The sequence below is a fragment of the Bos mutus genome, chromosome 3 (genome assembly GCF_027580195.1).
Source record: "Bos mutus isolate GX-2022 chromosome 3, NWIPB_WYAK_1.1, whole genome shotgun sequence".
Taxonomy (NCBI): Eukaryota; Metazoa; Chordata; class Mammalia; order Artiodactyla; family Bovidae; genus Bos; species Bos mutus.
This window is the reverse complement of record NC_091619.1, coordinates 1,928,618-2,034,372: the sequence shown is the minus strand read 5'-3', so window position 1 is coordinate 2,034,372 and position 105,755 is coordinate 1,928,618. Positions and strand designations below refer to the sequence as shown.

At 38.9% G+C, this 105,755-nt stretch overlaps 6 protein-coding genes and 3 pseudogenes across 6 annotated transcripts; 7 read left to right on the top strand and 2 right to left on the bottom strand.

The window, feature by feature from the left end:
- The first annotated feature begins 12,164 nt into the window (after positions 1-12,164).
- LOC102278332 (olfactory receptor 6N2) lies at positions 12,165-13,118 on the top strand. Its single transcript, XM_005896947.2, has one exon. The coding sequence runs from the start codon at positions 12,165-12,167 to the stop codon at positions 13,116-13,118; it is 954 nt and encodes a 317-aa protein (XP_005897009.1).
- Positions 13,119-32,244: 19,126 nt separating this feature from the next.
- Positions 32,245-33,183, top strand: OR6N1 (olfactory receptor family 6 subfamily N member 1). Its single transcript, XM_005896944.2, has one exon. It carries the CDS (start codon positions 32,245-32,247, stop codon positions 33,181-33,183), a length of 939 nt encoding a protein of 312 aa, XP_005897006.2.
- A 9,189-nt stretch (positions 33,184-42,372) lies between these two features.
- OR6K6 (olfactory receptor family 6 subfamily K member 6) lies at positions 42,373-43,394 on the bottom strand. The gene has a single exon (XM_005896946.2). It carries the CDS (start codon positions 43,318-43,320, stop codon positions 42,373-42,375), a length of 948 nt encoding a protein of 315 aa, XP_005897008.2. The 5' UTR covers positions 43,321-43,394.
- A 14,181-nt stretch (positions 43,395-57,575) lies between these two features.
- On the top strand, positions 57,576-59,506 carry LOC102277775 (olfactory receptor 6K3). The gene is made up of 2 exons (XM_070368714.1): positions 57,576-58,508; positions 59,474-59,506. Exons 1-2 carry the CDS (start codon positions 57,576-57,578, stop codon positions 59,504-59,506), a joined length of 966 nt encoding a protein of 321 aa, XP_070224815.1.
- An 11,943-nt stretch (positions 59,507-71,449) lies between these two features.
- On the top strand, positions 71,450-72,400 carry LOC102271920 (olfactory receptor 6K3). The gene has a single exon (XM_005901111.3). The coding sequence runs from the start codon at positions 71,450-71,452 to the stop codon at positions 72,398-72,400; it is 951 nt and encodes a 316-aa protein (XP_005901173.3).
- Positions 72,401-77,942: 5,542 nt separating this feature from the next.
- Positions 77,943-84,459, top strand: LOC102271638 (olfactory receptor 6K3-like; annotated as a pseudogene).
- Positions 84,460-87,483: 3,024 nt separating this feature from the next.
- LOC102271358 (E3 ubiquitin-protein ligase pellino homolog 1 pseudogene) lies at positions 87,484-88,738 on the bottom strand (annotated as a pseudogene).
- A 4,481-nt stretch (positions 88,739-93,219) lies between these two features.
- LOC102271073 (olfactory receptor 6K3-like) lies at positions 93,220-94,174 on the top strand (annotated as a pseudogene).
- A 10,120-nt stretch (positions 94,175-104,294) lies between these two features.
- On the top strand, positions 104,295-105,239 carry OR6K2 (olfactory receptor family 6 subfamily K member 2). Its single transcript, XM_005901105.2, has one exon. It carries the CDS (start codon positions 104,295-104,297, stop codon positions 105,237-105,239), a length of 945 nt encoding a protein of 314 aa, XP_005901167.1.
- The last annotated feature ends 516 nt before the right edge of the window (positions 105,240-105,755 follow it).

Genomic DNA, 105,755 nt, shown 5'->3' with positions numbered 1-105,755 from the left:
GGGGTGGCAGCAAAGAGGAGCTACCCCACGCTCGAGGCCAGGGGCAACAGCCGGTAGGAGCTACCCTCCATCCGAGATCAGGGGCTGCGCCGAGAGGAGCAACCCCACGTCCAAGGAGTGGTGGCTGCGTGGGCACAGGAGGGCCCGAGAGGAGCTACTCCACGTTCAAGGTCAGGAGGGGCGGTGGTTAGGAGATACCCCTCATTCAAGGTAAGGAGCAGCAGCTGCGCTTTGCTGGAGCAGCCCTGAAGAGATACCCCACGTCCAAGGTAAGAGAAACCCAAGTAAGATGGTAGGTGTTGCGAGAGGGCATCAGAGGGCAGACACACTGAAACCATAAGCACAGAAAACTAGTCAATCTAATCACACAGACCACAGCCTTGTCTAACTCAATGAAACTAAGCCATGCCATGTGGGGCCACCCAAGACAGGTGGTTCATGGTGGAGAGGTCTGACAGAATGTGGTCCACTGGAGAAGGGAATGGCAAATCACTTCTGTATTCTTGCCTTGAGAACCCCATGAACAGTATGAAGAAGCATTTATAGATAACCATGGATAAATTGTCAGCATTAATACAGTTGGCGAGCTTGCTAGATACCTCTCAATGAAAAAAAGCAACATTGTATTATTGTATAACATCAACAATCATAAATGTAATTAAAGATATAATTTGTAATAAAAATAAAATACATAAAAATACTTAAGAGATATTCTTTGAAAATCCCTATAAACTTACATCTATACTTATATAGAATTTTTATATAAATGATGATATAGAACACATTCATGGATGGGACATCAATATTAGAAAAATATTTCTTGCTCTGAATTGACTTATTAATAAAACAAAGTCTCAAACAAAATTCCAAAAGTGGTGTCCATGGAATTTGATAATCTTTCCCAAGGACAGCATGATCATGCCATTCAATAAGAATTAAATAGAAGAAGTGGCATATCAGTGTGATCGGGATTTCCACCAGGTATCCAGGGAGTCAGATTTACAAGATAATTTAGTTATACTCAGAGGCCTATGAAGGTGATGATATTAGAAAAAATTATAATTTAAGTTTTGATTTATATTAAAGAATTCTTTTGAACCTGATGCTTTTTTCTAATGGCCTTTTAGAAGCAGAACTATAAAGGGCCATGTGGGAATGTATTATCCATATGAGAAGGTGAAAAATATTCAGAGATTGAAACCCTGAACAGGAGGTTATAAGGATGCCTGTCACAGTTTATAAAATGTTCCACATAATGCTCAGCTTAAAAGTTGCCAAAAGAATTAAATGTTTTAGATTCCTACAAGCTGAAACAGAAGGGAGAAAATTAATGTGATTATTGCTTTAGAAATTGAAAGCTGTTCTGAATTTTTATAATGGTTCCTTTTGAAGAAACAAAAGTTGGACTCATTTTGTGTTGGGGGAAATCAGATATATCTGAAATGACTAACTACAAAAACAAATTATGACCACTCTTAATCTTTCATACTGGACAAGTTTATGACATCCTAAAATCTGCCAAATAATATTTTATGAAGTGAAAGGCACTCAGTTGTGTCTGACTCTTTGCAATCCCATGGACTACAGTCCATTGAATTCTCTAGGCCAGAATACTGGAGTGGGTAACCTTTTCCTTCTCCAGGGGATCTTCCCAACTCAGGGATCAAACTCAGATCTCCCACATTGCAGGCAGATTCTTTACTAACTGAGCCAGCATGACAAAAAATGAAAGTTTATGTTTTATGCTCATAATGGAAATTAACAGCAATATAGTCCAATTTCTTTCCCTAAATTCATAAAATCAAAACAGATGTGGTCTCTGCCAAGCAGAGTAAACTCCCATGCAGAGTCAACATCAATCATATTGAGCAACTTTGCCTCATTTTGATTAATATGCACAATTGTCTAGTTTCTGGGGGAATTATATAATCATATTCCTATGCTTCTCCTATTAACAATAATCAAGATATTTAGAAAAGAGTTTCTGAACAAACATTGAAGTCCAAGTGATGATTTTGTAGATTCCTTTCAATTATAGCTTATTACCTTCCTTTCCTCCTAATGGTTTATTTCCTTTTGACTCACTCGATGCCTGGTGGAAACCCTCATCACCTTAACATGCCAGTTTTTTCTTCCTCAGAGGGACTTAAATGACATTCCACTGTGATCACTGCTCTGACCAGGGTTTGCTGGTGTTATCTCTGCCATCAATAAGTTGTATAAAGGGCACTGCCTTCCAGTTCTGAGGTGCAAGGTATGGCTCTCTAAAATTCTGCATTTGTCAGTTTCATCTAAGTCTAAGTAACAAAAAACTTGTGGAAGAATGTCTATTGGCTCTATATTCACTTGAGACAGTTTTGCTGAGTCAATACTTTCTGGGTAGGGAAAGTTTTTTAGGCATAATGACAGATGAAAATAGTCTCGAAACACTAAAGTCAGAGAAAAGTCACTTCAAAATAGTGCATATTGTGTGTGTGTGTGTGTGTGTGTGTTTAAAAAGATTCCTAAGTAATAGCCTTGGATACAATGATGGTCCATGGACCAAATCGGGTACATAGACTGTTTTTGAAAACAAACTTTGTGGAACACAGCCACATCCATTAATTTATATATTGTCAATGGCTACTTTTGTGCTGCAGCCACAGGGCTGAAGGGTTGTGACAGAGACATAGGATTTGAAAAGCATAAAATATTTCCTCTCTGGTTCTAATAAAAAGTTCGCCCATCCATGCCAACAGTCACAAAGAGTCAGACACGACTCTTGTCCAACTTGTGTGTGGCTCTTTGTGACCCCATGAACTGTAGTCTGCCATGTTCCTCTGTCCATGGGATTCTCCTGGCAAGAGTACTGGAGTGGATTGCCATTTCCTCCTCCAAGATATCTTCCTGATCCATGTCTCTTGCATTTCCTGCATTGGCAGGTATATTCTTTACCACTAGTACTACCTGGGAAGCTCCAGTATTTATATATTATCTAATAATGTATAGACTGGTAAACATAGAGTTGAGTAAATTATAATCTTAGGGCAAATTGTATTCTCAAGACAAACTAATAAGTGGTCATTTACCATTTTCTAGTTGGTTTTTAATTAGACATCTCCTCACTGCTGATTCAGATCCTGTGATACCATTTTTTGATGTTTTACACAAAACATTCTTTTGGTGCTACTCAGTTATTACCTGGGCTTCTTATCTTCTATTTCTCCCTGCCTGCATGATTCCAGTTATATGAATATGCCCTGGATATACCTGGGGAGAAAAGGAAAAATGTGCATTGGATGAGAGTATTGTTAGGACAGCTTATAGCTAGAAAAATAACTTTTCTTTGTCATTGCTGTTGTTCAGTCACTGACTCTTTGTTACCCCGTGAGCTGCATCACACCAGGCTTCCCTGTCATTCACCATCTCCTGGAGCTTGCTCAAACTCACGTCCATTGAGTCGGTGATGCCATTCAGCCATCTCATCTGTCAGGAAGCATTTAACAGGAGGCTTCCTGTGTGCTGTTTTGGATCTGTCATGAATCCTCTGTCCCTTATTCCTGAATATTCAGGAATTAAGTGGAGCAGCAAGCTACTCCTGGGGAGGGGGCGGGGGGCGGGCACTGAAGTATACATGCATTTCCATACAATGATAAGCAACTATTTATGACCCTCTTCCTTTTTATGAACCATATGGTAAAGGTGATTATTTATAACCTTCTCTTTTTCATATGAATGACCTCATGTTTCCTTGATAACTTGTAAGTTTTGATTTTATCTCTGCTGAAAATAGCTGCCTTGTAAGACAGTATAAATACACAATGTTGAATAAAACACCTCTGCTCCATTATAGCTTTGGTCCCCATGTCTTGCTCTCTTTGTCTCTCTCTCTCTCTCTTTTTCAGGCTGATCCCCTGGAGCGCAGAGGCCCTGTGGGTTCATTTTCCTGCCCGGGCTTATAAGACCCTCTCGAGAAGGTGCTCTGCACCTTCACCCCCTTGAGAGGGCACCTGAGGCCTTCGTGAACAGAGCCAGCTTTATTGGCTTTCTGTGTAAACCAAGGAATATCAGCCTTTTTCTCTCTCCTTTACTTTCTTATCGGTCGACTCCGGACCACCAGGTTCCAGTCCATTAAAGGACCTCAACACTCATCCTCTGTCGTCCCCTTTTCCCCCTGCCTTCAATCTTTCCCAGCATCAGGGTCTTTTCCAGTGAGTCAGTTCTCATCAGATGGCCAAAGTATTGGAGCTTCAGATTCAGTATCAGCCCTTCCAATGAATATTCAGGGCTGATTTCCTTTAGGGTTGACTGGTTTGATCTCCTTGCAGTCCAAGGGACTCTCAAGAGTCTTCTCCAATACGACAGTTCAAAAGCATTAATTTTTTGGTGCTCAACCTTCTTTATGGTCCAGCTCTCACATCCATACATGACTATTGGAAAAATCATAGCTTTGACTAGATGGACCTTTGTTGGCAAAGTAATGTCTCTGCTTTTGAATATGCTATCTAGATTGGTCATAACTTTCCTTCCAAGGAGCAAGTGTCTTTTAATTTCATGGCTACAGTCACCATCTGCAGTGATTTTGGAGCACAAGAAAATAAAGTCTGTCACTGTTTAAATTGTTTCCCCATCTATTTGCCATAAAGTGATGGGACTGGATGCCATGATTTTAGTTTTTTGAATCCTGAGTTTCAAGCCAGGTTTTCACTCTTCTCTCTTTCTTCTTTTCCTAAGAAAAGTTTATTTCAAAATGACTTTCATAAAAAGGATCTGGGGTCTGTCACAGCAGTTTTTATTCAATCAGCAGTGGCACTCAAAAGTTTCACTAATAACCTGGTGCACTTAATCGCATTTGACTTTCTGATCCCATGGACTATAGCCTGCCAGGCTCTTCTGTCCATGTAATTCTCCAGGCAAGAATACTGGAGTGGGTTTCCATCTCCTTCTCCAGGTGATCTTTCTGACCAAGGGATCGAACCCATGTATCCTGTGTCTCCTGCATTGCAGGTGAATTCTTTACCCACTGAGCTATCAGAGAATCTAAATTATATACTTGTCAGATCTGTGGGTAAAGTTGGGAGGAATACACAAAACTGCAGCTGGCAGAATCAGAAGCTAAAAGTATCTGAAAGCTCTTGGAAAATAGATTGAATCTCATAAGACAAACTTTAGTGTAGTTAAGAAAGGGTCTTGTGCTTGGTTTTCAAAACAAACAAAAAAAGTACCATAACCACAATAAAACTTTCCAAACAAATATTGACAGGAATAAATGTTTATATCCAGTTTTAAAATTATACTAAATGTTTTTTCTAACCCAGAAACTGTATTAGGCAATAAAAAGTATAGCACTGAATGAGAGTTTCCTGGTGACCTAGTGATTAGGATTCCTAGCTTTCACTGCCTGGCCTGCATTCAACCCCTTGTCAGGGAATTGAGATTCCACAAGCTGAATGGCATGGCCTGCCAAAACCCAAAAAATAGCATTGAATGGACAAATACAGAGCAAAACAGAATCTCTACTTTCATGAAGCTTACATTCAGTTTGGAAATAGATAATAAGTTATTAGAAATGGGAGGAATGTAGAAATGCATAGTTCTCTGCAAACATCTAATAGGAGAATCTGGCCTATCTTGGTTATAAATATTGTGTAGGTTTATGTGTGTGATGGAGGGTATCAGAAAAGCCTTTTCTTAATTTATTCATTCAGCATATAGTTCTTGAATATCTACTTTGTGCAAGAAAAAATACTTGGCACTGAATGATGTATTAAGTACAGTTGGACTTTCTCTTCACCAACTTTATCATATATTGATAAATAAATAAACATATGAATAAGTACTTAAAATTTGTTCTGTGAAAGGAATGGCTAGGATGCAATGGACAGAAAAAGCATTGGAAGATCGGGCATATATATTGATAGGGTATTTACATAGTGTGCTCAGATCAGACCTCTTTGAGGAAGAGATGCTACTTTAAGAATGAGGTAGTATTACCTTGGTGAAAGGGGTCAGGGTAGAGGGATACAGTAGCAGAATTATTTTCTAGGACTGTCCCAAGCAGAGGGAAGTGTGATTTGAAAAACAAACAGATTTAAGTGATTTTTATTTTTGTGTGAAATCTTGGTGGCCTTGTTGCTCTTTTCAAGAGGTGAGGCTGTTGTATCACTAGCACCGACTATTGCTTATCAACTACAAGTTTAGTTTACCTTCTAAATAAAATTCATTAAGATACTCAGTTACAGAATTATCTCCAGTAACTGACAGGATCCAATTCAGACCAATTCCTGCTTTTTTGGACCTTCCCCTGAATCACCGAACGTGAAACCATACCCTACAATAAATTCTTTTCTAACAACCCCTTACTGAAATGCTCCACAGTCCATATGATGTGCAATCTCTCTCATTGCAATAAACCAAATTTTGTTAAACTCTAAGGTGTGTTCCTGTCCATTGCATGGAAGGCACTGCTATATTCTCTAATTCTAAAAGCAACCTAAATATACACATTTTAATGGTGAAGAAAATAAGGTTATGAGTGTAATTTAGCTTCACAGAGTTATTTGGAGGAATTTAATGAACAAACATCTACTGTACACCTACTAAATGAAATAAGAATATGTACAGACACATTTTAGAACCAATATAGTTACTTTTCCTATTAATTTTCACATAACCCTCATGAATGTAAACACAGATTTACACATGAGACAATATGGATTCACAGAGATGAATGACTGCTTCAGGGCACATAGATAATGAGTGGTGGCCAGGTGGCTATGTGCCCTTTGTTATTCCATCAGTCACTGAAGGCAGTGAGCTTAGAAATGATAACAGGTTCTGGGGTCAGAATACTTTGCTTCAGAATCCTGAAAAGGATTCATACTAGCTGTGTGATCTTGGATATATTTTTAAACTCTCTGTGCTCTAGAAAGTTTAACATGAGAATAACAGTTGTACCAACCTCATAGCAGAGAAGGCAGTGGCAACCCCACTCCAGTACTCTTGCCTGGAAAATCCCATGGATGGAGGAGCCTGGAAGGCTGCAGTCCATGAGGTCACTAAGAGTCAGACACGACTGAGCGACTTCACTTTCACTTTTCACTTTCATGCATTGGAGAAGGAAATGGCAACCCACTCCAGTGTTCTTGCCTGGAGAATCCCAGGGATGGGAGAGCCTGATGGGGTGCCGTCTATGGGGTCGCACAGAGTCGACACGACTGACGCGACTTAGCAGCAGCAGTGGCAACCTCATAGAGAAATTGCAACTATCATATCAGCTGATACATGCATTCTACTTAGAACAACATTACTTAGCAAAGGATCAGTAAATGGGTATTTTATGAGAGCCAGACTGAAATTTAGGTTTCTGAGGCTCTAAGCCTTTTTTTTTTTTTTTTCAGAACAAGCAACTCCTATCAGAAAGTTTTCTTAAAGAAAGAACAATGTCTGGCTGGATTGGGCAAATAATTAGGAAAAGTCATTATTTCAAAAGATGAGGGGATATACAAAGTCTCTTTGGACTTGTGAGGCAAGACAGGAAATATGAATGTGTGATTATGGGAAAAATTGTAGGGTTGGGGGTCATTTCTGCAGATCCAGAGTCCAAGAGTCTGTTGAGAAGTCACTAGAGATGGGGAGAGGAATAGGGGTTGAAGAACCAGTGAAAAGATGGCAAGCATTTGGGGAAAGGCTTCTTTGAGTCCACCTGGTAAAAGATAGATGTGGCCTCTATCTAAATGCTCTCCCAGGAACCTCACCTAAGCCTGATTTTTATCTGTATCTGAGGCTGAAGGTGTCCCCCTTGCCTGTGTCCCTCATGGCCTGAGACAGTCAAGGTTAGCTCTGGGGACTCTGCCCCATGGGGATGGAATTTCTTAAAGAGGAGAAAAGGCTTCTAGGTACAGTCTCTATCTCCCACATATACCTGAGCAAAGCGAGACAAAGGCAGATACCAAATGATGTTCAGCGGCTGGTAGGTGATCTGAGGATCTGAAAGGGGGAACCTCTAATAAAGAGTTTGAAAACATAGTATTTTGAAGTTAGAGAGTTGGGTTGGCAGAAAGATGACTTAAATGGTGGGGACTTGGGATGTCCAATTCTGAGAATCATAGAGTTTCTAATTTAGAGGAAACTTTACAGGTTACCTTGTCCACTGTCCTGTTTGATACTTAATTTCACTCTACAGCCAAGAGATTGGCTAATGGCTATTTTGAGAGACAAGAAGTTTCCCTGTGCACTGCTGTAGACTGGCTACATTCTGGCAAGGATGGGAGAGAGTAGAGGTTTCTGAGAAAATCATTCATTTTCTGTAACTAAGAAGGTCTAATGAGATATTGTATCATGTCAGGAGCAGCTAGCTGTATTTGAAAAGGTTTCCCGTGGAGAGGGCTGTACACAGCTCTCTCACTGGGGATGTTAAAGACACTTGATGATGAACCAGTGTTAAGATCTAGAGGTCTTCAGAGTGCTACTAAAATTATTCCATGTTTGTAAGAACTTACTCAACCTACACATACAGCTAGCTTTGTTGAAACAAAGCTTATTTGTAGAAAGATAAAATATCATCAATAACCCTCACTCATCAATATCATCAATAACGTACTCACTCAGCCATGTCTGACACTTTGCAACCTGATAGACTGTCTCAGGCCACAAGGGACACAGGCAAGGGGGATACAGCCCCAGATACAGATGAGAATCAGGCTTAGGCTAGGTTCCTTGGAGGGCACTTGGATAGAAACCACGTCTGTCTTATAGCAGGTAGATTAAAACTCAAACTCCCAACCCTCCTACAATTCTTCCCTAGAGAATCCATGGGAGTCTCCAGGTGACTGAACCTATGTTTTTGGATCTTCTGCACTGGCAGGCAGGTTCTTTACCACCTGAGCCACCAGAGAAGCCCCTCAATAATCCTTACCTATACACAAAAAATGATCAAAATATTTCTTGGATTTAATTTTTCTGGGTGGGTCAGAGTAATGACGGTTTTCGACAGAGTTAGGGGAAAGGAGGCAAGACAAAACTTGAGCTGCTAAGTTTAGTAGGGATTTTAAACGTAAGACACCAAAAGAACAAGAAGGATGTGTTCAAATGCAATAGAAGAACAAATTTATCTACAAAAAGTTCAAGTATATTCAAGAAACATCGAGTTTACAACTTCTATCCTCATTGTTCTAGGCACTGGTGGGAGATATACAATAGTTAATAAGGTATCACATTTACTCTCAAAGATCTTACAATTTATGAGGAATACAGATGTTATAAAAGTAATGCAATATGTTAAGTGGACTCTGTCAACATTATGCGGACTTTGAAGAAGGAATAAACATTTTCTGGGGGATTCAGAAAAGGTGTCACTAATGAGTTGACATTTGATCTCATTTTGAAGGATGAGAAGCAAGTTACCAGATGGGAAAAATGGGCTGAGAGGTAAACCAGAAGCAAATGGTGCAGAGGAGCAAAGGTGCCAGGTTGTAATCAAGCAAGGATTTCTGTTTTAGCATGTTTGTCTCTTGCAATTAGAGAGGTTAATATACAATAACCTTTAGAATTAGAATAGATTCAAGAAGAATGTCTTAAACACTAATTACTTTGAGTCAATATAGGATTTACAAATATCAAGCCCGGAATTTGATTTCCTCTGCAGGGTATTTTGGGTTTTGGAACACTGTTTTGATTTAGGTATGAGGTATGAGTTGAAGGGAAACTATTGGGAGGGGAGTCTACTAATTTTTAAATAATTTCCACATTAATTTGTTTGATTAAGCAATTAGCTTTTACTGAATACCTTTAATAAGTTATTAGGACTACAAAAATAGGAAGAGACTGCAGTTTGTCAGTTTGGTGGCTAAAATATGGACTGTTGCTGCTATTGCTAAGTCGCTTCAGTCGTGTCCTATTCTGTGTGACCCCATAGATGGCCTCCTACCAGGCTCCCCCGTCCCTGGGATTCTCCAGGCAAGAACACTGGAGTGGGTTGCCATTTCCTTCTCTAATGCGTGAAAGTGAAGTCGCTCAGTCGTGTCTGACTCTTAGCGACCTCATGGACTGCAGCCTACCAGGCTCCTCCATCCATGGGATTTTCTAGGCAAGAGTACTGGACTGGGGTGCCATTGGACAGCCCTCTGCAAATGTGATGTGACTGACACTGGTTATCATTTTTATGCATTTAAAGTCACATTGCTTGTGGGTTTTTTGTTTGTTTTTAGTTATGATGGTTTCTTTTCTTTTCCCTTCTTTTTCTTTTTGAATCTGTTTCACTTTGGTCTTGAGAATAAGAATGTCTGATATTTGTTCCTATGTAAGCCAGCTATATATTTCTCACCTATTTCTGTTTTTCTGAAAATGTAGGATTCATACTAACTGCCACTTTATCATGTTTATTTTTTAGCCTTCATTCTCTCACCAGATGTGTTAACACTCCACTCATCTTTCCGTCAGTGATACCCACAGGCAAATTCACACCTTTATCTCTGAGCTTGGTTAAAGTAGTTAAATATCAGTGACGTTTTCAAAATCTTCATATGATCATGTCATTTACTGACCTAATATTCTTCAATGGCTCCCCCCACCTTTTGGAGTAAGATCCTAAATCATTGGGTGAGCTTTCCCAGTTGCCTTATCACACAGGCAAGCATGTATTTCCCTAAATCAGGCTGCTTCCAGTTCACCATCTGCATGTGTGCTTTTTGTCTGAAATGTTTTTTTTCCTCTTCCAGGTAACTCCTACTCTTCCTGGAAAATTCTATTCAAAGGCTTTCTCCTCTGAGAAGCCTTTCTCAGTCTTCCTGGTCTGAGAAATGGGCCCTTGCCTTAGCACTCTGTAGTGTTCTGTACTTCACAGGCTGTATCAAGATGACTGCTTTGTCTGCTTCCCCAGGAGGATGCAAGCTTTCTGGACACAGGGATTATAGCTTGTTTCGTTCTGTATTCCTTATGCCGGATACCTCTGTATCCAATAAAGTTTTAGAGAGGTGAGCTGAACAATTAGAAAAGGCTTGTCACTGCATTACTCTCATGGACAAAATTCACCCTGATCTCCAGTGGCCTCGGCCTGCAACAGCTTGAAGCAGGGCTTAGGTTCCTGGCCAGAGGTTGAGCCTGGGTCATGGCAGTGAAAACACCAAATCCTAGCCATTAGACCAGTGATCAGTGACAAAGGCCCTTCAGCTCTGCAGAAAAGAATTCCCACAAAGATGGAAAGTAGTGAAACACGTAAAGTATTTACTAGGAAGAAAAGAGTACAATATGTGTCGATAGACACAAGGGCAGACTCAGAGAGTCCCTGAGTCACACTCTCGTGGCAGTTTGAGTTAGTTTTATGGGACATTTTTTCCAACCATTTTGATTTTCCTGGTTCACTGTTCGTATTTGGTGTATTTCAGGATTGTCCCATGTGTGCACACACATCTCTTAGCCAAGGTGGATTTCATGAGCGGTTCGGGAGGTCTCCTGACTTTGAGAATGAGAAATATGTGGTCTGGGCAGGGGCCAGCCTCCTCTCTTAATTGTTCTGCTAGTCTCATCTTGGAGTCTCAGTCCACAGGGAATGAATCTCTAGTTACTTTACCCTGCGGAGGGTAGGGGAGGGGAGAGTGCATCTACCTCCTGTCTCAAAACTTTGGAGACCTGACTGAAGGAAAAACTGTGAACTGGGTTAGGGGAATAGAATGCTTGGGGAAGGTCACATAGCATAGAGGTAAATAGCATGGAATTAGCATGCACAAGGTGAAATTTTGTTTCTGTACCATGATATCTATGCTGCTGCTGCTAAGTCACTTCAGTCGTGTCCGACTCTGTGCGACCCCATAGACGGCAGCCCACCAGGCTCCCCCGTCCCTGGTATTTATATGAAATAGAAATTCTTCATAATCTCACTATTTTCTCTTCTTAAATTTTACCATTGGTAAAACATGTATAGCAATGGTACTTATCTGATTGGATGTGTGAAAATTAAGTAAAATATTGAACGCAAAGCACTTGTAAGATGCTCAGTGCACAGTGAGTGCTAATGAGAGTTAGCTATTATTATTTTTAGGGTGGTATAAATAGCAATAGCAGTGGTAGTGATGAAAGTTCTGCCTTTAAATTAAAAAAAAAAGACTAAACAGTAAAGAGAAACTTTTGAGTTGAATTTTGCAATCACTTCAGTCAGTTTCTTCTTTCCTTCCTCACCTCAGCCTCTCATGGAGCCACACAACCATTCAAGCCCGGCTGAATTTGTGCTCCTTGGTTTCCCCAGGGTGGGACGTATCAGGGGCTGGCTTTTTGTCCTGCTGCTGTTGGCATACCTGTTCACTATCTGTGGCAACATGCTCATCTTCCTAGTCATACGACTGGATGCGGCCCTACACACACCCATGTACCACTTTGTCAGTATTCTTTCCTTCTTGGAGCTGTGGTATACAGCCACCACCATCCCCAAGATGCTAGCTAATCTTCTCAGTGATAAGAAGACCATTTCTTTTTCAGGATGCCTCCTTCAGACCTACTTCTTCCACTCCCTAGGGGCCTCTGAATGCTACCTTCTTACAGCAATGGCCTATGACCGATACCTGGCCATTTGCCGGCCCCTCCACTATCCTGCAGTTATGACCCCCATGCTCTGTGCCAAGATGGCTGCTGGTTGTTGGACCTGTGGCTTTCTATGTCCCATATCTGAAGTCATCCTGGTCGCCCAGCTCCCTTTTTGCAGCTACAATGAAATTCAACACATCTTCTGTGACTTTCCACCTCTTCTGAGCCTGGCCTGCAAGGACACATCCACTAATGTCCTGGTGGACTTTGCCATTAATGCCTTCATCATCCTTATCACCTTCCTCTTTATTATGGTGTCTTATGGAAGAATCATGGGGACTATACTGCAGATAAAAACAATCGCAGGAAGAAAGAAGGCCTTCTCTACATGTGCTTCCCATCTTATTGTGGTCCTCATCTTCTTTGGGAGCATCATCTTCATGTATGTGCGGCTAAAGGAGAGCTATTCATTGACCCTTGATCGGACGCTTGCTGTAGTCTACTCTGTACTAACACCACTAGTCAACCCAATTATCTACAGTCTTCGTAACAAGGAGCTCATTAAGGCCATTAAGAGAACCATCTTCCAGAAGGGAGAGAGAGCTAGTCCCACCCAACACTGACATTCTACCAAGGTCTTTCCTCCACTTCAATGTTGATCTCATAAAATTCTATGTATCTTTGTCGCTACCTGTAATAACCTTCCCATCGTCACACATGCAATGAATCCCATCTCCTCTTACATTCTCAGGCTTTACTTCTTTATGTTTTCTTTATTTCTTACATCTTTATGCTTTTATTATTTACTTGAACAGTGCTTTCTGAATTTAAGAATACTTTAGTATCTCCATTCTTAAAAACAAGCATACACATTTCCTTCAGGCTTCCCTAGTAGCTCAGCTGGTAGAGAATCCACTTGCAATGCAGGAGACCCTCATTTGATTCCTGGGTTGGGAAGATCCCTTGGAGAAGGGATAGGCTACCCATTCCAGTATTCTTGAGCTCTCCCAGTGGCTTAGATGGTAAAGAATCCTCCTGCAATGTGGGAGACCTGGGTTCAATCCCTGGGTTGGGAAGATCCTCTGGAGAAGGGAACGGGCTATCTACTCCAGTATTCTTGCCTGGTGAATCCCCATGGACAGAGGTGCCAGGCGGACCACAATCCATGGGGTCACAAACAGTTGGACAACTGAGGGACTAAGCACATCACAGCACACATTTCCTTGGTCATATATTTCCAGTCAGCTAGAGGTCTATTTCTCTGCTCTTTTCCAGTCACATTTAATGGCACAATCTGTCTTTTGTTCTTCACATCCTATTCACTTTTCAACCCATTTCAATCTGGTTTTGGCTCAGACCTTTCAAACAATATTTTGCCACAATGATTACTGACTCCACACTGCCAAATCCATTAGGTACATCTTGCCTTTCCTCTTTATTGAGTTCCTGATGCAGGTAACCAGTTCCTCTTAAGAAAAGTTTGTCTCTCAGATTCCATGTTATCAGTGTCTCTTAATTTTCTCCTTATCTCTCTAGTTGGTCTTTATCAGTGGTCCTTGTCATATAACACTGTCTTCTTAGATGCTCAGAGTTATTCCTAAGAATGTAAATTCCATCCCTACTGATGTCAACAATTCTTGAATTTATATGTCCAAACCAGAACTCTTTTCTGAGTTTTAGAATTATACATACAAATGCCTCTTAACAATCCTACCTGGATGTATTTAAATAACCTAACTTGTTAAAAACAGAGTTCTTTTCTTCCTAGGCTCTGCAAGAGTTCTTATAATATTATAACTTTCCAATCTTTGAATATTTATTATATTTATTAAAGCTCACAGGTAAATTTTCAATTTTCCCATCCTGAAAGTTTAATCCTTTTGTTTCTCCGTGCTTTGGCAAAAAAATTTCAAGGCTTATTTCAATTTTTCTTCTAGTCCTTCATTATTACCATATGCCAATCTTTCTTCAAAATATATCCTCAAATCTTTTTCTTTGTTGTTGTTTTCCCTTCCTTTTTCTCTTTAGTGTTTCTCTTGGTATAAATCTCCAATATCTCTCTACTGAATTAATACAATAATATTCTCCCCACTCTCTTCGATCCTACTTTTGTTCCATTCTAACATATTTTCCATAACAAAACCAAAGTGCTTTTTCGATGATCTAACAATGATCATCCAATTTGATCTCTGGTTCCTCTGCCTTTTCTAAAACCAGCTTTAACATGTGGAAGTTCATGATTCACATATTGTTGAAGCCTGACTTGGAGAATTTTGAGCATTTCTATACTAGACTATGAGATAAACGCAATTGTGTGGTAGTTTGAACATTCTTTGGCATTGCCTAAACAATTCAGTAGCACTAAGTTCATTCACATTATTGTACAACTGTAGCCATATTCCATCTCCCCAATTTTTCACATTCTTAAACTGAACTGTCCCTATTAAACACTAAGTTTAATAGGGATCACTATTCTCTATCTTCCCACTCCCCAGCCTCAGGGTTGGCATTTCCTTCTGCAGGAATTGTATAGTCAAATATTGTGAAAATAGTATGTTTTATAATTTGTAAATTTTACCACAATAAAGGACATTAAAGCATAAAAAAAACCCCAAAGTGACATATTTTAAAGCTAAATTGGATATGCCATTCAATAAAACCATGAAATATTACAGTTATGGATAACATAAAATCCAAAGCCTCGTCACACCTTACAAGATTCAACAGTATTCTCCCATACTGTTCTCTCCAACATTGACTCCCATCTTTCTTCTATCAGTTCACTCTTATACAGTCTAATTACCACTCTAAATTCTTCAAACAAATTAAGATCTGTATGGTTTCAGGAAATTGATACTGTTCTCCACAACCCCCTTAACCCCTCTAGCACTTCAATGGACTCATTCCTCTTTGCATGAGTTTCTGTTCAAATGTTACTTTCAAATGACATTATCTTTTAAAGAACTTCTAAAAGCTGTCCTATTTATGCTACTCATTTTCCTTTTGAAGTTGTTTGTTTTCCTTCAAAGTATGTATCAAAATTTATATGTATATTCACATTGTGTATATGTAGATATAGTTGGATAAGATAAAATTTTCAGTTTTTTCTTACAATACTATAAAATATATTTGGTCTAAAATCATGTCAGTTTTGTTACTTGATATATATCTATATCCAGAATCTAACAAGTGTCTAAATATGGTGAGTATTTAATAAAAATGTAATAAATGGAAAGTGTAATGAGTCTTTAACAAACTGTGAAAAGCTCTTAAAGAGACAGGAATACCAGGCCATCTAACCTGTCTCCTGAGAAACCTGTATGTGGGTCAAGTAGTAACAGTTAGAACCCTGTATGGAACAAATGGTTGGTTCAGAATTGAGAAAGGGATACAACAGGGCTGCCTTCTGTCACCGTGTTTATTTAACCTATACACTGAGCACATCATGAGAAATGCTGAGCTGAAAATTACAAGCTGGAATCAAGATAAGTGGGAGAAACATCAACAACCTCAGATATGTGGATAATATCACTCTAATGGCAAAAAGCCAAGAGGAACTAAAAAGCCTCTTGATGAGGGTGAAGGAAGAGAGTGAAAAAGCTGGCTTAAAACCAAACATTTGCTCAGCTTTTCTTTATAGTCCAACTTTCACTTCCATACATGACTACTGGAAAAACCATAGCCTTGACTAGATGGATGTTTGTTGGCAAAATAATGTCTCTGCTGTTTAATATGCTGTCTAGGTTGGTCATAACTTTTCTTCCAAGAAGTAAGAGTCTTTTAATTTAATGGCTGTAGCCACCATCTGCAGTGATTTTGGAGCCCCCAAAATAAAGTCAGCTACTGTTTCTCCATCTATTTACCATAAAGTGATGGGACCGGATGCCATGATTTTTATTTTCTGAATGTTGAGCTTTAAGCCAATTTTTTTCACTCCCCTCTTTCACTTTCATCAAGAGGCTCTTTACTTCATCTTCACTTTCTTCCATAAGGATGGTGTCATCTACATATCTGAGGTTATTGCTATTTCCCCCAGCAATCTTGAATCCAGCTTGTGCTTCATCCAGCCCAGCGCCGAAGAATTGATGCTTTAGAATTGTGGTGTTGGAGAAGACTCTTGAGAGTCCCTTGGACTGCAAAGAGGTCCAACCAGTCCATCCTAAAGGAGATCAGTCCTGAATATTCATTGGAAGGACTGACTTTGAAGTTGAAACTTCAATACTTTGGCCACCTGATATGAAGAGCTGACTCATTTGAAAAGAGCCTGATGGGAAAGATTGAAGGTGGGAGGAGAAGGGGATGGCAGAGGATGAGATGGTTCGATGGCATCAATGACTTAATGGACATGAGTTTGAGTAAACTCTGGGAGTTGGTGATGGACAGGGATGCCTGGCATGCTGCAGTCCATGTGGTCACCAAGAGTCAGATATGACTGAGCAACCGAACTGAACTGAAGATCATGGTGTTCAGCCCCATAACTTCATGGCAAATAGGGGAAAAGGTGAAAGTAGTAACAGATTTCTTCTTCTTAGACTCTAAAATCACTGTGAATGGTGATTGCAACCATGAAATCAGAAGATGATTGCTTCTTGGCAGGAAAGCCATAACAAACCTAGACAATGTGTTGAAAAGCAAAGACATTACTCTGCTGACAAAGGTCTGTATAGTCAAGGCTATGGTCTTCCCAGTGGTCATGTATGATTGTGAGAGCTGGACCATAAGGAAGGCAGAGTGCCAAATAATTGATGCCTTCACACTGTAATGTTGGAGAAGATGCCTGAGAGTACATTGGACAGCAAGGAGATCAAATCAGTCAATCTTGAGGGAAATTAATCCTGAGTACTCACTGGAAGAACTGATGCTGAAGCTGATGCTCCAGTATTTTGGTCATCTGATGTGAACAGCTGACTCATTGGAAAAGTCCCTGATGCTGGGAAAGACAGAGGACAGAAGGAGAAAAGGGAATCAGAGAATGAGATGGCTGGATGGCATCATTGATGCAACAGACATGAACTTGTGCAAACTTCAGGAAATGGTGAGGGACAGGGAGGCCGGGTGTTCTGCAGTTTGTGAGGTTGAAAAGAGTTGGACATGACTGAGAGACTGAACAATAACAACAATGAGTCTTACCCACTCTTGTCACTGACATATTTTTATCTTTAGTGATTTCTTCCTGATTCCAATCAGTACTGGAGCCCACCGCCTTCCTACTTACTAATGAAAGGTACTCTCTTTCATCTCTTTCTTACAAATCTTCCATACCTAGTTGCAATGCATTTAATGTAAATGTCTGTGGGAAACACAAAGCAAAAGGATTCAGCAATTACAGAAGAAAAGACTCAGCTTTCTTTGGGCCTGATTCCTAGTTTGTTTTACTCTCTACTTGATTTGGTAAAAAATTGACTACACTCTGAGTAAATTACATACTATATGTCAGTTTCAATTCTTGACCCCACAACCCTTTTGTTTTGCAGAGCCTGCAACTAGCCAAAGGAATGCAAAATGTACAAGCTAGATGGTACACTACCAGTGAAAATCTTTACTGAAATATGACACTTAAACATACAGATAGCTGTGTAAGATATAAATGTGCAACAAAATGGATGTTCATAGAGACTGAACTCTTTTTTAAGAAAAATATTTATTTTTATTTGGCTGTGTTGTTGTTTTTGTTCAGTCGCTAAGTCATGTCCAACTCTTTGTGGCCCCTAGAACTGCAGGATGCCTGGCTTCTCTGTCCTCCACTATCTCCCGAAGTTTGCTCAAACTCATGTTCATGGAGTCAGTGATACCATCCAACCATCTCATCCTGTCACCTCATCTCCTCTTGCCCTCTATCTTTCCCAGCATCAGGGTCTTTTCCAATGAGTTGGTTCTTAACATCATGTGGCCAAAGTACTGGAACTTCAACTTCAGCATCAGTCCTTCCAATGAATAGTCAGGGTTGATTTCCTTTAGGATTGAAAGGTTTGATCTCCTTGTAGTCCAAGGGACTCTCAAGAGTCTTCTCTAGCACTACATGTTGAAAGCATTAATTCTTCAGCACTCAGCCTTCTTTATGGTCCAACTCTCACATCTGTGCATGATTACTGAAAAAATATTTCTTTGGCTGTGCAGGGTCTTAATTGCAGCACATAGGATCTTCATTTTGGCACATTGAATCTTTAGTTGTGGCATTCCAAATCTTTAATTGAGACATGTGGTATCTAATTCCCCAAACAGGGATCAAAACTGGGCCCTCTGCATTGGGAGTCCAGAATCTTAGCCCCTGAACCACGAGAGAAGTCTTGATGGAAACTTTTTATATAATGAGCATTCAGAACAGAATACTGGAAATATCACCAACACTCCCCATGCTCCTTTATATTAAACATACCCCTTTCCCTCCCATGAGTATAATGAATAACATGACATCTAACACTGTAGATTGATTTTGTCTGTTTTGGTATTTGCAGAAGTTGTTTCTTACAGTATATATCTTTTGTGTCTGATTTTTTCACTCTACATATATTTATGAGATTCATCTCTATTGTCTTAATTAGTTGTAGCTTTTTCATTCTTGGGGGCTTCCCGGGTGGCTCAGTGGTAAAGAATTCACCTGCCAATGCAGAGGATGCAGGTTTGATCCCTGGATCAGGAAGAGCCCCTGTAAAAAAAATGGCAACCCATTACAGTGTTCTTGCCTGGAAAATGCCATGGACAGAGGATCCTGGTGGGTTACAGTCCACAGGATCTAAAAGAGTCAGACAAAACAGAGTGACTGAACAATTGAACATCCTCAGTTCATTCCTGAGAGGTGAATATTAAATTGTCAGGGATTTTGTGAGCACGTAGCTTGAAATCAGTCATGGTGTTGGAGTATATACACTATGCAAATCAATAAATGCTACAAGGAAAGAAAGTTGCTCAGTCAAGTCCATGGAATTCTCCAGGCAAGAAAACTGGAGTGGGTAGCTGTTCCCTCCTCCAGGGAATCTTCTCAACCCAGGGATCAAACCCAGGTCTCCCACATCACAGGCAGATTTTTTACCAGGTGAGCTGCCAGGGAAACCCAAATGCTACAAATAAGAGCTTTTTTTCAAGGTGATGGGTATCAAAAATAAACAAAGCTAGGCACTAGTTATAGTAGTAAGGAGAAATTTTAATTAGTAGCACCCTATTGCAATAAAGTAGGAGGTACAGTGTGAACTGAATGTAACTTCAATTTGTACAGAGGTGACAGCTGTTTAAAAGAAGAATGAGGGAATAGAGACAGGATTGAGAATGGGCACAGTAGAGTCAGGGAAGTAAAATCCAGGTTCAAAGCATGATACAGGATGTTCAGGGCTGGTGCACTGGGATGACCCAGAGGGATGTTATGGGGAGGGAGGTGGGAGGGGGGTTCAGGATGGGGAACACGTGTACACCCGTGGCAGATTCATGTCAATGTATGGCAAAACCAATACAATATTGTAAAGTAATTAGCCTCCAATTAAAATAAATAAATTTATATTTAAAAATTAAATAGGGTTGATAAGTATAAGTGCAATAAGGCCAGCTGTTTCTAGTAGCTGGCAATAAACTAAGTTAGGAATCTACTCTGTTACAGAGACTGGGAGACAGAGGCCTTGCCTTTCCTGATGACTACACTTTAAAGGAATGGCTCTTAGGTACTTTGAGAAAGACACTTCTGAGTTGGAAGAGATTCATACACATCTCAAAAGGATAAAGGAAGGAGTCACAATTGGAAACCCTTTTCAGTAAGTGCTCTAAGAAAGGGTAATCAAGGGCCTACTAGTTGGCTAGAACAAACAGTAGATTCTTTTCGCAGCCTCGGACTGTCTCAGGCAGCAACTTTGTTAAGGTGGGTGGCTAGTATCACTCTTGGGATGAAGTACTGAGGTGTTAGAAACTCTTATTGTTTGTTCAAGTCTTTTAATGTGTGTGAGTTGGGGGTGGGGATAGCCAAAACTTTTAAATAAATCTATAGTCATTCAGTCAGTTCAGTCGCTCAGTCGTGTCCGACTCTTTGCGACCCCATGAATTGCAGCACGCCAGGCCTCCCTGTCCATCACCAACTCCTGGAATTCACTCAAACTCACGTCCATCAAGTCGGTGATGCCATCCAGGCATCTCATCCTCTGTCGTCCTCTTTTCCTCTTGCCCCCAATCCCTCCCAGTATCAGAGTATTTTCCAATGAGTCAACTCTTTGCATAAGGTGGCCAAAGTACTGGAGTTTCAGCTTTAGCATCATTCCTTCCAAAGAACACCCAGGGCTGATCTCCTTTAGAATGGACTGATTGGATCTCCTTGCAGTCCAAGGGACTCTCAAGAGTCTTCTCCAACACCACAGTTCAAAAGCATCATTCTTTAGCGCTCAGCTTTCTTCACAGTCCAACTCTCACATCCATACATGACCACTGGAAAAACCATAGCCTTGACTAGACGGACCTTTGTTGGCAAAGTAATGTCTCTGTTTTTCAATATGCTATCTATAGTCATTAATTATGTTAAAAATCTATCCATAACAATCAAGGGATAAAATAACACTTAACCCAAAAATTAAATTATTGTTTAAAATATATCTACACAAGCAAAAAAATAACTTTCATAACTCAGTTTGAAAAGAATAAAGTCCTCAAGGAATAGGTTAGTAAGAAGAGAAGGAAAAGTTTGGATGAACAAACTTGAAGGCATGAATGGGACTGGGAAAATGAAAAAATTAAATCCTTTCATGGAATATGTTATAACTGATAAATACATTTTACATTCATTATCACATTTGGTCATTATTGCTTCATATGAAGAAAGTATATCTTCTTCATATGAAATATGGGACATCAAATACTCAGGTAGGTGGCTAATGTCACACAAATGCCTGGAAGAACAGCTGGGACTGGAATGCAAGATCCTGAGGCAGGGTTCTTCATAGAGCAAGATAACAGCAAAGAGGAAGCTGCTGTATGCAGATGAAATAAAACTGTTATAGATATGAGCAATAGGCAAGAGTAGGAGGCTGCCTTGACATCATTTGTGTTCTCATCCTGGCTGTGTTCTTATTCTCTCAGGGCCCTAAAAGGCCAGTCACATTTTAGAAAGATCCTGTTATATTTAGAAGTTATATGCTTTCTCCTAGGTTGTATGATACAGGAATCCATCTGAACCTAGATCTCCCACACCAGTTACTGTTTTTTACAGAAAAAAAAAAAAAAAAAGTTTGCCCTTAGAGATATTCTTTCTCAACTTGGACTGGTGGTTATTACAATTGTAGTGAACTACTGGATGATGGAGGATCATTGAGTAATGAGCTTCTTTGACAGTTTACCTTCCTGAGAGAGCATTTTAGCAACCCCAGAAGGTTTTCTCAGAGACCCAGGGGCTTCTACCTTTCTAAGAACTCTACCAATGATATTGGTCATGGGAGGGGACTCTTTTCATGGTTTGACTTACTCCCAGAGGTTCTATCGAAGTGCTGAACTCCTACTCTTCCAGGCCCCAGGGGTATGTGACTGTAATGTAAGTAAGAAGTAAAAAGTGAGCTGAGAGTTTTTCTTTTCCAGTTCTAGACTCAGCAGTGACTGGGCTGCCACAGCCAAGAACCCTCCCACCATCAAGCTCTGGGTAAGAACGTTGTCAGTCAGGCATTTCTACCATCATGTATTCTAGTCTGAGCACTGGGAAGAACTTAGAGCTTCATGAAATAGGAAGGGGGGAGAATAATTAGAGTTCAGAGGATATATGATTCAGAACATAAAAGCAATTAAAACATACACACAGATATTCTCCTTTCCAAATATTAAAGACTTTGGGCTCAGAATTAGTAAATTAGCTATGTTTTATCTTTTAATTTTTTCCCATTTTTATGTACTTTCTTAACTCTGTATATCCATTAATGCTGTTATGATTATTTTTTATAATTTATTGGATTATAGTTGCTTTACAATAATGTGTTAGTGTCTGCTGTATGACAAAGTGAAGAGAATGGGGGTGGGTGGAGTGAAAGGAAGGTGCAAGAGGGAGGGATATATGGCTGTGTTGTAATTAATCTGACTTTGAGAAAGTCATCTCTCCTTTCTGTATTCTAGTTTCCTCTTTTGCAAAAGGGAGATAGAACAATATGATCTCTAAAATTGACCCCCTTCCTAACTCCCAGCTCTTTGGTCCTATGCTTAAATAATTTGGGGTTATGGATAATGCAACTGTAGGGACTTGAAAATAGAATGCAAGGGATTTGTAGTAAAAGCTATTTTTGGAATAAGGGGAATAAAATATTATTACAAAGGACTGAAGTAAGATAAATAGTAATTTATACATGTGATATGGGCTTCTCAGATGGCTCAGTGGTCTGCCTGCCAATGCAGGAGACCTACGTTTAATTCCTGGATCAGGAAGATCCCCTGGAGAAGAGAGTAGCAACCCACTCTAATATTCTTGCCGGGAGAACCCAATAGACAGAGGAGTCTGGTGGGCTATAGTCCATGGGGTCACAGAGTGGGGCACAGCTTAGTGACTGAAAAACAAAAACAATACACATGATAGATTTTATAGGAGCCCTGACAGCAATATCAGGAAACCAGTGGGAGGGGATGAGTAATTGGTAATTTAAGGAGCTGTGTAAGTCATCTAAATTATCATAATTTTTCCACTAGCCACCATGGTTGCAATGTATCAGGCATTGTGCTATGTATCTGGAAGATGGGGCATAATATGAGATTTCTTTAACTTCACAGAGAGTTGCTTTGGGATGATAAGATGTATGCATGAAAAGTAATTGCAGTACATTACAGAATATAATTGGAGGAAAAGTGAGGAAGTGCTACTGGGAATTTAGAAGCTGGAAAGGCCAGTGTTTACCTTGGATGGTCAAGGGAAAATGTGAGGAAACTTGAGCCAGAAAATGGTTTAGGTGTCTACAGGTTAACTTTGGATAAAGTATATTCTAGTAAGGGTACATAGCCAACAAAAGAATCAAGGCTGAAGATAGGAACTGATTTGGTAAACAGTGAGATCCCTATGACATGAAAATTATGTTTAAGTTTATGAATCTGTCCTAGAGCAATGTTTTTTTCCCCCACGGAGTAAAAACTAAGAATAGTGGATGAAACTCAGATTTCAGGTCCATAGGAGTGTTAGTTACTCAGTTGTGTCTGATTCTTTGTGACCCCAGGGACTATATATAGCCTGCCAGGTTCCTTTGTCCATGGGATTCTCCAGGCAAGAATATTGGTGTGGGTTGCCCTTTCCGTCCTCCAGGGAAGGAAGCGGCTTTATGTTTATGAACCATAAACAACAATGGGAAAGAACTGTCATATGGTGCAAGGACCTTCTGGCACTGTCAGTCTAAGCAGAAGTTTAGTGCCCATTTGTGGGGGGATGCCAAGAGGATGGGTTCCTACATGGCTGAGAAGGTCTGAGTTTTCACTGCTTTGAATAAAAATGAAAACCATACAGACAGTATAAAGTTTGGTTCAGACTGTTTCTTTTTATTCTTTATTTCATCATTCCTTCTTTTTACAGATATTAAAAGATCTTTCATTTTTATCAGTTGATAGAATCTTTGACACACTTAAAATATTCTTAGTCATACAATGAAATTCAAAATTGTGGAGGTCACTAGAGGGAGTGATCGGAGAAGGCAATGGCACCCCACTCCAGTACTCTTGCCTGGAAAATCCCATGGACAGAGGAGCCTGGTAGGCTGCAGTCCATGGAGTGGCTGAGAGTCGGACATGACTGAGCGACTTCACTTTCACTTTTCACTTTCATGCTTTGGAGAAGGCAATGGCAACCCACTCCAGTGTTCTTGCCTGGAGAATCCCAGGGATGGGGGAGCCTGGTGGGCTGCTGTCTATGGAGTCGCACAGAGTTGGACACGACTGAAGCGACTTAGCAGCAGTAGCAGCAGAGGGAGTGATATTTCCTAATGCTTTTTTCATCACTGACTCAAAATCTCTTGGTGCAGAAACTGAATTATAGCAGCATTTAAAAATATACAAGAAAATGAAATAAAACAACTGTTCAAGGGGAAAAACATCAGTATTTTTTGCCATATTGAGTGGGTATGAGGGAATTGATCAAAATCTCTGTAATTGTGAACTGAGGAATTGAATGAGTACAGAGGTGGTAGTTTTCAGTGGGAAATATGCTTGACCTAGTCATGGTGACTTTGATTTCCCAGGCAGAGTATCCAAGGAGCTAATGACAGCAGGTCATCATTAAGAAATGGAGCAAAATAGTTTGAGAATACTGTGACTCTTTGGAGTCAAGTAGAAACTTTACCTTCTGACAAAAGAAAGGGCAAGATATTGGCTTCTAACATTCAGTCTTGAGGCTGCAGCCATGAATATCTGAAAGTTTAGTTAAGGTCTCTACACAACATATGTGTGAGTGTAATTGGGAGGCCAGATATGGAGAGGAGCAGTTCTGGGAATGGTGTTTTATATTTAAATTTAAAGGGATGAAATGTAAAACATCAAGGAAAGAAAGGATCTGAGTTGGATAAAAATGTGGGGATAATTTTTTAGAGGTGATATGCCTACATCCAAGATTTGAAAGAAAAAAAGGCAGAATTGGGCAGTGGACAGACATGAATTCAAAGTTAAAAAAAAACTAAACAAAAAGGAAATCTCTTGATAGTAAAATGATTCTGCTGAATCAGAGTCACCCATAGAAGAGTTCTATCTAGAAGTAATCCTCTTGTATCTTAGTGGAGAAACATTCACATTAATCCTTGGAATGAAAAAGGTTTTGATATAAGAGGTGGCCATGCTACTTGGATTTAGAAGAAAACCCTAAGAACAAAGCAGAGTAAATAATATTAGCTTGGATGGGATAAGAGGGGTCTGGAGAGGGAAGATGTGATAAGAAGCTTGGAGGGCAGAAAGAGGAGACCTTTCATAACACTTTGCCTTTATACAAGTATTCCTTTGTTCCTAGAATACTTTAATTTTTCCATCTAGAAAATTCTGGCAGTTTTTCATTTCAAATGAAATTGTGCCTTCTATGAGGTTTTCCTGAACTCCTTTTCCAGCATAGGTCATTTATTGCTCTTCCAGCTCTTACTGTATATGCAAATAAGCATTTATCTTTATACATTTGCTTTTTCATTTAACAAGTATTTACTGAATTGTCATCATGTTTGAGACACAACTCTGAATACTTGAAGTATATCACTGAACTAAACAACAAAATCCCTTGATCTCACAGAGTTTATATTCTCACAAAGGAGAGAAACAATAAATAATTGGGATAATAAATAAGTATACTTTATAATATGTTAAAGATGATAAATACAATTGAAAAAAATTAAAAGTAAAGTAGGGGAAGGTGATTTCAGTACAGGATATGGATGTAAGGAAGGAGGGAGATTGCAGTTTTATTTAGGGTGGTTCAGGTAGAACTGACTGAGAGAGTTAGATTTGGCCAAAAACTTGTAATAAATGAAAAAGACATTCAAGTGGATATTTGGTGAAAAAAAATTTAGGAAAAGGAAACATCTACAGCAAAGACAGTAAAATACCAAGCCACAGAAGAGAGGAAAAGAAAGACCTGATTTAATAATTTAAAAGGATAATTCATGTTGCTGCATCAGCATGAGGGTATTGAATGAACAAATGCAAATAAGAATAGCTGTTAGGAGACAATTACAGTAACAGAGGTGCATGATGACAGTATCTTAATTCAAGTGAGAAATAGATCCTGGATGTATGAGAGAAAGGTGGAAACAATGATGACTGTGAGAATTTTGGCCCATTAGCTGAGAGATTGCAATTGTAGTCATTTGAGATGGGGAAGACTATGGGCAGTGCCCATAGGAATTCATTTGGAGATGGCTACTAAATGATTAATAGGAGATGTACATAGGCAGTTAATAAGGGAGAGAAATATAAGGGAGAGAAATGTTGGTTGGGATATTCATTTAGAAATCAACACATATATGAGGGATGGGGGGTGGAGTTAAGCCATAGCACTGGATGACACTAATAAAGCAGTGAGTTTACAAAGAAATGAGAAAAGAAGAATTAATGCTGACCTCTGCAAACTATGGCATTAAAAAGGTAGGGCAAAGAGAAAACTTCCACTAAGGTATAAAGAAACCTAAAGTATAGCATCCTGAGGACCAAGTGATGAGAGTGTGTCAAGAGGCAGGATAGATCACCTCCATGAAAAATGGCTGAGAGTCTAAGGAAGCAAAGGAATAAGAGATGACAATTGGATGTATCAAATCTTAGCTAATTAGTGGCTATAGGATGGAGGCTTTGCTGCAGAGGATGTGGTGAAGGTTTAATTAGAATGAGTTTAAGAGTGAAGTAAGTCAGAGAAAGAGAAATATTGTATCTTACCACATATGTGGAAGATAAAAAAAGCAATACAAATAAATTTATTTACAAAACAGAAACAGACTCACAGACTTAGAGAAGAAATTCAGTGAGGAAGCCCCAGAGGAATAGTTAGGGATTGACATGTACACAATGCTGTTTTTAAAATGGATAACAAACAAGGACTTACTGTGGAGCACAGGGAACTCTGTTCGATATTATGCAATGATCTAAATGGGAAAATAATTTGGAAATGAAGAGATACATGTGTATGTAAACTGAGTCACTTTGTTGTACACCTGACTCTAACACAGCCTTGTTAATCAAGTGTACAGCAATAGAATAGTAAGAGAGGAATTAGAGGCAGTAAATATAGGCAGCTTATACATGGGAAGAGTTTATTACAGTGACAGAGAAGGAAATGGAGCAGTGGCTGTGGGGTAATTGAATCAAGAGATTCACTTCTCCTGTTTTTTTGTTTTGTTTTCTTTCATTTTTTGTTCCTTAACAAGTGAAAATAGTAGCATATTTCCACGATGTTCTAATAAACAGTTGTAAAGTAATTAGTTGGCTCTCCATTTTCTCTATTAGAATATTAGTTTCTCAACTTCAGATGCCATATTTTCTTTATTGATTTAGCCACTGTTCTAGGTATTAATATAATGCTTACAAACAGAAAATGTTCAATTAACTTTTGCTACATTGACCTCAACACAGTGAAATACAAATATTTACCATCTGTGAAGCAACAAATCAGAAAAGTGCATTTGAAGTTGGTGGAGGGAGAAAATGGTAAGAGGAACTGATAAAGTGGCCACAGCATGGAGTAGAAATGCAGAGACAGCTTTGCCTTCCAGTTTTTGGTGGCTCTTTTATTTACTTCAGTTCAGTTCAGTTCAGTTGCTCAGTCATGTCCAACTCTTTGCGACCCCATGAAACACAGCACACCAGGCCTCCCTGTCCATCACCAACTCCCAGAGTTCACTGAGACTCACGTCCATCAAGTCAGTGATGCCATCCAGCCATCTCATCCTCTGTCATCCCCTTCTCCTCCTGCCCCCAATCCCTCCCAGCATCAGAGTCTTTTCCAATGAGTCAACTCTTCGCATGAGGTGCCCAAACTACTGGAGTTTCAGCTTCAGCATCATTCCCTCCAAAGAAATCCCAGGACCGATCTCCTTCAGAATGGACTGGTTGGATCTCCTTGCAGTCCAAGGGACTCTCAAGAGTCTTCTCCAAAACCACAGTTCAAAAGCATCAATTCTTTGGCCCTCAGCCTTCTTCACAGTCCAACTCTCACATCCATACATGACCTCAGGAAAAACCATAGCCTTGACTAGACAGACCTTTGTTGGCAAAGTAATGTCTCTGCTTTTGAACATGCTATCTAGGTTGGTCATAACTTTCCTTCCAAGGAGTAAGCATCTTTTAATTTCATGGCTGCAGTCACCATCTGCAGTGATTTTGGAGCCCCCCAAAATAAAGTCTGACACTGTTTCCACTGTTTCCCCATCTATTTCCCATGAAGTGATGGGACCGGTTGCCATGATCTTTGTTTTCTGAATGTTGAGCTTTAAGCCAACTTTTTCACTCTCCACTTTCACTTTCATCAAAAGGCTTTTTAGTTCCTCTTCACTTTCTGCCATAAGGGTGGTGTCATCTACATATCTGAGGTTACTGATATTTCTCCCTGCAATCTTGATTCCAGCTTGTGTTTCTTCCAGCCCAGCATTCCTTATGATGTACTCTGCATAGAAGTTAAATAAGCAGGGTGATAATATACAGCCTTGACGTACTCCTTTTCCTATTTGGAACCAGTCTGTTGTTCCATGTCCAGTTCTAAGTGTTGCTTCCTGACCTGCATATAGGTTTCTCAAGAGGCAGGTCAGTGGTCTGGTATTCCCATCTCTTTCAGAATTTTCCAGTTTATTGTGATCCACACAGTCAAAGGCTTTGGCATAGTCAATAAAGCAGAAATAGATATTTTTCTGGAACTCTCTTGCTTTTTCCATGATCCAGCAGATATTGGTAATTTGATCTCTGGTTCCTCTGCCTTTTCTAAAACCAGCTTGAACCTCTGGAAGTTCACGGTTCACATATTGCTGAAGCCTGGCTTGGAGGATTTTGAGCATTACTTTATTAGCGTGTGAGATGAGTGCAATTGTGTGGTAGTTTGAACATTCTTTGGCATTGCCTTTCTTTGGGATCGGAATGAAAACTGACCTTTTCCAGTCCTGTGGCCACTGCTGAGTTTTCCAAATTTGCTGGCATATTGAGTGCAGCACTTCCACAGCATCATCTTTCAGGATTTGAAATAGCTCAACTGGAATTCCATCACCTCCACTAGCTTTGTTTGTAGTGATGCTTTCTAAGGCCCACTTGACTTCACATTCCAGGATGTCTGGCTCTAGGTCAGTGATCACACCATCGTGATCATCTTGGTCATGAAGATCTTTTTTGTACAGTTCTTCTGTGTATTCTTGCCACCTCTTCTTAATATCTTCTGCTTCTGTTAGGTCCATACCATATCTGTCCTTTTTCGAGCCCATCATTGCATGAAATGTCCCCTTGGTATCTCTCATTTTCTTGAAGAGATCTCTAGTCTTTCCCATTCTGTTGTTTTCCTCTATTTCTTTGCATTGATCGCTGAGGAAGTCTTTCTAATCTCTTCTTGCTATTCTTTGGAACTCTGCATTCAGATGTTTATATCTTTCCTTTTCTCCTTTGCTTTTTGCTTCTCTTCCTTTCACAGCTATTTGTAAGGCCTCCCCAGATGGCCATTTTGCTTTTTTGCATTTCTTTCCCATGGGAATGGTCTTGATCCCTGTCTCCTGTACAATGTCACGAACCTCAGTCCATAGTTCATCAGGCATTCTATCTATCAGATCTAGGCCCTTAAATCTATTTCTCACTTCCACTGTATAATCATAAGGGATTTGATTTAGGTCATACCTGAATGGTCTAGTGGTTTTCCCTACTTTCTTCAATTTAAGTCTGAATTTGGCAATAAGGAGTTCATGATCTGAGCCACAGTCAGCTCCTGCTCTTGTTTTTGCTGACTGTATAGAGCTTCTCCATCTTTGGCTGCAAAGAATATAATCAATCTGATTTCGGTGTTGACCATCTGGTGATGTCCATGTGTAGAGTCTTCTCTTGTATTTTTGTAAGAGGGTGTTTGCTATGACCAGTGCATTTTCTTGGCAAAACTCTATTAGTCCTTGCCCTGCTTCATTCCGTATTCCAAGGCCAAATTTGCCTGTTACTCCAGGAGTTTCTTGACTTCCTACTTTTGCATTCCAGTCCCCTGTAATGAAAAGGACATCTTTTTTGGGTGTTAGTTCTAAAAGGTCTTGTAGGTCTTCGTAGAACCATTCAACTTCAGCTTCTTCAGCATTACTGGTTAGGGCATAGACTTGGATTACTGTGATACTGAATGGTTTGCCTTGGAAACGAACAGAGATCATTCTGTCATTTTTGAGATTGCATCCAAGTACTGCATTTCAAACTCTTTTGTTGACCGTGATGGCTACTCCATTTCCTCTGAGGGATTCCTGCCCGCAGTAGTAGATATAATGGTCATCTGAGTTAAATTCACCCATTCCAGTCCATTTTAGTTCGCTGATTCCTAGAATGTCTACATTCACTCTTTCCATCTCTTGTTTGACCACTTCTAGTTTGCCTTGATTCATGGACCTGACATTCCAGGTTCCTATGCAATATTGCTCTTTACAGCATCGGACCTTGCTTCTATCACCAGTCACATCCGCAGCTGGGTATTGTTTTTGCTTTGGCTCCATCCCTTCATTCTTTCTGGAGTTATTTCTCCACTGATCTCCAGTAGCATATTGGGCCCTACTGACCTGGGGAGTTCCTCTTTCAGTATCCTATCATTTTGCCTTTTCATACTGTTCATGGGGTTCTCAAGGCAAGAATACTGAAGTGGTTTGCCATTCCCTTCTCCAGTGGACCACATTCTGTCAGATCTCTCCACCATGACTCACCCATCTTGGGTTACCCCACAGGCATGGCTTAGTTTCATTGAGTTAGATAAGGCTGTGGTCCTGGGGTGATTAGATTGACCAGTTTTCTGTTAGTATGGTTTCAGTGTGTCTGCCTTCTTATGCCCTTTTGCAATACCTACCATCTTACTTGGGTTTCTCTTACCTTGGGCGTGGGGTATCTCTTTATGGCTTCTCCAGCAAAGCACAGCCACTGCTCCTTACCTTGGATGAGGGGTATCTCCTCACCACTGCCCTTTCTGACCTTCCACGTGAGAAGCTCCTCTAGGCCCTCCTTAATCTCCCCTTTTCCTTGGCTAGGATTCTCACCAATGTCCAAAAGAGGTGAAACTCTGATCTACCTGCTTGAAAGAAGCTGTTAGACCTGTGTTTTCATAAGAAAATGGAATGGAGCTGGGGGTGAAAGCATTGATTCTTTGATGTCCAGAAAATTGAAGAAGAAAATTATTTAAAATTGGAAATAAAAATGTATGGTCCAAACGATGTAATCTTAGTGGAGTGAACTACCAATATTTTATTAGTATAAATGATCATTTATACCTCACACAAGGAATATGTATAAATTATGATATGAATCTGGTTGAGGAATATTTAAAATTTTAAAACCCTTATGACCAACCTAGATAGCATATTAAAAAGAGGAGACATTACTTTGCCAACAAAGGTCCATCAAGGGTATGGTTTTTCCAGTGGTCATATATGGATGTGAGAGTTGGACTATAAAGAAAGCTGAGTGCCAAAGAATTGATGCTTTTGAACTGTGGTATTGGAGAAGATTCTTGAGAGTCCCTTGGACTGCCAAGGAGAGCCACCCAGTCCATTCTAAAGGAGATCAGTCCTGGGTGTTCATTGGAAGGACTGATGTTGAAGCTGAAACTCCAATACTTTGGCCACCTGATGCAAAGAGCTGACTCATTTGAAAAGACTGTGCTGCTGGGAAAGATAGAAGGCAGGAGGAGAAGGGGATGACAGAGGATGAGATGGTTGGATAGCATCACCAACTCGATGGACATGGGTTTGGGTGGACTCCAGGAGCTGGTGATGGACAGGGAGGCTTGGCATGCTGCAGTTCATGGGGTTGCAGAGTCGGACATGATTGAGCAGCTGAACTGAACTGAACTGATAAATTTCATTGAGAAAGATAAATTGGTTATAGAATGGATTACAGTGGCCAAAAATGGGTTGTATAATTAGAGAAGACAATTTAAGTCTAGTTATGAAAGCGGACACTCTGAAGGAGGCTATTGACAACTGTTCGGGGGAGGGATAGAAACTCTGGCCTCATAGAGCATGTACTAAGATCGCTTATTCTGGAGATGCAGGGGAAGGACAAATTGGACTTTGAGGGTTTCCTTTTTCTTAGATATTCTTTGGCTCAACATTGTTTCTCATCCTTCCATAATTTACATTCCAGGGGTATGAATGGAGAGCAATGAAGCCCGGGAATTGGAGCCAGGTAACAGAGTTCATCATCTTGGGCTTTCCCCATCTTCAGGGTGTTCAGGCTTTTCTCTTTCTCTTGTTACTCCTAATCTACCTCACTACCGTCCTGGGAAACCTGCTGATATTCTTGGTGGTCTGCCTGGACTTCCAGCTCCATACACCCATGTACCTCCTTGTCAGCATCCTCTCCTTACTGGAGCTTGGCTACACAGCTGCCACCACCCCCAAGATGCTGTCAAACTTGCTCAGTGAGAAGAAGACCATTTCTTTCTCTGGATGCCTCCTGCAAATCTACTTCTTCCACTCTCTTGGGGCTACTGAATGCTATCTTCTCACAGCTATGGCTTATGACAGATACTTAGCCATCTGTCAACCCCTCCACTACCCTACTCGCATGACCCCAGCACTCTGTGTCAAGATTGCTGTCGGCTGTTGGTTGGGAGGCTTGGCTGGGCCAGTGGCTGAAATTTCCTTGGTCTCCCACCTCCCTTTTTGTGGTCTCAATCGTATTCAGCACATCTTTTGTGATTTCCCTCCTGTTCTGAGCTTGGCTTGTACTGACACATCGATCAACGTCCTAGTGGACTTTGTTATCAATTCTTGCAAGATCCTGGCCACCTTTCTGTTAATCCTCAGCTCCTATGTGCAGATCATCTGCACAGTGCTCAGAATTCCTTCAGCTGCAGGCAAGAAGAAGGCCTTCTCCACATGTGCCTCTCACCTCACTGTGGTCCTCATCTTCTATGGGAGCATCCTCTTCATGTATGTGCGGCTGAAGAAGAGCTACTCCCTGGACTATGACCGGGCCCTGGCTGTGGTCTACTCGGTGCTCACACCCTTCCTCAACCCCTTTATCTATAGCTTGCGCAACAAGGAGATCAAGGAGGCTGTGAGAAGGCAGTTAAAGAGGATGGGGATACTGGAGTGAAGGTGCAGGAAGCAGGCCAAGTGTGAAGCTGAGGATATGGTGACCTTGGGGGTCCTCAGTAGTCATAGATGAAATACAAAGTGTTCAGGGATTTTCTACATGGGCTACTGAACTGGGGCAAATGCTGCCTAGTTTTCAGTGATAGTACAGCTATTACAATGTCCACTGCAACCACATGTGACTTGGGATCAGAGACTGGCAATCCTCTCTAGCAATATGATACATTGCTGTGATTTTCAAATCCTGGATGTTTGTACACCGTTCTTTGGATGTTGGTCAAATCTATGTATGCCTTTTATATAAGCCTTTCAGATTTACTTGATTTAATGTAAATACATTTAGTCATATGATCAATAATAAAATTTCCTAAATACATCTTAGGGAAAAAAAGGTATTTCATGTATCGTTTACAATCATTTCATGTATACGGAACATCTATGTATTAAAATGCAAAATACTGATGTAGTAGAGAGAAGCTTTCTTTCAACATTACATATATCTAGGTTTAAATTCTAGTTCATTTAATCAGTTATTAAATACATAATTTCTATAACTCAAACTTTCTTAATTGATGAGTCAATTTCATCATTTGTTATTTTTGAAGGTTGTTTTGAGGATTACTGATAAGGTCTGTAAACCACAGTACAAAATGCCTGGCATAAACTGATAAAAAAAAAAAAAAGTTACATTTATTTTATTTCTTTAACTCTGCCCAGACCTCTCATCTTTACTCTGTTAGAACAACATCCAGGAAAACATAATTAAGCAAAAATATTTCCCAGATATTTTTCTTAAAAGGAAAAAAGGGGTAAACTAGCCAGAAGGAGAATTTGTGAGATGTGTTTATCTCAGTGGTCTTTTTTTTTTTAATTTAAATTTATTTATTTTAATTGTAGGCTAATTACAATATTGTATTGGTTTTGCCATACATCAACATGAATCTGCCATGGGTGTACATGTGTTCCCCATCCTGAACCCCCCTCCCACCTCCCTTCCCGTACCATCCCTCTGGGTCATCCCAGTGCACCAGCCCCAAGCATCCTGTATCCTGCATCGAACCTGGACTGGTGATTAGTTTCTTATATGATATTATACATGTTTCAATGCCATTCTCCCAAATCATCCCACCCTCTCCCTCTCCCACAGAGTCCAAAAGACTGTTCTATACATCTGTGTCTCTTTTGCTGTCTTGCATACAGGGTTATCATTACCATCTTTCTAAATTCCATATATATTATTAGTATACTGTATTGGTGTTTTTCTTTCTGGCTTACTTCACTCTGTATAACAGGCTCCAGTTTCATCCACCTCATTAGAACTGATTCAAATGTATTCTTTTTAATGGCTGAGTAATATTCCATTGTGTGTATGTACCACAGCTTTCTTATCCATTCATCTGCTGGTGGACATCTAGGTTGCTTCCATGTCCTGGCTATTATAAACAGTGCTGCAATGAACAGTGGGGTACATGTGTCTCTTTTAATTCTGGTTTCCTTGGTGTGTATGCCCAGCAGTGGGACTACTGGGTCATAAGGCAGTTCTATTTACAGTTTTTTTCAGGAATCTCCACACTGTTCTCCATAGTGGCTGTACTAGTTTGCATTCCCACAAACAGTGTAAGAGGGTTCCCTTTTCTCCACAACCTCTCTAGCATTTATTGCTTGTAGACTTTCGGATCACAGCCATTCTAACTGTCCCAGTAAAAAGTGTGAAAATGAAAGAGTCTGTGGCAGGAAATAGGATCACTTTTTATGTTGCACTACTTTATTTCATTTCAAGCTAATTACTTCCCTTAATGTATGAAAAATAATCCTATGGTTTAGCATATGAGAAATTCAAGTCTTTGATTATTATTTGGTGTTAGGGATTATTTATACATTGGCTATCTACTGTTGGTAGATTATCAAATGTTGACTGTAAGAAAATCTTTAATTCTGTGCAGAATTACATAGATCGACATAATAAAGAGCCCAAAGTATCTGTATTTCTGCAATCTTCCATCTGCCAACTCAGCACATATTTATTTAGCTATTAGTGTACATGGAACAACAGACTGGTTCCAAATAGGAAAAGGAGTACGTCAAGGCTGTATACTGTCACCCTGCTTATTTAACTTATATGCAGAGTACATCATGAGAAATGCTGGGCTGGAGGAAGCACAAGCTGGAATCAAGATTGCCGGGAGAAATATCAATAACCTCAGATATGCAGATGGCACCACCCTTATGGCAGAAAGTAAAGAGGAACTAAAAAGACTCTTGATGAAAGTGAAAAAGGAGAGTGAAAACATTGACGTAAAGCTTAACATTCAGAAAATGAAGATCATGGCATCCAGTCCCATCACTTCATGGCAAATAGATGGGGAAACAGTGGAAACAGTGTCAGACTTATTTTTTGGGGGCTCCAAAATCATTGCAGATGGTGATTGCAGCCATGAAATTAAAAGATGCTTACTCTTTGGAAGGAAAGTTATGACCAACCTTGATAGCATATTCAAAAGCAGAGACATTACTTTGCCAACAAAGGTTCATCTAGTCAAGGCTATGGTTTTTCCTGTGGTCATGTATGGATGTGAGCGTTGGACTGTGAAGAAAGCTGAGCACCAAAGAATTGATGCTTTTGAACTGTGGTGTTGGAGAAGACTCTGGAGAGTCCCTTGGACTGCAAGGAGATCCAACCAGTCCATTCTGAAGGAGATCAGCCCTGGGATTTCTTTGGAAGGAATGATACTGAAGCTGAAACTCCAGTACTTTGGTCACCTCATGTGAAGAGTTAACTCATTGGAAAAGACTCTGATGCTGAGAGGGATTGGGGGCAGGAGGAGAAGGGGACCACAGAAGATAAGATGGCTGGATGGCATCACTGACTCGATGGATGTGAGTCTGGGTGAACTCCGGGAGTTGGTGATAGACAAGGAGGCCTGGCGTGCTGTGATTCATGGAGTCGCAAAGAGTTGGACATGACTCAGCGACTGAACTGAACTGAACTGAACTGTATATCAAATGCTGTGCTAAACTTTACATAAAATGATGACATACAAAATAGATATTACCCTGTTTTTCTTTAAGTTCTTGTTCTTAGAGATGTTTTCAAAGAGTTGAAGATTCTAGACATTAAATTTGTGCTCAATTTATAATTAGTTACAATTAATTGATTTAAGTTGTGGCAATTAGTAATTAAATATTCATGCACTCTCTTGCCAGGTGATGCTACTGGTAAAGAACCTGCCTATCAATACAGGAGATATAAGAGACATGGGTTTGATTCCTGGGTTTGGAAGATCCCCTGGAAGGGCATGGCAACCCTCTCCAGTACACTTGCCTAGAGAATCCCATCTACAGAGAAGCCTGGCAGGCTACAGTTCATAGGTCTCAAAGAGTTGGACATGACTAAAGCGACTTAGCATAAACACATGCAATCTCTACTCAAATTAGTCACATTTAAGATGAAAACTGAAGGATAAATCACAATTAGACATATTTATGAAAGAAGTAATTGGAATAATTATTTCTATTTTATAAAATTGGAAATTTAGACTTAGATAAAACACCTGCCAAAACTATAGAGCAAGTCAGAATCAGGGACTCTGCATATGAAAACAAAGTCTTATAAACAAATTCTATTTCAAAATATAGATATTTTACTGATTAATTTCTCTGAACATAGTGATTTTAAGTGGATGGGATGGAAGGATTGGGAAGAGATTATTGAAAGGAGATAACATTATCAACAATAAATGTTATCTCTTGGACCTTTTTTACTTTACCCTGTATGGAAGTTGATTAGTCCAAAGATATAAGATATATGGGATGGGATGTAGCATAGCAAAATGAATAATAAAAAGTTTATTTTTAAAGGAAAAATAAGTATTGAATTTAGGAATATCACTGGCTAAACTGATTTAAACCAAGGTTTTGCACAACCAACCAGCTTTATGCAGACCTGGTGCTTTGTTCCTGGAGAAATGAAATTTAAATGCAGATAATGAGGTTCTCCAATCACAGTTTTAGAGAAGTAGTGTTTAATTCCATGCTCTGATGTTACTATTTTGCTAAAGGGTTTAGTTATAGCTCTGATCATTTTTCAGTTACAAAATGTAAAGAATTATGTCTTCAAAGACAGTAAACTTCCAACATGGGGAGATGTGATCACATTTTAGCTAGGACTCTGTAATCTATGTGTACAATGGCAAGGTGTTCTTTAGTTTGTGCCAAAAGTTCATACAACAATTTCAGTGCTTGGCCTTGGGTAACTCATGTTATGAAATTTGGGTAACTCAGCATCTGCTATTGGGATTTCAGAAAGCAAAAACTAAAGATTGAATGGTATTCCCTAGAGATGTACAAAATGAGGGGCCTGGAAGTAGTTTTCAGTTTAGAACAATAGTAAAAGAAAAAAAAAGCATTGATTAATAGTAACTAATATTTAATAAGAACTATAGACATTGTGCTTGGCATTTTATATATCTTACAGCATTTAATCCTCAAAAGCCTTGAAGATCCCATATTATAGAGACTGACACTGTAGCTCAGGACACCTATGCTAGTTCCCCATGGTTGTACAGCTAGCAAGTGGAAAAGTAAAGATTCATGTTCAGACAGTATAATCTCAAATTCTCAATCTTAGACGACATTAAGTTTACTCTAATAAGGAGAAGCAATCTGAAAATTAGAGCTATCCAACATTGTAGGAGACCACCTTGGTTAAGTGTTCAAGCAGAGATTAGATTACATTTGTTCAGATATGCTGAATAGTAATTCCTCATCAGTTAAGTTCAGTTCAGTCGCTCAGTCGTGTCCAACTCTTTGCGACCCCATGAATCGCAGCACACCAGGCCTCCCTGTCCATCATCAGCTCCTGGAGTTCACTCAGACTCATGTCCATCGAGTCAGTGATGCCATCCAGCCATCTCATCCTCTGTCGTCCCCTTCTCATCCTGCCCCCAACCCGTCCCAGCATCAGAGTCTTTTCCAATGAGTCAACTCTTCGCATGAGGTAGCCAAAGTACTGGAGTTTCAGCTTTAGCATCATTCCTTCCAAAGAAATCCCAGGGCTGACCTCCTTCAGAAAGGACTGGTTGGATCTCCTTGCAGTCCAAGGGACTCTCAAGAGTCTTCTCCAACACCACAGTTCAAAAGCATCAATTCTTCGGCGCTCAGCTTTCTTCACAGTCCAACTCTCACATCCATACATGACCACAGGAAAAACCATAGCCTTGACTAGCCGGACCTTTGTTGGCAAAGTAATGTCTCTGTTTTTGAATATGCTATCTAGGTTGGACATAACTTTCCTTCCACGGAGTAACATCAGGTGTAGAGATAACTTGATGTCTCCAAAGGTAAACTTGGAGTTCAGAACAAATGGGGAAAATAGCTACTCTCTTGTTCTAATGTCCTTAAACAGAAAGCAAAGGCACTATTATACATAGGAGATACTCTTATCCTGAGATAGGGCTGGGTCTAGGAAATTGTTAAGAGCATGAAGCAGTTAAGACTAATCATTAGCCTGATGATTATCTTAGACTAATCATTATCTTAGTCTTGCTCCTCTGAATACTGCATCAACCTGTTTGACACATCCTCTCTTCTTCATTCCTTCTCCTTTTGCTACTTTAGGCTGATATGGATACTCAGTTTTTACCAAGACCATCTTTTCTGTGTTCTTCGTTTGTTCTCACAGGTATTGATACACCTTTGTCAGTCAGCCCAGCTTCTCAATCAGTCAGTCACTTAGCCAACAGCAAACCTTGGATAGTCAAAAGATGCTATGCTGAATGGTGTAACATTCAGAAGGATGAGGAAACCTTATCCCTGTGGATCCTTAGTCCAATGGGAGATGGGCAGTAAGCAAGAAACAGCATGACAAGCAAAAAGATAGAAAATAAGTCACATCAAAACAAGGGCATATATTGGTCCTGATGTCAGTACCCAGAATATCATACTTGAATATGAGGAATCTTTCTTGAAGCTTGCAGTTAATATTGAGAAGTAGAGGACAATAATAGTAAAAACAATAATTTCTGAGCTTCAGTGACAAAAGTTAAGGTTCAGTTCAGTTCAGTTCAGTCTCAGTCATGTCTGACTCTTTGCAACCCAATGAATCGCAGCACGCAAGGCCTCCCTGTCCACCACCAGCTCCCAGAGTTCACTCAGACTCACTTCCATCGAGTCAGTGATGCCATCCAGCCATCTCATCCTCTCTTATCCCCTTCTCCTCTTGCCCCCAATCTGTCCCAGCATCAGAGTCTTTTCCAATGAGTCAACTCTTCGAATGAGGTAGCCAAAGTACTGGAGTTTCAGCTTTAGCATCATTCCTTCCAAAGAAATCCCAGGGCTGATCTCCTTCAGAATGGACTGGTTGGATCTCCTTGCAGTCCAAGGGACTCTCCAGAGTCTTCTCCAACACCACAGTTCAAAAGCATCAATCCTTTGGTGCTCAGCCTTCTTCACAGTCCAACTCTCACATCCATACATGACCACAGGAAAAACCATAGCCTTGACTAGATGGACCTTTGTTGGCAAAGTAATGTCTCTGTTTTTGAATATGCTATCTAGGTTGGTCATAACTTTCCTTCCAAGGAGTAAGCGTCTTTTAATTTCATGGTTGCGGTCACCATCTGCAGTGATTTTGGAGCCCCAAAAATAAAGTCTGACACTGTTTCCCCATCTATTTCCCATGAAGTGATGGAGAATCAATATGCTAGATTGAAAGAGAGAAGAAAGGATTGAAAAAAAGATACATATTCAAAGAGGCTTGAAGAACAAATACTAAATGTTTAGAAGATTTAGATGAAATAAAATAGCCTAAAGCTGGGAACACTGAGTCTATAGGGACCATTTTATGTTAAGAAAAATGTAAATTCAATGAATAACAGCACTCATTAAAATAGCAACAATAATTATTTATCAGACTCTGAGGCCGAAGAATTGATGCTTTTGAACTGTGGTGTTGGAGAAGACTCTTGAGAGTCCCTTGGACTGCAAGGAGATCCAACCAGTCCATTCTGAAGGAGAAAAGTCCTGGGTGTTCTTTGGAAGGAATGATGCTAAAGCTGAAACTCCAGTACTTTGGCCACCTCATGCGAAGAGTTGACTCATTGGAAAAGACTCTGGTGCTCGGAGGGATTGGGAGCAGGCGGAGAAGGGGATGACAGAGGATGAGATGGCTGGATGGGATCACCGACTTGATGGACGTGAGTTTGAATGAACTCCGGGTGTTGGTGATGGACAGGGAGGCCTGGTGTACTGTAATTCACGGGGTCGCAAAGAGTCAGACACGACTGAGAGACTGAACTGAACAAAAATCAGAAACAAAAATCAAAAACACTGATATGATAGCCACTAATTAAATCCTGTGCACTTAACAGAGTACCTAACATAGAACTGCTAGTCAAACATTTTTTTTCTTAAATCTTGAAATCTCGAGGAGCAAACTGTTTCATCACTTTTTGTTTAATAGTTATCATATTTACTGAATATCCTATTTCATTTGGAAGGTTAGGTTTAGTAATTGGTCCAGAATGAAAGCCATGTAAAGTGAGCACAATATCTTGGCAAATAAAGACCTGACTCTGGGATCAGGTAGAATTGAATTTTTGCTCTGGATTCCTAATAATAAGCTCCACATACTTGAACTATTGAAACTGTGTTTCATGTTTTCCATTTGTAAAACAAAAAGATTTAATATTTATTTCACAGAGTTGTTGTAAGAATAAATGAGTAATACATTTAAGATCTTTATCTTAAATTAAAAAAAAAAAATCTTAGCTCTTATACATGTCAAGAAGCCCTAGAGCTAGGAATGAGTTTAGTCTTTCCCACATCTGACTCATCATTAGAATATTCTTGGAAACTTCTCAGAAATGCACAAGAATGGTTTTCACTTTCAGATTTTCTGAGTCATAAGTTCTGATGATCAATCAGTTCCAGGAACCATGTAATTTTAAAGACAAGGAAATGACACAGCTTAGTGGCAGAAAAAGACAGAATATTTTGTCCTTGAACCCTATAGTTGAATAGTCTTTCTACAATCACCTGAGGACTAGGAAATTCACAAAGGAAAGAACCCATGACTCCTAGTACTCATTAAAGACTGGTAAGGTTTCATGAAACTTTGAGAAAAAGAAATGGATATAATTTATTTTCTTAAACACAGAGTATATTAAATGAACACATGTATTTATTGGGGGCAGAGCATGAAGTAGAATCCTGAAGTTAAGTCCCAGCTCTGTCACTAATGATCTATAAGACTTTAGGCAGATCATTAAACTTCTTTGAACCTTTGTTCCAACATTTAATATGGTGATATCTGACCTAATTGCTTTTTTTTTTTTCAAGTCAAGAGGATTCATATATGTGAAAATATTTAAAATAGTAAATTACTAGAGGAAATAGTGGACTATTATTAATTACTATGCCACTCTATTGGGTTAAAATTCTATACAGATGGTATACAAGATCAGAACATGGCCATTGAGTTGAATTTGTGCATTAAATAAGCTAAAAGTGAAGATGTTTTCTCTGTAGTTTCAGGAAATTGTTTATTGATGTGGAATGTGGAACTGCATGGGGTTCATCATTGGAAAGAGGATTCAGATCAGATCAGATCAGACCAGTTGCTCAGTCGTGTCTGACTCTTTGCAACCCCATGAATCGCAGCATGCCAGGCCTCCCTGTCCATCACCAACTCCCAGAGTTCACTGAGACTCACATCCATCAAGTCAGTGATGCCATCCAGCCATCTCATCCACTGTCGTCCCCTTCTCCTCTTGCCCCCAATCCCTCCCAGTATCAGAGTCTTTTCCAATGAGTCAAGGGGAAAAGCTAACAGCAATATCAAGAACCATGATGTCTTTTATGCTTCTTCAGTCCTGCTCTCTGGCCTCATCAGCACTTCGGACCACAGAAAACAAGGGCAGGAGTCTTGCTAATAGAGTGTGAGGAAGAAGCCTGCCTGCATCATAAAGCAGGAAAACCCATGTATACTGCTTTCAGCTACCACAACTACATCAATGTAAATAAGCTCTGCAATCGCTACCAATGACTTGGATGCAGCAGTTTCTCATCCTTGTTTATAATAATAGAACAAGTAGTTGTGACAATAGAAAAAGAGCATAATCATGAACAAGACAAAGGACAGTGCAAAGCTGAACTTCCTAGAGTTTTTTTCAGAGTCTAGAGAGATCTCGATCTATCTCTTAACCCCACCAGCCCTCTTCTGATAGCCAAAGAGCCTCCCAATTGCATCTTTCATATCCTTATTTCTCAGGCTATAGATAATGGGGTTGAAGAAGGGAGCGAGGATAACAAAAGTGACAGCAATTGCTGTGTCCCAAAACACAGAGTAGGTGGCTGAGAATCGCAAGTACATGACAGCCACACTGCCAAAAAACAGCAAGAACACAGCAAGGTGGGCAGCACAGGTAGAGAAAGCTTTGTGGCGGCCTTCAGCCGAGGGCATTTGCAGAATCACCACAATGATCCGGAGGTAGGATAGGGCGATGACCAGGAAGGAGGCCAGGATCTCCACTGCATGGATGGCATCCATAATGACCACCAGGGATGTATCTGTGCAGGCCAAGTTCAGCACAGGGATGAAGTCACAGAAGATCTGCTGGATCTGATTGGAGCCACAGAAAGGCAGGGCGCCAATCCATGCAATTTCAGGGAGCACAAGGAGGAAGCCACAGAGGCAGGATCCAGCTGTCAGATGGACACAGAGTTTGGGAGTCATAATGTTTGGGTAATGGAGGGGGTTGCAGATAGCTATGTACCTGTCAATTGCCATTGCTGTCAGGACACAGCCTTCTGTGATGCCAAGTGAGTGGAAGAAGTACATCTGCAGAAAGCAACCAGCAAGAGAGATGGCTTTCTGCTCACTGACTAGGCAAGAGAGAATCTTGGGGATGGTGGTTGTGGTATACCAGATCTCCAGGAAAGAGAGGACACGGATGAAGAAATACATGGGGGTGTGCAAGGCCGCATCCAGCTGGGTAATAATGAATATCATTAGGTTTCCAGTTACGATAAATCCATAGATGAGAAGCAAGAGAATAAAGAATAAGAGGCCACCTTCATGTAAATGTGGGAACATAGAGAAGAGGAACTCAGTCACCCTTGTCTGATTCTCACTGGTCATCACCTGTGTCACCTGGGAAGGGAAGAAAGGAGACCAGAACTCCTGAAATTGGGATGGTGATTACTTATTGAAAATTGCTTTGCTCTTTTCTGTAATCAGTTACTTAACCTGATGCTGGGGCCCTAAACAGGCCAGTTAGAAATCTCTCCAGTTGCACCTTTATGCAGGAACATCTGAAATGTTTGCTTTTGCACCCCTAAATGAATCTTTTTGTAATCATCTTCAAATGATATGAAGAAAACACAAAGCAGCACACAATTTTAATTCTCTTGAATTATTTTCTGGAGGTGCAGTCAATTTTTTTAATTTCTGAGGTTTTTGTCCCACTCTGTGTTTAGCTTTAAAACATGTACCTTTCTTTTTGACTATTGTCAATTTCTGTTATTTAGAAAAGCAATTAAAAAATATAAAACACCATCAGAAACATTTCACTCATTAAGTCTTCAGTTGGTCACTCATACTTTCTAGCTCTGCTATCTAATCTAGGATTGGCTACCTTTATCACTCTGCCTCTCTTCTGTTGGTTTCATAGCAGCAAGTCTATTTTCCATTTAGAACATAGGAACCCAGACACAAGAAAGCATCCCTCCTCTCCTCTGCTTTCTCTGTAACTCCCTCTCCTTCTCTTCTCTCAGTGGTTGATATTGATAGGTGCTCAGATAAAGAGTCTCTTCAGAATCACAGTATATCTGAAAAGTGGCCATCGAATTTTGGACAAACATGTAATTTCAACCTTGCGCATCCCATTCCTCCTAGAAAGACCACATCTAAGAACCAAAGGGAGGAGGAGATCATCCTGACATAAAAAAAAAAAAAAAAAAAGCTTCTCGAATAACTTTGGCAATCTTGGGAAGAAAATGTCACAAAAGTCAGCTGCAATAGAAATCAGGCCAACATCTAGTTGTTTGGAAGAAAGGGCAACTAAATTTTTTGAAAGGCTAATTAAACTTAAGTATAGAACTATGCTTACCTATTAACTATTTTAACATCTTTTTGACTGGTCTTACCTACATGAAGTCATTCCACAGATGAATATTTCTATGCATGGTCTTACTGTCCCTTGTCTTTTCAAAAACATTAAAGGATAAACCCAAAGATCATAGCCTTATATTTATTGTCTTTTCTCATCAGGTTCCAATCAATTTTTTTCTTTTTCTTACCTTTTATGGATTTAAATTTATTTATTAATTTTAAAAAGTATTGAGGTGTAGTTACTTCATGATGTTGGTCAGTTTCAGGTGTACAGCAATGTGAATCAGTTATACATATACATAGATCCATTATTTTTCAGATTCTTTTCCCATCTAGGTCACTGGAGAGTACTATGTAGAGTTCCCTGTGTTATACAGCAGGTCTTTATTCAGTTCAGCTCAGTTCAGTTGTTCAGTCGTGTCTGACTCTTTGTGACCCCATGAACTGCAGCACGCCAGGCCTCCCTGTCCATCACCAACTCCCAGAGTTTACCCAAACTCATATCCATTGAGTCAATGATGCCATCCAACCATCTCATTCTCTGTTGTCCCCTTCTTCACCTGCTTTCAATCTTTCCCAACATCAGGGTGTTTTCAAATGAGTTAGCTCTTTGCATCAGGTGGCCAAAATATTGCAGTTTCAGCTTCAACATCAGTCCTTTCAATGAACACCCAGGACTGATTTCCTTTAGGATGGACTGGTTGGATCTCCTTGCAGTCCAGGGGACTCTCAAGAGTCTTCTCCAGCACCACAGCTCAAAAGCATCAATTCTTCTGCGCTCAGCTTCCTTTATACTCTTACATCCATATATGACTACTGGAAAAACCAAAGCCTTGACTAGATGGAACTTTGTTGACAAAGTAATGTCCCTGCTTTTTAATATGCTGTCTAGGTTGGTAATAACTTTCCTTCCAAGGAGTAAGGATCTTTTAATTTCATGGCTGCAATCACCATCTGCAGTGATTTTGGAGCCCCCCAAAATACAGTCAGCCACTGTTTCCACTGTTTCTCCATCCATTTGCCATGAAGTGTTGGGACCGGATACCATGATCTTAGTTTTCTGAATGTTGAGGTCTAAGCCAACTTTCTCACTCTCCTCTTTCACTTTCATCAAGAGGTTCTTTAGTTCTTCTTCGCTTTCTGCCATAAGGGTGGTATCATCTGCATATCTGAGGTTATTGATATTTCTCCCGACAAACTTGATTCCAGCTTGTGCTTCCTCCAGCCCAGCATTTCTCATGATGTACTCTGCATGTAAGTTAAATAAGCAGGGTGACAATATACAGCCTTGATGTACTCCTTTTCCTTTGGAATCAGTCTGTTGTTCCATGTCCAGTTCTAACTGTTGCTTCCTGATCTGCATATAGGTTTCTCAAGAGGGAGGTCAGGTGGTCTGGTATTCCCATCTCTTTCAGAATTTTCCATAGTTTATTGTGATCCACACAGTCAAAGACTTTGCCATAGTTAACAAAGCAGAAATAGATGTTTTTCTGGAACTCTCTTGCTTTTTCGATGGTCCAGCGGATGTTGGCAATTTGATCTCTGGTTCCTCTGCCTTTTCTAAAACCAGTTTGAACATCTGGAAGTTCACGGTTCAAGTATTGCTGAAGCCTGGTTTGGAGAATTTTGAGCATTACTTTACTAGTGTGTGAGATGAGTGCAATTGTGTGGCACTTTGAACATTCTTTGTCATTGCCTTTCTTTGGGTGGAAAGAAAACTGACCTTTCGAGTCCTGTGGCCACTGCTGAGTTTTCCAAATTTGCTGGCATATTGAGCGTAGCACTTTCACAGTATCATCTTTTAAGATTTTAAATAGCTCAATTGGAATTCAATCACCTCCACTAGCTTTGCTTGTAGTGATACTTCCTAAGGCCTACTTGACTTCACATTCCAGGATGTCTGGCTCTAGGTGAGTGATCACACCATCATGATTATCTGGGTCATGAAGATCTTTTTTTTACAGTTCTTCTGTGTATCCCTGCCACCTCTTCTTAATATCTTCTGCTTCTGTTAGGTCCATACAATTTCTGTCCTTTATCGAGCCCATCTTTGCATGAAATATTCCCTTGGTATCTCTATTTTTCTTTAAGAGATCTCTAGTCTTTCCTATTTTATTGTTTTCCTCTATTTCTTTGCGCTGATCACTGAGGAAGGCTTTCTTATCTCTTCTTGCTATTCTTGGAACTCTGCATTCAAATGGGTATATTTTCCCCTTTCTCCTTTGCTTTTCACTTCTCTTCTTTTTACAGGTATTTGTAAAGCTTCCTCAGACAACCATTTTGCTTTTTTGCATTTCTTTTTCTTGGGATTAGTCTTGATCCCTGTCTCCTGTACAATGTCACGAACCTCATTCCATAGTTCATCAGGAACTCTGTCTATCAGGTCTAGTCCCTTAAATCTATATCTCACTTCCACAGTATAATCAATCATAAGGGATTTGATTTAGGTCATACCTGAATTGTCTAGTGGTTTTCCCCACTTTATTCAATTTAAGTCTGAATTTGGCAATAAGGATTTCATGATCTGAGCCACAGTCAGCTCCTGGTCTTGTTTTTGCTGACTGTATAGTGCTTCTCCATTTTTGGCTGCAAAGAATATAACCAATTTGATTTTGGTGTTGACCATCTGATGAAGTCCACGTGTAGAGTCTTCTCTTGTGTTGTTGGAAGAGGGTGTTTGCTATGACCAGTGCGTTCTCTTGGCAAAACTCTATCAGCCCTTTCCCTGTTTCATTCTGCTTTCCAAGGCCAAATTTGCCTGTTACTCCAGGAGTTTCTTGACTTCCTACTTTTGCATTCCAGTCCCCTACAATGAAAAGGACATCTTTTTGGGGTGTTAGTTCTCAAAGGTCCTGTAGGTCTTCATAGAACCATTCAGCTTCAGCGTCTTCAGCTTTTCTGGTCAGGGCATAGACTCGGATTACCGTGATACTGAATTGTTTGCCTTGGAAATGAACAGAGATCATTCTGTCATTTTTGAGATTGCATCCAAGTATTGCATTACTCCATTTCTTCTAAGAAATTCCTGCCCACAGCAGTAGATATAATGGTCATCTGAGTTAAATTAACCCATTCCAGTCCATCTTAGTTCGCTGATTCCTAGAATGTCGATGTTCACTCTTGCCATCTCCTGTTTGACCACTTCCAATTTGCCTTGACTCATGGACCTAACATTCCAGGTTCCTATGCAATATTGCTGTTTACAGCATTGGACCTTGCCTCTATCACCAGTGACATCCATAACTGGATATTGTTTTTGCTTTGGCTCCATCTCTTCATTCTTTCTGGAGTTATTACTCCACTTATCTCCAGTAGCATATTGGGCACCTACTGACCTGGGGAGTTCGTCTTTCAGTGTTCTTTTTTTTTTTTTTTTTTTTGCTTTTCATACTGTTCATGGGGTTCTCAAGGCAAGAATACTGAAGTGGTTTGCCATTTCCTTCTCCAGTGGACCACATTCTGTCGGACCTCTCCACCATGACCTGTCTGTCTTTGGTGGCCCCACATGGCATGGCTTAGTTTCTTTGAGTTAAACAAGCTGTGGTCCGTGTGATCAGATTGGCCAGTTGTCTGTGTTGTGGTTTCAATCTGTCTGCCCTCTGATTCTCTCTCTCAGAGCCTAGCATCTTATTTGGGTTTCTTTTACCTTGGATGGGGTATCTCTTCACGGCTGCTCCAGCAAAGCACAGCCGCTGCTCCTTACCTTGGACATGGGGTAGCTCCTCTTAGCCGCTGCCCCTGACCTATTTTATATATTTTTGAATAACACAATAGTACTGTGTCTATGTTAATTCCCATCTCTCAATTTATCCCTCCTGGCCCCCTTTCCCCTGGTAACTATACATTTGTCTTCTATATCTGTGGCTCTATTTCTGCTTTGTAAATAAGTTTATTTGCTCCATTTTTTGGATCCACATATGAGCAGTATTTGTCTTTCACTGTCTACTAGTCAAAGTTTTAAGCCAAATATTTTTCTATATGCCCATCAGCTCTGCCATATAGGACCAATTTCCTGCATTTTATTTTTATATCATTCTTTTTTCCATTTTCTTGATCTCTTCCTATTGGAATCCAATTACCAATATCCAGTAAATGGTCCCATTATCATAAAAGTCTCACTAAGTCTCACTGCCAGAAGTAAACATTCTTTCTTAAGAATACTTTATATTTTATTGTTTCATGATATTTAACACATCTTTTTTCCATTTTCCCCTGGTGGCTCAGATGGTATCTGCCTGCAATGCAGGAGACCCACATCAGATAGCAAAGAATATGCCAGCAATGCTGGAGACCTGGGTTTAAGTCCTGATTCTGGAAGATCCCCTGGAGGAGGTAATGGCAATCCACTCCGATATTCTTACCTGGGAAATCCCATGGACAGAGGAGCCTCATAGGCTATAGACCATGAGGTCACAAAGAGTCAGGCATGGTTGAAGCAATTGAGCAGGCATGCATGCATGCTAGGGAGATTATTATTGTTGTTTTACAGGTAGACAAATTGAGAACCAGAGGGGAAAAGTAATTTCCCAAAGTCACATAGCTAGGATCCAAAGCAATAACTGGAATGTTGGTCTTTGGGCCTTTAGTCACTATTATTATCTGTGCCACACTGGGCAGTTTCGATCAGGGTTCAGCATTCGCTGTATTTCCTTCTCTGAGTCCCACTACGTGTTTACGACTGCCCTAGGTATGAGATGAGAGAGCTAATGTGTTTTTCCCCAGCTCAGGTCAAACAGAGGTTAAAACAAATGTATTGAAGACTAGGAAAATTAGTTTTAGAAGATGCCTCTTACCATATGTCTCAAGCCTGGAGGAAGAAAGATAGGAGAGCCAGGTTTTGGAAGGGAGCAGGCACCAGTGAAGTAGAAGGGCAGAGGGCATGGACTGAGAAAGGTGTGAGCAATCTGAGTTTTCTCTGTTGGAAGCAGTCACATTTTTGTCTCTTGTGTGTTATCTTTTCTCAGCCTAAAGTCCCAGAGAATGGCCATCCTGAGTAGTCATTATAGAGAACACAGATGGATAAAGTAAGAGACCATGGAGCTATGAAAAGTGGAATTTTAGAGCTAAGTGGCTTAACTAGAGTGACTATTTCTTACTTTGAGTGAGTATCTTCTCACTAGCAAGTTTACATTGTTATCTATCATCTGTACATCAGTTCAATTACATTCATATATTTATTGATCCTCTGCTAGGTGCCAGTCACTGCTGAAGGTTTGTGCATAAGTGTGTGCTAAGCCATGTCTGAGTCTTTGCAACCCAATCAACTGTATCCTGCCAGGCTCCTCTGTCCATGGGATTTTCCAGGCACAAATACCAGAGTGGGTTGCCATGCCCTACTCTAGGGGATCTTCCCAACCTAGAGATAGAACCTGTGTCTTTTACATCTTTTGCATTGGCAGGTAGGTTCTTTACCACTAGTGACACCTTGGAAGCTCGCTGAAGCCTTAAGGGCTATATAAAGTTGAATAAACATTAATTTTTACTCCTGAGACACATAAAGAACATTTAAGAAAATCCTAAAATGACAGTTAATCAGCAGTGCCCAAGGAGTTCAGCCTAAAGATTTTCATTGTAGAGTAAAAATAGACTTGAATTAGATTGCAGTCCTGGAAATAAAGAAGTAAAATTCTCTTTAAGTCCCCAGGAACCCACAATTCTTTGGACTTTAAAATTTTAGTGTTGGAAAGACCTTAGATATCATTAGTATCTTCATCTGTTAGATGAACAATATTCTTCCTAATATCCTTTCTAATTTCTTTACTTATTCTAATTTCTTTACTTATTCTAATTTCTTTGCTTATATAATACAGTTCTAAACATATGAAGTTTTACTCCATATTCTGAGAAAATTTTACCATGAAAGAAAATTTAACTTGAAAAAACAGGTTAATTTGGGTACCAAACGCAGGTTAGCATGCTCCACTGGCTTACCACGTACCTTGCCTGATACCACAAGAATCGTCCTCAGAATCTCTGTGACAACCTGCCCCTTCTGCTAGTTTGTCAGTGAGACTATAGATGTTTCTGCACTCTCTTTCTGGAGTATCTAGAATGGAAAAATTATCTTGCTTGGGAGTTTCTCTTTAGATAACACAGGATCTTTAAAATGTGATGCATCTCATTCTCCACTCTAAGGGACCTATTAGAGGAAGCATGTCACATGGTAACTAGACATTCCTGAGGGGGTCAGGTCTCAAAACTTTCCTGTGGGTAAATAATCTTATCTCTCATAGGGGAGTATAGATCTAGGCACTGGGGCCCAGAATGACAATGGGTGTCAGAACAGACTTCTTTCAAGATCACACCTCTCTGAAACAGACCACCAGCAAACAGTACTTTCTTCTCAGCCTTTCACTCATTTTTCACTATGTTTTCCACTTTGGCTGAGATGATGATAATGATGATGATAATAATATATTTTTGAAGTTTTAAATACACATTCATTTAATTCTTTTTTTAAATTTATTGTTTAATTGGAGGATAATTACAAGGTGCTGGTTTCTGCCATAAAACTATGTGAATGTGTCATAATTTTATATATTTGATTGTGGCTCAGATCATGAACTTCTTATTGCAAAATTCAGGCTTAAATTGAATAAAGTAGGGAAAACCACTAGACCATTCAGGTATGACCTAAATCAAATCCCTTATGACTATACAGTGGAAATGACAAATAGATTCATGGTATTAGAATTGATAGAGTGCTTGAAGAACTATGGACAGAGGTTCCTAGCATTGTACAGGAGGCAGTAACCAAAGCTGTCCCCAAGAAGAAGAAATGCAAAAAGGCAAAATGGTTGTTTGAGGAGGCCTTACAAATAGCTGAGAAAAGAAGAGAAGTGAAAGGCAAAGAAGAAAAGGAAAGATATACCCATTTGAATGCAGAGTTCCAAGAATAGCAAGGAGAGATAAGAAAGTCTTCCTAACTGATCAATACAAAGCAATAGAGGAAAACAATAGAATAGGAAAGATTAGAGATCTCTTAAAAAAATCAGAGATACCAAGGGAACATTTCATGCACAATGGGCACAATAAAGGACAGAATAGTACGGACCTAATAAAAGCACATGAGATTAAGAAGAGGTGGCAAGAGTACACAGAAGAACTGTACAAAAATGATCTCAGTGACCCAGATAACCACAATGGTGTGACCACTCACCTAGAACCAGACATATGTGTGTGTGTATATATATACACACACATATCATCTCCCTTTTGAGCCTCCCTCCCCTTCATTTAATTCTTTAGAAAAAGAATTTGTAAGTTTAAAATGATTAACATGGGTAAATTTTATATTACACACTTTTTACCACAATTAAATATAAAAAGCTGTTTGTATGAGATAGCCAAGACAAGAGTTATTCCCATTTTACACATGGAATAATTCAGAGCAGTTAAAGGCTTGCTCCAGTTCACATAGCCAAAAAATGCAAAGGCAAAATTGAACCTTGAGCCTCAAAACTCAAAATTAGCTAAAGATTAACCTTTCCCTTTGATTGCAACTTTAATTGTTCCCAAATATATATTCTCCAAAATGATCTTTCACTTAACTTGCAGTATCATTTAATAGGACTTGGTTTAACTAAGAAGAAAGGCAGGGAAAATAAGGACATTCCTGGGCTTTTGCTTGACACTTTTCTATTTTCCACTCTATTCCTTGCATTGAACTGTAAGTCCCAGCAACCAAACTGTTTGTAGCCATACTCTCACAATGCTATTTTGATCTCTCATGCTTTGGGTTTTTTCCCTATTCTTCCCTATTCCTGAAATTTCAACCCTGCCTTTCTTCTTTCCACCCAAAATATAGGCACACACTTCACCTCTGTAATTCTTATTAATTTTTCAAGTTTCAGTACATTACCCTCTTCTTCAGGAAGCCTTTCTTGGTTCCCAGGTTGTTTTGGGGGGTCTTCTTTTGTGTTCCTAAAACATATGGTACATACATATCTTGTTGAAATTATCTAGTTATATGTCCAGATTCTAAGAAATTTAATGGTGATCTATAATTATCTATTCATATTTGAATTTCTACTACACAGCCCAGGGACTTACATGGAACTCAAGTAACATATGCTTAATGAAGAGGATAAACAAAGGTCTAGCCATGAAAATACAAGAACTATGTTTGTAGGATATTAAATATATTTCACTTGAAACAGAGGGCTTGTAGAGTGAATCAGTGGAGAAATGGCATTGGAGGATTAAGTTAGGTAGATTTGGAGATCTAGAATGTTGGGATTTTTAAAATATGTTTTGCAAGCAGTATGAACTTATTAGGTAATTTTGGAGTGGACATTAATGCACAAAATTGCACTTTAATGTGTAGAATACAGAGAAATTATGGAAGTGACAAATGTCATTAATTTATTTAACTACCATTTACTCATCACTATTCAGGCATCAGACTCTTTTCTGCAATGGTCTGGAATAAAGGCCTAAATAAGACAGTAATAATGAAGCTAAAAGGATAAAAGGGATACAAATAAATATGAATAATCAATAAAGTCTGACAACTGACTCTATATAGGGCATGTTGGAAAGAAGAGCATTAAAGAGACAGATTTTAAGTTTGAGTTAGTTTGTCAGGCACCATTATTGATAAATACAGTAACAGCTAAAGCAAAAGCTAGTAAAGGGGGGAAATTATAAGATGAGTTATAGATATGTTATTCTGAGTATGTGGACAAACTTATAAACAGAGATTTCTTATTGCCATTAAGGATGAAGAAGTGGACTTCAAGAGAGATGAAAAGTCTATGGACTTAGATACAAGTGTTAAATAAAGATTATAATTGAACTGTGAGGATGCACTAGATAGTTGAAAAACAGTGTCAGAAATAGCAAGAGAGGCTGGAAGATTATAATTGGTGGGTGGAGGAATATAATACATAACTATTATTTACTGGGTTAAGTATGTGCTAAAAATGCACCAAGGCAATTATATATTTCTTATAATTTCACTATTTTTATAAGTTACTCATTATTATCAACCAGTTTAAAAGTGAGGAAACTAAAGTTTAAATGACTTATGTATCATCCCCATAGTCATGTAGCTAAGAAGGTGACAAAGTCAGAATTAGAACCTAAGTCTATCTTACTGTCTTGTTGCAAAATATCCAGGGAACTAAGAGAACAAAGACACAGCTGTGTCATGAAAATCAAGGCAAAAAAGTACAAGAACAAATAAATGATCAATGAGTGAGATCTGGAAATGATCTAGTTTTATTATTATTATTCCTTATTCTCAATGTCTTAAAGTGTTGGAAGTGTTAGTCGCTCAATCATGTCAAACTCTCTCTGACCCCATGGACTGTAGCCCTCCAGGCTCCTCTGTCCATGGAATCTCCAGGTAAGAATACTGGAATGGGGAGCCATTTCCTCCTCCAGTGGAATCCTCCAGACCCAAGTATCAAACTCAGGTCTCCCACATTGAAAGCAGATTCTGAGCCACCAGGGAAGCCCACCAATGTCTTAAAACCACCTTGGATATATTTGCTGAGTGAATATTTGCAGGGAAAATAAAAACTGGAAAAATGGCAATAAAATTTTGTGGTTAGAGGATCATTGGCAAATGAGGAGTTAATATAATTTTAGCCATATGGCTTCTGCATAGTCTTGGAAGATGAATGAATAAAATTAATACAAATGAACCAACCAATATGGATGATGTTTGAGACATTTGATAACGAACAGATGGGAGAACTAGAGCAGGTAATGTAATCAGGGATATCTTTCTTTAAGTTATAGTAGATATATAGTTTCTTAGACACTATGCTGCTGCTGCTAAGTCGCTTCAGTCGTGTCCGACTCTGTGCGACCCCATAGACGGCAGCCCACCAGGCTCCCCCATCCCTGGGATTCTCCAGGCAAGAACACTGGAGTGGGTTGCCATTTCCTTCTCCAACGCATGAAAGTGAAAAGTGACAGTCACGTCGCTCAGTCGTGTCCGACTCTTAGCAACCCCATGGACTGCAGCCCACCAGGCTACCCCGTCCATACTATGATATAGTAGTAAAATGTGCGTGCTTGGAAGAGAGGGAGAAGAGTCAGTAGTTAAAAAGAAACTAAAGATACTGAACATCAAAGAGATAATAACTAGAGCAAGTCGTAGGAAACTGGGTCAAATAGTTTAATAGTAAGTTTTATCTTGCAGTCAAGGAATGTTAAATCCTGACCCCAGCTTTTGGGGCCATCTGCCTCTGGAACCATTGAAGTCAGTGAAATCTCATGCACGTGAACCCCTCCTTCCCACCACAACTGCTAATGGTCCTTTAATACCCTAGATCCTTCTGCAGAAGTTCTGCTGAGGTGTGCTGCACAGCTGCTGAAAGAATTTTCTACAATATACTTCAGAGTTGTGCTATGCTATCACTGAACTGCTCTGAATCTGTTTCAATGAAGAGTGAAGAAAATCCTTCTGCCTTTGAACCACATTTTGTTAGCTTAGCTCCTCTTGTTCCTTAACCTTCCTCTGTCTCAGCAGACACTTTTTATACAAACAATTCTTTCACAGTTTGTTCAGAAAAGAAACGAAGTATCTCCTTCCTTCTGATTTCTAGCCTGATTCAAAGACCTAACTTCCCATAGGTATGGCAACTCCCTGAAAGGGAGCATGGCAGCAAATGTTTTCCTAATTAACCACATGGGAAGTGGAGTTGATTTCCTCCAGGCACTGAGGGAGAACCCTACAGAAGCAAGCCATTCCCTACCCTACTAACTAGTCCCTGAGAACCTAGATTTGTGATTGTGGCTAGAACCTTCTGATTCGCTGGACTGCAGAACAGTAAAAATGAAGACATTTGGGAAATAGGAGGGAGCCCTCTGAGTTTCTGGAAGAGGTAGGTATGGGACGAAGGGTGGGCTCTGTACTTTGGCATATGGGTGAGTGCCCTACATAGGGGAAGAGGCACAGAGAACCAGATTATTTTTCTGTTGGTTTTAAATTAAGACTTGTAGAAGATCTGTTGACATTTTGTAGGCATGTGAGGTAGGGGGAAGGATAGTAAATAGTTCAGAAATGAGGGATTTTGGATAATGTGTGCTATAGGACTAGAGATGGTCATAAGATAATCTATTAAATTTTTTCTGGGACATTAGCCCTTGAGAGATCATTTTTGTCTGGGCCACTAGAATTATGACTCTTTACCTCTGCTGACTTATTTGTTTATTTATTTAAATTTTTAATAATTGAGATATAATTGACATATAACACTATATAAATTTAAGGTGTATGTGTTTATTCGATGCATTTATACATTGCAGTCTGATTAACATCATAGTGTTATTTATCACTCCTGTCACATCACAAAATTACACACGTCCCATGTACAAGAGCTAAATTATCAGCTAGTTCATTGAAGGCAAGTCTCAGAATTTTGCCAGGCACACAAATATTTACTAACAAGCAGGTACAAAAACCAATATCAAACCTGGTTTTGGAAGCCCAAGGAAGTTCCAACTCTATTCCTTAGTCTCTCTGATTAGAAAGAGTGAAAGGTTCTATCAAAAACAAAATGTAACCAAATTCTCACTGGAGGAAAAACTAACATGGTGAAATCATGTGCTAGATCCTCTGCTAAGGGAGGAGCACAGAAATGAATGAATCACAGGTCTATTCCACCCTTCCACACTGTATAGACAGCATGACAAGCTCTTATTCTAATGCTACTTCAAGAAACGGTTTAGGTTTATTTCTAGCCAGACCACATATCTTGGTCACCTGGTTTTTAACTAAAAAAAGAAACCTAAAGTTCCTTATGCTGGTGATTTTCAGCTGGGGCAATTTTTACTCCCACTGTTCCCCTGCAGAAATATTTAGCAATTTCTAGAGACATTTTGTTTATCATGACTGAGGAAAAGGTCTGGGCTATTGATTTCTAGTAGAAGCTAGAACTGATGCCAAATGTTCTACAATGCATGGAAAACCTTTCTCTTCCTCATCCCTAGCAAAAAATTATCTGATACACAATGTTAGTAGTGCTGAAGTTGAGAAAACCTGCCCTATGCTAATTAATGAATCCACTTTCCTGAAGGCTCAACAGTTAATTAATCCACCTGCAGATTTGGTCCCTGGGTCAGGAAAATCCCTTGAAGAAGGAAAATGGCAACCCATTGCAATATTCTTGTCTGAAAAATCCCATGGACAGAGTGGCCTGAAAGTCTAAGTGTTAGTCACAACCCCATGGACTGTAGCCTGCCAGGTTCCTCTGTCCATGGAATTTTCCAGGCAAGAATATTAGAGTGGGTTGTCAGTCCCTTTTCCAGGGGATCTTCCCTACCTAGGGATCGAACGCAGGTATCCTGCATTGTGGACAGATTCTTTACCATCTGATCACCAGGGAAGCCCCTAGAGTAGCCTGGTGGGCTCCAATCCAAAAGGTTGCAAAGAGTCAGACAACTGAGCATCTAAGCACACATGGTGAAGATGCCATTCTGGATACTTAGAACTATCTGCCTCTGGCTATGGACTGCTAATCAAAGCTTTTGAAATGTCATCAAACCACTCCTAGAGTGTGATTTCTCAATTAGTATATTTCAACTATTAGCTAATGCTCTTTACCACTGACCATTAACTAACCTAGATTAAGATTAATTTGCACACAAAAGTATATTGCATGGGTCTAAGCTGTTGTGTTTTAAAGTAAATTGAATTCAGTATGATATTTAGTTCTCTTTACTCTATTTTTCTAACTATGAAGCCAGCAAGGGAAGACAGTACCCGCACTTTATTTTTAAGATACCCATTTAAAAATAGTTTTTACTTTTATCCACAAAGGGGATCATTTTGTCACAACTCATTTTGTGTCTCCAATATTTAATATCAAAAATAAAAATGTCTACCTATTTAAGGTGTTTCTAATTTGCTATTATAATAAATATTCCAGTGAATATCCTTGTATTTATTTTAATATTTAAAATAATTTTCTTGGGCTATATGGTGAAATGAAGTCTCTAAAAAGTCTCAAAACTCTTAAAAAAGATTGCCAAATTGCCATTCAGGAGAGTTTGTACCAATTTAAATGTCCAAATAGCAAAACTGTTTGCTTAGCTCTCAGAATAGTTGATAATACAATGTGTTATAATTACTAAAAATGTATTTGCAAGTTAGATATACTCACTTTATAATTTGCAAAGCAATGCACATATTTTGTTTAATTTAATCAACCTCATTTCAAGGCTGATGAGCTGCTTAAAAAGAAAGTTTATATTGGTTATTTAAATTAGGTAGAGTTCTGACTGTTTATATTTGATTTCACTAGCCAACAAGTGAAACACCTGAAAATATGGCTCAGGAGAATCAGACAATGGTGACTGAGTTTTATTTCTCTGATTTCCCTCAGTTTGAGAAGGGCAGTCTCTTATTCTTCATTCCTTTGTTCTTAATTTACGTGTTCATTATTGTTGGAAATTTCATGATCTTCTTTGCTGTCCAGCTGGATGCATGTCTCCACAATCCCATGTACCATTTCATCAGCATCTTCTCCTTCCTGGAGATTTGGTACACCACAGTGACCATCCCCAAGATGCTCTCCAACCTTGTCAGTAAAGAGAAGACCATTTCTTTCACTGGCTGCCTCCTGCAAATGTATTTTTTTCACTCACTTGGGGTCACAGAAGGCCTAGTCCTCACAGTGATGGCCATTGATAGGTACGTTGCCATCTGCCACCCCCTCCGCTATGCAACCATTATGACCCCTCGACTATGCATCCAACTCTCTGCTGGTTCTAGCATCTTTGGCTTCCTTATGCTACTGCCTGAGATTGTGTGGATTTCTACTCTTCCCTTCTGTGGTCCCAACCAAATCCATCAACTCTTCTGTGACTTTGAACCTGTATTACGCTTAGCCTGTACAGACACATCTATGATTCTGATTGAAGATGTGATTCATGCTATTTCCATCCTGACTTCTGTTTGTATCATCACCCTTTCCTATTTAAGAATCATTGTTGTGATCCTGAGGATTCCCTCAGGTAAGAGCCGTCAGAAGGCATTCTCCACTTGTGCAGCCCACATCACTATTTTCCTCCTGTTTTTTGGCAGTGTGACATTCATGTACCTGCGTTTCTCTGTCACTTTCCCACCACTACTGGACAAGGCCATTGCACTAATGTTTGCTGTCCTTGCCCCACTTTTCAACCCAATAATCTACAGTCTGAGAAACAAAGACATGAAAGATGCCATCAAGAAAATCCTCTGTTCTTGGGGCTTCACTGTGGTCCAATGGTTAAGAATCCACCTTGCAATGCAAGGGACACCAATTCAATCCCTGGTCCAGGGAAATCCCACATGCCATGGAGCAACTAAGCCTGTGTACCACAACTACTGAGACGGCGCTCTGGAGCCTGTGAGCCATGACTACTGAAGCCTGCAAGCCCTAGAACCTGTGCTCCGCAACAAGAGAAGCCACCACAATGAGAAGCCCACACGCTGCAAGAGTAGCACCCCTCTGCAACTAGAGAAATCCCTGTGCAGCAACTAAGACCTACCACAGCCAAAAAATAAGCAAACAAATAAGTAAATCTTAAAAACAAAACAAAACAAACAAAAAAAAAAAACATAAAAAGAAAGTCCTCTGTTCTCAAAAAACGTTCAGTGTCTCCAGAAGCCAATGAGAATTCACTCTATCTGTTCAAGCATCTATATTCATAAGTTTAAAATGCTAATAAATCAGTTTTTAAAACTACTGGGCATAATTTATCTTTATGTAGTAGTTTGGGTATGATTTCCACTTTTCTAATGTAAGAACTATTGCTTAAACTGATAAAGGAATTTGTTGGTGATCTACCTATCTTTATAACATTTATAGATTATTATGGAGTATTTTGTACACTTTATAACACCAAATCAATGGAGATACTGAACTAAATAATAATCATATTTATTTCTTGCAAATCAAAAATTTTCCCTTACCTACTCTTCCGTTTTATATTCACAGTACTCCTATATCATTATTATTATTAATTTATTTATAGAAGATTAACAAGATATGCAGCAGTGAAGTAGTTTAAGGCAGAAGAAGAAACCTGGCTTCCTAACATTCATCTAAGAGACATTTATCCCTCCATAGATTGTCTAATGATAGATAACAATGATTGTGCAGTCCATATAGTCTTTGACCTCGGGATGTTTGTGTCCTGCTGTTTTTATTAACTTTTTTGGGTTTTGTTTTACATTGTTCAGAAAATTATCGACCAAGTACTCTTGAAAGCTTGAAGGTTAAATAGACAAAATATATAGGCTTTGGATCAAAAAACTCCCATAAATTATGTAAATATATATAATTATATCTGATGTGCTAATCTAAAAACATCACTATGACTATATAAATAATGTTCTATGTTATGTTTTAATAAAATGCTGGGCCGGTCTCACACCTCAGTGTCCCTCTTCTTATTGCCTTTCTGCTCTGGAATGTTTCTCTCTTTCTTATTTTCTGCCTTGGAACTTATACTCAGCATTAAAAACAAAAAAAACATCCACACACACTTTTTTTCCTTCCCTACCTCAAACTTATTTATTTTTAATTGAAGGAAAACTGCTTCACAATATTGCATTGACCTCTGTCTAGATCAACATGAGTCAGCCATAAGTATACATGCATCCCCTCCCTCTTCGACCTCTCTCCCATACCTTCCCACCCCTCTTGGTTGTTATAAGAGCCCCAGTTTGAGTTCCCTGTGTCATATAACAAATTTCCATTGGTTATCTATTTTACACATGGTAGTGTATATGCTTCCATGTTACTCTCTCCATTCACCCCATTCTCTCTTTCCTCTCCCCCACCCATGGCCATAAGTCTGTTTTCTATGTATGTTCCTCCATTATTGACCCGTAATTAGGTTCACTGGTACCCCCTTTCTAGATTCTATATATATGCATTAATACACAATATTTGTTTTTCTCTTTCTGACTTACTTCACTCTGTATAATAGGCTCTAGGTTCATTCACCTCATTAGGACTGACTCAAAAAATGTGTTCCTTTCAATGGCTGAGTAATATTCCAGTGAATATATGTACCACTGTTCCTTTATCCATTTATCTGATGTTGGACATCTAGGTTGCTTCCTGTGTCCTCGCTATTGTAAATAGTGCTGCAATGAACATTGGTGTACTTGTGCCTTTTTCAATTTTGGTTTCTTCAATATATATGCCAAGTAGTGGGATTGCTGGGTCATATGGTACTTCCACTCACAGTTTTTTGAGTAATCTCCATACTGTCTTCATAGTGGCTGTATCAAGTTATATTCCCACCAACAGTGCAGGAAGGTTCCTTTTTCTCCACACCTTCTCCAGCATTTATTATTTGTGAATTTTTTGATGATTGCCATTCTAACTGGAACTGACATACATTTTATCTTATGGGATGAGTCCATGCCTTCCTCCTACAAAAGTGCTCTAGTGATTTTAGGGGTAAATAGTCTCTAAAAAAATTTTTTTTTCAGCTCCTGTTGAAAGCAAACCAATCGTCTCAGTGGTTATCACAAATAGAAGGAAGACAACCACAGGTGTGAGAAGAAGAGAGGTGCCAGAAAATAGAAATATCAGTAGTATGGAACATCAAAACAAAGTTCAGTCAGCTTTGATCAGGGAGATAAATTCTTTTTTTTTTTTTCCTTTTTTTTTTTTCTAATTTTATTTTATTTTTAAACTTTACATAATTGTATTAGTTTTGCCAAATATCAAAATGAATCCGCCACAGGTATACATGTGTTCCCCATCCCGAACTCTCCTCCCTCCTCCCTCCCCATACCATCCCTCTGGGCCGTCCCAGTGCACCAGCCCCAAGCATCCAGCATCATGCATTGAATCTGGACTGGCAACTTGTTTCCTACATGATATTTTACATGTTTCATGATCAGGGAGATAAATTCTTAAATGCACTTGGGTTAAGTGTTAAGGTGGAAGACAGTGCTAGCTCTCAACTCTGGATCAGACCCAGGCCCCATTTTCTCTCATGCCTCATGGAGCCAGTGCTATCCTATATCCCCTCTCTCTCCAGTAAATGCAAATTATCTCTTACATTAATGTGAGCTTTTTGATACCCATTAGAAAATTTTGGGGAGTAAAGAAAAGTATATAGACTTTTCTTGGTTATAAAATTAAAATGAACTTATTTGAGGTTACTGTTTAGAAACCTAGCCTTTAGACCTTTGAACTCCTGGTTTAAAAGCTTAGTATTCCATTTATAAATCTAACAGATTTTGTTATTCACTATTAAAGGTGTTTGACAAGTATTTGGTCTGGTTTATAAACTTGGCAATTAAATCATTTTAAATTACATTTAAATATGGTATACACTGGGCTTCTCTGGTAATTCAGCTGGTAAAAAATTCGCCTGCAAGCAGGAGACCCCTGGGTCAGGGAGTTTGATTCCTAGGTCAGGGAGTTCCCCTGGAGAATGGATAGGTTACCCCCTCCAGAATTCTTGGGCTTCCCTGGTGGCTCAGGCGGTAAAGAGTCCACCTGAAATGCGGGAAACCTGGATTCAATCCCAGAGTTGGGAAGATCCCCTGGAGGAGGGCATCGCAACCCACTCTAATACTCTTCCCTGGAGAATCTCCATGGACAGAGGAGCCTGGTGGGCTATTTAGTCCATGAGGTCACAAAGAGTCGGACGTGACTAAGCACAGCACAGCACATGATGTATACTATTTTGCTTTTAAGTACTCGATTTTCTGACTCAATAAACAAAGACTCCACAGGTTTTAAAAAACAATCTTTATAATCTTAAAAAACTCTCCAAAACTAAAAAGTAAGTTATAAATATGGCTTATCCTAAATACTTTTAAGTGTTTTAATGCTGTGACAAATATAGTAGGATTTAAATTTTAAATAATAAAGTGTAAAACCTTGATTTAATGTGTGCATTTTATAAACTATAAATTTATTAAAAAAGTAAAAGGCTTCCCTGGGGGATCAGTGATAAAGAATCTGCTTGTTAATGCAGGAGACACAGATTTGATCCCTGGTCTGGGAGAATCCCACATTCTGTGGAGCAACTAAGCCTGTATACCACCACTATCAAGCCTGTGTTCTAGGGCCTAGGAACCGCAACTCAAGCCCATATGCCACAACCACTGAAGCCCACATGCCCAGACCCTGTGCTCTGCAACTAGAGAAAGCCCACACTGCAATGAAGACCCAGCATAGCCAAAAGTTAATAAATAAAAAAATTTTTAATGTATAAATTAATTGCTCAATTAGAAATCTAAAATTAGAATTGCAAGGTAGATTTAGTATTCTAATAGGTCCAATTATCTTAAATAATGCAACTGTATAAAATACTAAATATATACAAATTCCTTAGTGCAAAATATAGATAATAAGTTTTGATTCTATCAAACATTTCTAAAACCTTGTTGAGTTTAAAAGATACTAACCAACTAAAGAAATAATAATATGACCCATTTTGTTATTCATACAGCAAATGTTTACTAAGGCTACTGTGCCAAGCACTGTTTTAGGTGCTTGTGGTAAGACTAAAAATGTTCCCTGCCATTATGCAACTTGCACTATGATGAGGGAAGTTATCAAAAAAATACTAAAAATAAGAAAAAATTCCAAAATAGAATAAAATCATCTAGTCTCTATGAAACAGAAAAATAAAACTATTGCAAGATAATAGGATTTAGTGTGGGTAGGGAGAAGGAAATGGCAACCCACTCCAGTGTTCTTGCCTGGAGAATCCCAGGGATGGGGGAGCCTGGTGGGTTGCCATCTGTGGGGTCATACAGAGTCAGACATGACTGAAGTAACTTAGCAGCAGTAGCAGCAGCAGGAATATCATAATTTTAAATAAAGTGTCCATAATTGGACCTCATTATAAGGTTACATTTGAACAAAGATTTGAATAAAATTGTGATTCATAGGAATATGAGGAGATAAAATAATGAATAATCTAGGCAGCAGTAAAAGCTAGTGAAAACCTGACTCAGAAGACATGATCAATAAGATAGAAGAACAAAGATAAAGAATTCTGCAAGTCAAGTGAACAGAATACATCAAGAAAGAAGTGATTGTTAAATTCTGCAAAATAGTCAAATAAGGTAAAGACTGAAGGTTGACTTTGAACTTAGATACTTGGAGATCATTGTTAAATAAATAAGAGAAGTATGCATGAAATGGTGACAGTGAAAGCCTGACTTGAGTAGTTGGATAGAAAAGAATCAAAGAAAAATTGGAAATTTCAATTACAGATAACTCTTTCATGGAATTTTACTACTACTGAAAACAGAGAAATAAGGTAATAAGGAGCAAGTGGAATCATTAAAATACTTAGTTAAGGGTGAGTCACAGTATATTTTAAACCATAATATAGGATACATATATCTACATAAATGTATATTCACATCCATATTTATAGCTAAAACAGTGTTTTTACAAAAGAATACTTATGCTTAATCCATATGGTACCTCTCATGTTTTCTTTACTTCCTTTCCCCATTCTATTTCTTTAAAATCATTTTTGGAACTGATTTCACCACTTCCTAATGGATTGTGATAAGTTTGAAAAATTGATGAAATTAGGTCTTTAATTTTTGCTGTCTTTGGATGAGTATTTAATAAGCTGTTTCTATTTTAACTTTGTATTTGCTTATAGTTTTCTAATTTATTTATAATAAAGTGTTGCAATTTATTAAAAAAACAAGTGCTATTTTTAAAAATCATGGCAATTTTAATATGATGAAGAAAATAAATATACACTCTCTGACAGTACTGACATGATGTTAAAATAGTATAATCTTTTCTAGAGCAATTTAGCAATATGCATCAAAAGAATTAATATATCTATTTAGAAGTAGTGACAGAGAATGCTCTTTTGATGAAGTAGCATTTAAACTGACAGTGGAATACTGAGAAGGAATCAGCCAGGAAAACATATAAGATAAAACAATTGTGCAAATATCTTGAGGTTAGAAATAGCTGGGTTTCTAAGAAAACCATTTTAAAGGAACCAAATGCATATGTGCAAATGGAACTCAGTAAGAGTCATGAGATGAAGATTAGTAGCAAAATATGCAAACTTGCAGCACATATTATGAGATACTGGAATTTGTTCCAACTGAAGACACTGAATTCATTGAAGTAAGATATTAGATTCTTGGAATAACATCCCTGCTGTTGTATGAATGCAAATTGTGTGCACGCTCAGTCGCTTAGTTGTGTTCAACTCTGCAACTCCATATGCTATAGCCTGCCAGACTCCTCTGTCCATGGGATTATCCAGGCAAGAATACTGGAGTGGCTTGCCATTTTCTTCTCCAGGGGATCTTCCTGATCCAGAGATCAAACTCCTGTCCCCTGTGTCTCCCTCATTGGCAGTTGATTCTTTACCTCTGAGCCACCTAGGAAACCCATGGATACAAGTTGGAGTACAGCAAATGTGGAGGTGGAAAAGATGAATTATGGGAACACAGTAATGCTTTTCTGTTACAAAACAGTCTGCCCCCAGAATTAGAGCTTGAAACAGAAACTATCTCTCTGTCTCTTAATTTATGGGTTAATTTTCACTGGAGTCAAATAGCTAGTTCTTCTAGTCCTGGTTCCCTCATGCATTAAGAGTCAGCAACAGTTTGGTTGGAACTGAATGAACTAGGGCAATGCTCTGTCTGGCTAAGACAATTATACTCTCTCCCATGTCTTTCATCTTGCAGTAGGCTAGCCCCTATTGTGCATATAATGGCTAGCTGGAGTGTTAATATAGAGGCTGAGTACATGGGTTTCTAGAGACTCATTTCAGAACTGGCACATAAATCCTTCTGTTGCATCCTACAGCCAAATCAGTTTAAAAGGGGGACTTGTTCAGTTGCTCAGGAGTGTCTGATTCTTTGCGACCCAGGGAGAGAAATAGTGACCCCCACAAAAGACTGTGCCAGATCTGCCTGTGAGGGTTTGAGGGTCTCCTGCAGAGGCATGAATCAACAGTGGCCTGCCGTGGTGACACAGGCTCTGGCAGCAGCAGTCCTATGAGGTATAAGTCATTTTGGAGGAGGTTGCCATTAGTCCTACCATAAAGCTGCTACCTGGGTGACCCAGAAACTAAAGAACAATTATCCAAAAGAAGTTCTCACACTGTTGCAAAGGATCTATGTCCCACGACAGACTTCCCAACCTGGAGATCTCTTAAAGGGCCTGGGAATCCCCAGGGAATCTGACTTTGAAGGTCAGTGGGATTTGATTACAGAACTTCTATAGGACTGGGGAAACAGAGACTTTGGAGGGCACAAACCAAACCTTATGTGCACCAGGAACCCAGGGGAAAGGAACAGTGACCCCATAAGAAACTGAGCCAGACTTGCCTGTGAATGTTTGGGAGTCTCTGGCAGAGGCATAGGTAGACAGTGGCCTGCTGCAGCAGGGTCAGGGGCACTGGCAGCAGCAGTCTTGAGAGATGTGGCATGTTGGCATAAGTCTTCTAGGAGAAGGTTGCCATTAGCCCTACCATAGAGACTGTGAAAGTGAAAGTGTTAGTTGCTCAGTCATGTCCAACTCCATGATCTCATGAACTGTAGCCGGCCAGACTTCTCTGTTCATGGAATTTTCCCGACAAGAATACTGGAGTGGGTTGCAATGCCCTTCTCCAGGAGATCTTCCTGACCCAGGGGTCGAATCCAGGTCTCCCACATTTTAGGCAGATTCTTTTCCATTTGAGCTAACGAGGAAGCCCTTATAGAGACTATAGCCCTACCACAGAGACTGCAGACTCCAGGACTGGGTAGCCCCAGGCCAAAATACGGGTGGGAGTACATACCTACCCATCAGCAGAAAATTGGATTTACTGAGCAGGCCCTGTCCACCAGAGCATGACCCAGTTTTCCCAACAGCCAGTCTCTCCCATCAGGAAGCTTGCATAAGCCTCTTATCCTCATCTATAAGACGGCAGACAGAATGAAAACCACAATCACAGGAAACTAACCAAAATGATCACGTGGATCACAGACTTGTCTAACTCAGTGAATCTATGAGCCATGCTGTGCAGGGCCACTCAAGATGGCTGGATCGTGGTGGAGAATTCTGACAAAATTTGATCCACTGGAGAAGGGAATGACAAACCACTTCAGCACTCTTGCCTTGAGAACCCCATGAACAATATGAAGAGGCCAAAAGATAAGCCTCCCAGGTCAGTAGATGTCCAACATGCTACTGGGAAAGAGTTGAGAAATAGCTCCAGAAAGAGTGAAGAGGCTGAGTCAAAGTGGAAATGATGACCAGTTGTGGATGTATCTGGTGGTCAAAGTTAAGTCTGATACTGTAAAGAACAATTTTACATACAAACCTGGAATGTTAGGTCCATGAATCAAGTTTGATTTGATGTGGTCAAACGGGAGATGGCAAGAGTGAATATTGACATTTTAAGAATCAGAGAACTAAAATGGATGGGAGTGGGAGAATTTAATTCAGATAACCATCATATATACTACTCTGGGCAAAAATCCCTTAGAAGAAATGGAGTAGCCCTCATAGCCAACAAAAGGGATACCTAGAGGGGGGAAAGAAATTTCACTTCTTGGTAGAGTGAGTAAGTGTCTGAATGCTCAGTCATGTCCAACTCTTTGTGACCCTGTGGACTGTAGCCCACCAGACTCTTCTCTCCATGGAATTCTCCAGACAAGAATCCTGGAGTGGATAGCCATTTCTATCTCCAGGGGGTCTTCATGACTCAGAATCAAACCTGAATCTCTTGTCTCTCTCGCACTGGCAAGCAGATTGTTTACCACTACATTAGAAAGAGCTGCCAAATTAGCTTGCAAAAGGCATGGATACAGGGAAGAGTTAAGATTGTGTGATTTTCTTTGCCACATAGAGATGATTGGTATCCCCACATTATGCTAAAATTTTCACTGGAACCACTGGAACTAATCCTGTATGTGTGGGCTCAAACTGAAAGGCAGTGGTCTATATTTAGAGCTTGAGTAGAGGGGTATCTTCAGCAAAGTAAACAAGTTTATCATGGCATAGTGTGCTACTTTTAACAATGCTATTGCAAATGATATTGTATCTTCCTCAGGGAAATTCAACAGGCCTGGAGAAAGGCCACTATCCTTTCAGAGAATAGTTAAAAACAAAACACACCACAAAAAAACACACCCCGATTCTGTTGAAAGCAATTCTTCAGAATAATGGTATGCATGTGTATTGATTCTGAGCATATCTATCAAAAGTGATCATAGTTAAGGAAGAAGACTCTTGGAGTTCTTAACAGAAAGGAGAACTAATGAGAAAAGACCAGAGGAGAAGGGTTCTACTAATTAACCCATGGGGAAATAGAACTGCTGTTTTTCTTCAGGCATCAGGGGAAATATTTTGGTAGAGAAATATCCCCAAGAAGATTTTAGACAGGTATAACAGACCTACCTGAGGAACTGAAGGGACTTGAACTGCTTAAATGCAGGAAAGGGAAGGGACCTCCTTGTTTCTGCCAAAGGTAAGAGGAAAATGCACACAGTCCAAGATGAGATTGGCCCAATGTTAATGAGAAAGTCAATTTCTTCCCAAGCAGAAAGAAAGGACACTTAGCTAGTGTCCTTCTGTTAACTTAAATACCAATATTTGTGGACATATTTGAGATTGCATGAATGGAGTTAGGATCAGATGGGAGGCAATAGATTTAAAACCAGTGATAATGTTATGTTTTATCTGAGGCATGATGGGTTGAATAATTAACACCTTTTCCCTAATTATTATGTTTCTCTGTTTTCACACCTTCAGAGTTTCTCTAAATTAACTCTGGTCCAAAAGTAAGTCATTTTACATACTGGTTTCTGTTCCCAATGAAATGAATATAAACCAAATGAGAACATGAATAAAGAGAGATTAGGTAGGATCAGTAGACTATTACTGAAAGTCATATCCCAGAGTATTGACTCAAATTGACTAGTCTCTAACTCCAGATCAGTTTTTTAATGCATATCTTCCTTTCTCCAATGGAGTTGGGTCAGCTCATTTCTCTTCTCCCAGTCTCCAATAGATAAATTTCATATGAAGCTCTGTAGAGGACAATATTGATTTTGCTAAAATATAAACACCTGGATTCTATTGACTTCCCTGGTGGCTCAGACAGTAAAGCATCTGTCTACAATGAGGGAGACCTGGGTTCGATCCCTGGGTCAGGAAGATCCCCTGGAGAAGGAAATGGCAATCCACTCCAGTACTCTTGCCTGGAAAATCCCATGAACAGAGAAGCCTAGTGGGCTACAGTCCATGGGGTCGCAAAGAGTTGGACATGACTGAGCGACTTCACTTTCACTTTCTATTGAAAGGATTACTACTAGTCACTTAGAGGAAATAAATAGAGGAAATAAATAGAGATGCTAGAAACCCAAGAAGCCAGCAGCTGTGACTGCTTTAGAGGTCGAAAATGTCTCAGTTCTAAGGAATTAGCAGTAGTCATTTCTCCACTAATTTGTAAACGGAGCTCATGTAACTCTTCTTTGCTCCTTCCCTTAATCTCTTCCTGAGTTCAGCTGATCTAAGAGCATTGAATTGCCAAGTGTCCAGACGGTGGGTTAAAGCAACAACCGAAACAAGTGAGAGTAAAAGTGAAGCTTTGAATCACTTACCGTGAAAGTGTGACTGGAGAAAGGACCAATTGTCCCCATCCCAACCCTGTTTCATATCTCCTATAAAACTGAGCATCAGTCAAGCATCAGGGTTATCAACACAGACTTGGAGGTCATTTCAGTGTTGAAGGGGCTCTGAGCAAAAGACTGTAACATTTTATAGACATTGAAATAGAGGGGAAGTCACAGAGTGAGCTAAGTCAGAGAGGAGAAAAGTATCTCAAAGGTTTTTCCTTCTCTTCCCATAAGGAGGCCTCGGTAGAGATACCTGCGGATGACTTTGGTACTTTGGTCCAAGGCTTCAGCTAAAGGGACTTAGGAATGAAAATGCCGGGTGAATGTAAATGTTCAAAAAGCATGAATGACCAGGGGAGACTGGGTCTTTTACTGCAACTCCCTTCAGAGACTGTGATGACCTGGCTGTGCACAAATTAGGAGTGGAAAGGGCATCTATCCCCTGGAGAGTCTGCCAGGAAACATCCGAAAACTCATACAGGTTTTTCATCAGGAGCCAGTTTCTTCACTGTCCATGTATTTTTGAGGTGGAGGGTAGAGCAAAAAGGATCTTCCACTCTCTTATTATTTTATTCCTGTACATTAAACTCTTAAATCCACTTCCTTTATTTAAAAGTGTAATTCTTTCCTTTCTGATTCTTTCCCTTTGGGTTTTGGGATAGCCTAACATTTCTGTGAATTTGAAGTCAATCCTGTTTCTTTCCTTCTTTTGTGGATTTCTCCAAGACTTTCCTAATATAGCCTTGTTCCTACTAATCCCAACTAATACCATTCCTTCCTATTCTTTCCTATGAATACCCAGCAGCATTTTTCCCTTGGCAAATAGTCTTCTCTGTGTCTATAATGTCTATTTACCTTCTTGCTTAACTGAAGTGAATCTCTTTTCTAAAAACAATACCATTTTCAGATGAAAGTTGCCAACTCTTCCCACTTCCCTTGTGTTTCTAGGCTGAGAAAAGTTCCACGGAAAATGTTTTATTGCTATTCTCCTTTTCCTTACATTGCTGTTACCTAAAAATTATTTTCTTTGGCACATACTTTAATACCTTCAATCTTAGTTGTGCCATGCAAAGACATTAAAGTTTACAGGAATGACTCAGTTAACAACTTTTCTCATAAACTTTTACTATGAATTTATATGATTGATTTTCTCCCATTCTAGGACTTTCGACATATAGTAATTATTCTACCTTACATATTTTAAACTCTAATATATCTGTCTTTAAGAATATGACCTTTTATCTCATTATTATTTCTGTTATAATTTCTCTTGAATTTCATGGGAGTATCGTTTCTAGGCCTCCATTTCCACATAATTATCAATATCTTATTGTCTTCACATTCTTATACATCCATCTTAAACCCCTAAATCCAAAAGCTAAGCAATGTATGTCATTATCTTTGAGTTTTTTCCTTGAAGCATTTCAGCCGCTTTCTCCAAATCTACTAACCTTAAAGTTCCAATTCTAATATAATCACCTTTTTTTTTTGTAATTCAGCTGAGAAAACTGAATAGGGAGACAGTTATTCATTCAGAATCTCTTCTTCTTTTCAATATCTCTAACAGATAGATGTTTTAGGAGTCTGGTTAAAAAGATTTCAAGAACCAGATTCCCAAGAGAGAGTCCACAGTTCACCTACTGGGCCTCCTTCATACTTACAAAATGCTCTAGTGCTGAATTTTTCACCAGTCCTTTCATTCTTTGGTGGCCAATTTCTACTAGATTTACTTTTGCTGCTGCTGGAGTTTTCTACCAAATCTCTGTATCGATATGTGTGTCTGAAAGCCTTATTCTCTTCTCTAGCTACACTCAAAGCTGCTCTGTGGCCTGATAAAGAAGCATAATATTGGAAACTGGGGATGTTCCAGAAAATGCAAAATTTAACTTTATGATGATTACATCATTGTACGAACTAAAAGTTTTGATTTTTCTAATCTATAGCCAAGAGTCATTAGAGAATTTAGCATGTGATTGATAGTGATTTTGTGAGTTCTTATAAAAATGTGATTATTAATAGTACCCCTAATATTCTACTTTATTGTAGTTAATATGGCTTATAAACATGACATTATTAATACTTTATTTGCTTATTATCTGTCTCCTTAATTAGTATATAAGGTTCATGAAAGTAGAGACTATTTTCTTCACTACTGAACTCAATAAACCTACTGTTGTGTTTGGCACGTGTGTGTGTGCTCAGTCACGTCCAACTCTTTGCGACCCCATGAACTGTAGCCCACCAGGCCCCTCTGTTCATGGAATTCTCCAGGCAAGAATACTGGAGTGGGTTGCCATTTCCTGCTCCAGGGGATCCTCTCAACCCAGGATCAAATCCACTTCTCTTGAATTTCCTGCATTGGCAGGAGGGTTCCTTATCACTGCATCACCTAGGAAGCCCAAGGCACACAACAAGCACTAAATGAATACTTGTTTAATGAATCAAAGAATGATAGAAGTAAATAATTTACCTCAAGTGTTGTTCTTTGTACTCATGTAAGGTAATTGACCTGATCCTTCACACTTCATCTAGGGAGTGAGTTGCATCTTTTTACGTATGACAATTAAGGCTGCTGAGACCATGGTGAGAAGTAACCAAACATCTATGGTGACAGAATTTTTCTTTTCTGGACTTCCCGAGCTTGAAGATGGTAACCTCCTCTTCTTTATTACTTTGTTAATCATCTACATATTCATCATTATTGGGAATCTCATTGTGTTTTTTGCAGTCAGGATGGATACTCATCTGCACAATCCTATGTATAATTTCATCAGCATATTCTCATTTTTGGAGATCTGGTACACCACAGCCACCATTCCCAAAATGCTCTCCAATCTTGTCAGTAAGAAGAGGACCATCTCCATAACTGGTTGCCTCTTGCAGATGTACTTCTTCCACTCACTGGGCAATTCAGAGGGGATTTTGTTGACTACCATGGCCATTGACAGGTATGTTGCCATCTGTAATCCTCTCCGCTACCCAACCATTATGACGCCCCGGCTGTGCACTCAGCTCTCTATAGGCTCCTGTATCTTTGGTTTTCTTTTGTTGCTCCCAGAGATTGTATGGATTTCCACACTGCCCTTCTGTGGGCCAAACCAAATCCACCAGATCTTCTGTGACTTTGAACCTGTGCTATGCTTGGCATGTACAGACACATCCATGATTTTGATTGAGGATGTGATCCATGCTATTGCTATCATCTTCTCTGTCTTGATAATTGCCCTCTCATATATCAGAATCATCACTGTGATCCTAAGAATTCCCTCTGCTGAAGGCCGTCAGAAGGCCTTTTCTACCTGTGCATCTCATCTTGGTGTCTTTCTGATGTTCTATGGCAGTGTATCCCTCATGTACCTGCGTTTCTCTGCCACTTTCCCACCAATTTTGGACACAATCATTGCACTGATGTTTGCAGTTCTTGCTCCCTTTTTCAATCCTATCATTTACAGCTTGAGAAACAAGGATATGAAAATTGCAATTAAGAAGCTTCTCTGCCTTCAGAAAGTATTTTATGCATCTGCAAATTAATGCTAGATCCCAAGAATTGATTGATCATTAAAATCTCTTAATTTGATTGTCACTGTAGTGTTCTAGATCCTAAAATTAACATAATACTAATTTATTTCCATACTGATATTTTCTGTTTATCCCAGTTCTTCTTCCTATGTACCTGTTTATTACATTTATATGTATTCAATTAAGATATCAATAACTACCTGTATAGACTTGAACAGATAGATAAATAATAGAAAGGAAATATGATGTTTATACCATCAAAATATTTGAGCATTAATTTTATTGTTATTTGCTTTCTTGAACATTTATTTTATTGTTTATGAACATCAATTTTATTTTTAATATGTTTTAAAATTATTATATTATTATTATAATGTTATAGGCATTAGTAACAACTGAAAGTTATAAAATATAGCAGTTAAAAACATAAGATCTAGAGAAGATGGTGAGGTCCATATTTCACTAGTACCACATACTAGCTTTGAGACCTTGAACAGGTTGTTAATTAATCACTCTGCATCTTAGTTTCATCATCTACGAAGTGGGTATAAAAGTAATATATGTTGAAGGTAGAACTTCATATAGTTTTATAAAAACTGAGTGAATTACTCTGTGAAAGTAATTAGAATGTTTCATAACATAGGGCGAGTGCAAAAATAAGTGTTAGCTATTACTATTATTTGCCACTAATTACTTGCATTTATTTTGGATGTTTTAAAGAATGCTATAGTAAAGAATGATATATTAGAAATGAAATCTCATACATTTATCTATGATTATTATTCATAGAGTTTTGTTAATATTGTTTTTCTGGGGCCAAGTGGAATCAATCTTCACTTTAACTATTTTGGTTGAATTTGACCAATTTGATTGAATTAGACTGTTTGATTTAATGTGATTTCAAACACACTCTGAAATGATAAAAAGTAGATAGATGATGAATAGAGAGATAATATATATAATTAAAGACAGACCTTTCTGAGCTACTTCTCTTGCTTTTATTTTTGTTCTCTTTGTGTTGTCCAAGGACATTCATAAAGGCTATTTTTATACCTTGAAATACCATATGTCACATTCCTTTCAAGAAAAAATTAATATATTTGATTTGAAGTGTCTAAAGGACCAGCTGAATCTGTTGGGTAGTCCAGAAATGATCAAAGCTGTATATATAAAAACTACAGTAAATCAGAACATACAAAAAGTAAAATAATATAAAACCAAAATACTATAAATACTGTAAAAAGATTGCCCTTAATTTATCCCTAAACTTGAATTGTTACCCCAGTATGCATACATACAAAGTCCAATTGAAGACCATACTTATCAACAGATATTGATAGAGGAAATAGGATAAAAGAATCTAGGGATGAAAATGGATACAATTCTACATATAAGCTATGAAAAAAAAATGATCAAAACTTGAAAAAGCAGATGCTGAGAAGTCATGGTGCATTAGGAAGCTCCAGATACAGGAAACAGAATCAAATAGAATCACAGTGGAGCTGTCCCTTGAGCTGTGTTCAGAGAAGTGTATGAAAAGTAAGTCTGAAATACACAAGCCAGAGAAGTGATTAAATACCCAAGTAATCTCCAGCTGCTAAAACAAAACCAGAAACATACAACTTCTCAGCACAGAAACAGTCATCTACAGCTGATGTCAGACTTCATGGCAGATGCTTCCATGTTTGTGATGAGCCATTAGATCGTCGACACATTCTTCTCTAGTTAGTTTTGTATCTGTGTATGTAGTCACATACACGAACACACACAAATATACCCACACACCCAGATTATCCTTTTGTAAAAAAATTACTTATGTCTTCCCCTACACTGAGTGCTATAAGACCATTAAATGTGTTTAATGCATGGCTCAGTAATTACTTGAAGAATTACTATAATTAAATAGAGATAGAGATTTGAGGATTGGAAACAAATGAAACAGAATAAATCTAATTTAAAAAATAAGTAAAATAATTTTTATTTAAATGTTCAATGAAATTTGTGAAAATAGTATTAGTATTTATTAGTAAAAATGTGGGCAAATGAAAAATACAAAAATAGAATGTAATAGAAATATTGAATAAATTGAATACTACAAAAAATGAAAATAATGACTTAGAAGAAAGCCTAAAGGACATATTCCAGGAAAAAAGGACCAAGATGAAAAGCCTAAGATTAAATGTAAGGAAAGAAATATATAGGGAATATATTCACTTATTCTACAAACCATATATTGTTGTTATTGTTGTTCAGTAGCTAAGTTATGTCTGACTTTTTGTGACCCCATGGACTGCAGCTTCCCTGTCTTTCACTGTCTCCTGGAGTTTGCTCAAATTTATGTTTATTGAGTCAGTGATGCCATCCAACGATCTCATCCTCTGCCATACATATGAATATATAAATTCCATAAAGAAACAAAGTAGAAGAAAAATAATAATTGAAATTAAAGGAAATTATTTTTGAGCTAAAGAATAACTGAATCAGCAGATCAGAAGAGACTGTTTCACATAAGACCTGGGACTGTAAAATTCCTAGAAGAAAACAGAGGAAAATACCTTTGGCATCAATTTTGGCAATGACTTTTTATGTATGACACCAAAAGCACAGGCAACAAAACAAAAATAGACAAGCAGGAAAAAAAAATAGACAAGTGGGACTACATCAAACTAAAAACTACTGTACAGCAAAGGAAATAATCAACAGAACAACAAGGCAACTGACAGAATGAGAGAAACATTTGCAAACCATATATCTGAGGAGGAGATAATTTCTAAAACATTTGTTAGTCACCCAGTCATGCCCGACTCTTTGCAACCCCATGGACTGTAGCTCATCAGGCCCCTCTGTTCATGGAATTCTCCAGGCAAGAATACTGGAGAACACTGGAGTGGGTTGCCATTTCCTTCTCCAGGCAATCTTCCCAATCCAGGGATCAAATCCTGGTCTCCACATTGCAGGTGGATTCTTTACTGTCTGAGCCACCAGGGAAACCCCAGAATATATAAGGACCCCCTCAAATAACTCAATTAAAATGGGTAAAGGATTTGAACAGATATTTCTTCAAATAAGACATACACTTAGCTAACAGGTATATGAAAAAAAAAATTCAACATTAAAACATTACGGTGATTCAGACGATAAAGAATCTGCCTGCGCTTCAGGAGACTTGTGTTCGATCCCTGGGTCAGAAAGATCTCCTGGAGAAGGTAATGGCAACCCACTCCACTATTCTTGCCTGGAGAATTCCATGGACAAAGGAGCCTGGCGGGCTATCATGCATGAAGTTACAAAGAGTCAGATGTGACTGAGCAACTAGCACTTATTAACCATCAAGGAAATGCAAGTCAAAACTACAATGAAATATCTTCTCACACCAGTTAAGATGGCTATTAACCAAAAAACAAAAGATAACAAATATTGGTGAGGTGACAGAGAAATTGGAACCCTTGTATAGTGGGTATGTAAAATGGTCCACAGATACGGAAAACAATATGGAGATTCCCAAACAATTAAAAATTCAAGTACCATATGATCTAGTATTCCCACTTCAGGGTATACATCTGAAAGAACTGAAGTCAGGATCACAGAGAGATATCTGCACTCCTATGTTTATTGAAGCACTATCCACAATAGCCAGGAAATGGAAGCAATCCAAGTGTACATCGTGAGATAACCTGATTAAATATTGTGGTATACATACACAATGGAGTGTTATTTAGTTTTTTAAAAAGAGAGAAACTCTGCCATTTGCAATAATGTGAATAAATCTGGAAGATATTAAGCTAAATGAATCTAACAACAGAAAGTAAAACACTGTATGATTCCACTTATATGAAGTATATAAAATAGTCAAACCCACAGAAGCAGAGAATACTATTATGGTTGCCGTGAACTGAGAGGTGAGGGAAATGAGTTGTTCAGGAAGTATAGAGTTTCAACCATGATACATGAATACGTTCTATAAATCTGCTGTATAACATAGTGCCTATAGTTAAAAATATGACACTGGGCATTTCAAAATTTCTAAGGGGTAAATCTCATATTGTGTTCTTCACATGTAACACAGAGAAAACCATAACAAGCAAACTACAAACTAAGGGGTATAAGGAACTTCTAGATGGTATTGGATATGCATATAACCTTTACTGTGATGCCGTCAAGGGTGTTTGCGATATATTCAAACTCATCAAGTTGTACACATTAAATATGTGTGGTTCTTTGTATCCAAATTTTTGTTGTTCAGTCACTCATAGTGATCAAGTCTTTGTGACCCTATGGACTGCAGCACACCAGCTGCAACTTCCCTGTCCTTCACTATCTTCTGGAGTTTGCTTAAATTCATGTCCATTGATTCGGTGATGGTATCCAACCATCTCATCCTCTGCTGCCCTCTTCTTTTGCCTTCAATCTTTCCCAGATTTTTTTTTTTTATACAAATTATACCTCAATAAATCTGAGAAAGAAAGATGGTTTCTTCCTATGCTAAATTATTAAAAAAACGATTTTGCCAACTGAAAGTTTTTAACTTTAAGAAAAAATATAAGAAAATAGACAAGGAAAATAAGCTTCCAAGTCACAAGAAGAATTGTTAGACAAAACTTTCAGAGAAAGAATGTCTTCCTATGCCAAAATATATTTCCAAAATCTCATATTAGGTAATCTTTTAAGAAGATTACAAGATAAAATCAACTACATTTGGAAAAAAGTAACTTTGAGTTTTCAACAGAGCAGTAGATTAAATACACAATAATCTCATGAAAAGGATAAGATGTTGACTGTATTTGACAGGACTAAAGAGAATTGTTTAAGGTTGGAGAGATTCACATACATTTGTAGCATAAGAAAAAAAAAATAACATTGTTCCTTCCTTTCAATATTGGTATAAAATCCTAATTGCATGATTATTTTAAAGTTATCTTATTTTCTATTTATATATCTTTCAAGATGTTTTACTGGTGTCAGCATATTCATTCAAGACTTTCTATATCTCTTTGTTCATGTAATAACAGGACTATAACAAAACTGTTCTTTACAAGGTGCCCTGTAGCACAGCTAAGGACAATGATCGTAGGCCTGGAGAAAGTAGCTTCCAATGGTCAGGATGATGAGTGCAATCAGGAAATAAATATTTATTGAAAACTTTGACCTGTAAACTAATGAGAGGAAAGTACAGTGGGGAGTTTTCTGATAACTAACCCCATGAGGGAAAGTGATGCTGTCTGCTGCAGTGCAGGGCAGAAGTCCCCTATGGAACCCATTTCCCTTTCTGTTATGCCCTGAGGTACTGGCAAATATAATTGCAAGTCTGCCTTCTGAAGGACTTAAAGGATATCAAGGATGAAGAGACCCAGATAAATAGAAGAGTTTCTGTGGTCTTTGGTAGAGGTAAGTGCAGAAGACTCAGGCTTGGAAAGAAGGTATTCACTCACTGTGCATGAAAAGAATAATCTTATTCCATGAAGATTGCATTATTATATAATATGGATTATTATAGATTGCATTATTATTACATTGAATATAAAAAATTAGAGGCTTTGAATTTTGGTGAGAGGCAATGGAAAGTTTAGAAGAAACTCTGCCTGCTGAAGTACTAGGCCGAGGTATATGTGAAACAGAATACTCCATTTATGATGCCATCTTTTGAAAGATTACTTTGTCCAGACTTGATTGTGACTCTCATCAAAATTGAGTTGTCATACTTTTCTTTCCAAACGTTCCTCAGTTTTCTTTGCTAGATTATTCATGACGGTCCTGTGGGTTTAATCATAATTGCACGTGGTGGCCTTGCTCCAAGTTGATTTATTTGACACCAGCTCATATTTTGCTTGTCAACCCTTTTCAGGAGGAACTCATGCTTGAGAAGGTAAAACAACCAAGTTGTAATACAATAAATGAGCCTTATGTCATGCCATAAATATATGTAATACAATAAATATAATGATGATCCTTATGTAATACAATAAATATAATGTGGACACTCCAATGTAATGGTGCCCAATATTTTGGAGTGTTTAGTACATTTCTAACATACTTTAAGCATTTAAATATATTTACTTTGTCTATGCTAGGTTTTCTCATTTGTAAAGTGGGGTTAATAATGCTATCTTATTAGAGCATTTTGAGCGTTAAATGAGAAATATATACTTGTGCTAGTCTTAATTAGTGACTCAGTACTATGTAATACACTACTGACTTTGCACACAATATTCATAACACTATGTAATACAGTACGGCCTTCCCAGGTGGCACTAGTGGTAAAGACGGAGAAGGCGATGGCACCCCACTCCAGTACTCTTGCCTGGAGAATCCCATGGACCGAGGAGCCTGGTAGGCTGCAGTCCATGGGGTCGCGAAGAGTCGGACACGACTGAACGACTTCACTTTCACTTTTCACTTTCAGGCACTGGAAGAGGAAATGAATTCTTGCCTGGAGAATCCCAGGGACAGGGAAGCCTGCTGGGCTGTTGTCTATGGCGTCGCACATAATCGGGCACGACTGACTCGACTTAGCAGCAGCAGCAGCAGCAGCGGTAAAGAATCAGCCTGCCTATGCAGGAGACTCCAGAGACGCGAGTTCGATCCCAGGGTTGGGACGAACCCCTGGAGGAGGAAATGGCAAACCCTCCAGTATTCTTGCCTAGGAAAGCCTAGGAAATGCCTGGGGGGGCTACAGTCCATGGGGTCACAAGGAGTTGGACATGTCTGAGTGATTGAACAATCAATGCAGTAATACAGAATTCACAATATGAATCGTATTATGCTATACTATTATTTTTATTATGTTTAACCATTCTCAGAAACTTATGAGCTAGTTTCTATTAGTAATTAGCAGACAGGGTGTTATTTAACACAGTCAGATGAGCTTCATGGATTAGTAGAAGAGGAAGCACAAAGCAGAATGTTAAAATAAAATGACTTTAGTGTTATGAATTGGACTTTAGTCAAAGCAAAAAGAATACCCAGCTGTGGATGTGACTGGTGATAGAAGCAAGGTCCAATGCTGTAAAGAGCAATATTGCATAGGAACCTGGAATGTCAGGTCCATGAATCAAGGCAAACTAGAAGTGGTCAAACAAGAGATGGCAAGAGTGAGTGTTGGCATTCTAGGAATCAGTTAACTAAAATGGACTGGAATGGGTGAATTTAACTCAGATGACCATTATATCTACTACTGCGGGCAGGAATCCCTCAGAAGAAATGGAGTAGTCATCATGGTCACAAAGGAGTCTGAAACGCAGTACTTGGATGCAATCTCAAAAACGACAGAATGATCTCTGTTCGTTTTCAAGGCAAACCATTCATCACAGTAATCCAAGTCTATGCCCCAACCAGTAATGCTGAAGAAGCTGAAGTTGAACGGTTCTACGAAGACCTACAAGACCTTTTAGAACTAATACCCAAAATAGATGTCCTTTTCATTATAGGGGACTAGAATGCAAAAGTAGGAAGTCAAGAAACTTCTAGAGTAACAGGCAAATTTGGCCTTGGAATACAGAATGAAGCAGGGCAAAGACTAATAGAGTTTTGCCAAGAAAATGCACTGGTCATAACAAACACCCTCTTCCAACAACTCAAGAGAAGACTCTATACATGGACATCACCAGATGGTCAACACTGAAATCAGATTGATTATATTCTTTGCAGCCAAAGATGGAGAAGCTCTATACAGTCAGCAGAAACAAGACCAGGAGCTGACTGTGGCTCAGATCATGAACTCCTTATTGCCAAATTCAGACTTAAATTGAAGAAAGTAGGGAAAACCACTAGACCATTCAGGTATGACCTAAATCAAATCCCTTATGATTATACAGTGGAAGTGAGAAATAGATTTAAGGGCCTAGATCTGATAGATAGAGTGCCTGATGAACTATGGACTGAGGTCGTGACATTGTACAGGAGAAAGGGATCAAGACCATCCCCATGGAAAAGAAATGCAGAAAAGCAAAATGGCTGTCTGGGGAGGCCTTACAAATAGCTGTGAAGAGAAGCAAAAAGCAAAGGAGAAAAGGAAAGATATAAACATTTGAATGCAGAGTTCCAAAGAATAGCAAGAAGAGATAAGACAGCCTTCTTCAGCAATCAATGCAAAGAAATAGAGGAAAACAACAGAATGGGAAAGACTAGAGATCTCTTCAAGAAAATGAGATACCAAGGGAATATTTCATGAAAAGATGGGCTTGATAAAGGACAGAAATGGTATGGACCTAACAGAAGCAGAAGATATTAAGAAGAGATGGCAAGAATACACAGAAGAACTGTACAAAAAAGATCTTCATGACCCAGATAATCACGGTGGTGTGATCACTGACCTAGAGCCAGACAGCCTGGAATTTGAAGTCAAGTGGGCCTTAGAAAGCATCACTACAAACAAAGCCAGTGGAGGTGATGGAATTCCAGTTGAGCTATTCCAAATCCTGAAAGATGATGCTGTGAAAGTGCTGCACTCAATATGCCAGCAAATTTGGAAAACTCAGCAGTGGCCACAGGACTGGAAAAGGTCAATTTTCCTTCCAATCCCAAAGAAAGGCAATGCCAAAGAATGCTCAAACTACCACAAAATTGCACTCATCTCACACACTAATAAAGTAATGCTCAAAATTCTCCAAGCCAGGCTTTAACAATATGTGAACTATGAACTTCCTGATGTTCTAGCTGGCTTTAGAAAAGGCAGAGGTACCAGAGATCAAATTGCCAACATCCACTGGATCATGGGAAAAAGCAAGAGAGTTCCAGAAAAACATCTATTTCTGCTTTATTGACTATGCCAAAGCCTTTGACTGTGTGATCACAATAAACTGTGGAAAATTCTGAAAGAGATGGGAATACCAGACCACCTGATCTGCCTCTTGAGAAATTTGTATGCAGGTCAGGAAGCAACAGTTAGAACTGGATATGGAACAACAGACTGGTTCCAAATAGGAAAAGGAGTACATCAAGGCTGTATATTGTCACCCTGCTTATTTAACTTATATGCAGAGTACCTCAGGAGAAACGCTGGACTGGAAGAAACACAAGCTGGAATCAAGATTGCTGGGAGAAATATCAATAACCTCAGATATGCAGATGACACCACCCTTATGGCAGAAAGTGAAGAGTAACTAAAAAGCCTCTTGATGAAAGTGAAAGTGGAGAGTGAAACAGTTGGCTTAAAGCTTAACATTCAGAAAACGAAGATCATGGCATCTGGTCCCATCACTTCATGGGAAATAGATGGGGAAACAGTGGAAACAGTGTCAGACTTTATTTTTTTGGGCTCCAAAATCACTGCAGATGGTGACAGCAGCCATAAAATTAAAAGACACTGACTCGTTGGAAGGAAAGTTATGATCAACCTAGATAGTATATTCAAAAGCAGAGACATTACTTTGCCAATAAAGGTTCGTCTAGTCAAGGCTATGGTTTTTCCTGTGGTCATGTGTGGATGTGAGAGTTGGACTGTGAAGAAGGCTGAGCACTAAAGAATTGATGCTTTTGAACTGTGGTATTGGAGAAGACTCTTGAGAGTCCCTTGAACTGCAAGGAGATCCAACCAGTCCTTTCTGAAGGAGATCAACCCTGGGATTTCTTTGGAAGGAATGGTGCTAAAGCTGAAACTCCAGTACTTTGGCCACCTCATAGGAAGAGTTGACTCATTGGAAAAGACTCTGATGCTGGGAGGGATTGAGGGCAGGAGGAGAAGGGGACGACAGAGGATGAGATGTCTGGATAGCATCACTGACTCGATGGATGTGAGTCTGGGTGAACTCCGGGAGTTGGTGATGGACAGGGAGGTCTGGCGTGCTGCGATTCATGTGGTCACAAAAAGTTGGACACGCTGAGTGACTGAACTGAACTGAACCCTTTCACTAAGCTGCCTGTTAAGCATGTTTTAAGTCTTTTGTAGTCATTAACTTAATCCTAAGTATACCTATGAAAGGGTACTATCATTAATCTCATTTTGCAGATGAATATTTGAGACAGACAGATCAAGCAATTTCCCAAAAGACACATAGATAATAACAAATTTAACTGAGATTTCAATGTAGACTCCAGGTCTACATGCCCTAGAACAGAGATCTCCAAAGAGAAATGTGCAAGATGGCCCACGGGTGGAAAAAGAAAATAATAGTACTTCTGTTATGTTTATTTTTACTCATGCTTCTTACTTTAAGATATTATGTATTGTTAGATCATGTGTGCATGTGTGTGTGTTAGTCACTCAGTCATGTATGAATCTTTGAGACCCTGTAGGCTGTATGTAGCTCCCCAGGCTTCTCTGTCCATGAGATTCCCCAGGCAAGAATGCTGGAGTTGGTTGCCGTGCCCTGTCCATCATAATATAGTACATGCACATAGTTTTTGTTTTACATTTTAAAGTCTTTATTGAATTCATTAAAACATTGTTTCTGTTTTATGTTTTGGCTAAGAGGCATGTGGGATCCTAGTGCCTCAACCAGGGTAGAACACACAGCCCCTGTATTGGAAGGTGAAGTCTTTTCTACCTGACCACCAGGGAAGTCCCTGTGCATAACTTTTAAATACAAACACTTATATTAGAAGTTAAGCTAAAAATACTTTTAACTGTTTTTTTTTTTTTTTTTAACCACTAAAAACATTTGGGAAAATCTATTTCTGCAATAGTGACTCTGGAGGAGTAAGTGAAAAAAAAATACAGAATGTTGGTCACTTTTTATAAAGTTAGGGAAAAACATAAAACTTTCAAGTTACTTCTTCTTATTCATTCAAGTTATTTATCAATACACTAAATATTCTTCCTTGTGAGCTGGTATGTTGTTCACTGTTCAGTCACTAAGTTGTGTCCAAGTCTTTGTGACCCCATGGACTGCAGCATGCCAGGCTTCCTGTCCTTCACCATCTCCCAGAGTTTGTTCAAACTCATGTTCATTGAGTTGGTGATGCCATCCAACCATCTCATCCTCTGTAGTCCCCTTCTCTGGCCTTCAGTCTTTCCTAGCATCAGGGTCTTTTCCAATGAGTCAACTCTTTGCATCAGGTGGCCAAAGTATTGAAGCTTCAGCTTCAGCATCAGTCCTTCAGGGTTGATTTCCCTTAGGACTGACTGGTTTGATCTCCTTGAGCTGGTGTGTACCCTTTCCTTTATTCACAGGTAGTTCTACTGGGGATATGGAGATGTGGAAACCTATTAGCAGTGACTGAATTTGTCATCACTTGCTTTCCTCAGATCCAGGAAGGTAGTCTTCTGTACTTCTTTCCTTTACTTTTCATCTATATTTTTACTGTCATTGGAAATCTATTGATCTTTTTGCAGTAAGGCTGGATGCCTGGCTCCACAATCCCATGTATAATTTCATCAGTATCTTTCCCTTTCTGGAATCTGGTGTACCACAGCCATCATTCCCAAGATGCTCTACAATCTCATCAGTGAAATAAAAGACGTTCTCTATTAATGGCTGCCTCTTGCAAATATATTTCTTCCATTTACCAAGAAATTCAGAGGAAATCTTGCTAACACCATGGCCATTGACAGATATGTTGCAATCTGCAACCCTCTTCGCTATCAAATGATCATGACTACCCATCTTTGTGCTCAGCTTTCTGCAGGCTCCTGCATCTTTGGCTTCCTCATCCTGCTTCCTCAGATTGTAATGATTTCAACATAGCCTTTCTGTGGTCCCAGTAAAGTCCATCAAATCTTCTGTGACTTTGTCCCAGTTCTGAGCCTGGCCTGCACAGACACATCCATGATTCTGATTGAGGATGTGGTCCTTGCTGCGGCCATCACCATTACTGTCTTAATCATTGCCCTGTCCTATATAAGAGTTGTCACCATGATCCTGAAAATTTCTTCTGCTGAAAGTCAACAGAAGGCTTTTGGTACCTATGCAGGCCGTATCACAGTTTTCCTGATATTTTTTGACAGCGTGTCCCTCATGTACTTGTGTTTCAATACCCCTTATTCACCTGTTTTGGACACAGCTGTTGCACTGATGTTTACTCTTCTTCCCCCAATCTTCAGTCCTATCATCTATAGTCTGAGAAAAAAGGACATGAAGGATGCAATTAGAAAACTCTTCTGTATTCAAAGAGTGTCGAACACATCTGGAGGTTAACTCTGAGCCACAGATTGCCTTTCACTCTTAATATTTCTCTAACAGATTAAAATATGAAATTATTCTCTCTCTAATTTTTGTCACATTGAGCCATCTGTCTGCTATCCTGATTATTTTATTTTATTATTATTTTATTGGGAAAACACATTTATGTTCTGCCATCGCTATGAAATTTGATGGGTATTTCATCAAGAATTTTATTATGGAGCTTAAAGATTTTCTTCTGAAAAGTTACAAGTAAAGGAAAAATTTCTCACCACTTTAGAGGGTTAGAATTACACTTCAGAAGCTGGCCAAGTGCTTCAAGGCATTATGTCTTTATTCAGGAAATAGACCTTTGGCATATTTTCTATATAATTATGAATTATGTATTACTTGATTCAGTTCAGTTCAGTTCAGTCACTCAGTTGTGTCTGACTCTTTGTGACCTTATGGACTGCAGCATGATAGTCTTCTTTGTTCATCACCAACTCCCAGAGCCTACTCAAACTCAAGTCCATTGCATCACTGATGCTATCCAACCATCTCATCCTCTGTCTTCCCCTTCTCCTCTTGTCTTCAATCTTTCCCAGCATCAGAGTTTTTTCCAGTGGGTCAGTTCTTTGCATCAGATGGCCAAACTATTGGAGTTTCAGCTTCAACATCAGTCCTTCCAATGAATATTCAGGACTGATTCCCTTTAGGATGGACTGATTGGATCTCCTTGCAGTCCAAGGGACTCTCAAGAGTCTTCTCCAACACCACAGTTCAAAAGCATCAATTCTTCGGCGCTCAGCTTTCTTTATAGTCCAACTCTCACATCCATACATGACTACTGGCAAAAACATGACAGACCTTTGTTGGTAAAGTAATGTCTCTGCTTTGTAATATGCTGTCTAGGTTGGTCATAGTTTTCTTCCAGGGAGCAAGCATCTTTTTAATTTCATGGCTGCAGTCATCATCTGCAATGATTTTGGAGCCCCAAAAATAAAGTCTGTAACTGTTTCCATTGTTTCCCCATCTATTTGCAATGAAGTGATGGGACCTGATGCCATGATCTTAGTTTTCTGGATGTTGAGTTTTAAGCCAACTTTTTCACTCCCCTCTTTCAGTTTCATCAAGAGGCTCTTTAAATCTTTTTTACTTTCTGCCATAACGTTGGTGTCATCTGCATATCTGAGGTTATAGATACTTCTCCCAGCAATCTTGATTCCAGCTTGTGCTTCATCCAATCTGGCATTTCACATGATGTACTCTGCATATAAGTTAAATAAGCAGGGTGGCAATATACAGCCTTGACATGCTCCTTTCCTGATTTGGAACCAGTCTGTTGTTTCATGTCCAGTTCTAGCTTGCTTCTGACCTGCATACAGATTTCTCAGTAGGCAGGTTAGGTGGTCTGGTATTCCCATTACCTGCTTAGGTTTGTCCAGAAGCACATAGCTAAGAAAAAAGCAAAAATAGTACTTTCAGAAGTAAATTACACTGTGATTTTTAGTTATAACTTGTTTATTACAATAAGCATATATATTTAGTAAGACTAAATTCTCAATATTGTTAGACATGTCCATAAGAAAACTAGAGTGTGGAATCATAGAATTGTAGAGTCACACGCACTGCAACTATTGAAGCCTGCTTGCTCTAGATTTCATGTTCTGAAGCAAGGGAAGCAATGAGAAGCCCACATATTGCAACTAGAGTGTAGCCCCATCTCACTGAAACTAGAGAAAAGTCCACTCATCAATGAAGTCCCAGAACAGTATATAAACAAAATTATTTTTTAAAAAAGTAATTGACTTTCTCAGATTTTCCGAGAATACTATATACTCTGTGAATAGAGGAATTTAAGAAAAGACACATTTTATAAAAGAGCAGGGAGAAGAAATTTTTCTTGCTCTGAAAGCAATGAACTCATTGATATTAGAGAACAAACAGACTGTGGAAGTCTGTCCTTCCACACTGCTGCCACTGATGCCCATTTGCCACCATTTACTTGAGTTACCATGACAACTCTCTTCAGGATTCAAGCCCACAGTTAAAGCTAGTCTGCTAGGTTAACCAAAGAAGGCACTGTTGTCATTCGATCCTTTTTATCTAGATTTCCTATCACCTGGATAAGGACAAATATAGGCTAATTAATGAAGCATTTCCTTTTTAAAAGCAAATTGTCACTCTCCTTTTTTGTAAATTTATGCTTTTCTTATAGAAATAATTTTATTCCTAAAAACAGTGAACAGATGAAATGTAGATTATGTCTGAAAAAATAAATTTGCCAAATGCTGCTGATTCTAAAAACAGTTTTCATGGAAGAAAATTAGATAATTGCATATTCAAAGGGGTGTATAAAATATTTCTTAACTTTAAATTTCTATTTTAGTAGAAATTTAGTAGAAATATCAAGGAAAAATATTTCCTGATTATTTTCAATGATTAAAAACAAACACGTTATGCACAATGGTAGTTAATACAAATTTGGCTTCATAATGTATTCTAATCTACTAAATACCATTATTTGATGGAGGTGAGGAGAGAAGCTCTCTAATCCTTCTTCCTAGCATGACAAATTCTTGAACTGTGTTCACTAAACCACTATTTGTGAATGTGCCCAGGATATGACACCATTGTTATGCTACTCTATCTAGAAATTTCGAAGGCATCTTCCATAATACATATAAATATTAATAGGAAAAAAGTTAATATACATATTTTACAATGTTTACCATAAACTGCAAACCAATTAGCTTGAACCAGTAGCAGCCTCACTTAAACAAAGCAATTTTTCAACATTAAGGATGTACAATTAAAAAATACTAAAATTAAGGCATCAAGTTAACTTTATCAACTTAATTTTGCCTTTTCTTGTCAAAATAGATTGTCAAAACTCAGAATTCAGAAGTCTGGTACTTTCAAAAATTCTTTGCTAAGTTTCTCATATTTTTGCTTGGAAATTGCTGCCATCTATTATAAAGTTTTACAAATTATTCTTCTTGATGCCAATAGCTAGAGTCAAAGAAAATGTGATGTAGATAACAGATTGGAAACCTATCATATTGGAAAACTGCCTGTTAAAGGTCCTTGAGCAATAATGCTAATGTAGCCTTGTTCTCCAACCAACCAATGGACACAAAAGGGCCAGGCTGCATAAGCAACATGAGAACCATGAAGAAGTGGGATCTGGGGCCCATTGGAGGATTATTTTTTCTGAACTTCCATAACCACATGTGCTACATACGTAAGTTGGAGGACCAGGATCCACACAAAATGTAGCTTCAAATCCAAGTCACAGAAGGATGTAGGAACCAACAGACTTACACATGGGACATTTATAATCTTTTCCATCATGTTTTTCTGTTTCTCCCATTATGGTAACAACACACATGGCTACAGTTTAGAAATACCCATGGCTGTTTTCATTGATGTCTTTCCTCTTCATACTAGGAAATGCTAGTGTTTTGAATTCTATAGGGTTCTGAGGTAACACTGAATTGATTTTCTGTCTTAAAACTGAATTTTTCACTACAGGAGGCAGAAGAGGCCTTCTGGAGTATGCCACAGTGATGTTATACTGCAGAGTTGAATTAACAAGACAGCTTATAGCTTATTGATTTCAATTTCCACCATTTTTCCTCTCTGCTGAGCTAATTTGGTATTATACAAAGCTGAATGCATTTCAACACATTGATACTTATCTCCATATTTCAGTGCTAGAATCTTCTGTGAACCCATTATGTGGATGCATAACAAAACAGCCATTAGCGGTCAAGCCATTCATCTGCCCATCTGACACCTTCAAAATGCCACTCTTCTTCCCCAGAAAGATGTTTTTTGATGAGTCAAATCCTGAAGCATATATCTGTGATGTAAAGGGAAATTATATTCACATATAATTCTAAAAGCAAATCTTGATATAGTGCTTTGTACTGACTGTGTATCAGAATTATCAATACTTTTACTCCTGGAACTATATCAGTTATTACAAAATTAATGAGACTTTCAGTCAACTGACCAATCTGAAACATTAATGTTGCTATCATGAGCATATTCAGTTACTGCTGCCTGGACCCAGTGCTATGCTATACTGGTCTTTGTGGCTTATTTCCTTTGTAACTTAAGGAGAACAAGCCATAACTACAGTGCTGGGCTTCATTCTATTTGCTTTATATCTTAAAAACAAAGCAAATAGACTTTTCCTTCTTCCTTTATCACCATTTGGGAGACAGTCTTTGCACGCTAAGGCAATGAGTTCACCATATTTTGTTGGTGCTTTGGATGGATGATTTTTTTGATCAGGGTATAACATGATTTGGCTGTGTTTTTCTAATCTTTGTTCACTGATCATGAGCCCTAGGATACTTTTACATTTTTTCATCTACTAGCTTCCTAAAAAGGATACGTCTTTAAAGAAAACAAATAGAAATGCTGTATAGAGCAAGGTAGTACAAGGAGGCAGAGTGGGTCATGGATCCTCCAAGCCCTGTCTGAATACACCACTCTCTTAGCCCCTCTGTGTGCCCCAATTTAGAAAATTTATATTTTCCAAAAGGTTCTTAAACAAACCAAATGGAGAAAACCAAGGAAAGTTTATTTGCAAAATACAGTACATTTCTAGCCAGGAAATTTCATAAAGCCTTAAAATTCAGAAAATATGATTCATTCTGTATCACACAAAACTTTTGTGCACTTGACCACAGGAGATCACAAGAAGCACCTCTGCTTCTTGATTAGTTGAGAAAAATGATTTTGGAAATGTAAGCAATCAGTTTTTAATATCTCTGTATTTTGTTTGTTTATTTTAAAGGCACGTATGTCCCCATTTCACTCCCCAGCAGCACACTGTGTATATGCCTCTGTGTATGTAATAGTGTGTGGCATTTAGGCATATGTGTGTGTTTATGAGAATACTACACTGGAATCTGCATTTTCAGGTATGGAGTGATGGTTGGAGAGAGGTTAATGTACATTAAAAATGGGCATATTCTGTTAATAATAGCAAATATTTAACCATAAGCTGCCCTAAGAAAGAATTACAGAAATAATTTTAAGTATTCCAAATTTAAATCTATAAATTATAAAGGTCTTTTAATGTATGACATGTGCTAGTTTGTTATGGTACTGTTAGTGATAAAAGCTAACTAGATTAATGTTCAGTAATAATATTCAATGGAAGAAATTTAAAAATTGAACACTAGAAAACTAATCTAGAGTTTTGACTTGAGAAAATATCATAAAATTTAAAGAAGAAAGATACAATGTCCTGCAAAATAGGTTACATGGAAACTAAAGAAATGAAATATTAATGAAACTGAAATTCCAGGAATAAAGAGACTAATACCTTGAGGAAACTGTAAAATTTCTACAGTAGTTATGATAGAAGAAGTTATCTTAAAACAAAACCAGACAAAATAAATGTTTCTAACTAAAATGGAATACATTGTATTATCTATGTTTCAAAAAAATATAGGCTTACAGTTTATAAGACAAAAATTGACAGAATCAAAATTAGCAAAGGAGAAATTCACAATCACGTAGAAGCTTAAAAAACAGATTAACAAAATGGACATAAGTGATAGCAGAATTAATACTTGATTTTTGTAGAGTCAGACAAGTATTTTCACAGAGTAAAAATTTATTGAAATATGCATTTATAATTTGTGCACTTTTTACATGAATTATTTATCATTAAAATATTTTTTGAATTAGAGTTCTTGTGAATATCCACATAATTAAAATTGAACTTTAATAATATGTTGTCCAAAAAACCAAAACATTTCAATAAGTTGTATTATCACATGATATCCTGCTCTTGTCTGCCTGCACACACATACGAGTTGTACACTAACCTAAATTTATCAATAGTATTTACTGATATGCTGCAAGCTAATATTAAATATCTGAGCTTTTGCCTCATTTATATTGAGTCATGAAAACAATTTTGTGAGCATTCACAGTATGATAAATATGGACTAACTACTCTGGAGCTATTTCTTTATAGCCATGAAGTAAGAAGGAATTATGGGAATTTAAAAAAGAATGAGTAGAAGGAAGTAGTAGACAAGAAATACATACAAATCTTTAATATATTTTGTGCTGAAAAGGGGGAACTATAGAGTTCGGCAGAATTAATAGAAACAATTTGAAGGAAAACCCTGTGTATATTGTTGGATAATACTTGGGACTCTTCCATCTTCTTTAGTATGGCATACTTCTAACTTACATATTTTCATGAAAATGGATCTATTTTCTATTCATTAATTTGTTCACAATAATTAACATGTCAGTAAGGCTCTTTTGACATCGTCCTATTTCTTGTGTTTTTGAAAGCTGCCGCTGCTGCTGCTAAGTCACTTCAGTCATGTCCGACTCCGTGCGACCCCATAGACGGCAGCCCACTAGGCTCCCCGGTCCCTGGGATTCTCCAGGCAAGAACACTGGAGTGGGTTGCCATTTCCTTCTCCAATGCATGAAAGTGAAAAGTGAAAGTGAAGTCGCTCAGTCGTGTCCGAGTCTTCGCAACCCCATGGACTGCATGCAGCCTACCAGGCTCCTCCGCCCATGGGATTTTCCAGGCAAGAGTACTGGAGTGGGGTGCCATTGCCTTCTCCCATGTTTTTGAAAGGATGAGGTCCAATCAAAGGTGAGTGTACCTTTATATGATATTCTTCCAATTCCACACCTAAATGGAGGCTGACTGGTTAATTCACAATGATGACAAGAAAAGAGGTAACAGTGGTCACCAGAACTTGAAGTCTTCTTTGGAGCACTGATTCTCTTTTGATCTGAAAATATGATGAGAAAAAAGTGCAATCACATTCTGATACTGATTCCTGGGAAAAAGAAAGAGTGCCTGTGGAACTCATTTGCCCTTAGTATTTTTCTTCGGATCTTTATAATAATCCCTTCCAGAGAAGTTGAAAGAACATTTAAGAATGCAGAGACCCAGGAAAAAGGAAGACCCCTACTGCACCTGGCAGAGGTGAGTTGAGGGTCACTGAGGTTTGGGTAGAAACTATTCATTTTTTATGTTCGGCATGAGACACACTCTAAAGATTCAAATAATGAAGACTTGGGCAGCCTTAAATTTTGGCATTGGAATAGAATTTATGTGAAAGCTCCATCTTTGGGGTTCTGGGCTTTTCACGCTTAAAATCAGAAATAATATCTATTATTCAGACTTTACAACTGTCCAAGACATAAATACTTACAAGTTTCCTTCCTACCAGTCTTATTTCTAGATTTTTCTAGCTTTAATATGATGCTGGGAAAGATTGAGGGCAGGAGGAGAAAGGGGCAACAGAGGATAAGATGGTTGGTTGACATCACCGAGTCAATGGGGATGAATTTGAGTAAACTCTGGAAGGTAGTGGACATGGAAGCCTGGTGTGCTGCAGTCCATGGGGTTGCAAAGATTTTGACATGACATAGCAACTGAAAAACAGCAACAATATTTTTCTAAGCCTAATCCAAACTTATTAATTAAAAAGTGGCCATTATTTTCAAGTGATCAATGCATGCTAGGGTTATGAAACACAAAATGTTGATCCTGCTCTAATAGAAGTTCACAATCTTATGAAGTTAAATAACAAGTTATAATAAAAACATAGTAAGGATGACGGTAGAAACCCTCTGTAGGATATATATGAGAATAAATGTGTGTGTGTGTGTGTGTGTGTGTGTGTGTGTGTGTGTATGCGCGCGTAAATGTAGGGAGGGAGATGAAACCACAGTAACTCTTGTAGGGCTTCTGATAGGGATCAATGCCTGTGCTGAAACTTGAGGAAAGTCTAGGAGTTAGTTAAGTGAAGAAGAGTAAGCAGGTCTTCTAGGAAGAGGGTTAATATTCACAAAAGCAACAATCCAGGAGAAATCAGGGTGAACTCTGAAAACTGTGACAGTGCAGCATAAGAGAGTGACAGATGGGGTAGACTGCATGTGCAGATTTAAAGTTCAGGAAACATACCTCTGCTGGCGATACAGACTCGAAAGAACTGAAAAACTGTGGAGGGTGTGCGTTCATCAACAATAAGGCAGGACATGATTTTAGGGACCACAGCAGGAAACTGGAACACACAGTCTTTTAGGGAATGGGTCAAGAAGGTGAGTTTATAACACATAAAATAAGAAAGTTTTATAACAAAACACCTGAGAGGAAGCTTCTATTCAGAAAGAAGGTAAACCTGGAGAAGGTGGTTTCATGAGAGCCAAAGGAGACAGTCTTCAAGTAGTAGTAATCAGTAGTTTCTAATGCCAAAGTGAAGTTATAAAGACTGAAACTTTTCCATTGTTTTGCAGTTAACATATCAGTGATACATGGGACAGAATGGCTTCTGTATAGGAGAGAGAAAGCAGTCATATAGCAAATGATTGAGGAGTGAAAAGATCTAAATGAGATATTGTTAATATTCTTTCAGAAAGCTTTTCAAGGTAGGAAATTACTAATAAATATTGAGTGATATTAATACTCTGATATATTAATTCTTTCAATACTCATAATTTTGCACTAATATTTTTCCCAGAAGATTCTGAGGTTCAGAGAGAGATTATATAACTTGCTTATTTGCTCAAGTGGCAGAATGAGAATTCAGACTCAGAATGTCTGATTTGAACCCATGTTACTAATTATCATTTTGTATTATCTCTCAAATAAAAAGATTAATGATGTAGACAAGTTTTCAGTTATTTTGAATCTGGAAAAAGTCAAAACACAAAAATACCAGGTAACCAAAATACCATTTACATTTACACTGCATTGATTTCCTTCTCTATTAGTTGGGTGTACCATCTTCCTCATTCACAGATAGCTCTTCTGGGGACATGGAAGATGGAAATCTATCAGCAGTGACTGAATTTATCTTCACTGGGTTCCCCTGATTCCAAGATCGTGGCCTCCTATACTTTGTTCCTCTACTCTTAATCTACACCTTTATTATAGTTGGGAACCTATTGATCTTTGCTGTAAGACTGGATACCTGTCTCCACAATCCCATGTATAATCCCATCAATATCTTCACATTTCTTGGGATGTGGTATACCACAGCTGCTATTCCTAAGATTCTCTCCAATCTGACCAGCAGTCAAAAGACCATCTCTCATTGGCTGCCTCTTGCAGATGTACTTCTTCCATCCATTTGGAAACACTGCAGGAGCCTTGCTGACTGTCATGGCCATTGACAGGTATGTTGCCACCTCAGCCCACTCCATTACCTAACCATCATGACTCCCCGACTACATGCTCAGCTCTCTGCAGGCTCTTGTATATTTGGTTTCCTCATCCTTTTACCTGAGATTATGTGGATTTTTACCCTACCTTTCTGTGGTTCCAACTAAACCCATCAGATCTTCTGCTCTGTGATTTCACACTTTTATTAAATTTAGACTGCACAAATACCTCTGTGATCTTGGTGCAAGAAGTGATTCATGCTCTTGCTATTCTAATAACAGGTTTGATTATTTCTCTCTCTTACATCAGAATTATCCCTTCATCCTGGGTATCCCTTCAGTTGAGGGTTGTAAAAAGGCCTTTTCTACGTGTGCAGCACACATTTCCATCTTCATGCTGTTTTTTGGCAGTGTGGCTCTCATGTATCTTAAATTCTTTGCTACACCATTCTGGGACACCACCATTGCGCTGACATTCTCTGTGCTTGCTCCCTTTTTCAATCCCATTATATATAGCTTGAGAAATAAGGACATGAAAGATGCTGTTAAGAAGCTCCTTTGCTCCCCAAAAGGTGTTTAATATATCTGGTAAGTAATTTAGACTGCAGTCCTGTATACAAATGGAACTTCTTCACAAAATATTAAGCCCAAAGAGACTAGAATTTCAAAGAATAATACAATTAGTCTAGTTTTCTTCCCCATGACCTAGTGAACAGACTGGTAAAGAAAGTCTTCTGAGGATTTACAGAGATGACAGCAATATCAATTCTACTTCTGAATTTCTTGAGTCAGTGTAATTTTTAGTATAATACATGCAATTTGATAATAAATATATTAGAATTATGTACTAAAATGTATTATTTCTACTATGTATTTATAATCATCAGTTTAATTATGGTAAACTGCTTCATTGATTGAACATGCAAATTATTTTTCCATTTTGTTTCTCTATTGTTTGCTTCTCTGTATTGTTTTTTAACTATTACCACTGGTGGCTCAGATAATAAAGAATCCCACTGCAATGCAGGAGACTCAGGTTCCATCCCTGGGTGGGGAAGATCCTCCGGAGGAAGAAATGTAAACCCACTCCAGTATTCTTGCCTAAAAACTCCCATGTGCAGAAGAGCCTGGTGAGCTACAGTCCAAAGAGCTGTGAAGAGTCAGACATGACTGAACATGCATACACACATTCTTATAAATATGGCAATTATAATTTTCTTGCATAAAGTCCTTTTCAATTTCAAAAACTTCTGTTTCAAGATAAATTTCAAGAAGTTGAATTATTAAAAGCAGATGTGAAAGTATGTTCATAGCTTTTGGTAAAAAATATTGATTTGGTAAATGGTTGCACAAATAATGCCTTAGTGCAGCACTTTTGTTACAACTTCAGTAGTACGGCAACTGAGGTATATATCAAATAAAAGTCTAGTTATTCTGTGAAAAATATCAATCCTGTCACTGGCAAGCTGAACTTGCAGTACAACTATAAAAAGGAAATGTGATAAATTGGGTCATTCGTCCCAATTCTTCACATCCCCGTTACAGATCCATAATTTTGCGATGAATGGATTCATGGTAAGTACCATTTGCTTTCCTGCCCCACAGATTTGGTTTGGGCTTTTCCTTTAATTGACTTGGGAAAGCAATGAATATTATAGATACTGAATATGTACCTTTACAGTCAGGTTTACTTCAGATAACTGCTCCCCTTTCATCACTGGACTCACACGAAACCATGTCTCTGAGAGTCAGTGGTTCAGAGAATGAGAGACACATGGAGCTGACCTGAACTGTAACTTGCTTGAAGCCTTGTGTTTGAAGTCCACAACCCAGATCTCAGAGTCTGAAGTTGAGCATAGCTCTCACTATTGCAACTGACTAACAGACTTCTAAGTGTGAGGATAAATGATTATTACTTTAATATCCATGTCTGAAACAGTTAATAAGTTACATACACTGCCGTGTGTGGGCTTTGTCTGACATTGTACCATCCTGAGATTGCAGAAATTAATAACTAATGCTTCTTATCTGTGGCTAAGGCAATGGCACCCCACCCAGTACTCTTGCCTGGAAAATCCCATGGATGGAGAAGCCTGGCAGGCTGCAGTCCATGGGGTTGCTAAGAGTTGGGCATGACTGAGAGAGTTCACTTTCACTTTTCACTTTCATGCATTGGAGAAGGAAATGGCAACCCACTCCAATGTTCTTGCCTGGAGAATCCCAGGGACAGAGGAGCCTAGGGGGCTGCCATCTATGGGGTCGCACAGAGTCGGACATGAATGAAGCGACTTATTAGCAGCAGCAGCAGCAGCTTCTTATCTGAATCTTAAAATATTCTTTTGGGTTACAAGTATTTTAACACTGTATTGGTTATAATCTTTTAATATAATTCTATAATTCCCAGAAAGATTATGTACATCAAATGTGCAATTATTTAACAACACTGCCTATTATTTTGTATGTCAAAGAACTTTTACGCATCAAAGGGATTTGAGATCATTTAGACAATGGCACCCCATTCCAGTATTCTTGCCTGGAAAATCCCATGGATGGAGGAGCCTGGTAGGCTGCAGTTCATGGGGTTGCTAAGAGTCGGACACGACTGAGCAACTTCCCTTTCACTTTTCACATTCATGCATTGGAGAAGGAAATGGCAACCCACTCCAATGTTCTTGCCTGGAGAATCCCAGGGACGGGGGAGCCTGGTGGGCTGCCATATATGGGATTGCACAGAGTCGGACATGACTGAAGTGACTTGGCAGCAGCAGCAGAAATAAAGCAGGGGCTGAGTAGCGGAATGTAAAAAGATGCAAGGCAGTCATTCTTTGGAAGCTACATTCTCCTTACCATTTTTCTTCATTGTGTGTGCGGCTTACAGGCATCTTGCACCTGACATGTGCTTGAAAAACAAGTTATGAAATTAAATCTTTATGAAATTTTATCTTTCAAGGTGAGATAAAAGCTAAAAACCTCTTTAAACTATGTGGAAAAAACAAAGATGTATTGGTAACAGAAAGAAGAATTTTAACAAGTAGAAAACAAGTCAACTTTTATTCTTGTTACTTGTCATATGTACATGAGCAAAATGTTTTGTGTTAGTCCAGACATAGTACAAAATTCATACTAATTCTATGTGATATTCTTTAACTAGAAATTGCTGTATTAGGAAAATTGGTGAATGTGTCCTTGTCTGAAATTATAGTACCACTTCTTACAGCATACTTATTTAGTTTATTTTGAGTAAGGAAAGTCATTACATTTAAAGAAATGAAGGAAATGGATTGCATTTTGTTAATCTTTTTCATTCTCAGAAATTTTAGTGAGTAAATGGACAAAAATGAAAACAATCTTAATAACAGTAACATTAAACAATTAAATTGACATAATTAACCAAAGCACTGGCTATAAATTTCAATACAGAACTAAAGGTGGAGTATATGGAAGGCCAATCGATTTTCCTAAATTTGGCTGACTGACTTAGAAACAGATAAGAAATAGGATATGACTATATCCCTCATTTGATTATTTTACCAATCTCCTCTCCTCTACTGCATTCAGTTCAGATCAATTCAGTCACTCAGTCCTGTCTGACTATTTGTGAGCCCATGGACTGCAGCACTCCAGGCTTCCCTGTCAATCACCAACTTCCGGAGCTTACTCAAACTCATGTCTATCAAGTCAGTGATGCCATCCAACCATCTCATCCTCCATCCTTCCTTTCACCTCCCGCCTTCAATCTTTCCCAGCAAATGAGTCTTTTAAAATGAGTCTGTTCTTTGCATCAGGTGGCCAAAGTATTGGCATTTCAGCTTCAGCATCAGTCCTTCCAATGAATATTCAGGACTGATTTCCTTTAGGATGGACTGATTGGATCTCCTTGCAGTTCAAGAAACTCTCAAGAGTCTTCTCCAATACCATAGTTCAAAAGCTTCAATTCTTCAGCGCTCAGCTTTCTTTATAGTCCAACTCTCACATCCATACATGACTACTGGAAAAACTGTAGTTTTGACTACAAGGACCTTTGTTGGTAATGTCTCTGCTTTTTAATGTGCTGTCCACATTGACCATAGCTTTTCTTCCAAGAAGTAATCATCTTTTAGTTTCAGTGTTGCAATAACCATCTGCAGTGATTTTGGGCCCCCCAAAATAAAGTCTGTCACAGTTTCCACTGATTACCCATCTATTTACCATGAAGTGATGGGACTGGATGCCATGATCTTAGTTTTCAGATTCCAGCTTATGCTTCATCCAGACTGGCATTTTGCATGATATACTCTGCATATAAGTTGAATAAGCAGAGTGACAATATACAGCCTTGACATACTCCTTTCCCAATTTGGAACAAGTCTGTTGTTCCATGTCCAGTTCTAACTGCTGCTTCTTGACCTGCATAGTAAGGAGGCAGTAAGGTGGTCTGGTATTCACATCTCTTTATGACTTTTCTACAGTTTGCTGTGATCCACATAGTCAAAGGCTTTGGCATAGTCAATAAAGCAGAAGTAGATGTTTTTATGGAACTCTTGCTTTTTTGATGATCCAACAGATTTGATCCAATTTGATTTCTGGTTCCTCTGACTTTTCTACAACCAGCTTGAACATCTGGAAGTTCATGGTTCACGTATTGCTGAAGCCTGGCTTGGGGTATTTTAAGCATTACTTTGCTAGTGTGTGAGATGAGTGCAGTTGTGCAGCAGTTTGAACATTCTTTGACATTGCCTGTCTTTGGGATTGCAATGAAGACTGATGTTTTCCAGTCCTGTGGTCACTGCTGAGTTTTCCAAATTTGCTGGCATATTCAGTGCAACACTTTCACAGCATCATCTTTTAGGATTTGAAATAGCTCAACTGGAATTCCATTACCTCTACTAGCTTTGTTCATAGTGATGCTTCCTAAGGCCCACTTGACTTTGTACTCCAGAATATCTGGGTCTAGATGAGTGATCACACCGTCATGGTTATCTGGGTCATGAAGATCTTATTTGTATAGATCTTCTGTGCATTCTTGCCACCTTTTCTTAATATCTTCTGCTTCTATTAGGTCCGTACCATTTCTGTCATTTATTGAGCCCATGTTTGCATGAAATGTTCCCTTGGTGTCTCTAATATTCTTGAAGAGATCGCTAGTCTTTTCCATTCTATTGTTTTCCTCTGTTTCTTTGTGTTGATCCCTGAGGAAGACTTTCTTATCTCTCCTTGCTATTCTTTGGAACTCTGTATTCAAATGGGTGTATCTTTCCTTTTCTCCTTTGCCTTTAGCTTCTCTTCTTTTCTCAGCTATTTGTAAGGCCTCCTCAGACAACCATTTTGCCTTTTGGCATTTCTTCTTCTTGTGGATGGTCTTGATCCCTGCCTCTTGTACAATATCATGAACATCAGTCCATAGTTCTTCAGGCACTCTGTCTATTAGTTCTAATCCCTTGAATCTATTTGTCACTTCTACTGTATAATCTTAAGGGATTTGATTTAGGTCATACCTGAATGATCTAGTGGTTTTTCCTACTTTCTTCAATTTAAATCTGAATTTGGCAATAAGGAGTTCATGATCTGAGCCACAGTCAGCTCCTGGTCTTGCTTTTGCTGCCTGTATAGAGGTTCTCCATTTTTGCTGCAAATCATATAATCAATCTGATTTTGGTATTGACCACCTGGTGATATCCATGTGTAACGTCTTATCTTGTGTTGTTGGAAGAGGGTGTTTACTATGATCAGTGCATTCTCTTGACACAACTCTGTTAGCTGTTGACCTGCTTAATTTTGTACTCCAAGGCCAAACTTGCCTGTTACTCCAGGAAGCTCTTGATTTCCTACTTTTGCATTCCAGTCCCCTATAATGAAAAGGACATCTTTTTTTAGGGTGTTAGTCCTAGAAGGTGTTGTAGGTCTTCATAGAACCATTCAACTTCAGCTTCTTCAGCATTACTGGTTGGAGCATAGGCTTGGATCACTGTGATATTGAATGGTTTGCCTTGGAAACGAACAGAGATCATTCTGTCATTTTTGAGATTACATTCAAGTACTGCATTTCAGACTCTTGTTGACTATGATGGCTACTCCATTTCTTCTAAGGGATTCCTGTCCACAGTAGTAGATATAATGGTCATCTGATTTAAATTCACCCATCCCAATCCATATTAATTCACTGATTCTTAAAATGTCAGTGTTCACTCTTGCCATCACTGGTTTGACCACATCCAACTTGCTTTGATTCATGGACCTGATATTCCAGGTTCCTGTGTAATATTCAGAGAAGGCAATGGCAACCCACTCCAGTACTCTCACCTGGAAATTCCCATGGACAGAGGAGCCTGGAAGGCTGCAGTCCATGGGGTCACTCATGACTGAGTGACTTCACTTTCAGTTTTCACTGTCATGCATTGGAGAAGGAAATGGCAACCCACTCCAGTGTTCTTGCCTGGAGAATCCCAGGGATGGGGGAGCCTGGTGGCCTGCCATCTATGGGGTGGCACAGAGTCAGACACAACTGAAGTGACTTAGCAGCAGCAGCACCTATGCAATATTACTCTTTACAGCATTGGGCTTTACTTCCATCACCAGTTACATCCACAACTCGGTGTTGTTTTGCTTTGACACTGTCTCTTCATTCTTTTTGGAGTTATTTCTCCACTGATCTCCCATAGCGTATCGAGCACCTACAGACCTGGGGAGTTCATCTTTCAGTGTCTTATCTTTTTGTCTTTTAATACTGTTCATGGGGCTCTCAAGGCAAGAATACTGAAGTGGTTTGCCATTCCCTTCTCCAGTGGACCATGTTTTTTCAGAACTCTCCACAATCACTGGTCCATCTTGGGTGGCCCTACATGACCTGGCTCATAATTTCATTGAGTTAGACAAGGCTGTGGTCCATGTGATCAGTTTGGTTTGTTTTCTGTTATTGCGGTTTTCATTCTGTCTGCCCTCTGATGGAGAAGGATAAGAGCCTACGGGAAGCTTCCTGATGGGAGAGACTGATTGAGGGGGAAACTCTTCTGGTCTTGTTCTGATGGGTGGGGCCATGCTCTTTAATCCAATTTTCTGTTGATGGGCAGGGTTGTCTTCCCTCCCTGTTGTTTGATCTGAGGCCAAATTATGGTGGAGGCAATGACAATAATAATGACCTCCTTCAAAAGGTCCCATGCATGCACTGCTGCACTCAGTGTCCCCGACCCTGCAGCAGGCCAACCCTGACCCATGCCTCCAGTGGGGACTTCTGGACACTCACAGGCAAGTCTGGGTCAGTCTCTTGTGGGGTCACTGCTCTTTTCTCCTGGGTCCTAGTGCACACAAGATTTTGTTTATGCCCTCCAAGAGTCTGTTTCCCCAGTCCTGTGTAAGTTCTGGCAGCTCTATGGTGGGGTTAATGGTGAACTCCTCCAAGAGGGTTTATGCCATACCCAGGTCTGCTGCACCTAGAGCCCCTGTCCCTGCGGTAAGCCCCTGCTGACCTGCACCTTCACAGGAGACACTCAAACACAGTTCTGGCTCAATATCTGTGGGGTGTCTGGGTCCTGGTGCACACAAGGTTTGTTTGAGCCCTCTGAGCATCTCTGGTGGGTAAGGGATTTGATTCTAAACTTGATTTCACTCCTCCTACCATCTTGCTGGGACTCCTCCTTTGCCCTTGGACATGGGGTATCTTTTATTGGTGAGATTCAACATTCCCCAGTGATGGCTGTTCAGCAGAGAGTTGCAGTTTTGGAGTTCTTGCAGATGAGCACATATCCTTCTACTCTGCCATCTGCATTAACATTCTTCAAATGTGACTCTTGGAATTTCAGCTTTTGATTTATTTAAAAGTTAATCCAATGAGAAGTACCATAAAAAAGAAAGTTAAACAAATAAACAGAAACACACTTATTGCAATATCTCAGACTCCTGGATTATCTCATTTGTCCTGGATTTGAGTTACCTCAGATTGGGCTTCTCCTAATTACCAACTTGAACATTTTTCCTAATTGGAACTATTGTAAGAAGGATTGTTTTCCTACTTATTTTAAATCACTTGTGTATTATTCTCAGGAGAGTCCATCTTCCTATTCTAGCTAGGCTTAGGAAGACAGACAGGTGCACACAAAGGGGCAGGATAGAAGGAGAGAGCTCCATAGGGAGAGTCAGATCTCTTTATCACTGGCTGATGAAGGAAATATAGTTTAGGTGGAAGACTCAGGGTATAAACATAGCAGAAGAGCAAAGGAAGCTTGGCTCAGTAGCTCTGTATGGTTGACCACATTAGGGTACGGAAAGATAGAGTCTTCATCCATGTTTATTCCAAGTTCGGAACCCAACAGCAGCAAGGTCAGTAAATCAGCTAATTTGGGGGAGTTGGGAGATATCTAGGGAAAGGAAAACATTTACACAGGACAATAGACAGCCCTAGTGTCCATGTAGAAACTGTAAGTAACTATTGGTAAGCCTGGGCAAGGAGGAATCAGGAACTTCCCCTGCATTGCAAGCAGATTCTGTACTGTCTGAACTACCAGGGAAGCCCTGTTATAAGCAAGTTAGTACAAAGCATAAATGTTTCAGTTGCTAAATTTCCCAAGAAATAGGAGCCATACAAGTGGGGCCAAAGCTTATCAGATAGCTTTAAAACAAGTGAGCATTGTGATTGATTTCTGAAATGTTTCAGGAATCAAGTGAGATTTCCAGTTTGTTGTGAGGCATTGATATCATTGACAATTGTACTAGACTTTACTGAGATTTGGAAAAGACAGAGAAGTGTTCATTGGGAAAAATCTAAGTTTTTCTTTTTGATTTCCATCTCTCTTATCTTTCTTCTACTTAGCCACATCTTTTCAGCAGAATGAGTAATTAGTTCTGCTCAGAGTCTGGGTCTTCTCAGAGGCCCTTTCTTGAATGAGTAGACTGGTTCAGTTTGTAGGACCCTGTCTTAAAGGCAATAGTCACAATATGTAGGGACTGCTACTGGGGGCATCAAGTCTTATGGGAAAGATCAGATATGTATATGAAAAATCAAGAACACTTGAAAAAACTTAAAAGGAAAAGATATATAGACATATAAATATTACAGGAAATAGAGTGATTTCTATTATGTGTGGAATTATCTTGTTAAAATTGGAAAAGACACATGTATTGGGCTGGCCAAAAGTTCTTTTGGGCTTTTCCCATAACATCTTCTGGAAAAATCTGAATGATTTTTTTGGTTAACCCAATAGAATTTGGCTAATTTAAAGAGAAGATAGAACTTGTAAAGAACAAGAGGATATTTCATGCAGGGGAGATTTCTTTCAGGAATTCTGAGACCAGAAACTGAAAGTGACATGCTTGGACTAACAGCAGGTTTAATAAATCGGATTGGAAATGAACAATTTTTCATAGCAACAGTAGACAAAATGGCTTTGTTTTCTGCTGAAATAACAAAAATGTCATTTACAGTACAATACTAAATATGATGTAGTTGAGAGCTTTATGGGCCTTGGTCACATAATTGGGCATCCTGGTGGCTCAGATGGTAAAGAATCTCCCTGTAATACAGACACCTGGGTTCAATCCTTGGTAGGGAAGGTCTCCTGGAGAAGGAAATGGCTCCAGTATTCTTGCTTGGAGAATTCCATGGAGAGAAGAGCCTGGCAGGCTACAGTCCAAGGGATCACAAAGAGTCAGACATGTCTGAGCATTTAACATGTTCATTTTCAGTCACATAATCAATGAACAAATGCATCTATAGATAATATAAATAAGAGAACATTAATAATGTACCCTTTCCTAACATACCATAACATTATTAATCAATGACAGACAAAAGTGAAGCTAATTTTTTTTCCTTTTGCAGTGATTAAAAATTTTATCCTAGATGATCTGAGATTTTTTTTCCTTTTAAAGAAAAAACAATTTAGAGGAAGAACATGGTGACTTAAGTATAGGTATGGAAGGGGAGTCACATGAGTAAACTGATGTTATAGCAAGATCAGTCTTGAGGAAATAGAGGGATTTATGAAAATACTCACATTGGAAGTAGAAACATTTGGTAATCTATTACAATAGTGTAGGCATTATTACTAAGCATCAAATTAGGGGTAAGATAAAAGAAATAAAATGTATTGGTAATATGACAGAAAAAAGTTAAGCAGACTTCGATGATTAAGTTTGAGACATAAGAAGACAATAGATGCAAAAATGTGTAAAGTTGGTATTTAGAAGAACCAAGAAATAAGAAGGTCAGCAAGGGAAACTGGTTGAGTGCTGAGTATAAGTATGGTATATTAATTTACTAAAGCTTTTATAACAAAGTATCAGACTAAGTGACTTGAACAACAAGAATTTGTTTTCTCACAGTTCTGAAAGCTAGGAAGTCTGACATCAAGATTTTGGCAGAGTTGATTCCTTTCAAGGCCTTTCTTCTTGGCTTGTAGGTGACTGCCTTTTCCTTCACTTTTCTCAGGATGAAGACCAGTAAGCTATGTTTTAACAAGCCCTCCAAGTGATCCTGATGCCTGATAAATTTTGAGAATTATTAATCTAATCTATTGGGTGTGCTTTCTGATTGAATTTTTTTCCACACTCCAATTTTAGTTGTAAGCATCTATGGAATATGGAATATTCCTTATTCTTCTACACTCCCAAGGCAGGGATTTATCCAGATGCTGGTATTTTGTAAGTGTACTTACTCTATGATGAGTAGTAGACATCACCTAGAAAGTTTGAATGCAGTAGGATTTGAAAACCTCATTTCTCACCTGGAGATGGAGAATGCCAATCAAACCACTGCTCATGAGTTTATCTTCTCTGCTTTCCCTTATTCCTGGAGAGATTCTGTCATCTGTTTTGTTCTACTGCTCTTCATTTATGCATTCATTGTTGTTGGAAATGTGGTCATCATCACAGTGGTCCAGCTGAATATTCATCTCCACACTCCCATGTACTTCTTTATCAGTGCCCTTTCTTTCCTGGAGATCTGGTATACCACAGCTACCATACCAAAGATGCTCTCTTGCCTGCTTTGTGAGAAGAGCATTTCCTTAAATGGCTGTCTCCTGCAGATGTATTTCTTCCATTCCACAGGCATCAGTGAGGTTTGTCTCTTGACAGCTATGGCCTTTGACCGCTACCTGGCCATCTGCAGCCCTCTTCATTACCCTACTATCATGACCCCAAAGCTGTGTGCCTGGCTGACTTTAGGTTGCTGTGTTTGTGGTTTTGCCACACCCCTTCCTGAGATTGCCTGGATCTCCACACTGCCATTTTGTGGCTCTAATCACCTGGAGCATATCTTTTGTGACTTCCTCCCAGTACTACGCCTGGCCTGCACAGACACACAAGCTATCCTTATGATTCAGGTAGTGGATGTTGTCCATGCAGTGGAGATTATTACAGCTGTGATGCTCATCTTCATGTCCTACATTGGTATCGTGGCTGTAATTCTACGTATCCGTTCCACTGAGGGCCGTCGCAAGGCCTTTTCCACGTGCGTCTCCCACCTTACTGTATTTCTGCTCTTCTTTGGCAGTGTGGCTCTCATGTACCTACGCTTCTCTGCCACCTACTCCTTATTCTGGGATACAGCCATTGCTCTGGCCTTTGCAGTTGTGTCCCCATTTTTCAACCCCATTATCTATAGCTTGAGGAATAAAGAGATAAAGGAAGCCATAAAAAAGCACATGAGTCAAGCTAACATCTTTTTTTCATAAGACCGGGGACCTCAAATAACATCTAGTGTTTGGGAGTCTATATAATTGTTAGAGTCTTTTTATCCTCAACTCTCTTCCATCTGTCTTTTTCTGTCAGTCTTTGGTTGAAACTGGTTTCCCGAAGGTCATCAATAAACAAAATTCACTAATAACTGAATTCTATAGTTTTTTTCAACCTTTATTCAATTTGATACTTTTTTTTTTTTCATTATTAGATCACTATTTTTTTTTTTTTTTACTGGTCAACATGCCTAATAATTTATAATGTTCAAAAATTCTAAAGTTGGTGTAATTCAGGCTATGTAACATTAAATAATTCATGGGATAATTTAGAATGTGAACTCTTCTCCAAAGTATCAAGTTTGGTGATCAAGATTCATGTAAAAATAGTAAATAGAGTAAAAGTATTATTTTTTGTTTGTTTGTTTGTTTTTGCTTTTTAAATTTTTTTTTTCCACCACAGGTATACATGTGTTCCCCATCCTGAACCCTCCTTCCTCCTCCCTCCCCATACCA

Bases quoted from the DNA above. Each gene is read 5' to 3' on its own strand.
- LOC102278332 (XM_005896947.2), top strand. From the start codon at position 12,165: ATGGAGCCACACAACCATTCAAGCCCGGCTGAATTTGTGCTCCTTGGT.
- OR6N1 (XM_005896944.2), top strand. From the start codon at position 32,245: ATGAAGCCCGGGAATTGGAGCCAGGTAACAGAGTTCATCATCTTGGGC.
- OR6K6 (XM_005896946.2), bottom strand. From the start codon at position 43,320: ATGACCAGTGAGAATCAGACAAGGGTGACTGAGTTCCTCTTCTCTATG.
- LOC102277775 (XM_070368714.1), top strand. From the start codon at position 57,576: ATGGCTCAGGAGAATCAGACAATGGTGACTGAGTTTTATTTCTCTGAT. The intron at 58,509-59,473 runs GTCCAATGGTTA...TACATTGTTCAG, and splicing joins GTTCTTGGGGCTTCACTGTG to AAAATTATCGACCAAGTACT.
- LOC102271920 (XM_005901111.3), top strand. From the start codon at position 71,450: ATGGTGAGAAGTAACCAAACATCTATGGTGACAGAATTTTTCTTTTCT.
- OR6K2 (XM_005901105.2), top strand. From the start codon at position 104,295: ATGGAGAATGCCAATCAAACCACTGCTCATGAGTTTATCTTCTCTGCT.